Genomic DNA, 144,179 nt, shown 5'->3' on the forward strand with positions numbered 1-144,179 from the left:
CTAAGTGACATAGTTTGAGGACAAGGGCTAAACCTTTTAGGACTGAGGTGAGGAGAAATTTATTTCCCCAGAGAATGGTGAATCTCTGGAATCCACTACCGCAGAAAGTAGTTGAGGCCAAAATGTGTAATTTCAAGAAGGAATTAGATAAAACTCTTGGGGCTAAAGGGATCAAGGGATGTGGGGTAAGGTGGGATCAGGGTATTGAACTGAATGATTCGCCATGTTCACAATGAATGGCGGAGCAGGCTTATAGGACCGAAGAGCCTTCTCCTGTTTTTATTTTCTCTGTATGTCTCTAAATATATCTGATAAAGGTGCTTTAAATATGCAGGGTGTAAGACTAATTCGATAGCTCTTTCAAGAGTTTGGGGCATTCTGGGCCAAATAGCCTCCTTCTGTGCTGGAAGATTCTGTAGTTCACAGATTTTTAATTGTAGCACATTTCTTCCAAACAACGTAAATACATTTGATTTATTTTCGCCATTTTTAAAAGAAAAAATGATGGGGTAATTTATGGCATTCAAAAGGCATCTTGACAAACACATGGATAGGATGGGTATAGAGGGATATGGCACAAGGAAGTGCTGAGGGTTTTGGCAAAGATTGGTATCATGACGAGTACAGCCTTGGGGGGCCGAAGGGCCAGTTCCTGTGCTGTATTGTTCTTTGTTCTTATTTAACGTTAAGTCTCTTCAAATTCTGAGCTGGATATGATGTATTGAACCCTCACTTGTATGTCGATGCTTACAGTGTGACTAACCCCAGTTGATATTTGTAATCTGAGTGGCTTGTCGGGTCTGGGGAATGACTGAATACAAAATAAAGATAGAGGAGAACTAACAGGGGAAGGAGGAAAACAAATGATAGGCTCATTAATCAGACATGAGGTGGAAGTGAGGGCCTAAGTGGGTCGGTGCAGACTTGATGGGCCGAATAGCCTCCTTCTGCACTGAATGTTCTATACTGTGAATTTGTTTTTAAAATTGCCATGTTTTATTGTCAATGATTGTCTGTATTAATTGGCTGTCTGAGGCTATTAACAACTGGTGTCATCCATGGCTAGCGGTCTCACTTATGATTCAAAAGATTGATGTCACTGGTGGCTGGAAAATCCAGATTAATTTTCTCTCCTTAATGCACTGTCTGAGATGTGCCATCTTTTTAGTTGAACTGAGGTTGTATCTGACTTCTCAAGCCTGTATAAGTGACTTCATGGGACTATTTGAAAGTTTGGCCAAAATGTATCCCTCACCAACATCACTTTAACAGATTATCTGCTTACAAATGCTGCTGTTTGTGGGAGCTTGCTGTGCACAAATTGGCTCCACTGTTGCCTGCAATGCAGCAGTGGCTATACTTCAGTAGGCATTTCATTGGCGATGAAACACTTTTGCAATATCCTGGGGTTGTGAAAGGCGCCATGTAAAACCAAGTTCTTTTGCTAAATCATTATAAAGTTTCATTTTGTGTGATCACAGTTCATTGTTTGTTTTGTAGGGACACATCAAGGGTTATATCTCTCACCAACATCAGAAACTCGTTGTCAGTAAACAGAACCCTTTCCCACCACTCTCCTCTGTGTGTTAACCAGTCAAGATCGAAGTTCATGTATTGCTTCCCCTATGTCAATCCCAGGAAACACACACGTGGTGAAGGCTGAATGCCTCATCACCCAGGATCGTATGTTTAGCTAAGGATAATGTCACATTCCAGTGAGTATTCTTGGCATTATTTGATGTACTTCCTCTGTCATTGTCCCAGTGTAATTTTGTATTTCCTATTAAAGATGCATTGTAATGCAAGGTATATTTTGTTAACTTGAACTTGTTACATGATGTTGTAATAAATACAAACTTCTTTTTATTAAAGTGCACTGTTTATATATCTCTTTTCAGAAACCAAAGGATTCAGATTATGCTGTCACCATGTTAATTTGTATCCCATCTATTTTGAAACAAAATGGAATACACACAATACCAAAAATTAAAATTTTGCTAAATCCGCTTGCCTTCAAAAATATTCAATCACCACCCAAATTAAATCTGATACAAAATATATTATATACAAATGTTCCCACCGCTGACTTTGCCTTTTCTGAAACAAAATTAGAAAAATTCTGAAAATACTCAGTCGGTCAAGCAGTATCTGTGGAGAACCTGCACAATTTCACAGTTATATCCCGTGACAACTCCAATCTGGCTAATTGCTGTCCACAAGTCCACCCTCACTTATCAACAAAAGGGTGGAAGGTGTTGTTGATGTTGACAGTACTTGGCAAAAAGGGTTAAGGAGAATCCCAAGGCATTTTATACGTATATAAAGAGCAAGAGGGTAGCCAGCGAAAGGGTTGGCCCACTCGAGGGCAGAGGAGGAAATCTGTGTGTGGAGCCAGAGGAAATGGATGAGATACTAAATGAATACTTTGCACCAATATTCACCAAAGAGAAGGACGTTGTGGATGATGAGCCTATGAAAGAGTATGTAGATGGTCTGGGTCATGTGAGTACCAAAAAGGAGGAGGTGTTAGGTGTTTTAAAAACCATGAAGGTGGTAAGTCCCCAAGGCTTGATGGCATCTACCCCAGAATACTGAGGGTGGCAAGGGAGGAAATTGCTGGGGGCTTTGCAGAAATCTTTGTATCCTCATTGGCTGCAGCTGAGGTCCCAGTGGACTGGAGCATAGCTAATGCTGTTCCTTCCAGTGAGCACTCCCAGTGAGACACAGAAGACACATCCAGAGTGAAACACATCGAAGAGTGAGTTTGGGAGCTGGGAATTTGAAGCTAGGTGGGAATTGAATTGATATGACTGTTCCTTCTTAAATTTCAGAAATGTAATTTAATCTGGAAGTTCTGCAGTAAAGGTTAATAAAGGGCTGCCAAACAATTGTATATATACATCACATTTTTCTTGCCCGTGCTAATTTACTTTATTGTACAGAGAGGTTTAATTTGTCCTTCGTTTAACTGATCCTAAGTAGACTTCGTTGCCCTCATGATTGGTCTATAGTTCCTCCCCCTTCCCCATTGTCTCCCCCTGATTTTGCAGTCCTTTTTGGTTCCTCATCTATCTTGTATTTTTATTCTTGGCTTACTCATCGTTGCTGGCCTGGGAATGACCGACAATCTGCCCCCAAGTATCCAGGAAGCTTTCCTCCGATCCTCGGATGGCGTACTTTATCTTCTCCAGGTGGAGAAATTCCGAAAGGTCAGCGAGTCAGTCTGCAGCCGTGGGTGGTGCTGCCAATTGCCAGCCAAGCAGGATTCTCCGGCGTGCGATTAGGGAAGCGAAAGCAAGGGCAGTGGTCCCCTTCCCCATGTGTAGTTCTGGCTGCTCCGATACCCCGAAGATTGCCACTATTGGGCATGGCTTCACCCTCACCTCCACAACCTTGGACTACGCCTCGGAGAAGACTGCCCAGAGTCCAGTAAGTTTGGGGCAAGCCCAAAACATGTGGGTGTGGCCCCTCTGGCACCGCTCACATTTACTTCCAGGAAGAACCTGCTGATTCGGGTTCTGGTCAGGTGCGCTCTGTGCACCACTTTGAGCAAATTAGGCTGAGCCTTGTGCAGGAGGAGGTGGAGTTCACCCTGCTCAGTGCTTCGCTCCAGAATCCCCACGCTACCTCTGTCCCCAGTTTGTCCTCCCATTTTTTCTGGTCTCGTCCAGTGGTGTCCGGACTCTGTTAAGTAGCTGTCCGTATATTTTCCCACATAGCTGCCCCTTCTTGCTGCTTGTGTCCTATAGTAGTGTGATTTCTGGGGCCGCGGGTGATCTTAGTGTCTCTTTGCGGAAGAAGTGTTTTATTTGGAGGTGTCTCATTTCCTGTCCTTTTGCTAGTTTCCACTTCCTCGTCAGTTCGTTCAGTGTCGCAATCTGTGCCCTACGTAGAAGTCCCCGACCGTCAGTGTGCCCCCATCCCACCTCCATCCTTTGAAAGTGGTATCAAGCATGGCTGGGGGGGAATCTGTGATTGCTGCATACAGGGGCCATGGGGGACATTTTGGTTATCACGAAATGTTGTCTCAGCTAGGTCCACGTTCTCAGCATGGCCGCTACCATTGGGCCCGTGTGTATTTTGTTGAGGAAGATGGGAGTGCTGCTGTAGCCAGGGCCCGGAGGGTCGTTCCTTTACAGTATGCCTCCTCCATTTGAACCCAATCTGTGTCGGGTTCCTGTACCCATCACCTCACTCTGCTGTTGCTGCCCAGTGGTAGTATTGTAGGTTTGGTAAGGCCAAGCCACCTATGATTTTCCTTCTTTGCAATGTCTGTTTTGAATTCTCGGGTTCTTGCACCCCACACAAACGCCATGATTAGACTGTCTACGTTTCGGAAAAGGTCTTGGGAATGAAGATCGATATGGATCTAAACAGGAAGAGGAACCTTGGCAGTACGTTCACCTTGATCACCTGCACTCTTCCTGCCAGGGAGAGTGGGAGTGAGCCCCACCTTTGAAGGTCTTTCCCTGGCTGGTCATGTTCCACTTATGGACCTGTGTCCAGTCTCTGGCTATCTAGATCCCCAGGTAACGGAATCTGTTCTGGGCCGTTTTAAACGGGAACCCTTCCAGCTCTGTTCCTCCCCTGTTTGGGTTCGCTGGGAATGCCTCACTTTTGTCCAGGTTAAGTTTGTAGCCCGAGAAGGTTCCAAACTCTTTCTGTATTTGCAGTATTGCCTTCAGTCCCTCCTGTGGCTTTGAGACGTAGAGGACCAGGTCATCTGTATTGAATGAGACTCTTGTTCTCTCTGTCTGCTCTCCGGATTCCAGCTTTTCGCATCCCACAGGGCTATCGCCAGGGGTTTGATCGCTAGCGCGAACGAGAGTCGGGACAGAGGACAGCCTTGTCTTGTTCTCTCCGTAGCTGGAAGTATTCAGATCTGGTGGTGTGAGTTTGGACGCTCTTTTTGGGAGAGTTGTACAGGAGCCTCACTCAGGCTGTGAAGCCTGCTCCTAGCCCAAACCGTTCCAGTACCTCGAGGAGGTCATTCCATTCGACTCTGTTGAAAGCCTTTTCTGCATTCAGGGAGGCGATCACCTCCGGTGTTCTCTCCCCAGGGTTGGTGGGGGGGGGGGGGGGGGGGTCATTATTACGTTCAGCAGCCGCCTCATGTTCGCTGTGAGCTGCCTACCCTTGACAAAGCCCGTTTGGTCCTCTGCGACCACCTCTGGTACACAGTCTTTTGGCCAGGACCGTTGCGAGTATTTTTGCATCTACGTTCAGCAGTGAAATGAGTCTGTATGATCCACATTCCGTCAGGTCTTTACCTTTTTTGGGTATCAGTGAGATTGTGGCCTGCGCTAGTGTGGGGGGCAGGATGCCCCCTGCCAGTGAGTCCACGGACATGTCCCTTAGGTGTGGGGCCAGGGCTGGTGCGAATCTTTTGTAGAAGTCCGCCAGGAACCCGTCGGTTGGGTTACGAGGAGAGGTTGAGTAGACTGGGACTGTACTCATTGAAATTTAGAAGGATGAGGGGGGATCTTATAGAAACATATAAAATTATGAAGGGAATAGATAGGATAGATGCGGGCAGGTTGTTTCCACTGGCGGGTGAAAGCAGAACTCGGGGGCATAGCCTCAAAATAAGGGGAAGTAGATTTAGGACTGAGTTTAGGAGGAACTTCTTCAACCAGAGGGTTGTGAATCTATGGATTCCTTGCCCAGTGAAGCAGACTCCTTCATTACATGTTTTTAAGATAGAGATAGATAGTTTTTTGAGGAATAAAGGGATTAAGGGTTATGGTGTTCGGCCGGAAAGTGGAGCTGAGTCCACAAAAAATCAGCCATGATCTCATTGAATGGTGGAGCAGGCTCGAGGGGCCAGATGGCCTACTCCTGCTCCTAGTTCTTATGGGTCCCAGTGCCTTCCCCGCCTGCATGGAGCTGATGCTGTCCATGATTTCTCCCAGGTCCCCCCGTCTGTCTTCCCCCACCACTGGTAGTTCCAGTCTGTCTAGGAACTGTTTCATTCCCCCATCCCCATTGTGGGGCTTGGAGGTGTACAGTCTCCGGTAGAAGGTCTCAAATGCCCGATTGACCTCCTTTGGCTCTGTTACCAGTCTGCCTCTGCGATCCTTAACCTGCGCTATTTCTCTCGTGGCTGCCTGCTTTCTCAGCTGGTGAGCCAAAAGGCGGCCAGCCTTGTCCCCATGTTCATACAAGGTCTTCCGTGTCTGGTGGAGTTGGTGCACTGCTTTCCTGGTGGATAGCAGGCTGAAGTCAATTTGCAGCTCTTTCCTCTCCGCCAGCAGCACTACGGTTGAGGCCTCGGAGTATTTTCTGTCGACTTCCAGAATGGAGTCCACCAGTTGTTGACTGGCCACCCTCTCTTCCCTATCTCTGCTTGCCGTGAGGCTATGATCTCTCCTCTAATCACGGCCTGCAGTGCCTCCCAGAACGTGGAGGGTGCGACCTCCCCGTTTTGGTTGAAACTAATGTAGTCGCGTATGGCCCGCCATGTTTTATGGCAGAAGGCCTTGTCGGCCAGGAGGTCCGTGTCCAGCCTCCGCGTGGGGCGCTGGGCCCAGCTTGTCTCCAAACTCACATCCATATAGTGTGGAGCATGATTGGAGATAACAATTGCGGTGTATTCCATTCCTGTCATCCCTGGAAGCACCGATTTCCCCACTACAAAGAAGTTGATACGGGTGTATACCTTGTGTACCTGTGAAAAATATTGAGAACTCTTCTCCCTGGTACAGGAACCTCCATGGGTCCACCACCCCCTTTCTGTTCCATGAAAGCTCAGAGTTCCCTAGCCATGCCAGTCTTTTTCCCTGCTCTGGGGTTTGATCGGTCGATGAGTGGGTCCTGCACGCAGTTAAAGTTGCCCCCCATAATCAGTCGGTGTGTTTCAAGGTCGGGGATTTCCGTCATGGTCTTCTTTATGAATTCTGTGTCGTCCCAGTTGGAGCATACACATTTACTAATATGACAGGTGCCCATTCCAGGACACCACCAACCATGGCGTAGTGTCCCCCTGGGTCTGTAACTGTCTTGATTGCCATAAACCTTGTCCTCTTGCTGACTAATATTGCTACCACCCTAGCCCTCATCCCATAGCATGAATGGTACGTCTGTCCCACCCAGCCCTTCCTGACCAGCAATCGGTCCTTCTCCCTCTGGCACGTCTCTTATAGGTAAATTATGTCTGCTTTTAGACTTCTTAGGTGGGCGAAGACTCTGAATCTTCTCACGTTGAGTCCCCTTACATTCCAGGTAACAATCCTGGTGGGGGGGTTTCTGACCCCCCGGTCCTGCCCATACGTACCTGGTGGACGCGTCCCTGCACTCTGCAATTTCCCTTTGTTAGGGGGCCGTCCAAAATAGGCGTGGTCACCGCTCTCCCCTTGAGGTTGGGGCCCCAGCGCTCCGGGTTTCTCTTTGTCCAGGGGGCACCCAACATAGCCGCCAGATGTGTGGATGCCACGTGGATGCGCCCCAGCGCTCTGGGGTCTCCCTGAAGCCCTCCTGAGTGGCTGTTTGCGGCGGCCTCTTGATTCCTCGCCCTGCCAAGACCTGTGTCTGTACTGCTTCTCTACCTCACCCTTCTCTTTGCTTCTCTTTTGTTCTGCGCTCCTTCCCCACCCCCCTTTCTGCCCCGTCCCCGGCCCCCTCTTTGTGCCAGGTGCTCCCCCTCCCCTGAGGGGCGCGCTGCGGCCCTCCTTCCTGCCCTCCCGTGTTGCCCCCCTCGCTATTATGGTGACCCTCCTCCCAGTATTCGCCCAGTTCTGGCCTTTGTCTTACGCTCCTGTCCGCTTTTCTCACCCTCAGTTGCCTTGCTCCGCTTCCCCTGCCCATCGCATTGAGAGAAGAAACGAGCCTGGAAACGAGGTAACACAGTCCCACGCAAAACACAACGCACATGTGTACAGTTCATGATCTTATTGTCTCTGTTTGCGGTCTGTCCTCCACTCTTCGTTCTGATTCTTTGTTTTCTGTCTCCATGGCTTTCATGGCTGTTGCGGCTGCTCCTCCCCCAGTTTGTTCGATCTAACGAACTCATCAGCCGCCACTGGGGTGTTAAAATACAGCTCTTTCCCCTGAAATGTTACAAAGAGTTTGGCTGGGAATTACATCCCAAATTTCACCTTGCTTTTGAGTGGTGCTGATTTTGCCTTGTGGAACTCAGCCCTTCTTTTGGCCAAGCCCACCCCAATGTCTCTTATATTCTTCCCTTCCCATGTGCTCGATCTGGTCTGCCCGGCCCAACTTCGGATTCTTTCCTCATCTTGGAATCGGTGCAGCTTTGCGATAATCGCTCTGGGCTGCTCCCCGGCTTTGGGCTTGGTTCGAAGCGACATGTGCCCTGTCTATTTCTGGGGGGCTTTGGAAATCCTTCCTTTCTCAATAGCTTGCACAACTATCTTCTTTAGCAGACCCACTATTCTAATGTTCTGCCGTCTGGACCTGTTTTCCCGTACCAGCCTCCCCGAACAGGCACCAGAATGTGGCATCGAGGGGCTTTTCACAGAAACTTCATTTGAAGCCTGCTTGTGACAATAAGTGATTTTCATTTCATTTCCTGTTCCTCCACTTTCCCTCTTAGGCTCCCCTGGGACGTTATTACAGCACGATAGCACACGTGGCTAGCACTGTGGCTTCACAGCTCCAAGGTCCCAGGTTCGATTCCGGCTTGGGTCACTGTCTGTGCGGAGTCTGCATGATCTCCCTGTGTCTGCGTCGGTTTCCTCTCACAGTCCAAAAGATTAGGTGGAGGTGAGGTGGATTGGCCATGCTAAATTGCCCTTAGTATCCAAAAACATTAGGAGGGGTTATTGGGTTATGGGAATAGGGTGGAAGTGAGGGCTTAAGTGGGTCGGTGCAGACTCGATGGGCCGAATGGTCTCCTGCACTGTATGTTATATGTTACCAACCTTTTCGCCTCGGTTTCCGATCATCCTGTCACTCTGGTCCGAGGTGGCTCTCTCCAACTCCACCTTCCTTCCCAGACCTTCGATGGTTCCCTGCATTTTGTCCGTTGTCTCCGCCAGCATCTCGTTCATCATTGTGCGGAGCTCCGTCCTGATCGCCTCCTTTACGGCGTTTAGCTCCGTTTTCAGCACACTTCTCCATTCCTCCACCCGTGCGGGGGGGGGAAGGAGATAGTTGCCGGCCGTGTCCCGTTTCTGCTCCGCCATTCGGCTCGCCAGTTTTTCCGCTCCCTGGTTTGCCCGAACCTCTGCCTCGCCTCATGTGGTCATCTGCCTGCGTGGCTGCAGCTCCTGCCTTTTTCCTTCGCCTTCACTGCTGCTCCTTCTTACATCTCGCCGCCCCCCCCCGATTTATTATTTGCAGGCATTTCAGTTATGTGCCTTTCTCCTTTTGGTGAAAAGATTGTTTTGTTTTTTTTATTTTTTTAGAAGCCCAAAGATATATTTTTTTGTAATTTTCAGGAGAGGGAAAAAAAAGTTTTATCCTCTCTGTGGTCTTTGAGTCCTCCAACTTTCCTGCTGTTTCTTGGGGAGCAAAGTCACTCCTCCTTCACAGACTCTTCTATCTCACCCTTTTAACTTTCCGGTTCCGTGGAACGGAGCTTTGGTGCTTGGGTAGGGCAAGGGAGGCAGGGCCGACTTCGGGGGAGCTTAATTTTTTTAAAAACCCGTGGAAACCCCCCCACCAAAAAAGACCGCCGCGGACCTGCGGGAGCCTCTTTAGTGCGGCCACTCCGTTCGCGAACACCACTGGAAGTCCCAACTGAGTAATAGCTAACTGTCAATCACCTAAAGCTTTATCAGGAGGCACTGATTGCAATTGTTTTGTTCTAAAGTTACCAGGTGTGTGAGTCATCTCAGTCCTATTTAAGAAGGGGTTTTGAAGCTGACTCCCAGTGAGACACAAGACACATCCTGAGTGAGAGACATAGAAGAGCTGGGAATTTGAAGCTAGGTGAGAACTCGAGGCTGGGGGGGAGGAAGTGCTTCTTATCCCTTGATTTGTTACACTGAAATGTCCAGTGAGTGGCCTTGCCCTGTTGGTGATTACGAGAAAGAGAGCTGAGGTGAGTAGCAGGTACGTCCTTCATCTCGGGAGCGGAGCTGAGCGGGACAAATCCAGAAGTCAGTCTGGGAAGGTAAGTGGGACTTTGTGTCTCTGTCTCTCTTCGTCTCTGAGCGGGAGAAATCGGGGCTGCAGTCTGGGAAGGTAAGTGGTATTTGTGTCTGTGTCTCTGCGTGTTTTCAAATTGTAGGAGGGGAGAAACTGGCTGTGACCTGATTGGCTGGTAAGGAATCTGTTACATTTATGAAACAAAAATTAGGATAATATAGTTAATTGTAACTTAATCTAATAACAATTTAAGTATTTATTTTAAATTAATCAACTAGTGCTTAAATGTCACTCAGCGTGCAGTGCTCTAACTGTGAGATGTGGGAGATCCATGACACTTTCAGCGTTCCGGTCAATTACATCTGCAGGAAGTGTAACCAAGGCAGCTCCTCACAGTTTGGTTGGAGCAGCAGTTGGATCCACTTAGGAGCATGCAGGTGGCGGAAAGCGTCATAGATAGTAGTTATAGAGACATGGCCACACCATTGTGCTGTTACAGGCAGACAAATGGGTGACCGCTAGAAAGGGCAGGCAGTCAGTGTAGGAATCCCTTGTGGCTGCCCCCCTCTCTAACAAGTATACCATTTTGAATACTGTAAGAAGTCTTACAACACCAGGTTAAAGTCCAACAGGTTTGTTTCAAACACTAGCTTTCGGAGCACTGCTCCTTCCTCAGGTGAATGAGCAGTGGCTCCGAAAGCTAGTGTTTGAAACAAAACTGTTGGACTTTAACCTGGTGTGTAAGACTTCTTACTGTGCTCACCCCAGTCCAATGCCGACATCTCCACATTTTGAATACTGTTGGGGGGGATAGCCTGTCGGGGAGGGCAAAGTGCAGGAGAGCGATAATTATTGAGGACTCTATAGTAAGGGGCCTCTGTGGACGTGAAAGAGACTCCAGGATGGTACATAGATACATAGAAGATAGGAGGAGGCCTTTTGGCCCTTCGAGCCTGCTCCACCATTTAGCACAATCATGGCTGATCATTCAACTCAAAAGCCAAATCCTGCTTTCTCACCATAGCCCTTGATTATATTTGTCCCAAGTGCTATATCTAGCTGCCTCTTGAATATATTCAATGTTTTAGGATCAACTACTTCCTGTGGCAATGAATTCCACAGGCTCACCACTCTTCGTGTGAACGAATGTCTCCTCATCTCTGTCTGAAATGATTTTCACTGAATCCTCAGATTCTGTTAGTCAAGGATTTCAGGATCTTTCTGCTTCCGTGAGATCAGTTGTCTCATCGATCACTTGTGATCCGAAATCTATTCCACCATCATGTGGAATTGTTAGTGTTTATGAAGCTTGTCCCCCTCATAATAGCAGGAATACCAGCCAACTCTCGCTTATTGCAGAAGCCCCAAACACGACCGCACTGTAGCTCCCTCTGTGTCCAGTAACAAGGAATCATCCTACACTGTGTGAAGTCTGCACGTTCTCCCCGTGTCTGCGTGGGTTTCCTCCGGGTGCTCCGGTTTCCTCCGACAGTCTAAAGATGTGCAGGTTAGGTGGATTGGCCATGCTAAATTACCCTTTGTGCCAAAAAGATTAGGTGGGGTTACTGGATTATGGGGCTAGGGTGGAGGTGTGGGCTCAAGAGCCGGTGCAGACTCGATGAGCTGAATGGCCTCCTCCTGTTCTGTAAATTCTATGATGCCCTGTGCTGATGCCTGCGCTGAGCGAAGTAGTCATCTCCACTCCTAGGGGCTCATTGTACTTTGGAACAGCTGTCTCTACACCTGAGCCCAGGTGTGACATAGAAATATTCGGTTGGATTAAAGCAAAAGTCAAAGCTAAAAAGCTGATGGAAATCTGAAACAAAGAGAAAATACTGGATAATATCAGCAGGTCTGACATGATCTGTGGAGAGGGAAGGGAGTTAAGGTTTTGAGTTTTGGTGAAACTTTGTCAAAGCATCCAGATTCGAAACATTAGCTCCCTTCTCTCCACAGCTGCTGTTAGACCTGCCGAGTTTGTCCAGCATTTTCTGTTTTTATTAAAACAATGGTCAGTTCCACATGGATCAGCAGAGAGTAATGAGGCTTTTTGTAAACAGTTTAAATCACTACAATTATTTGATGCAATGGGGAATTGTACCATGCTAACTCTCATTTATTAAGTGGCATGGTGGCACAGTGGTTAGCACTGCTGCCTCACGGCGCTGAGGACCCAGGTTTGATCCCAGCCCCGGGTCACTGTCCATGTGGAGTTTGCACATTCTCCCGTGTCTGCGTGGGTCTCACCTCCCCAACTCAAAGATGTGAAGGGTAGGTGAATTGGCAACGTTAAATTGTCCCTTAATTGGTTGATGCCCCCTTTATGTACTGTGATCTCAGGAAACAATCACTCTGAGTCTCGGGTATCCCATTTCCATTTGTGCTGCAGATAATATTCTGTCCCTTTTGGCAGTGTCATCGTCAGCCTCTCCGGGATCTCCTGCCATTTGTCAGATCCCAGGCTACCATGTGCAATGCCACATTATGTCAACTAGTTTAATGGAATCATAGAATCCCTACAGTGCAGAAAGGTGCTGTTCAGCCCATCAGCTTTGGCCATTGCTTTGATCCACCCGAACATTCGGCCCATCGAGTCTGCACCAACCCTTCAAATGTGTATTCGACCCATGTCCACTCCCCCATCCACCCTGCCCTATCGCCATAACCCCACCTAGTCTGTACATTCCTGGACACTAAGGGACAATTTATCATGGCCAATCCACCTAATACACACATCTTTGGACTGTGGGAGCAAACCAGAGCACACGGAGGAAACCCACACAGACACGGGGAGAACATGCAGACTCCACAGTCACCCAAGGTCAGAATTGAACCAAGGTCCCTGGCGCTGTGATCCCTACCCAATGTACAGATTTAGGTTTGTTTTTACGACACTGGTGGTGAGCATGGAGTGATTGGTTGCACATTTGATGGCTCCCGCTCAAGGTGGATTTTCTGGTCCTTTCCTGCCTGAAGGGTGTAGTATTTGAGAGCAAAAGGTACAGGAGTGCCCAGGGAAGGTGGATGGATCCACAGAGAAGGAGCGGTGCAAGAAAGAAAGAGCAACGGGACCAGGAGAGTCTTTTGTGGTGTGCCACAGGTAAAGATGGCGGAGGATAAGGGGGCGCAATGCATAAAGCCCAGTGGTCGATGGAGCAGTTGGTAGAGTTCCTGAACAATAAATTCCTGCAGCAGAGGAAAGAGGCCCTGGAAGACCTGACCAAGGTGGTGGACAAGGTGCTGTCGAAGTACGGAACAGGGGAGGAGAAGGTGTCGGATATAAGTAGGCTTACATTAACACTGCAATGAAGTTATTGTGAAAAACCCCTAGTCGCCATACTCCAGCGCCTGTTTGGGTACACTGGGGGAGAATTCAGAATGTCCAATTTACCTAACAGCACATCTTTCAGGGTTAAAGACCATAAGACATAGGAGTAGAATTAGGCCACTCGGCCCATTGAGTCTGCTCTGCCAGTCAATCATGGCTGATATTTTTCTCATCCCCATTCTCCTGACTTCTCCCCATAACCCCTGATCTCCTTATTAATCAAGGACCTATCTATCTCTGTCTTAAAGACACTCAGTGATGTGGCCTCAACAGCCTTCTGCGGCAGAGTTCCACAGATTCACCACCCTCTGGCTGAAAAAATTCCTTCTCATCTGTTTTAAAGGATCGTCCCTTTAATCTGAGATGGTGTCCTCTGGTTCTAGTTTTTCCTCCAAGTGGAAACATCCTCTGCACGTCCACTCTATCCAGGCCTTGCAGTATCCTGTAAGTTTCAATAAGATCCCCCCTCATCCTTCTAAACTCCGAGTACAGACCCAGAGTCCTGAACCGTTCCTCATATGACGAGCTCTTCATTCCCGGGATCATTCTTGTGAACCTCTGGACCCTTTCCTTGTGGGAGGAAACTGGAGCACCAGGAGGAAATCTACGCAGACACGGGGAGAATGTGCAGATTTTGCACATTAACCCAAGCAGGAATCAAACCTGGAACCCTGGCATTATGAAGCCACAGTGCTAAACACGGTGCTACAATGCAGCCAAAGGAGTTGATGGAATGGGAGGGAATCTTGGTGGGGGTTATTAAGCATAAATGAGAGGAGGGCTTGGGAGGGGAGGTGGGGGCCGAGACGTGGGCGGAAGGTGACCTCGTCATGTGCGAGGTTAAGCCTTATCCAATTTAAGCTGGTGCATAGGGCTCATCTGAAATCGCTTATAGTCACAAGTAGGCTTCAAGTGAAGTTACTGTGAAAAGCCCCTAGTTGCCACATTCCGGCGCCTGTTCGTGGAGGCTGGTACGGGAATTGACGGTGGCCAGGATGGGAAGGTTCTTTGTGGGGGTAGAGGAGAGGTGTGCGCGGAGGGGCCTGAGAATCATGCCCACATGTTCTGGGTGTATCCAAGACTAAGAGGGTTCTGGCAGTGGTTCAGGGTTCTCGGACGTTATGTCCGTGGTGCTGGATGGTTCTGAATCCAGAGGTGGTGATATTTGGGGTGTTGGAAGACCCAGGGGGTGAGAGAGGACGATGTATTGGTCTTTGCCTCCCTGATAACCTGGAGACGGATTTTGTTAGAGTGGTGAGCCTCGGAGCCGCTGAAAGCGGGAATGGGTGAGTGACCGGCAGAATTCCTGAGGCTGGAGAAGGTCAAGTTCGCTTTGAGGGGTCGGCAGAGCAGTTCACCCTGAGGTGGAAGCCGTTTATCAATTGCTTGAAGGAGGATTGAAGGGTCAGCAGGGGGTGGAGGAGAGAGGGGGGTTAAAATGGGGAAGGTGAGATGTGGTGGGAGGTTGGTGTCGGGGGGGGGGGGGGGGGGGGGTAGGTGGGGTGTAGTTGTTCATTGTGTTCTGTTTTTCTAATTTTCTTTGTGTGTACATGTGAAAATACCTTGAATAAAATATTTTCTAAAAAAAAAGATTTGGTTGGTTTTTCATTGCTATGCTAAAGCCCAAAGCTACAGGTACAAGGGTTCAGTGTAGACAAACATATAAATGCAGTAACGACAGAGAAAATGCTGGAAAATCTCAGCAAGTCTGGCAGCATCTGTAGGAAGAGAAACTAGCTAACGTTTAGAGTCCGATGACTCTGTCAATGCTTTGACAAAGCTATGAGCTTTGACAAAGAGTTATCGGACTCGAACCGTTTGCTCTTTTCTCTCCCTACAGATGTTGCCAGACCTGCTGAGATTTTCCAGCATTTTCTCTTTCGTTTCAGATTCCAGCATCCACAGTAATTTGCTTTTATATAAAGGCAGTAGATTTGTTAGAAATCTGCTGTGTTACATAAAATTATTTGAATACAGGGTGATATGGGAGATGCAAATATTTCACATGTCACCAACACAGATTATCGGGGTAGTGCGTTGGTTAGCACTGCTGCACCACGGCGTTGAGGACCCAGGTTCAGTCCTGGTCCGGGTCACTATCCGTGTGGTGTTTGCTCATTCGCTCCGTGTCTGCGTGGGTCTCACCCCCCACAAGCCAAAAATGTGCAATGTACGTGGATTGGCCACGATAAATTGCCTCGTAATTGGAAAACAAAGAATTGTGTACTCTCAATTTATTTTTAAAAAACAACACATTGTTAGTATTGGGCGCCACAGTAGCACAGTGTTTATCACTTTTGCTTCATGGTGCCAGAGTCCCAGGTTCGATTCACGCTTGGATCACTGTCTGTGCGGAGTCTGCGCATTCTCCCAGTGTCTGCGTAGGTTTCATCCCATAAGTCCCGAAAGACATTCTCCTTGGGTGAATTGGACATTCTGAATTCTCCCTCTGTGTACCTGAACAGGCGCCCGAGTGGCGAATAGGGGCTTTTCACAGTAACTTCATTGCAGTGTTAATGTAAGCCTACTTGTGACAATAATAAAGATTATTATTATCATATTCATCACCCAACACTATCACCCATTGTCACCCCTATCAGCACCAATGTGATTCCATTGCATCTGTTTATTCCACCAGTTTTCAAGCACATAATTTCATTAATTGCTGCACAGATTTTCTGGAATGGTTAGAACCAGTTGCTATCTACAAGTTCAAGCACCTATTTTTGTTTCTGTAAATGGCCATATGGAGTTAAAATTATGAAACAGAAGGAGGACTTAAGTAGGTGATCATTTTTTAATCACTTTGGTTCAAGAATATTCAAGTCAACTCAATTTTTCACTCCTGTTTCTCCATCTTGGAGATTGATAACAAACATACATCCTTAACTTGGTATGCTGGGTGCACCACTAGATACCCGAGGCCGATTGGGCCATTGTTTTTTTAATCCAACTGATGTACCTTGATACTTTTGTATAAACTGGTAACACTGTGCAATCATATTCTGCTGCTCCTAAACTCATGCCTGTCAAATACCAGACATCCCTGTGCTTGGTGACAAAGGGACTTCCTCTGGTTAAGTGACACAGTGGATCTGCCAGTTCTTCGAAACCTGCACAAAACATTCGGTGTACAATGGGAAAATGTTGCAGTCCCTCACATTTTAAAAATTCGACATAAGGAACGTATGGCACTCCAAGTGGAATTGGCTGGTGGATGCGGCCTTTTTTTTGTTTCCATCCACTCACAGCCCCATATTCGGACTTCATCAAAAAGAATTCGGCAAAGTCTGTCTCAGGTAGACAGATAGGGATGGTGTAGTTGTTGAACTCAATTGATGTCTCTAACTTCAGTAATGCAATGTCATTCTCAAAAGTAGCCTGGGAGTACCTTGAATGAATATGTATTTGACTGACGTTGTGTATTTGCTCACTGCCTTCGTTTACTTCCAGGTTGTGCTCGCCTATTTAAAAAAAAAGACAAAGGAGATTTTCCTTCTGCAGAACTGTATGGTTTCAATTTTTGAAAAATCGAAATTGGTCTGCCACATAATAAGACAGTCAGTAGTTTAATAGAACCTTTCACTACTTCAGGGTGTCCCAAAGTCATAGAATTATAGAATCCCGACAGTGCAGGAGGAGGCCATTTGGCCCATTGAGTCTGCACCGACCCTCCGAAAGAGAACCCCACCCAGGCCCACCCCGCCCTATCCTGGTAACCCTGCTGAACCTGCACATTGTACACTAAGGAGCAATTTAGCAAGGCTAATCGACCTTGAGTGGCTGCAGCTGCTCTCTCTGTCGCTCAGTTTGATGCTGTTTGCAGTGCTGGTGGGAGTTTCAGCTTGAACTGAGTTGATGGTGTGAGGAAGTGGAGCTGCAGTATTTGCTTCCCCAACCCTACCTGCCCCCCACCCCCAACTCTACCTGACCCCCACCCCCAACTCTACCTGACCCCCCTCATTGGAGAAGCTCATACTCATGAAGAATTTTCGAAGTGAGTGCAGCCACTCTCTCTGTCACTGCTACTTTTTCCAGTGTTGAGCTGCATGGAGGAAGGAGGAGAGCTAGAGCGGATTTGCTGCTGGAGATGGCTGACCAGGGTTCGATTCAGGCCAAGAATGGTAGGCCTACTTGGCGCTATATTGGTCAAGATCGTGCCCCGCCACCTGCAGCTCAACGTGAATTGATGGTGGCCTGCTGCTGCTCCTGGAGGCTCCGGGGGTTGGCCCCTTGGACTGTTGAAGTAGACTTTGGGATTTTGGTACCTTTCTGCTGACTTTTGTCTGTTTTGGAGAGTTTATCTGGGGTATTCCCCTAGATGTTGACAAGTGGCCATTTTCTGGATTGTTTGTGAACTTTTCAAGCTGCACCGGGTGTCAGCGAGTTTTGTGTCGGACACTGTTTTGTTGCACTTGGACTGACTTTTTGGACTTTTGTGCTTGATTTGTTACTGTTGTCTTTGTCCATGTTAAACTGCTCTGCTTGCCGGTTGGGCAGGTTACCACGGTGCTGTGATGGAAGGTCTCTCTCTCCTCTGCCACGCCCGGATGTGTATCTTTCCGGTGCGGAGGGAGCCTTTCCTCCGATGTGAGGCTACCGGGCCGGGGGGTGGGGGGTGGGTGAGTGGGTGGGGGGGGGGAATGAACGAAGCGGCCATTTGCTGGCTTTCTGGCTAGCGGCCTGGAACTGTTGTTCTGGATTTAACTGGGAACCCCTTGGGGTGGGGGGCGGGGGAACGGGGTGATTGTGTACATATAGTGGTAGTTTTCTGCATTTAGTAGATGTTTTTATCGTGCTACTGTTTTCTGTTGTCTCTAACTATACTGTTTCTATATGTTGATGTTGACAGACTGTGAAGGAATAAATTTACTATATTAGAATTAGAACAGTACAGCACAGAACAGGCCCTTCGGCCCTCGATGTTGTGCCGAGCAATGATCACCCTACTCAAGCCCACGTATCCACCCTATGCCAGTAACCCAACAACCCCCATTAACCTTATTTTTTAGGACACTAAGGGCAATTTAGCCTGGCCAATCCACCTAACCCGCACATCTTTGGACTGTGGGAGGAAACCGGAGCACCCGGAGGAAACCCACGCACACACGGGGAGGACGTGCAGACTCCGCACAGACAGTGACCCAGCCGGGAATCGAACCTGGGACCCTGGAGCTGTGAAGCATTGATGCTAACCACCATGCTACCGTGCTGCCCATATGCCGGCTCATGTTTCATGGCTCATTGTTTTGAGCTGTACTGTGACCCGTTTGTGGGTGAAAAGGGGGGGAGGTGTTTTCTACTCTCTCTCTCTTGTACTGTGCCCTATGTTGACGTGCCCCTTTTCGGTGGTCTGCGTTGCTCGCTGGAGCTCGTCCTCTGTCGGTGTGGGGCTGCCATTCGGGGCGGGGGTGGTTGTATGTATGTGCGTACTGAAGATTTTGTATCTTCTGCAGATTTTTGATTTGTGATCGTTGAAGCGTGTTGAGGCCTGGTGCCTTGCGACTGTTTTTGCTATGTAACTGTTGAAGTATATTGAGGCTTTGTGCCTTGTGACAGCTTTTTGAACTGTAACTGTCGAATTGTTAATAAACCAAAATAGTTCCAGTAGTGGTGGCTGCTGAATTGCCTGGAGAAAGGAGAGAGGATGACATTTGCCGCTTCCTGCTTTATCAGAAGCTCACCGGAAGTTACAGGGAGCTGCAAGAGAGAGAAAGCAGTCTTCACAGGTGAAGGTTTGGCCTGGCTTGGGTAGAGCTCCAGCCTGGGACTGGATTTACACACTGCCTCTCTGCATTTCCACAGCCTGCAGCAGAAGGGGAGGAGATGGGGCCGGGATTGTTTGCTGCCTGTTCCATCTACAGGGTCCTTAGAGCTGGGACTGTTGCAGTTTGCTGACTGTTTCATCTGCAGAGACCTAGGGGCTGAGGCCCAGCAAACAGGAGGTTGCTGCAACACTTGAAAGGGGACGGAGAGGAAGGTTGGTGCATCTGGACTTTATTTCTGTTTCATCTGCCAATTACGCTGAAACGGAATAATATCCGTGGACTGTTTTGCTGGGCCCCTGCTGTGCTAAAGACCCTGTCCCTCATCCAGCCGCTGCTGGATCGAAGACCTTTTGGGGGACCAGCCCACAAGACTTTCCTCGGCCCCAGCCTGTCCATTTGTGCCTTACCTTCCTCCTGTTCCGTCCCCTTTCCTCCCTTGTACTTGGGGCACATCGCGGTCCATCCCCCTGTGCCCCATCCTCCTGTGCCTGCTCTCCCCCACCCCCCACCCCCTCAGTTACTCTCTCCCTCCCCTATCATCCACCACTGATCGGGATGGCAGCAATGCCGCCTATGCCGGTGGTGGGGCTCTCTACAGCCACCTAGGCAGGAGTGATGGTCTCCACCCTCTCCACTGTTCCCAGGGATAGGTCACCGTTTCGCCTCATGACCAAAAACCTTGGAGTGAAGTGCTATTCCCACCTCACCATGTCAATCGAGGCCTCTGTCTGTGCTATGGACAAAGTTGTTGGCCCTTTGGTCATTGTTGAAGCCTCGAAGCAAAGCTGTCTTCTTCTTGAGAGCTGAGCTGACGGTCCACCATGCCCTGGAAAAAGGGCTTACGATGGGCGGGATCTCCTGGCGGTGGACCCGCTGGAGGCCACTGCCAAGAGAGTTATTCTCTTTAATGTCCTGCCTTTTATTCCCACGGAGCTCCTCCTCACCCACCTCCATCAACTGGGGGAGGTAGGGTCAGGGGCGATACCACCCCCCGCTGGGCCTCAAAGACCCCACCCTTGAGCATATTTTCTCCTTCCAGTGCCAGATCTTTGTTTGCCTGGCCCAGGAGGAGGTCCCTTTTGGGGACAAAACCTACCACATCTTTTGGTCTGTGGGTGGCGTGCGGCGCCAGGCCTGCAAGAAGGTGGGGCAAATTCGAACAAATTGCCCACTTCTAAGGCTACCGCTAATGCTGCTGCCACCCCCTCTACTTCCACTGTCCTTGCATCTAACCCCCCACTGGGGGAGCCATGGCGGCGTCCACTGACACCTCGGCTGCTGGCGTGGAAGTGAGGAGACAGCCACGTGGCCGGAAGACAGAAGAAGACCAACAGGGCAATTCACCAGCAATCAGGTTTAGATCCTTCTGACCCTAATTTCCTTTCTCTTCTCTCGGTACAGAGGCGAGGGTATCTGGTCTCTCCAGCACAATGTTTAGTGCTTGTACCATTTGTGTTTTTTATAACTTGTGTTGTTAACTGTTTTAATATTCAGAGTATCCTACCCCTTCCCCATACGTTTGGTACTGAGTGTTTGTACCGTTTGGCCTTGTATATATTTTTACAATTTTAATAAAAGATATGGCCAATCCACCTAACCTGCAGATCTTTGAACACTGATGGGTAATATAGCATAGCCAATCCACTTAACCTGCAAATCATTAAGCACTAAGCAATTTAGCCATGGCCAGTCCACCTGCTCTGCATATCTTTGGACATGATGGAGCAATTTAGCCATGGCCAATCCCCCTAATCTGCACATCATTTTTTAAAATTCAAATGTGTGATGTGGGCATCGCTGGACGGCCAGAATTTATTGCCCATCCTCAGTTACCCTTCGGTGAGTTGCCTTCTTGAACTGCTGCTGTCCTTGAGGTATAGGTACACCCACTGTGCTGTTAGGGAGGGAGGTCTAGGATGTTTCCCCAGCGACAGTGAAGGAACGACGATATATTTCCAAGGCAGGGTGATGAGCGACTAGGAGGGCAACTTCCAGATGGTGGGGTTCTCGGGTATCTGCTTACTTGTCCTAGATGGTAGTGGTCGTGGGTTTGGAAGGTGCTGTCTAAGGAACTTGGGTGAGTTACTGCAGTACATCTTGTAGATGGTACACACGGCTGACACTGTTCGTCGGTGGTGGAGGGTTTGAATGTTTGTGGAAGATGGAGCAATCAAGCGGGCTGCTTTGACCTGGATGCTGTCGAGCTTTTTTTATTTTGAAATGTTTTTATTGGCATTTTCAATTTCACATTGTGAAACTTTTGTGTCTGATATTTACAATTTATACAGTTTCTTATGTACATGCATCTTTTGTGATATATCATCTCTCCTCCCCCCCCCCCCCCCCTCCCCCCAACCGCTCCTTGGTATCCCCCTCTTCCGCCCTGGGTGTCTATCGCTGAGCTCCTGTTCTCCTCCCCCCCCCCCCCCCCCCCCCAACCGCTCCTTGGTATCCCCCTCTTCCGCCCTGGGTGTCTATCGCAGAGCTCCTGTTCTCCCTTTGTTCCCTCCTTCTGTGTTTTTTCTTGCAGGACTTGTGGGTTTGGGTTGGGGGAATGGGGGTGGGGGGCTGACCACCCCCCAATCCATGTTTCACCCTGTGGTTCCCCTGAGTTTCCTCCTCATTTCCGCTCCCCTTCCCCTTTTGTGCCTCCGAGTGTTGTGTGGTCTCGTCTGCTCTCCCCCGTCTCTCCCTCTTTCCCTAGTCGCTGTTGTCTTTGAACAGGTATTGGAACTGCCCCCCCCCCCCGCCTTGTCTCCATAGCTTCTGCTCCACCCTGTCTCCATAGCTTCTCCTCCACCCTGTTTCCAGAGCTTCTCCCCCCCCCCCCCCCCCCCCCCCCCGCCCTGTCTCCATTCTTTAAAAGGGGCCTCACGGTAGCATGGTGGTTAGCATCAATGCTTCACAGCTCCAGGGTCCCAGGTTCGATTCCCGGCTGGGTCACTGTCTGTGTGGAGTCTGCACGTCCTCCCCGTGTGTGCGTGGGTTTCCTCCGGGTGCTCCGGTTTCCTCCCACAGTCCAAAGATGTGCGGGTTAGGTGGATTGGCCATGCTAAATTGCCCATAGTGTAAGGTTAATGGGGGGATTGTTGGGTTACGGGTTACGTGGGTTTAAGTAGGGTGATCATTGTTCGGCACAACATCGAGGGCCGAAGGGCCTGTTCTGTGCTGTACTGTTCTATGTTCTATGTCGAGCATGGCTGGTGCGAATTTGTGGCTCCGCAGATGGGGGCCATGGGGGATCACCTCGATGAGACCGAAATGTTGCCTCCTCTGGTTCCATGTCTTTTGTGTGGCTACCGCCACTGGGGAGTATGTGTATTTCGTTGGTGGGTGGATGGGAGCGCTGCCGTAGCAAGGGCCCGGAGGGTCGTTCCCTTGCAGAAAGACTCCTCCATCCTTACCCATTCCATGGTGGGGTCACACATCCATCCTCTCACGCACTCCGCCGTAGCTACCTGGTGGCAGTATTGTAGATTCGGCAGTGTCAGATCGCCCATAACTTTCCACCTTTGCAGTACTGATTTAGGGATTCTCAGATTTTTACCTCCCCCACACAAACGGCATGATAATTTTATCTATGTTGGAAGAAGGCCTTGGTGATGAAGATCGGTATAGATCTGAACCGGAAGAGGAACCTTGGCAGTACGTTCATTTTGATCATCTGCACCCTCCCTGCCAGGGAGCGGGCGAGTGCATCTCTGTATGTCCTTTTTAACTTTCTCTGCCAGACTGGTCAGATTCCACTAGTGGATCTGTGTCCAGCCATGGGCTATCTGGATCCCCACGCAGCGGAATTTGTTCTGGGCTAGTTTGAATGGGAGTCCCTCAGGCTCTGTCCTTCCCTGCCGAGCTTCTTGAGTGTTGGAGCTGCACTCACCCAGGCAAGTGATGTAATCCATTATACTCCTGACGTGTTCCTTGTAGATGGTGGGCAGGCTTTGGGGTTCAGGAGGTGAATTACTTGCCACAGGATTCCTAGCCTTTGACCTGCTCTGATACTATTAATATAGCTAGTCCAGTTCAGTTTCTGATCCATGGTAATCACCTGGATGTGGATTGTGGGGGATTCAGTGATGGTAATGCTATTGAATGTCAAGGGGGAGTGGTTAGATCCTCTCTTGTAGGGGATGGTCATTGCCTGGCACTTGTGTGGCGCGAATGTAACTTGCCACTTGTCATCCGAAGCCTGGATATTGTCCAGATCTTGCTGCATTTGAACATGGACTGCTTCATTATCTGAGGAATCGTGAATGGTGCTGAACATTGTGCAGTCATCTGCAAACATCCCCATTTCTGACCTTTTGATGGAAGAGAGGTCATTGATGAAGCAGCTGAAAATGATTGGGCCTGGGACACTACTCTGAGGAACTCCTGCAGTGATGTCCTGGAGCTGAGATGATTGACCTCCAACCACCCCAACCACCTTCCTTTGTGCCAGGTATGTTTCCAACAAGCGGAGATTTTTCCTGCCTGATTCCCATTGACTCTAGTTTAGCTAGGGCTCTTTGATGCCATACTTGGTCAAATGATGCCTTGATGTCAAGAACAGTCACCTCACCTCTGGCATTCATTTACGAATGAGAGGAGCCATATTGTTGGAGACGACAGTGTGAAACAGACTGGTAAGCTCAAGGTGATACTTGTTAGGAAGGAAGATACGTTGGCCATTTTGAAAAACTTGAGGATAGACAAGTCCCCTGGGCCTGACGGGATATATTCAAGGGTTCTGTGGGAAGCAAGAGATAAAATTGCAGAGCCGTTGGCAATGATCTTTTCGTCCTCACTGTCAACAGGGGTGGTACCAGGGGATTGGAGAGTAGTGAATGTCGTGCCCCTGTTCAAAAAAGGGAATAGGGATAACCCTGGGAATTACAGGCCAGTTAGTCTTACTTCGGTGGTAGGCAAAGTAATGGAAAGGGTACTGAGGGATAGGATTTCTGAGCATCTGGAAAGGCACTGCTTGATTAGGGATAGTATGCACGGATTTGTGAGGGGTAGGTCTTGCCTCACAAGTCTTATTGAATTCTTTGAGGAGGTGGCCAAGCACATGGATGAAGGTAAAGCAGTGGATGTAGTGTACATGGATTTTAGGAAGGCATTTGATAAGTTTCCCATGGTAGGCTTATGTAGAAAGTGAGGGATAGTGGGAAATTTGGCCAGTTGAATAACGAACTGGCTAACCGATAGAAGTCAGAGAGTGGTGGTGGATGGCAAATATTCAGCCTGGAGCCCAGTTACCAGTGGCGTACCGCAGGGATCAGTTCTGGGTCCTCTGCTGTTTGTGATTTGCATTAATGACTTTGATGAGGGAGTTGCAGGGTGGGTCAGTAAATTTACAGATGATACGAAGATGGGTGGAGTTGAGATAGTGAGGAGGGCTGTTGTCGGCTGCAAATAGACATGGGATGTAGAGCTGGGCTGAGAAGTGGAAGATGGAGTTTAACCCTGAAAAGTGTGAGGTTGCCCATTTTGGAAGGACAAATATGAATGTGGAATACAGGGTTAACGGTAGGGTTCTTGGCAATGTGGAGGAGCAGAGAGATCTTGGGGTCTATGTTCATAGATCTTTGAAAGTTGCCACTCAAGTGGATAGAGCTGTGAAGAAGGCCTATGATGTGCTAGCGTTCATTAGCAGAGGGATTGAATTTAAGAGCCGTGAGATGATGATGCAGCTGTACATAACCCTGGTACGGCCACATTTGGAGTACTGTGTGCAGTTCTGGTCGCCTCATTTTAGGAAGGATGAGGAAGCTTTGGAAATGGTGCAAAGGAGATTTACCAGGATGTTGCCTGGAATGGAGAGTAGGTCTTGTGAGGAAAGGTTGAGGGTGCTAGGCCTTTTCTCATTAGAACGGAGAAGGATGAGGGGAGACTTGATAGAGGTTTATAAGATGATCAGGGGAATAGATAGAGTAGAGTCAGAGACTTTTTCCCCGGGTGGAACAAACCATTACAAGGGGATATAAATTGAAGGTGAATGGTGAAAGATATCGGGGAGGATGTCAGAGGTAGGTTCTTTACCCAGAAAGTAGTGGGGGCATGGAATGCACTGCCTGTGGAAGTAGTTGAGTCGGAAACATTAGGGACCTTCAAGCGGCTATTAGATAGGTACATGGATTATGGTAGAATGATGGGGTGTAGATTAATTTGTTCTTAATCTAGGACAAAAGTTCGGCACAACATCGTGGGCTGAAGGGCCTATTCTGTATTTTCTATATTCTATGTTCAGCTCTTTTGTCCATCTTTGAACCAAGGCTGCAATGAGATCAGGAGCTGAGTGACTCTGGCCGAACCCAAACTGAGCATCCGTGAGCAGGTACTGCTGAGTAAGTGCCCCTTGATGACTCCTTCCATCACTTTGCTGATGATGGAGAGTAGATTGATAGGACCGTAATTAGCTGGGCTGGATTTGTCCTGTTTCTTGTGTACTAGATATACTTTCCACATTGCCTGGTAGATGCCAGTGTTATAGCTGTACTGGAACAGCTTGGCAAGGGGTGTGGCAAGTTCTGGAGCACGTCGTCAGTACTATTGCTGGGATAAATCTCAGGGCCCATAGCCTTTTCAGTGTTCAGGGCCTTCAGCTGTTTCTTGATATGACGTGGAGTGAATCGTATTAGCTGAAATCTGACCTATGTGATGATGGGGACCTCCGGAGGGGACCGAGATAGATAATCCAATCAGCATTTCTGGCTGAAGATTGTTGCGAATACCTCAGCCTTGTCTTTTGCACATATGTGCTGAGTTCCTCCATCATTGAGGATGGAGATGTTTGTGGAGCCTCTTCCTCCAGTGAGTTACTTAATTGTCCAGCACCATTCACAGCTGGATGTGGCAGGACTACCGTGCTTCGATCTGATGCGTTTGTTGTGAAATCACTTAGCTCTTCTATTACTTGTTGCTTATGCTGTTTGGCATACAAGTATTGTAGCTTGTGTTGTAGCTTGACCAGGTTGACACCTTATTTTTGGACGCCAAGAAGCAATTTAGCATGGCCAATCCACCTAACTTGCACATCTTTGGATATAATGACCAATCCACAGAATCATAGAATTTACAATGCAGAAAGAGGCCATTCGGCCCATCGAGTCTGAATCGGCCCTTTGGAAAGAGCACCCAACCAAATCCCACACCTCCACCCTATCCCTGTAACCCAGTAACCACACCTAACCTTTTTTTGGACACTAAGGGCAATTTAACATGGCCAATCCACCTAACCTGCACATCTTTGGACGGTGGGAGGCATCCGGAGGAAACCCACACAGACATGGGGAGAAAGTGCAAACTCCAGTTACCTAAGGTCTTAATTGAGCCCTGGCGCTGTGAGGCAGCAATTAATTATTTTTGAAATGCAGCCATTTGCAGATAACCACCAACTAATTTATAATCGGAAGATCCCATAAATAAAAAATGAGCTAACTAGCACCGTCTGAATGATTTGAGAGAATAATAATTGGTGAGGACACTAGAAGAATGCTCCCTCTTTGCCATGAGCACTACAGAAGGGATATGGAGCTGAAAATAATTAACATTGTAAAAGAAAAAGAATAGACTTTGAATGTACACATCGAGTTTTTAAAAAAATACATTCTAAAACTTATAACCTATTTGCAAATTGCAGAAACGTTACAGAAGTAGATTCATAAAATTGTATAGAATCTCTGGCACAGATATAGACCAAATGTTCTGTGTTCCTGCTTATGATCCACACCAGCTTCCTCGCACCTTAGTGCACCTCGTCGTCTTATTTTAATTCCGGTAGCATTACACAAGGCCTCACTCCATGGCTGTGGGTATATGGGACCTAAACCTGCCGCAGTTCCTCCTGCTTGTTACTATCCCTGGTGGAAAGCCTTGACATGAGATGCTGGTTAGGAAAAAATACCTTTCATGGGAGTGGGTGTCGTCGACAAGGTCAGCAATTGTTGCCCATCTGTAATTGCCTTGAACTTGGCTTTCTAGGCAATTTCAGAGGGGAGTTGAGTCAACCACATTGCTGTGGGCCTGGAGTCAGATGTGGGCCAGACCAGGTAAGGACAACGGATTTCCTTTGCCGAAAGGACATCAGTGAATCAGATGGGTTTTTCCGACAATCGGCAATGGTTTCAAGCTCACCGTTTAACCTTTCATTCCAGATTTTTATTGATTCACATTTCACCATGGTGGGATTAAAACCCAGATCCCTAGAGTATTCCACTGGGTCTCTAGTCCAGTAACAATGCCACTACCTCAAGTCACATTGATTGGACTTACAATGACCAACACACATGCAGCAGAATAGGATGCCGATGGGCAAAACCGGGTTTAAGGCAGTACTTGAATGAGAAAAGGAGAGAGAATAAAACACAAGGTCACTGTCACAATGGCATCAAATCTAATTTGATTTCAGAAAGGCAGAAACTGAAATTGAAAGAACTCACCCACGACAACTGTTAAGGGATGTAATTGGTTTGCACAATCAGCAGAGGTTAGCACAAAGTCCTTATTTAGAATGGCAGCTGCACAGAATGTTTCATTGCCATGTTTTAAAAGTACCTAGGATAGAAACACATGAGCCATTTTAACCCAGGAATTCTACAAGTTAGAATTGTTTTAAGACTGGCTTTCTGATTGAGGGTTGGAATCCCAGCTAGGACTAGGACAACCCAGCAGTCCATCCCATTTATCAGTGTGAGAGAGAACCTGGTGAGGATGACGAGCAGATAAATAGATGAGAATGATGGCCAATGTAATGAATTTGATATTCTGCCATTTCAGCACCTGGCTTTGCTCATATCTGTATAAACTAGGTCACGGCCAGTGGATTATGGAGCTACTTATGCACTGTAAATTCTATGAAATTCTATGATCTATGAAGTAGCTGGTTGAAGTTTTGGTTAACATTGCTGCAGCTACTGATGTGATTCAGATACTTTTGTTGTACTCCTGCTGCAGAAAAAAGCACAGGCAAACTGCCTCGTAAACAGTGTCATCACGTCAATGTCTCCGCACCATTCCCTGATCAATGATAATAATATCATTGAAGGAAGATGCTTACTCTTGCATCAAAGTTCACAATCACCTCCTCACCTTTGGACCAGTGTCGAGTAGGTATAATTTTCAGTAGCTTTTCTTGGAAATACTCAAAACTTTCTCATTTGATCCAATCTCAAAACATTTTGGTGCGCACAAGGGTGAAGAGTTGAATCCCATTGTAAGCTCCGAAGAAAGCAACCAGGTAGGAGTGAAAGTGCTGAGACCATATTGGGAAGGATGATCAGATTTTGCCTGATAAGCATGTGTAATATCGAGGTATCTCAATATGCTTTGTCTTGTTGCTCGTTCTGGGTACAGTCTCCAGACCTATTTCTTCAAAGAACCATTTGAGGGTTCATATAGGTAAATAATGTGTTTTAACTTATTCAGTGATAGCTCAAGAGAGAGCGGAGAACCAGAGGGCCAGCCAAACACTTCAAGTTGCACATCTCCTATCCTGTGCTCACCATCGCTACGGGTCCAGCACCTGCCCCAACATAAAAGTTACTGGGCGGAATTCTCCGCTCCCGGGAAAAATCGTGAAGGCCGTCATGAACTCGGCTGAGTTTCATGACGGCCTCGGAGGTCGCCCCTCTCACCGTATTCACCCCCACCCGGGGGGCTAGGAGCGGCGCTCCGTTATTCTCGGCCACCGGGCCTTGACGCTTGCGCGGCTGACGTCACGACGGCTGACGGCTCAAACCCGCGCATGCGCGGTGGCCGTCTTCCCCTCCGCTGCCCCGCAAGATGTGGCGGCTTGATCTTGCGGGGCGACGGAGGGGAAAGAGTGCGTCCCGTTGAGACGCCGGCCCAACGATCGGTGGGCACCGATCACGGGCCTGTCCCTCCCGAGCAGGGTCGTGGGGCTCAGTCCCCTGTACGCCCCCCACAAGCCCCAAATGGGCATCTCCCGCCATGTTCACGACGGCAGCGATCAGGTGTGGTTGCCGCCGTCGTGAACCGGTTGAGAACGGCAGGCCGCTCGGCCCATCCGGGTCAGAGAATCGCCGGTCGCCGTGAAAAACGGCGAGCGGCGATTCTTCCGAGCTGGGGGTGGGAGAATCACGGGGTGCGCCAGGGGGGGCGTGAAATTAGTCACATGGCCCTCCCGCGATTCTCCCACCCGGCGTGGGGAGCGGAGAATCGCGCCCACAGTGTACTTTGAGGAAGCGGATCATGAGTAAGGAATGTTTTCACATGGATAAAGCTGTGAGCATAAGGAGCTGAAAGTGGGTGGAGGCATTGTGATGTACCTCCATGGAGGACAGAGGTAGGAAGAACTTTTGGACCTTGATCTGAGGGCCTCAATGGAAGTAGTGATTTGGCAGCATTGTGACTCCCCCAAATAAGGTTAAAATGATGTCGAAATGGAAGGAGTCTATTATTCATGTTTTTTTTAAATTTTGAGTAAAATTAATTTTTTCCAATTAAGGGGCAATTTAGCGTACCAATCCAACTACCGTGTGCATCTTTTGGGTTGTGGATGAAACCCACGCAAACACGGGGAGAATATGCAAACTCCACACGGACAGTGACCCAGAGCCGGAATCGAACCTGGGACCTTGGGGCCATGAGGCAGCAGTGCTAACCACTGCACCACTGTTCTGCCCTTCTATTATTCATGTGTGACAGAGTGCAAGACCATGAGATCTCTGCAACAAGGCTCTCGAAGATGAATAAACAAAGTGAGGCAGCGATCACTGCTTCAGTAGATGCCTTGAAGGTCAGTCTTAATACGCCCAGCCTCAAGATTCATTGGGACCACTAAGTCTTTTTTCTCACCATCCAGCAGCCTGCACCCAGCACCTGAAGGCGACTGACATTGGTAACAAATATTACTGTAGCTCAGAGTGACAACAAGCCCACCTCTTTAATGTCTCTTTCTAGTGCCAGCACATAAGAAGTGGAACCCTCCGGGATAGCCGATTCACTAAAATGAAACTTGAACTCCACTTTCTGTCACTAAGTAAATATATGAATTAGAAAGAGGAGTGGGCCATTCAATATCTTGAGCATAAACAGAAAATGTTGGACAATCTCAGCAGGTCTGACAGTATCTGTGAAGAGAGAAGGGAGCGAATGTTTGAGTATGGATGACTCTTTAACACTCCTGAGTGCTCCGGTTTCCTCCCACAGTCCAAAGATGTGCAGGTTGGGTGGATTGACTATGCTAACATTGCCCATTAGTGTCCAGAGATAAGAACATAAGAACTAGGAGCAGAAGTAGGCCACCTGGCCCCTCGAGCCTGCTCCGCCATTCAATGAGATCATGGCTGATCTTTTGTGGACTCACCTCCACTTTCCGGCACGAACACCATAACCCTTAATCCCTTTATTCTTCAAAAAACTATCTATCTTTATCTTAAAAAACATGTAATGAAGGAGCCTCAACTGCTTCACTGGGCAAGGAATTCCATAGATTCACAACCCTTTGGGTGAAGAAGTTCCTCCTAAACTCAGTCCTAAATCTACTTCCCCTTATTTTGAGGCTATGCCCCCTAGTTCTGCTTTCACCCGCCAGTGGAAACAACCTGCCCGCATCTATCCTATCTATTCCCTTCATAATTTTAAATGTTTCGATAAGATCCTCCCTCATCCTTCTAAATTCCAACGAGTACAGTCCCAGTCTACTCACCCTCTCCTCGTAATCCAACCCCTTCAGCTCTGGGATTAACCTCGTGAATCTCCTCTGCACACCCTCCAGTGCCAGTACGTCCTTTCTCAAGTAAGGAGACCAAAACTGAACACAATACTCCAGGTGTGGCCTCACTAACACCTTATACAATTGCAGCATAACCTCCCTAGTCTTAAACTCCATCCCTCTAGCAATGAAGGACAAAATTCCATTTGCCTTCTTAATCACCTGTTGCACCTGTAAACCAACTTTCTGTGACTCATGCACGAGCACACCCAGGTCTCTCTGCACAGCAGCATGCTTTAATATTTTATTGTTTAAATAATAATCCCGTTTGCTGTTATTCCTACCAAAATGGATAACCTCACATTTGTCAACATTGTATTCCATTTGCCAGACCCTAGCCCATTCACTTAACCTATCCAAATCCCTCTGCAAACTTCCAGTATCCTCTGCACTTTTTGCTTTACCACTCATCTTAGTGTCATCTGCAAACTTGGACACATTGCCCTTGGTCCCCAACTCCAAATCATCTATGTAGATTGTGAACAATTGTGGGCCCAACAAGGATCCCTGAGGGACACCACTATCTACTGATCGACAACCAGAGAAGCACCCTTTAATCCCCACTCTTTGCTTTCTATTAATTAACCAATCCACTATCCTTAATGCCATGCATCTTTATCTTATGCAGCAGCCTTTTGTGTGGCACCTTGTCAAAAGCTTTCTGGAAATCCAGATATACCACATCCATTGGCTCCCCGTTATCCATTGCACTGGCAATGTCCTCCAAAAATTCCACTAAATTAGTTAGGCACGACCTGCCCTTTATGAACCCATGCTGTGTCTGCCCAATGGGACAATTTCTATCCAGATGCCTCGCTATTTCTTCCTTGATGATAGATTCCAGCATCTTCCCTACTACCGAAGTTAAGCTCACTGGCCTATAATTTCCTGCTCTCTGCCTACCTCCTTTTTTAAACAGTGGTGTCACGTTTGCTAATTTTCAATCCACCGGGACCACCCCAGAGTCTAGTGAATTTTGGTAAATCATCACTAGTGCATCTGCAATTTCCCTAGCCATCTCTTTTAGCACTCTGGGATGCATTCCATCAGGGCCAGGACACTTGTCTACCTTTAGCCCCATTAGCTTGCCCATCACTACTTCCTTAGTGATAACAATCCTCTCAAAGTCCTCACCTGCCATAGCCTCATTTCTATCAGTCACTGGCATGTTATTTGTGTCTTCCACTGTGAAGACCGACCCAAAAAACCTGTTCAGTTCCTCAGCCATTTCCTCATCTCCCATTATTAAATCTCCCTTCTCCCTATCTTACTCTTCTTTATACCTTTAGTAGCTTTCTGTTGCCCCTTAAATATTTCCCAGTCCTCTAGTCCCCCACCAATCTTTGCCACTTTGTATGCTCTTTCCTTCAATTTGATACTCTCCCTTATTTCCTTAGATATCCACGGTCAATTTTCCCTCTTTCTACCGTCCTTCCTTTTTGTTGGTATAAACCTTTGCTGAGCACTGTGAAAAATCGCTTGGAAGGTTCTCCACTGTTCCTCAACTGTTCCACCATAAAGTTTTTGCTCCCAGTCTACCTTAGCTAGTTCTTCTCTCATCCATTGTAATCTCCTCTATTTAAACACAAAACACTAGTATTTGATTTTACCTTCTCCCCCTCCATCTGTATTTTAAATCTGTATTGTGATTGCTCCTTCCGAGAGGATCCCTAACGATGAGATTATGAATCAATCCTGTCTCATTACACAGGACAAGATCTAGGACCGCTTGTTCCCTCGTAGGTTCCATTACATACTGTTCTAGGAAACTATCGCGGATACATTCTATAAACTCCTCCTCAAGGTTGCCTTGACCGACCTGGTTAAACCAATCGACATAGAACAGTACAGCACAGAACAGGCCCTTCGGCCCTCGATGTTGTGCCAAACAATGATCACCCCACTTAAACCCACGTAACCCGTATACCCGTAACCCAACAATCCCCCCATTAACCTTACACTACGGGCAATTTAGCATGGCCAATCCACCTAACCCGCACATCTTTGGACTGTGGGAGGAAACCGGAGCACCCGGAGGAAACCCACGCACACACGGGGAGGACGTGCAGACTCCACACAGACAGTGACCCAGCCGGGAATCGAACCTGGGACCCTGGAGCTGTGAAGCATTGATGCTAACCACCATGCTACCGTGAGACATGTAGATTAAAATCCCCCATGATAACTGCTGTATCATTCCTTATTTTTAAAATAATTTTTATTGAAATATAAACATCTTAACTCTATTAACAAAAAACCACGGTAACACCCCAAGAACATACCCTCCCAACTTCAAGAGCAACTTCAAACAAAAGGAAAAAGAAAAAAAAACCAAAAGAGCCCAAACAACAAAAGGGAAAGAGATAGCACCCGCCACATCCCACAGACCCATGTACACAGTTCTCCCTCCCCCCAATCCAAACCCCCTCCCCGGGTTGCTGCTGCTGTCGGCCTCTTTCCCTACCGTTCCGCCAGGAAGTCCAGGAAAGGCTGCCACCGCCTGAAAAACACTTGTACTGATCCTCTCAGGGCAAATTTCACCCTCTCCAATTTAATGAACCCCGCCATAGCATTGATCCAGGCCTCCACGCTTGGGGGCCTCGCATCCTTCCATTGGAGCAAGATCCTCCGCCCGGCTAATAGGGACGCAAAGGCCAGAACACCGGCCTCGATCGCCTCCTGCACTCCCGGCTCCACTGCAACCCCAAATATCGCGAGCCCCCAGCCTGGCTCGACCCTGGATCCCACCACCCTCGACACCGTCCTTGCTACCCCCTTCCAAAACTCCCCCAACACTGGGCACCTAGCCCACCTGTCCTCGCCCCCGAAAAACCTACTCATCCTCGACCCAGTCATGTGGGCTCTATGCAGCACCTTGAACTGTATGAGGCTAAGCCTCGCACAGGAAGAGGAGGAATTCACTCTCTCCAGGGCATCCGCCCACGTCCCCTCCTCAATCTCCTCACCCAGCTCCTCTTCCCATTTACCCTTCAGTTCCTCCACCGAGGCCTCGTCTACCTCCTGCATTACCCGGTATATGTCCGAAATCCTCCCTCCTCCAACCCACACCCCCGAGAGCACCCTGTCCCGTACCCCACGTGGGGGCAACAAGGAGAACCCCTCCATCTGCCGCCTGGCAAACGCCCTAACCTGCATGTACCGAAACATGTTCCCCGGGGGAGCCCAAACTTCCCCTCTAACTCCCCCAAGCTCGCGAACCTCCCCTCCACAAACGGGTCCCTCAACCTCCTAACCCCTGCCCTGTGCCAGCCCAGAAATCCGCCATCAATGCTCCCTGGGACAAACCGATGGTTCCCCCGTATCGGGGCCTCCATCGAGCCCCCCATTTCTCCCCTGTGACGTCTCCATTGCCCCCAAATTTTGAGGGTAGCCGCCGCCACCGGGCTCGTGGTATACCTCGTTGGAGGGAGCGGCAATGGCGCCGTTACTAGCGCCTCCAAGCTCGTGCCCACACAAGACGCTGCCTCCATCCTCTTCCATGCTGCCCCCTCCTCGTCCATTACCCACTTACGCACCATCGCTGCATTGGCAGCCCAATAGTACCCACAGAGGTTGGGCAACGCCTGTCTCCCCCCCCCCCCGCCATCCCTGCCTCGTTCCAGGAACACTCTTCTAACCCTCGGAGTCCCATGTGCCCACACAAATCCCGTGATACTCCTGTTGACCCTCCTAAAAAAGGCCTTCGGGATAAGGATGGGAAGGCACTGGAACAGGAACAAAAACCTCGGGAGCACCGTCATCTTAACGGACTGCACCCTCCCCGCCAGTGACAGCGGCAACATGTCCCACCTCTTAAACTCCTCCTCCATCTGTTCCACCAACCTTGTGAGGTTGAGCTTGTGCAGGGCACCCCAGCTCCCCGCCACCTGGACCCCTAGTTACCTGAAGCTCTTCCCTGCCTTCTTCAATGGGAGCCTACCAATCCCCTCCTCTTGATCCCCCGGATGTACCACAAACACCTCACTCTTGCCCAAATTCAACTTATACCCCGAGAAACCCCCGAATTCACTAAGAATCCTCATCACTTCCGGCATCCCCCCCACCGGGTCCGCCACATACAGCAACAGGTCGTCCGCGTACAGCGACACTCGATGCTCCTCCCCACCCCGCACCAGGCCCCTCCAGTTCCCTGACTCCCTCAATGCCATGGCCAGGGGCTCAATTGCCAACGCGAAGAGCAAGGGGGACAGGGGGCACCCCTGTCTCGTCCCCCGGTACAGCCGAAAGTACTCCGACCTCCTCCTATTTGTGGCTACACTCGCCATCGGGGCCTCGTAGAGCAGCCTCACCCACCGGATAAACCCCTCCCCAAACCCAAACCTCTCCAACACCTCCCACAAATACTCCCACTCAACCCTATCGAAGGCCTTCTCCGCATCTAATGCCACCACTATCTCCGCCTCCCCTTCCACAGCCAGCATCATAGTAACGTTGAGGAGCCTTCGTACATTTGTATTCAGCTGCCTTCCCTTCACAAACCCCATCTGGTCCTCATGAATGACCCCGGGCACGCAATCCTCTATTCTAGTGGCCAGGATCTTTGCCAGCAGCTTAGCATCGGCGTTCAGCAGCGAAATCGGCCGATATGATCCGCACTGCAGAGGGTCCTTGTCCCGCTTCAGGATCAAGGAAATCAGCGCCGTGACATAGTTGGGGGCAAAGCCCCCCTCCCCCTCCCTTGCCTCGTTAAAGGTCCGGACCAACAGGGGGCCCAACAGGTCCAAATACCTTTTATAAAATTCCGCCGGAAACACGTCCGGCCCCGGCGCCTTCCCCGACTACATGCTCCCTATCCCTTTGACCACCTCCTCCAGCTCGATTGGCGCCCCTAGTCCCTCCACCTGCTCCTCCTCCACCCTCGGGAATCGCAGCTTGTCCAAGAAGCGCCCCATTCCACCCCCCTCCACCGGGGGCTCCGACCGGTACAGTTCCCCATAGAAGTCTCTGAAGACCCCATTAACATCTACTCCGCTCCGCACCACCTTCCCAACTCTATCCATCACTCCCCCAATCTCCCTGGCCGCATCTCGCTTCCGGAGCTGGTGTGCCAGCATCCTGCTCGCCTTCTCCCCGTATTCATACACTGCCACCTGTGCTTTCCTCCACTGAGCTTCTGCCTTTCTGGTAGTCAATAGGTCAAATCTGGCCTGAAGGCTACGCCTCTCCCCCAGCAATCCCTCCTCTGGGGCCTCCGCATATCTCCTATCCACCCTCACCATCTCCCCTGTCAGTCTCTCCCTCTGCTCCCCCCTCTCCCTATGGGTTCGGATGGAAATCAATTCCCCCCTCATCACCGCCTTCAATGACTCCCAGACCGTCCCCACTCGAACCTCTCCGTTATCATTGGCCTCAAGGTACCTCTCGTTACACCCCCGGACCCTCCCGGCCACCTCCTCCTCTGCCAGCAGCCCCACCTCCAAGCGCCAGAGCGGACATTGGTCCCTCTCTTCCCCCAGCCCGAGGTCCACCCAGTGCGGGGCATGATCTGAAATGGCAATGGCGGAGTATTCCACATCCTCCACCCTCGACACCAACCCACTGCTCAGGACGAAAAAATCAATCCTCGAGTAGGCCTTATGTACGTTGGAGAAAAACGGGTATTCCCTGGCCCTTGGCCTCGCAAACCTCCAGGGGTCCACCCCCCCCCCCCTCCCCCCATCTGGTCCATGAAGCCCCTCAGCACCTTAGCCGCCGCCGGCCTCCTACCCATCCGGGACTTGGATCGATCCAATAGGGGATCCAGTACTGTGTTGAAGTCCCCCCCCATGATCAGGCCCCCCACCTCCAGGTCCGGAATGCGGCCCAACATATGCCGCATATACGCCGCATAAACCCCGCATCGTCCCAATTTGGGGCATAAACATTCACCAACACCACCCGCTCCCCCTGCAGCTTGCCACTCACCATCACGTACCTCCCGCCACGGTCAGCCACCACATTTATTGCCTCAAACGACACCTTCTTCCCCACCAGGATCGCCACCCCCTTCCTCTTCTCATCCAGCCCTGAGTGGAACACTTGGCCCACCCATCCCTTCCTCAGCCGGACCTGGTCCACCGCTCTCAGGAGTGTCTCCTGGAGCATGGCCACATCCGCCTTCAGCCCCTTCAGGTGCGCAAACACCCGGGCCCGTTTGACCGGCCCATTCAGCCCCCTCACATTCCAGGTTATCATCCGGATCCGAATGCTCCCTGCCCCCCTCCCCTGCCGATTAACCATACCCCATCCCTTGCCCACCCCCGGCCAGCGTCCCCCGCTCTGCCAGTTTCCCACAGCGGCACCTCTTTCCCCCCCCCCCCCCCCCCCCCCTCCATCCCCCCCTGCGTCCTCCAGCTCCTTCCTGACCGTTTCAGCAGCAACCCGGTACCCTCCCCTTCCCCCCCCCCCCCCCCCCCCCAGGCTAGGAACCCTCCTAGCCGCGCCCCTCCCTCCACAGCACTCCCGTGAGCCAGCTAACTTCTGCTGACCCCGGCGACTCCCGCCCTACCTTTGGCTCCTCCCCACGTGGGACTGCCCCTCCTCCATTGTGCCCGTCAACGGGTCCACCCTCCCCCCGCTCTTGCGCGGGAAAAGTAAACAGCCAGCAACGACCCGCGCTTCTCAGCCCCGGCCCCGCCCCCACCATCTCACAGCGCGGGAAACCCGCAGAAAGCCCGCGCTTTTGCCCTGCCGGGCCCCGCCTCCTCCAGGGCCACTCCCATTGTCTGTCCCCCCCACCAGCTCCCCGAACTCCCCGTTTACCCCTCTGCCCGAACCTGTCCACCCGACCCCTGCTTAAAAACCCATATAGAAAAAACAGTACGACATCACCCCACCCACCCTAAGGCCAACCCACTTCTTACACTAAACCAAGCAAATGCAAATACAGTATTATACAGCATCCCCCATCTTAGACCCTCAGTTTGAGTCCAATTTCTCGGCTTGCACAAAGGCCCACGCCTCCTCCGGGGACTCAAAATAATGGTGCCGATCCTTATAGGTGACCCACAGACGCGCCGGCTGCAACATGCCGAACTTCACACTCTGTCTGTGTAGCACCGCCTTCGTACGGTTAAACCCGGCCCTTCGCCTCACCACATCCGCACTCCAGTCCTGGAAGATCCGCACCTCCGTGTTCTCCCACTTAATGCTCCGCTCCTTCTTGGCCCACCGGAGCACACACTCACGATCCACGAACCGATGAAACCTCACCAACACCGCCCGCGGCGACTCGTTCGGCTTGGGCCTCCTAGCCAGAATTCTGTGGGCCCCCTCTAACTCCAGGGGCCCCTGGAAGGACCCAGCCCCCATCAGCGAGTTTAACATAATCACCACATAGGCCGCTAGGTCCGACCCCTCCAGCCCCTCCGTGATGCCCAGGATCCGCAAATTCTTCCTCCTCGACGGGTTATCCAGCTCCTCGAACCGCTCCTGCCATCTTTTATGGAGCGCCTCGTGCATCTCCATCTTCCCCACCACGGCCACGGCCTCGTCCTCCCTTTCAGAGGCCTGCTGCTGCAGCTCCCGGATCGCAGCCCCCTGGGCTGTCTGGGTCTCCATCAGCTCCCTGTTAGTTACCTTCAGCGACTCCAGCAGCTCCAACTTCAGCTCCTGGAAGCAGCGCAGCAGAATCGCCTGCTGCTCCTGGACCCACTTCCTCAGCTCCTCGAGGCCTCCGCCGGCCGCCATTTTATCTTCCTGCCCCCGTTTTTTCAGAGGTGCTTTCTTCAGTTTTTTCTCTGCCCCACTCCTGGTCCGGACCATAGGACCGTTGGGGTCGACTCCTGTCCTCTTCCCCCGTTGGGATTTGCCGCTACAGCTCTGAAAAGAGCCCCAAAGTCCGTTCTCTGCGGGAGCCGCCGAATGTGCGGCTTAACTGCTCATTGCCGCCACCGGAAGTCTCCTGCTGTACCATTTCTACATGCATCAGTTATCTCTTTGTTTATTGCCTGCCCCACCATAACGTTGCATTTGGTGGCCGATAGACTACTCCTATCAGGGACTTTTTCGCCTTACTATTCCTGATTTCCACCCAAATGGATTCAACCTTATCCTCCATAGCACCGATATCATCCCTAACTATTGCCCGGATGTCATCCTTAAATAACAGAGCTACACCACCTCCCTTACCATCCACTCTGTCCTTCCGAATAGTTTGATACCCACGGATATTTAACTCCCAGTCGTGACCATCCTTTAACCATGTTTCAGTAATGGCCACTAAATCATAGTCATTCACGATGATTTGCGCCATCAACTCATTTACTTTATTCCGAATACTACGAGCATTAGTCGATGTGCAGGTTAAGGGGGAGAGGGCGGGGGAGTAAGCCAGAGGGTTCTTCCAGAGGGTTGATGCAGACTTGGTGGGGTGAATGGCCTCCTTTTGCACTGCAGGTATTATATGTATTCTATTTCAATTTAATCGTTCCTAGAAATAAGAGATTTGGAGCTGGAGTTGGTCAATAGCTCCAAGCTGGGAAGAAGTAGTGGGCTTTTCAATTGCAATGATAATTTGGAAAACAAAAATAAAATTGGTTATATCATAAGTTAATTTCTCACCTAAGTAAGACTGATTTAGTGCTAGAATGTGAGGCTTCCATCACTGAAGCAAGGTATGGAGGCCATCAGGAAAGCCAGTCATAGAGAAACATTACCAGGAGGGAGAGGTTAGGATTGGGTCTACTGCCCACATTGTCCAACTCACTGCACGAAAGAATATCAGCCAGATGGAAAAATGCATGTACCTACAGCGTGAGGTACATGTTTGGGAAGAGCCCTGCCCATTAAGAGGGTAAAAGGGTGCAGCTGCCAGGACTTGGCTCCTACGATGGGGATCACAAGCTAATTGTGCAGTAAATCCTCACCTGCCAAGGGTATTCACCCCTCTTACACTGCTGGTCACCATCGATCGCCCTGAGGATTAAATCTGCATCTTCAATCGACGAAGCGACCATCACCTTTCCACACGGATAAGGCACTATTGAACACAAAAGAGACTGTGCTTGGATTAGAATTGCAGCTATGGCTCTGATATTCCATGTACCTCCCCATGGGTTTGTGCTGTCAACAAAATATGTGTGACTGCATTCTGATTTTGTGGGGAACAACCTCCTTCTCTCTTCTTCCCCTAACCCCAGCAGCATCTCCCAGAGATCTTGATGTGGAGATCCCAGAATTTACAGTGCAGAAGCAGATCATTCAGCCCACTGAGTCTGCATCGGCCTTTGGAAAGAGTACCCCACTCAAGCCGTCGCCTCCACCCTATCCCCGTAACTTCACCCGACCTTTGTTTTGGACACTAAGGGCAATTTATCATGGCCAATCCACCTAACTTGCACATCTTTGGACTGTGGGAGGAAACCGGAGCACCCGGAGGAAACCCATGCAGACACGGAGAGTACGTGCAGACTCCGCACAGACAGTGACCAAGCCGGGAATCGAACCTGGGACCGTGAAGCGACTGTGCTAACCACTGCTACCGTGCTGCCCACGAGATGCCGGTGTTGGACTGCACAGTAAGAAGTCTTACAACACCAGGTTAAAGTACAACAGGTTTATTTGAAATGACTAGCTTTCGGAGCGTCACTCCTTCATCATGTGAATCCCTGTACTTTTGAGCGGATGGAGAGGTGTTTGGAGGTGCAGGGGTCACAGATACGGGAGAATGAAGGAATGATCTCGGACCACAGCGATCGTGTTGTGGCTCTGGAGGCGGAGCTGGGGCTCCGAGGAGACATTTGTAAAACGCTGAGGGCAAAGATGGAGGAGCAGGAGAATACCTCGAGAAGGCAGAACCAGTGGGCCTGTCTGAAGGAGTGGAAAGTATGAGTGCCACGAGGTACGTCTCGAAGATGCTGGTGGGACTGGTAACAGAAGGGGTGCTAGATAAGGCACCTGAAGTGGAGCGAGCACATAGGTCTCTGAGGCCGAAGCCTAGAGCTGGGGAGCTGCTGCGGGCGGTGATCGTGAGATTTCACAAATTTGTGGAAAAAGAGAAAATTCTACGATGGACCAGGGAGAAGCATAGCTGCAACTGGGAGGGAAATAACGTCCAGATTTATCAGGACATCGGAGCAGAGTTGGCAAAACAGCGGGCAGGTTTCAACAAGACCAAGGCGGTGCTGTACCGGCGGAGATTAGGTTTGGGGTGCTCTACCTGGCGAAATTATGGGTGATATTCGGAGGCCGGGAGTATTATTTCGAGACCCCAGAAGTGGCCGAAGACTTCATTTAAGGAGCAAAAACTGGGGGAGAACTGAGTGGACAATGCTTGGGAACTGGGGTGTTTGCACTATGTAATGGTTGGGAGCATGTTTGAAGTGGGTGTAGGGATTGGGGGATTTTTGCCTTTTTGGTGGGGTGGTGGTTTCTGTTCAATGTTGAGATTGTAAGGAGTTGTAGGGGTGAAATGTTCCCATCCCCCTCCTGTTTTATGGGGCTGTTTGTGTTTAACATCTGTTTGTTTGCTTTTGGAGAAGGCTACCTGGAGTTCATAAGTCCTTGTTTGGGTGGGGGAGGGTAAGGCCAGCAGGAGGCCTTCTTCTTTGAGCTGAGGAGGGGGGGAGGTCATTAGGATGTGCCTTTGGGCAGGGGTAGCCACGCTAGCAGGTTATGCTGGTGGACGGAAGTGGGGGAGAAGGCCAAGAGGGGTGGCAGGGGGGAAAGGGGAAGTGGGGGGAAGAAGGGGAAAAGGGGGGGGGGGTTTCTGCGATGCGGCATTAGGTGAGAGATGACATGGTCAAGGGCGAGGAAAGGGGCCATCTGGGATGGGCTAGGTACAGAGTGGAATTAAATGGGCAGGAGAGTTAAGTGGGGAAGATGGCGGACGGTAGAGTGGATTGGAGGCGCATCCGGTAAGGTTGGTAACGTGGAACGTCCGGGGACTGAATGGGCCAGTTAAAAGGTCGCGGGTGTTCGCGCACCTCAGGGACCTTGAAAGCGGGGGTTGTCTTTTTGCAGGACCAGGTTAGGTTAAGGAAGGGGTGGGTTGGTAGGTATTTCACTCGGGGTTTGATTTGAAATCGAGGGGTGTGGTGATTTTTTTAATGAGCACAAAATGGGATTTGTGAGTGCGAAGGAGGTAAGGGATCCAGGTGGGAGATATGTGATTGTGATGGGGTATTGGAAGGGGCACCGGTAGTGTTGGTAAATGTGTATGCCCCAAATTGGGATGATGTGGGTTTTATGAGGGGGTTGCTGGCAGCAATCCCGGATTTGGCCACGTACCAGTTGATCATGGGAGGAGATTTTAACTCTGTCCTGGAGCCGAGGGTGGATAGATCGAGCCCCAGGTTGATGGGTAGGGTACGAATGGCAAGGGAGCTGGGGGTGGGGGGGGTTATGGAGCAGATGGGTATGGTGGATCCATGGCGCTTTCAGAACACAGGAGAAAGGGAGTATTTTAAAGGGAGTCCAAAGATGTGCGGGTTAGGTGGATTGGCCATGCTAAATTGCCCGTAGTGTCCTAAAAAGTAAAGTTAAGGGGGGGTTGTTGGGTTACGGGTACAGGGTGGATACGTGGGTTTGAGTAGGGTGATCATGGCTCGGCACAACATCGAGGGCCGAAGGGCCTGTTCTGTGCTGTACTGTTCTATGTTCTATTCCTTCTTTACACACGTCTATAAGGTGTATTCGAGGATTGATTAGTCGGGAGATTTTGGTTGGGGTGGAGGGGACAGAGTATGTGGGGATAGTTATCTCGGACCATGCACCCCACTGGCTGGATATTCGGTTCAGTAGGGGACGAGAGCAGAGGCCAGGGTGGAGATTTGACTCGGGGTTGGCGGATGGAGGTTTTTGTGATAAGGTGCGGTTGACGATTAGGGATTATGTGGAGTTCAATCAGAATGGGGAGGTGCCGGCGGGCATTTTTTGGGAAGCACTGAAGGCAGCGGTCCGGGGAGAAATGATCTCATTTACGGTTCGTGTGAATAAGGAAAGGTGGGCGGAACATGACCGTCTAGTGAGCGAGATAGTGGAGGTGGACAGGGAATATTCGAGGGTGCCCACCGTGGAGGGATTGGCGAGGGGGAAAAAGTTGCAGGGGCCATTTGACAGGCTAACAACGGGGAGGGCGGTAGGGCAACTGCGTAGGGCAAGAGGGGTGCAGTACGAGTATGGGGAGAAGGCGAGCCACATGCTGGCACACCAGCTGCCGAGGCAGGCTGCGTCCAGGGAAATATTGAAGATCCGGACTAGGGCTGGGGATGTGGTGGCAGAGCCAGGGAAGATAAATGAGGCATTTAGAGAGTATTATCAGGGACTTCATGAGGCAGACCCAGGAGGAGAGGAGGGGGACATGGGGTAGTTTCTGGACAAGCTGGAATCTCCCCAGGTGGAGGAAGCAAAGAGGCAGGCGTTGGAGGAGCCCCTGAGGCTGAGGGAGGTGCTGGAAAGTATCAGGGGTATGAAGTCGGGAAGACCCCTGGGCCGGATGGGTACCCAGCAGAATTTTATGAAGAATTTTCAGCGGACTTGACACCACATCTGTTGGGGGCGTTTAATGAAGCACTGGAGAAGGGGGAGTTGCTGGAGATGATAAGCAGGCAGTAATCACACTAATCCCAAAAAAAGGGAAGGATCCGGTGGAATGTGGGTCGTATAGACCCATATCACTATTGAACACGGCTATGAAAGTATTGGCTAAGTTGTTGGTGGGGAGGATGGAGGATTGTGTCCCGGGGGTGGTTGCAGAAGATCAAACAGGCTTCGTGAAGGGCAGTCAGCTCGCGAGTAATACAAGTCAGCTGTTGAATGTGATGATGAATTCGTTGAGAGCTCTGGTACCGGAGGTGGTGGTGTCTATGGACACGGAGAAAGCATTTGACTGGGTGGAGTGGCGGTACTTGTTCAAAGTTTTGGGAAGGTTTGGGTTTGGGCCGAGATTTGTGGCATGGGTGCGGTTGCTGTATGTGGTGCCAAGAGCGAGGGTGAGGACGAATGATATGAGCTGACAAAGCTTTGACTTACACAGGGGTACAAGGGAGAGGTGTCCGCTGTTGCCGCTGCTGTTTGCGCTGGCCATAGAGCCATTGGCGATGGCTCTCGGGGTCGGCAGAGTGGCTGGGGATAATGAGGGGACAGAGGGAGCATCGGGTGTCGCTCTATGGCGATTGACCTCTTGCTGTATGTTTCGGATCCGTTGGAGTGTAGGGGAAGGATTATGGGCCTGTTGGGGAGGTTTGGAGGGTTCTAGGGATACAAGCTGAATATAGGGAAAAGTGAGGTATTCCCGGTGAATGAGCTGGCACAGCAGACTAATTTGGGGGGGACACCATTTACGGTAGCGAGGGATAGGTTTAGGTACTTGGGGATTCAGGCAGAGAATGGACGGAGCTCCATAAGTGGAACTTAACGAAGCTGATGTAGGAGGCCAGGGCGGATCTTAAGAGGTGGGAAACACTGCACTTAACATTGGCGGGGAAGGTCCAAGTGGTGAAAATTCTGCCGAGGTTCTTGGTTACCTTTCCGGCTCTCCCGATCTTTATACCAAAGGCCTTTTTTTGGAAAGTGGACACAATCATTTCTGACTTTGCATGGGCGGGGAAGATGCCAAGGGTGGGTAGGACCCTGCTACAGAGGCAGAGGCAGTAGGGGGAGTTGGCGTTGCCAAACCTGCTTCATTATTATTGGGTGGCGAATGTGGACAATGTGCAGCGGTGGTGGGAAGGAGAAGGGGTAGAGTGGGCTAGGATGGAGGAGGAATCTTGTAAGGGGTCTAGTTTGAAGGCTATGGTGACAGCAGCATTGCCAATGGTTCCGAGTAGGTATTCAGGGAGCCCAGTGGTGCAGTCCACAGTGAAGATATGGAATCTGCTGAGGAGGCATTTTAGGGTGGAAGGGATGTCACTGTGCGAGAATCATGGGTTTGAGCCGGGGGGGATGGATAGTGTATACAGGAGGTGGAGGGAAGTAGGGCTGGTCAAGGTGAGGGATTTGTATTTGGAGGAAGGGTTCGCCAGTCTGGAGGAGCTCAGGGGGAGGGTAGAGCTGCCGATGGGTAGTGAGTTCAGGTATCTACAGGTTAGGGACTTTGCACAAAAGGTTTGGAGGGGGTTCCCTAGATTGCCGGGATACACCCTGCTGGAGCGACTGCTGTTCTGGATGCGTTTCTCCATTCACCTGAGGAAGGAGCAGTGCTCCGAAAGCTCGTGTTTGAAACAAACCTGTTGGACTTTAACCTGGTGTTGTAAGACTTCTTACTGTGCTTCTGGATGTGGAAGGGGAGGGAAGAATTGGGGATATATATAAGTGGCTGGGGGAGCAGGAAGGCGAGTGGGTGGTGAAGATCAAGGAGAAATGGGAAGCGGAGTTGGGAATGGAGATCAATTGGGGAGTATGGAGTGAAGCACTGCGAAGGGTCAATGTGACCTCCTCTTGTGCAAGGATGAGTCTGATACAGTTTAAGGTGGTGGACGGGGTGCATATGACTCGGGCAAGAATGAGTGGATTCTTTCAGGGGGTAGCAGATGAGTGTGAGAGGCGTGGGCGGGGGCCAGCGAATCATGCGCATATGTTTTGGGGTTGTGAAAAATTGGGAAGATTCTGAGCAGGAGTGTTCACGGTTTTAGCCAGGATAGTGGAGGAGGAGGTGGACCCGGACCCTTTGGTGGTGATATTTGGAGTTTCAGAGAAGCCGGAGCTCATGGAGAAGAGGAAGGCCGATGTCTTGGCCTTCGCCTCTCTGATTGCACGGCGACGGATTTTACTGGAGTGGTAGTCGGCATCGCCAGCGGGGGTAGCAGCTTGGTTGGGTGACCTGTATGACTTCCTGTGGTTAGAGAAGATAAAGTATGAGTTCAGGGGCTCAGCAGGGGAGTTTGAGAAAAGGTGGGGGATGTTTGTGACCGTGTTTGAGGAGCTGTTCATCGCAGGGGGGTGGGTGATGGGGAGGGGGGGGGGTGAAAAAGGAGGAAACTCTGTACAAACTATCGTTGATTGTTGGGAAGAATGCTTCCCGGGGTGTTTATTTGCTGTAACTACTTTGATACAAGTTTGAATGATATGCGTTTTTAAAAAAAGTGTTTGCTGCATTGGGATGTGATGTATTGCTGCAGGGTTTGCTGCATTGGGATGTGATGTATTGCTGCAGGGTTTGCTATATTGGGATGTGATGTGTTGCTGCAGGGTTTGCTGCATTGGGATGTGATGTGTTGCTGCAGGGTTTGCTGCATTGGGATGTGATGTATTGCTGCAGGGTTTGCTATATTGGGATGTGATGTGTTGCTGCAGGGTTTGCTGCATTGGGATGTGATGTATTGCTGTAGTGTTTGCTACACTGTGTTGCTCAGAGTTTTCTGCATTGGGATGTGATGTGTTACTGCAGTTTCTGCTGATTAGGATATGATGTGTTGCAGCACGTTTTGCTACACTGATGAGATGTGATGCTGCTACACTGTGTTGCTCAGTGTTTTCTGCATTAGGGATTGATGTGTTGCTGCAGGGTTTGCTGCATTGGGATGTGATGTATTGCTGTAGGTTTTGCTACACTGTGATGTGTTACTCTAGGGTTTGCTACATTGGGATGTGATGTATTGCTGCAGGGATTGCTACATTGGGATGTGATGTGTTGCTGCAGGGTTTGCTGCATTGGGATGTGATGTATTGCTGCAGGGTTTGCTACATTGGGATGTGATGTGTTGCTGCAGGGTTTGCTACATTGGGATGTGGTGTGTTGCTGCAGGGTTTGCTACACTGATGTGTTGCCGCAGGGTTTGCTGCATTGGGATGTGATGTATTGCTGCAGGGATTGCTACACTGTGATGTGTTGATGCCAGGTTTGCTTCATTGCGATGTGATGTGTTGCTGCAGGGTTTGCTACATTGGGATGGGATGTATTGCTGCAGGGTTTGCTGCATTGGGATGTGATGTTTTGCTGCAGAGGGTGCTGTACTGTGATGTGTTGCCGCAGGGTTTGCTGCATTGGGATGTGATGTTTTGCCGCAGGGATTGCTGCATTGGGATGTGATGTATTGCTTAAGGGTTTGCTACATTGGGATGTGATGTGTTGCTGCAGGGATTGCTACACTGTGATGTGTTGCTGCAGGGTTTGCTACATTGGGTTGTGAAGTCTTGCTGCAGAGGGTACTACACTGATGTGTTGCTGTAGGGATTGCTACACTGATGTGTTGCTCAGCGTTTTCTGTATTGGGGCATTATTTGTTACTGCTGTGTTTCCTGCAATGGAATGTGTGTGTTGCTTCAGGTTTTGCTGCATTGTGATGTGTTGCTGCAGGGTTTGCTGCATTTGGGTGTGATGTTTTTTGTGCAGGTTCTGCTGCAATGGGATGTGATTTCTGCATTGGGATGTGATGTGTTGCTGTAGGGTTTGCTACACTGTGTTGCTCAGAGTTTTCTGCATTGGGATGTGATGTGTTGCTGTAGGGTTTGCTACACTGTGTTGCTCAGAGTTTTCTGCATTGGGATGTGATGTGTTACTGCAGTTTCTGCTGATTAGGATATGATGTGTTGCAGCACGTTTTGCTACACTGATGAGATGTGATGCTGCTGCACTGTGTTGCTCAGTGTTTTCTGCATTAGGGATTGATGTGTTGCTGCAGGGTTTGCTGTATTGGGATGTGATGTGTTGCTGTAGGTTTTGCTACACTGTGATGTGTTACTCTAGGGTTTGCTGCATTGGGATGTGATGTGTTGCTGCAGGATTTGCTGTATTAGAGTGTGATGTTTTGTTGGAGCTTGTGCTGCATTGCGATGTGATGTGTTGCTGCAGTGTTTGCTACACTGGGATGTGATGTGTGATGTGACTATCAATTCACAAGACACATGGTTGGAAGTGAACAGTGGTTTTAATAGTCTTACAACAGAGCCTGCCTGCGACGAGATGAACTGGCAGCAGGCTCACAACTGCAGATCTTTATACTTCCAGTTAGTGGGAGGAGCTGTGGGCGGAACCATGGACAGAGCCAAGGGTGGAGCCCAGTACAAACTCCTCATCTCCCCCTATGGGCAGAGCCGCGCAACTGCTCGTATACCGAGCTTACAGAGACACAACACATACAATATAACACAGTGTGAATTACTAGGATTGTGATTCACCACAATGTGTAGCTGCAGGATTTGCTGCATTAGAATGTAATGTGTTGCTGCAGGCTTTGAAGCATTGGGATGTGAGTGTTGCTGCAAGGTTTGCTAAATGTGATGTGATATATTTCTGCAGGCTTTGCTGCATTGGAATGTGATGTGTTGCTGCAGGCTTTGCAACACTGCAATGTGTTACTGTAGGTTTGAGATATGATTTGTTGCTGCTGTGTTTCCTGCAATGGGCAGCACTGTAGCATGGTGGTTAGCACAATTGCTTCACAGCTCCAGGGTCCCTGGTTCGATTCCCGGTTTGGATCACTGTCTGTGTGGAGTCCGCACGTTCTCCCCCTGCCTGCGTGGGTTTCCTCCGTGTGCTCCGGTTTTCTCCCACAGTCCAAAGATGTGCAGGTTAGGTGGATTGGTCACGCTAAATTGCCCTTAGTGTTCAAAATTGCCCTTAGTGTTAGGTTGGGTTACTGGGTTACGGGGATAGGGTGGAAGTGTGTACTTGGGTAGGGTGCTCTTTCCAAAAGCCGGTGCAGACTCGATGGGCTGAATGGCCTCCTTCTGCACTGTAAATTCTATGACTCTGACTCAATGGGATGTTTTGCTGCATTGTGATGTGATGTATTCCTACAGGGCTTGCTACACTGTGATGTGTTGCTGCAGGGTTTGCTGCATTGGGATGTGATGTATTCCTACAGGGCTTGCTACACTGTGATGTATTGCTGCAGGGATTGCTGCACTGTGATGTGTTGCCGCAGGGTTTGCTGCATTGTGATGTGATGTATTCCTACAGGGCTTGCTACACTGCTGTGTAGCTGCAGGGATTGCTGCACTGTGATGTGTTGCTGCAGGGTTTGCTGCATTGTGATGTGATGTATTGCTGCAGGGATTGCTGCACTGTGATGTGTTGCTGCAGGGTTTGCTGCATTGTGATGTGATGTATTCCTACAGGGCTTGCTACACTGTGCTGTGTAGCTGCAGGGATTGCTACACTGTGACGTGTTGCCGCAGGGTTTGCTGCATTGGGATGTGATGTGTTGCTGCAGGGTTTGCTACATTGTGATGTGATGTGTTGCCGCAGGGTTTGCTGCATTGGGATGTGATGTGTTGATGCAGGGTTTGCTGCATTGGGATGTGATGTGTTGCTGCAGGGATTGCTGTATTGGGATGTGATGTGTTGATGCAGGGTTTGCTGCATTGGGATGTGATGTATTCCTAGAGGGATTGCTACACTGTGATGTGTTGATGCCGGGTTTGCTGCGTTGGGATGTGATGTGTTGCTGCAGGGTTTGCTACACTGTGATGTGTTGATGCCGGGTTTGCTGCGTTGGGATGTGATGTGTTGCTGCAGGATTTGCTACATTGTGATGTTTTGGTGCCGGGTTTGCTGCGTTGGGATGTGATGTGTTGCTGCAGGGATTGCTACACTGTGATGTGTTGATGCCGGGTTTGCTGCGTTGGGATGTGATGTGTTGCTGCAGGATTTGCTACATTGTGATGTGATTTGCTCTGTCAGGTCTCTTTCTGCAGACATGAAATGGGCTAATCACATCTCCACTGTTCCAGTTGTGCAGGCATCGACCACAGGTCTTTACTTTTTTATCATAGAATTTACAGTGCAGAAGGAGGCCATTCGGCCCATCGAGTCTGCACTGGCTCTTGGAAAGAGCACCCTACCCAAGGTCAACACCTCCACCCTATCCCCATAACCCAGTAACCCCATCCAAAACAAGGGCAAAACAAAAACAATGGACACTAAGCGCAATTTATCATGGCCAATCCACCTAACCTGCACATCTTTGGACTGTGGGAGGAAACCGGAGCACCCGGAGGAAACCCACGCACACACGGGGAGGATGTGCAGACTCCGAACAGACAGTGACCCAAGCCGGAATCGAACCTGGGACTCTGGAGCTGTGAAGCAACTGTGCTATCCACAATTCTACCGTGCTGCCCCATGAAATGGAATGAAGTACAGAACATAATTTTTGTTTTCAAAAACACAAAGTTCCCAATTCTTTTTTTTTAACCAATCAAGGGGCAATTTAGGTTGGCCAGTCCATGTACCCTGCATATCTTTTTGGGTTGTGTTGACCACCCAGACACGGGGAGAATGTGCAAACTCTACATGGACAGTGACCCCAGGCCAGGATTGAACCCGTGTCCTCCGTGCTGTGCGGCAGCAGTACCAACCACTGCACCACCGTGCCGACCTAACACAAAATAAATTCATATTGAATACCTACCTTCAGGAATACAACTCTTTTTGTCCTCTCCTAGTTTATATCCTTGGGCACAGTAACAGATGTAAGTGCCATAGTGTAACTTACAGAAATGGCCACAAGTTTGCCCGTGTGATGAACAATCAATGGGACCTGAAATAAAAAGTTTTATTGAAATCCATCAGTCCACGTACAAAGAGATTGGATGATAGCTTAAATTATCAAGTCACAAGGAAAACTCCCCAGCAGTGATATATCTATCTTTTCCATAAGAGAAAATAAATGAACTGATTTCTAGATTGAAGTCTACTTGTAATAATTTGAAGTATGAAGTTTCAAATTTAAATTGTAAGAAGTCACTAACTGTGTTCTAAGGTTCTTCATGACAAATTGGTGATATTCAGCTAGTGACTGTTACAAGGTAAAGAAACCTATACCATGTATCTTCACAAATCCATCATTATAACAAGCTACTTGTGCTGCAGCACCAGGTATCCACCATCACATAATCAGGATAAGGAAAGTTTGTGTACAGTGTTAATAACCTCTTCATTATTGATCTTCATGTGCTGCTTTATCAAGCTCTGGACCTGTCAATCAAGAGGCTTGCAAAAGGCAGTAAATCGTGATGCTAAGTGTACAAAATGCAGTTCAAAACTTTTAGGCTTCTAAGCATGCCAGAGGCTTGAAAAAGTTAAAGCAAATGAACTTGACCGTGAAAAGAGCACTTCAAAGGTTTCCTGACTAGAGCAGCACGGTAGCATAGTGGTTAGCACAGTTATTTCACAGCTCCAAGGTCCCAGGTTCGATTCCCAGCTTGGGTCACTGTTGTGTGGAGGAGTCTGCATGTTCTCCTCATGTCTGCATGGGTTGCCTCCAGGTGCTCCGGTTTACTCCACTAATTGCCCTTTGCGTCCAAAAAGGGTGGATGGGGTTACTGGGTTACGGGTATAGGGTGGAGGCGTGGGCTTAAGTGAGGTGCTCTTTCCAAGGGCCGGTGCAGACTCAATGGGCCGAATGGCCTTCACTGTAAATTCTATGATCTATGATCTTTGATCCTCACCTTTGTCTGGCAGCACTGACGGCATGATGGCACAATGGTTAGCAATTAGCCTCACAGTGCCAGGGACCTGAGTTCAATTCAGGCATTGGGTCACTGTGTGGAGTTTGCACATTCTCCCCATGTCATTGTGGATTTCGAATGGGTGCTCCAGTTTCCTCCCACAGTCCAAAGATGTGCAAGTTATGTGCGGTTACAGGATTGGGGTGAGTGAGTGGGCTAAGGTAGGTTGCTCTTTCATCAGAGGATCAGTTCAGAATCAATGGGCCAAATGGCCTCCTGCACTATAAGGATTCTAAGGATCATTAATATTGAGAACAAACCAAGTTTATCCTCATAGCTAATGGATTGGATTGTTGTCATGTGTACCGAGATACAGTGAAAAGTATTTTTCTGCAAGCAGCTCAAACAGATCATTAAGTACATTAAAATAGAAGAAAATAAAAATAAAATGCATAATAGGGCAACACAAGGTACACAATGTAAATACATAGACACCGACATTGGATGAAGCATACAGGAGTGTAGTATTAATCAGATCAGTCCAGAAGAGGGTCGTTTAGGAGTCTGGTAACAGCGGGGAAGAAGCTGTTGTTGAATCTGTTTGTGCGTGTTCTCAGACTTTTGTATCTCCTGCCTGATGGAAGAAGTTGGAAGAGTGAGTAAGCCGGGTGGGAGGGATCCTTGATTATGCTGCTCGCTTTCCCCCGGCAGCGGGAGGTGTAGATGGAGTCAATGGGTGGGAGGCAGGTTTGTGTGATGGACTGGGCTGTGTTCATGACTCTCTGAAGTTTCTTGTGGTCTTGGGCCGAGCATTTGCCATACCAAGCTGTGATGCAGCCAGATAGGATGCTTCCTATGGTGCATCTGTAAACCTTGGTCACAGTTAATGTGGACATGCCGAATTTCCTTAGTTTCATGAGGAAGTATAGATGCTGTTGTGCTTTCTTGGTGGTTGGGTGGACCAGGACAGATTTTTGGTGATGTCCATCCCTACGAATTTGAAGCTGATAATCATCTCCACCTCGGCCCCGTTGATGCTGACAGGGGTGTGCACAATACTTTGCTTCGTGAAGTCAATAACCAGCTCTTTAGTTTTGCTATCATTGAGAGATAGATTGTTGTCATTGCAACACTCCATTAGATTCTTTATCTCCCTCCTGTATTCTGACTTGTTATTCGAGATCCGGCCCACTATGGTGGTATCATCAGCAAACTTGTAGATGGAGTTGGAACCAAATTTTTCCACGCAGTCGTGTGTGTACGGGGAGTATAGTCGGGGGCTAAGTGGGCAGTGGATCAAGGCATTCTAGGAGTGTGGAGTTGATGCGCTTAATGACCAACCTCTCAAAGCACTTCATTACGACTGAAGATGGTAGTCGTTGAGGCATGTTGCCTGGTTCTTCTTTGGCACCGGTATGATGGTGGTCTTCTTGAAGCAGGTGGGAACCTCAGAGCGGAGTAGGGATAGGTTAAAGATGTCCGCGAACACATCTGCCAGCTGATCTGCGCAGGCCCTGAGTGCACAACCAGGGATTCCGTCCGGACCCGTCGCCTTCCAAGGATTCACTTTCAGGAAGGCCGGTCTGACTTTGGAAGCTGTGATGGTGGGTTCGGGTGTGTTATGGGCTGCTGGGGCATTCAACAGTGAATCATTGGTTTCCTGCTGGAACCGAGCATAGAATACATTGAGCGCATCGGGGAGGGGTGCGCTGCTGCTGGAGATACTGCTGGGCTTTGCTTTGTAGCCCGTTATGTTGTTTAGGCCTCCATACCAGGCAACACCCTGGTAAACCTCTTCTGTACTCTCTCCAAAGCCTTCATATCCTTCTGTTGTGTGGCAACCAGAATTAAACACGATACTATGTAGCCTAAGGTTCTATAGAGCTGCAGCATGACTTGCCAATTTTTATACTCAATGCCCTGGACAATGAAGGCAAGCGTGCCAGATGCCTTCTTGACTACCTGCTCCACCTGTCTTGCCACTTTCTGTGGGCCTGTACACCCAGATCCCTCTGCCTGTCAATACTGTCATGTGAGAGTACCTTTAAGAAATGGGTGTTTTTATAGAATAACTGTAGTGGGTGTACCTTTAAGAAATGGGTGTTTATTACTGCAGTAATGTCAGAGTGTGGGTGGAGATGGGCTGTCTGTTAGCTTTCAGTTTCATTTTGAGAAAAGCTTGGGTGTGTCTGTTTTTTTTGGTTTTGTTTCAGTGTTGGACCTGAGGCCAGACAAAGCAGGCGTACTGTTGTTCTCTCCGCCATGAAAGACCATCTCTTGATCATTTGATGAATTCTGAATTATAAATGTTCTCAATAGTGAATTTAAACCTGATCTTTGTGTTAAAAGGATCTTTTGTCTTCTGAATGTTGTTTGGGAATTTATTAAGGATTACTTAGTGTTGTATTCTTTGGGGGTTGTATTTTAATTAATGGTTGCTAAGATGTTCACTATGTTTTAAAAACATTAACTTGAGTTTCTAGAATAAACATTGTTTTGCTTTTAAAAAAATACTTTTCCATTTCTGCTGTACCACACCTGTAGAGTAGGGCATGTGCTCCCCATACCACAATCTATTAAAAGTTGTGGGTCAGGTGAAGGCCATGATACACTTTGAGGTTCTCTAAACCCTGGCCCATAACAAATTGGGGGCTCCAGGGGGATAAAAGTCGATCTATTGGATTGGCTTAGTGAATTTAAAGACAGTGAGGGGTGAGCATATTGTGGTTGCTTTTCAGGTGTGGTATTTTAGTGTAAGTAGGGAGTGTGTTGTAGACAATGGCTCTTTCAGAGGCTCTGAAGTTTTTGGGGGTGGAGACGGTCACACGCAGTACCTTACAGACAGAGACTAAAAGCAGACTGTTAGATTTGGCAAAAACATTGCAGTGAACATTACCTGACAAAATGTGAAAAGGTGAGGTAATTATGGCGGTGGCTAAGCATTTAAAGTTAAGAATTTAAAGTTGCCTGAGATACAGTTTGACTAATTGGAAATGGCAAAAATTCAGTTACAGCTTGAAATGAAAATGAAAATTAAAGCAATTTGAATACGAAAGATAGAGAGGAAAAAGAAAGACAGAGGAAAAAGATAGGATGGGAATAGAGGGATACGGACGCGGGAAGTGTAGAAGATTGTAGTTTAGTCGGGCAGCATGGTCGGCATGGGCTTGGAGGGCCGAAGGGCCAGTTCCTGTGCTGTACTTTTCTTTGTTCTTTGTATATTCAAATTCTTTATTGAGGCGTCAGAGAAGGTTATCAAGGTAGTGTAATAGATGTTATATAGATGGATTTTTGGAAAACATTGGACAAGATATCCCACAGGAAGCTTATTTAGAAGATTGGAGCCAATGAAATTAGCACTACGGATAGAAAATTGGCTCCAAACTGGCGGATGAATGTCTTTCAGACTGGGAGATCTGCAGTGACATTCCCAAGGATCAATTTTGGGTCCATTACTCTTTTCAATTTCTGTAAGGTGTAGGGAGCAGCATCATAAAGATTGCACAAGATAGACTAAGGGCGCGATCTCCCGGAAAAATATCCAAGTGTTATAGCATGTGGGCATTGCCCCAGGTTTTGGAGATCAGGAGGGATGTCCTGTTCCCCTGAGGGTCCCTGAGGGTGAGCCACAAGGCAACCAGTGGTGGCAGCCGGTAGTTCCAGCAGTATGAGCAAGAGGACAGGCCAGCAGTGCAGGAAGTAGGTCAACAATCTACACCGCGCAGCACGAGTGAGTAGACACCAATGCCCTCCCCGCACACCTCCTCCCCAAGGGCTCATCAACCCCCCAACTCTCCAAGTGACCCCCAGCCCTCCCTCTACAATCCTGCCTTCACACCCCCTCTCCCACCACTGAGAACTACACGTGTGGCTAACAATGCTCTCTCTATGTCTCTTTACAATCGGGGGGAGAGGGCACAGACTGGTGGAGGGGTGCCAGACTTGAGAATCTTCACCTCCTTTGAGGAATGGGCCCTGGAAGTGACTGGTGTGGCTGAGGGCAGGGCGGTCACCAACTCGGAGGCTGGTAGACGCCGCAGAGAACAAAGAACAAAGAGGAGTACAGCACGGGAACAGGCCCTTCGGCCCTCCAAGCCTGCGCCAACTATGCTGCCCATCTAAACTACACTTTCGGGGTCCTTATCCCTCTATTCTCATCCTATTCATGTGTTTGTCAGGATGTCCCTTAAACGTCACTATCGTCCCTGCTTCCACCACCTCCTCCGGCAGCAAGTTCCAGGCACCCACTACCCTCTGTTTAAAAAAAAAAATGTTTTTAAACCTGCCTCGTACATCTCCTCTAAACCTTGCCCTCGCACCTTAAACCTATGCCCCCAAAAATTGACCCCTCTACCCTGGGAAAAAGTCTCTGACTATGTCCCATCCCCTGGGTGTTGGCTGAAGCGTATGTGGTGTTGCCTCCCGCGGTGTTCAAGCACAGTGTCCTGGCATCAAGTTGTGATTGGAATGCTAGGCAATGACTCCCACATGCTCCATCACCTGCTTACCCACGGGAATCTTCTTGGCATGTGTCAAGTGCTCACTTAACCATGATTGCCAATTCTATATTAGCGATTACCTTCAGTCGCGCAGTTAGAGGCAGACAGGCAGGGACAATGGTTGCCCCAAAACGGGGTTGGGATCTAGGGGTTGGCACGGTGATGCCAGGAGCGATTGCCCCCCTGCCAGTAGCGCCTCCACCCGCCCTTCCATGGCGGCCCACCCCTGCGGAGGGTCATCCACCCCCTGCCGAGCACTGGGACTTGGACTATCGGAGGAAACTGGAGCGCTTGGGGGAAACCCACACAAACAATGGGATAATATGCAGACTCCACAGACAGTGACCCAAGCCTGGAATTGAACCTGCGACCCTGGGGCTGTGAAATGACAGTGCTAACCACTATGCTACCGTGCTGATGGGCGCAGGATCTCACGGCTTTTATTGGCCATGCTGCTGTGCTGCAGCGAGCTGCTTTTCCGGCGCACCGTGACCATTGGATCGTGCCCAGCATGTTTAAATTTTATAAGTCACTAATTAGGCCTCAGCTGAATTAGTGTGGACAATTCTGAGCACCACATTTCAGGAATGGGTGCAGAGGAGGTTTACAGGATATTACTAGAGATGAGGGACTTCAGTTATGAGGAAAGGTTGGAAAAATTAGGACTGTTCTTCTTGGAACAGAGAAGGTTAAGAGTTGACCTCATTGACATTTGTAAGGTGTGAGGTTTTGTTGCTCCTCCCATTTCCATTTGTCACCTCAAAATGTCATCTATATTAATGAGAAGAATAGAGCTGGAGAGATGTCAAGGAGGTGATGCCTGGTTCCAATCTGGAGAGCTTTGGTCCCATCTCATTGGTAAATTATTAATGCGTAAAAGAACAAATTAAACTTTCAGATTATAACCATTAATACTGCAAGAGATACATTCAAATATGTTATAAAATCAAAATCATGATTTCCTTTATTTTTCTTCCTGCACCTAGTAGCGCATGAGGCAGACAAAGCACTTGCTTACTTCAGTTTCCATAGCTCATTTTTCCGAGAACAGCCTGTCAGTAGAGGGGCGCCACTCGACATCAAGTATGGCTGACCAGGAGACTATCCCATTCTACTGCTTGTCACAGACGTGTTAAAAGGGTAGGTTGGAGATAAGGACATCATCCACTGTGCCACAAGACCTCCTTAATACTATTAATACATCAAACAAAATCAACAAGAGTACAATTCTTACTTATAAAACTGCATTGTTGTTCTTTGTGCTTATGGTCACTTGTGCCATGAATGAGACAGCTGGTCTGGTTATCTGATGTTACATGAGTGGTAGGGAAGAGGGTTCTGGTTTGGTTTCTTGTATGGCCTCAGCCATGGTGTTGCATGTTAATGACTTGCATTTTGGATCAACCCACGGACTGCCTGGAGGATTCTCAATGACCACCAGTGGGCGACTGACCATTGATCTGGACAGGAGAGAAGGAGAATTTGTTTTCAGAGTTGCAGGGTTTGGAACATTCTACCTGGAAAAGGCTGTGCAAGCTAATGCCATAAATAATTTGAAGAGTCCTGGATAGGTGCTCGAGGAACTCACAGTTACAGAATTAAGGACAGCTCATCAAAGCTCCAGCCCAGGCCCCATGTGTTGAGTGGCCACCTGCTGTGCTGTCATTACACAATCAATATCCATTACTTTCTGCTACCTATACACATCATGATGTGGAGATGCCGGCGTTGGACTGGGGTGAGCACAGTAAGAAGTCTTACAACACCAGGTTAAAGTCCAACAGGTTTGTTTCAAACACTAGCTTTCAGAGCACTGCTCATTCACCTGAGGAAGGAGCAGTGTTCCGAAAGCTAGTGTTTGAAACAAACATGTTGGACTTTAACCTGGTGTTGTAAGACTTCTTACTGTATGCACATCATGTTTTACAATAAATATCTATTGTTTGTAGATAATATCTATCATCTTTAATTATCCATCACTGTCATTACTATATCAATGTTCATTTTTGTTTTTACTGTCCTTACCCAGCATTGTTTAGTGTCTGTTTTTACCATCAATATATATAACGTTCAGCCCTAGTATTCAACATAGAACCTACAGTGCAGAAGGAGGCCATTTGGCCCATCGAGTCTGCACCTGCCCTTTGGAAAGAGCATCCTACCGAAGCCCACACCTACACCCTATCCCCACAATCCTGTAAACCCACCTAACCTATTTGGACACTAAGGGCAATTTATCATGGCCAATCCACCTAACCTGCACATCTTTGGACTGGGAGGAAACCGGAGCACCCGGAGGAAGCCCACGCAGATACTATGAGAACATGCAACTCCGCACAGACAGTGACCGAAACCAGGAATCGAACCTGGGTCCCTGGAGCTGTGGAGCAACGGAGGTAACCACTATGCTACCGTGCTGCCCTATATCGATGTTCATTTTTTTTTTACTGTCCATACCCAGTATTTTGTAGTGTCAGTTTTTACTGACAATATACATAATTTTCAGCCCCAGTATTCATCGTAGAATGATAGAACCGACAGTGCAGAAGGAGGCCATTTGTCCCATCGAGTCTGCACTGGCCCTTGGAAAAAGCACCCAGTGGAAACCCATGCAGACATGGGGAGGAAGTGCAAACTCCACACAGTACCTTTCACCATTCATGGCCATAATTTTACAACAACACCCATCATTTTTTACGATCGATAAACCATTTCTCACTGTCAAAACTATTGATAACTATTTGTTCGAATTATCTATTTACCCATTATTGTTTACTAGCAATACCTATTTACAATCCTTTACCATAATTTTTAGTTTTCAATGTGAACTATTGTTTCCAGCATCCATTATTTTTACAAGCAGTTCTTTTTACAAGCAATTCCATTTTTTCACCATTGATCGCTTCCAAATGCCCATCAGATTTTGTTGCTTCCCTCTCATATCTCTCACAACCCCAGAATTTTCCCAGAGTTACCTTAAATTCCCAGATCTTCTCATAGTTTTAACCACAGCTGCAAGAACAAACTATTAATTGTCTTAAGCTTCTGAAAACTTCTTTATTTCCATACTTGTAATCTATTAATCAGTCAAATCTGGCAAGATTTACAGTATTGAAGGTACTTTACCAAGTTCACAATTTAGACCATGATAACCAGTTTCACAGGAACACTTGTAATATGTGGCACTATTCTGGCACCATCCTCCATTCTCGCACGGGTTAGATGCACAATTATCATTTTCTGCTGAGATAAAGTTAGTTTTAAATTTATTGTGGAAATTGTATGAGCAATTCAACATAGCAAAATCAGGACTTTAAGTTCAAAACAGAATCACCCCTTTCCAAAGTACACAGAAAGTTTCTTGGTATTTCAGTATTCAGGTTTTTCTCCAAGTCACACACCATCCTGACGAGGAAATATATTGGTAATTCCTTGACTGTCACTGGGTCATAATTCTGGAACTCCCTCCCTAACAGCACTGTGGGTGTACCTACATCACATGGACTGCAGCGGTTCAGAAGGCAGCTCACCACCACCTTAAGCCCAATTAGGATGGGCAATAAATGCTGGTCTAGCCAATGACACCTACATTTTATGAATGAAGAAAAAAATTATACTTGCTTATAAAGTGAAATATGGAACGTAAACTCATAACCTGGCCAGGTGGGGAGCACGTTGGGAGCACGGTAGCATCAGGGGAGCACGGTAGCATGGTGGTTAGCATAAATGCTTCACAGCTCCAGGGTCCCAGGTTCGATTCCCGGCTGGGTCACTGTCTGTGCGGAGTCTGCACGTCCTCCCCGTGTGTGCGTGGGTTTCCTCCGGGTGCTCCGGTTTCGTCCCACAGTCCAAAGATGTGCGGGTTAGGTAGATTGGCCATGCTAAATTGCACGTAGTGTCCTAAAAAGTAAGGTTAATGGGGGGTTGTTTGGGTTACGGGTTTAGGGTGGATACGTGGGTTTGAGTAGGGCGATCATTGCTCGGCACAACATTGAGGGCCGAAGGGCCTGTTCTGTGCTGTACTGTTCTAAGAGGTGCAAGAATGTTATTGTAGAATCACAGCTTCCATTAGACACGACAGGATTATCAAACTTCATCTTTCAAAATCTGAATGGGGCTTGCCATGCCAAATATCCCACAGCAGTCCCAGGACACCTCAATGTACACATCACTGGGCAGGAAAACAGAATTGCAATTGGTTAGTTGTGTCATGGCAGAGGTGGGAGTGAGAGAGAACACCTGTGGGCTGGGGAGGAAGGGTTAAAGAGCTGATGTGACTACAAGCTTGAAAGTGTGGCAGTGTGAAATCATATTGGAAATGACTACAACATTTGAGAAACAAAGAATAGTTAGCATTCCCAATGCTGATCGAGAGCCTGTTGGCTGCTATGGGACTCGTTTATGGGTGGCATGTAGCACAGTGGTTAGCATTGTTGCTTCTCGGTGACAGAGAGCTGGGTTTGATTCTAAACTTGGGTCATTATTTATGTGGAATCTGTGCATTGGTGTACCAGTCCACAGGTCACTGAAAGGGGCAACACAGGTGGAGAAGGTAGTCAAGAAGGCATATGGCATGCTTGCCTTCATTGGCCGGGGCATTGAGTATAAGAATTGGCAAGTCATGTTTCAGCTGTAGAGAACCTTAGTTAGGCCACATTTGGAGTATAGTATTCAATTCTGGTCGCCACACGACCAGAAGGATGTGGAGGCGTTAGAGAGGGTGCAGAAGAGATTTACCAGGATGTTGCCTGGTATGGAGCATTAGCTATCAGGAGCGGGTGAATAAACTCTGTTTGTTGTCACTGGAACAACGGAGGTTGAGGGGCGACCTGATCGAGGTCTACAAAATTATGAGGGGCATAGACAGAGTGGATAGTCAGAGCCTTTTTCCCAGGGTAGAGGGGTCAATTACTAGGGGGCATAGGTTTAAGGTGCGAGGGGCAAGGTTTAGAGGAGATGTACGAGGCACGTTTTTTACACGGAGGGTACTGGGTGCCTGGAACTCGCTGCCGGAGGAGGTGGTGGAAGCAGGGACGATAGTGACATTTAAGGGGCATCTTGACAAATACATGAATAGGATGAGAATAGAGGGATACGGACCCAGGAAGTGTAGAAGATTTTAGTTTGGACGGGCAGCATGGTTGGCACGGGCTTGGAGGGCCGAAGGGCCTGTTCTTGTGCCATACTTTTCTTTGTTCTTGTTCTTTTGTATTGTCCCTGTGTCTGCGTGGGTTTACTCGGGGAGTTCCGGTTTCCTCCCACAAGTCCCAAAAGACATGCTGTTAGGTGGGGTGGACATTCTGAATTCTCTCTCTGTCTACCCGAACAGGCACCGGAATGTAGCGACTGGGGGATTTTCACAGTAACTTCATTGCAGTGTTAATGTCAGCCTAACACTAATAACACTGCTTGGGTCACTGTCTGTACGGAGTCTGCACATCCTCCCCGTGTGTGCGTGGGTTTCCTCCGGGTACTCCGGTGTCCTCCCACAGTCCAAAGATGTGCGGGTTAGGTGGATTGGCCATGATAAATTGCCCTTAAATGTCCAAAATTGCCCTTAGTTTTGGGTGGGGTTACTGAGTTATGGGGATAGGGTGGAGATGTGGGCTTGGGTAGGGTGCTCTTTCCAAGAGCCAGTGCAGACTCGATGGGCCGAATGGCCTCCTTCTGCACTGTAAATTCTATGAAGAAGGCTCTAAGATCTCTCTCCTTGAAGGGTGTAGATCTCTCTCAAAACCCCCAGTTGGAGGCTCTGTTTTCTCCTCAGTCAAATTGGTAAGCATTCTCAGTGAGACCATTTTAGGTTTGATCAAGAAGCTGGAGAGTACAAGCCCTGACCTCTCTGATCTGATGGGTCTCTGTCTGAACGTGCAAAGTAGAGACCTTTCTCAACAGTCGGATTGACTCAAGGAAGTTCAGTCCAGCAGCAGCTACAGGCAAGGCCAGCAGTTTAAAGAAACTTCTTTAAACATTCATGTGGGGAATACACATTGTATCTCAGTGAGACTGAGAATCAATCTTCTGGAAGCCTGTACAAGTGGAAGTGACTCTCCAGAAGAATCCATGCAGCCCATGGGGTCTAATTGAAGGCAGATACTAAAAGATCCAAACCAACCGATGATTGTCAATACTCACATACCGAGAAGATTATCGCCTACAAAGACCTCAATCTCAGCAGTGAAGATACCCATCTCTCATTCCCAGTTTAATCCCTGTTATTTTGATCCTTCCCTATCCCCACCATGTGCCTCTCTTGTTTGTGCCTGGCTGGAGTGTGGGATGGGGTTAGGAGAACAATTAATTAGTAGACCGTTGTTTTATTATTACCATTACATGTTTATCTCTTCTCTTGTGAGATATAAAGTTTTTCAATGTTTCACTTCCAAATATAAGTCAATGGAGCAGTCAAGGGTCAAATATCTCAGGAAAATATGGAAATTACTGGTTAATTCATTTACGTTGGGACTCTGGGGTCTGTGGTGCTGGAAATGACCGTGCACCTGCCCTGGGTGTTGTAACAGATTGGAGTAACTGGAAGATATAAGGGGCGGGATTCTCTCAGCCAGGGGTCGGGCCGGAGAATCCTCGCGACTGGCACGAATCGCACCACGCGCCCTGACGCCGGCACACAATTGAGATTGAAAATGCCTCCCAGGTGCCAGGGTCCGCGATGTCTCGGATCGTGTTTTCGGGATCCTTAAGGGGGAGGGGAGCAGCCCCAAGTCATTGTCCACATAGGTACCAACGACATAGGTAGGAAAAGGGATAGGGATGTAAGGCAGGAATTCAGGGAGCTAGGGTGGAAACTTAGATCCAGGACAAACAGTTGAACACGTGGCTGCAGGGATGGTGCAGGAGGGAGGGTTTCAGATTCCTGGACAATTGGGGCTCATTCTGGGGTAGGTGGGACCTCTTCAAACGGGATGGTCTACACCTGGACCAGAGGGGTACTAATATCCATGGGGGGAGGTTTGCTAATGCTCTTCGGGAGGGTTTAAACTAGTTCAGCAGGGGATTGAGAACCTGAATTGTAGCTCCAGTACACAAGAAGTTGAGAGTAGTGAGGTCATGAGTAAGGTTTCAAAGTTGCAGGAGTGTACCGGCAGGAAGGAAGGTGGTTTAAAGTGCGTCTTCTTCAATGCCAGGAGCATCCGGAATAAGGTGGGTGAGCTTGCGGCATGGGTTAGTACCTGGGACTTCGATGTTGTGGCCATTTCGGAGACATGGATAGAGCAGGAACAGGAATGGTTGTTGCAGGTGCCGGGGTTTAGATATTTCAGTAAGTTCAGGGAAGCTGGTAAGAGAGGGGGAGGGGTGGCATTGTTAGTCAAGGACAGTATTACGATGGCTGAGAGGACATTTGATGAGGACTCGAATACTGAGGTAGTATGGGCTGAGTTAAGAAACAGGAAAGGAGAGGTCACCCTGTTAGGGCTTTTCTATAGGCCTCCGAAAAGTTCCAGAGATGTAGAGGAAAGGATTGCAAAGATGATTCTGGATAGGAGCGAAAGTAACAGGGTAGTTGTTATGGGGGACTTTAACTTTCCAAATATTGACTGGAAACACTATAGTTTGAGTACTTTATATGGGTCCGTTTTTGTCTAATTTGTGCAGGAGGGTTTCCTGACACAGTATGTAGATGGACCAAAGAGAGGCGAGGCCGTATTGGATTTGGTACTGGATAATGAACCAGGACAGGTGTTAGATTTGGAGGTAGGTGAGCACTTTGGTGATAGTGACCACAACTCGATTACATTTACTTTAGCGATGGAAAGGGATAGGTATACACCGCAGGGCAAGAGTTATAGCTGGGGGGGAAAGGTAATTATGATGCGATGAGGCAAGTCTTAGGTTGCATCGGCTGGAGAGGAAAACTGCAGGGGATGGGCATAATGGGAATGTGGAGCATGTTCAAGGAACAGCTACTGCATGTCCTTGACAGTATGTACCAGTTAGGCAGGGAGGAAGGTACAGAGGGGATTTACAAGGATATTGCCTGGTATGGAGGGAAGATCTTATGAGGAGAGGCTGAAGGACTTGAGGCTATTTTCGTTAGAGAGAAGAAGGTTAAGAGGTGACTTCATTGAGGCATACAAGATGATCAGAGGATTAGATAGGGTGGACATTGAGAGCCTTTTTCCTCGGATGGTGATGTCCAGCACGAGGGGACATGGCTTTAAATTGAGGGGAGATAGATATAGGACAGATGTCAGAGGTAGGTTCTTTACTCAGAGTAGTAAGGGCGTGGAATGCCCTGCCTGCAACAGTAGTGGACTCGCCAATACTAAAGGCATTCAAATGGTCATTGGATAGGTATATGGACGATAAGGGAATAGTGTAGAGGGACTTTAGAGGGGTTTCACAGGACGGCGCAACATCGAGGGCCGAAAGGCCTGTACTGCGCTGTTATGTTCTATGGTTGGCACGGTGCCTGGTTGCAGGCCCTCTATCGGCCAGCCCGCCGATTCTCGGGCCGGGATGGGCCGAGCAGCCTTCGTGGAAATGCCGAATCTCGCCGACACCATCCACACCTGCTCTCAGTCGGCAGGAACTCAGCGTTTAAGGTTAAGGTGGCGGCCTGGGGGGGGGGGGGGGGGGGGAGGGGGGCTCTGATGTGGCCTGGCCCCGAACGGGACCCACCAATCAGTGGGCCGGCCCTCCTTTCTTCCGCGCCGGCGCTTATACTCCTGCGCCATGTTGGGTCAGGGCCGGCGCGGACAAGGGAGACACCGCGCATGCGTAGAAATCGTGCCGTTGGGACTGCACATGAGCAGGTTCGTACCGGACCGACTATGTATGCGCGCATCCCCCGGCGCCCATTCCACGGCCGGATCAGCGCTGTGCTGGCCCCCTGCCGGCGCCAGAATTACTGATCCTGGGTGGCGTGATTACGCCGTCGAGAAACGCGACAACGTTTCTGATGGCGTCAACACTTAGCCTCAGGATCAGAGAATCCCACCCAAGATAGAAATACGAACAAATTTAGTGATGGGGGTCAGACATGTTATGTATAAGCTGAAGAAGATCTGTTTTATTTGGTATTCTGGTTAGTCCTTGAGATCAAAGACCATTATCTTTATTGGTTTGTAATTGGTGCTTGAAGGCAAATGAGGTGGGATGGGACTTTGGGAATACAGGTGGTGGGACTGTAAAGCAAAGCTTGGGAATGCTAGCTCAGAAATTGAGAACAAAGACAGGAAAACAAAAAGCAAAGGGACTTTGTTAGTTGTCAAATGCCATCTTAAAAAGGAAGTGGATTGACATGTGTTGAGAAACAGGATTGAGCATTATGAAGATGTTGGGTAGATATATTCAATACTTTATATCTGAAACCAGGCTAGAGCTTCCATTAGAAACCCAGCAATCAATGAGGCAGAAAGAAATATCAGCTGCTGTATTTCTGACGGATTTTGGGTGGACCTCTCAATGACACTACAGCTCCCAATTAAATAAACCATCAACAACAGTGAGTGCAAACATCTTCCCACTTCAAAAAGTACTACTCATTATGTTGGGTTTACCAATCTCACAGCTCCAGCCACTATAGCCTGTCGTACAAGTGCAGTTGTATTCACCAACATTAGTGTAGCAGGTCCCACCATTCCAGCAAGGTGACGATAAACATCCATTTTTCACAGCTGAAACAGGAAACACAAAGTGTTCAGAAAGAGGGTTTGCAAAGCATTTCTGGTGACATTAGATTATCAAATAGATTGCAGTCTATTTTACAGAAATAGATAGAACAGAGCATTGGCCCCAACCGGTTCCTGTTGGAATTAAGCTCCACATGAGCTAATAGTTTGAATTATATTTACTCACCTTTTTTCCATTCTCGCCAAGCTAACCTTCATGTTGACTGTTTCTATCTCAATCACTAACCCTGGAAGTTGACAGTCTCACAACTGTCTGTTAAGGTGTTTCTCCTTCCCTCTCTCCTAAATTTCTAATATTTAGCACGGTGGCGCAGTGGTTAGCACTGCTGCCTCACACCGCCGAGGACCCGTGTTTGATCCTGGCTCTGGGTCATCGTCTGTGTGGAGTTTGACATTCTCCCCATGTTTGCGTGGGTCTCACCCCAACAACCCAAAGATGTGCAGGGTAGGTGGATTGGCCATGCTAAATGGCCCCTTAATTGACAAAAAAAGAATTGGGCACTTAAAATTTGTTTTAAAATTCAAATATTTGGTTTTGTATCTGCGGCCTCTCCTTCTTCATGCCTCAAATTTTGGCAACAATCTGCTTTCTACGTTTTCAAGCAAATTTGCAAATAATCTCCCTGGCCTCCAGACTTTCTTTGGTAGAATGATTCAAGCTTTGTTTGAAAACAGTAAGCATGAGCACTTCCTCACATAGTTTTGCACGTGTAAGATCCACAACCCATTCCCACTGGGGAGTTCATATTCTTCTACCAAGCCCTCAAAGGTCGAAAAGCTGCCCCCACAAACAGGGCTCCAAACCGCTCGATCCCCGCCTGCCACCACCCCAAGAAACCCATGTCCATCCCCCATTCCCCCCCCCCCCCCCCCCGACAAACCTGTGTTTCCCACAAATCCGAGCCCAAACCGAGCCCCCCTCCAACCTCGGGTGGTGCTGCTGTCCCCTCACCCTCAGGGCTGCCACCACTACGGACTTGTGGAGTACCTGGCCACCGAGAATGGCAGAGGTGTCGTCAACAGTGCTCCCAAGTAGTGCCCTTACACGAGGCTGCCTCCATCCGCTCCCATACCGACCCCTCCCCCACTACCCACTTCTATATTTGTCGCCCAATAGTGGTTCATTAAGTTTGGCAAGGCCTACCTGCCCCCTCACGTCCCCACTCCAACAGCACCTTTCCCCGCATACAAACCCCCGAGATCAATGTATTGATCTTTCTAAGGTCTGGAACATGAATAGAAATCTTGCGAGTACCGTCATCTTCACGGACTACACTCGTCCCGCCAATGACAATGGGAGCACGTATCACCTCTTAAAATCAACCTTCATTTGCTCCACCAACCGGGCCAAATTCAGTTTATGTAATTGCTCCTATCCGCTCAACACCTGGATGCCCAGATACCTGAAACTCACCCCAAACTATCTTAAATCCCAGCTCACCCAACCTCCGCTCCTGCCCCCTCGCCTGGGTCAAAAAGACCTCACTCTTCCCCACGTTTAACTTATTCCTAGAGAATAGCCCGAATTCCATCAATGTCCATGATACCACCAATACTTTCCAATGGGTCCGATATGTAGAGCAACAGATCGTCCGCATATAGCAAAACCCTATTCTCCACAGACCCCTCGCAATATCCCCTGCCAACCCCTTGACGCTCTAAGCACCATTGCCAATGGCTCTATTGCCAAGGCAAAAAGCAATGGGAGGAGTGGACATCCCTGCTTCATCCCACGATGCAGCCCAAAATACCCCAAACTCACCCGGTTCATTCTTACACATGCTGCCGGCACCTGATACAGCAACCGGACCCAGTCCACAAACCCCTGCCCGAATCCAAACTGCCCCAGTACCTCTCACAAATATTCCCATTCTACCTGATCAAAGTTCTTCTGCGCATCCATAGTGACCACCACATTCCTTCCCTCCTAGGGCATCATTATAACGTTCAACAGACGTCTAACGTTAGCCTCCCCTTTACAATCCCCATCTGGTCTTCCCCTATCACCCTGGCACACAGTCCTCAATCCGTGAGGCCAAGATCTTTGCCAACAACTTGACGTCTATATTCAGCAGTGATATCGGGCGTTAGGACGCACACTGAAAGAAAAACGGCTCCGGATCCTTATCCTTCAAAGTTAAAGATATTGAGACCTGCGATAATGTGGAGGGGTGGGAGAGCTCCCCCTTTTCCCTCGCCTCATTGAATGCCCTCACCAGCAGGGGCCCCAGGCCACCCAAAAAGCTTTTGTAAAATATTACTGGAAAACGATCTGGGCCTTCCCTGCCTGCATCACCCCCATACCCTCCATCACCTCCATCAGTCCAATGGGTGCTCCCAACCACCCTACAAGGTCCTACTCCACCTTGGGGAACTCCAGCCTGTCCAGTAATTGCTGCATTCCATCCCCCACGGCTGGGAGCTCCGATTTATAAAGCCTCCTATAAAACGCCTCAGATACCTCGTTTACCCTCACCAGGTCCAATACCACTCCGCTCTTACCGTCCTTCACCCTTCCAATCTCCTTCGCTGCTTCCTGAGTTGGTGGGCCAGCATCCTGCTAGCCTTCTCCCTGTACTCATACACTGCCCCTCTGGCCCTCCGCAACTGCCCCACTGCCTTCCCCGTGGATACCAACCTGAACTTAGCATGGGTTGGTACCTGGGACTTCGATGTTGTGGCCATTTCAGAGACATGGATAGAGCAGGGACAGGAATGGTTGTTGCAGGTTCCGGGGTTTAGATGTTTTAGTAAGCTCAGAGAAGGGGGCAAAAGAGGGGGAGGTGTGGCGCTGCTAGTCAAGGACAGTATTACGGTGGCGGAAAGGATGCTAGATGGGGACTCTTCTTCTGAGGTAGTATGGGCTGAGGTTAGAAACAGGAAAGGAGAGGTCACCCTGTTGGGAGTTTTCTATAGGCCACCTAATAGTTCTAGGGATGTAGAGGAAAGGATGGCGAAGATGATTCTGGAAAAGAGCGAAAGTAACAGGGTAGTTGTTATGGGAGACTTTAACTTTCCAAATATTGACTGGAAAAGATATAGTTTGAGTACATTAGATGGGTCATTCTTTGTACAATGTGTGCAGGAGGGTTTCCTGACACAATATGTTGACAGGCCAACAAGAGGCGAGGCCACATTGGATTTGGTTTTGGGTAATGAACCAGGCCAGGTGTTAGATCTGGAGGTAGGTGAGCACTTTGGAAACAGTGACCACAATTCGGTGACCTTTACGTTAGTGATGGAAAGGGATAAGTATACCCCGCAGGGCAAGAGTTATAGCTGGGGGAAGGGCAATTATGATGCCATTAGACATGACTTAGGCTGTGTTGGTTGGAGAAGTAGGCTGCAAGGGTTGGGCACACTGGATATGTGGAGCTTGTTCAAGGAACAGCTATTGCATGTTCTTGATAAGTACGTACCAGTCAGGCAGGGAGGAAGGGGTCGAGTGAGGGAACCGTGGTTTACCAAAGAAGTGGAATCTCTTGTTAAGAGGAAGAAGGAGGCCTATGTGAAGATGAGGCGTGAAGTTTCAGTTGGGGCGCTTGATAGTTACAAGGAAGCGAGGAAGGATCTAAAGAGAGAGCTGAGACGAGCAAGGAGGGGACATGAGAAGTCTTTGGCAGGTAGGATCAAGGAAAACCCAAAAGCTTTCTATAGGTATGTCAGGAATAAAAGAATGACTAGGGTAAGAGTAGGGCCAGTCAAGGACATTGGTGGGAAGTTGTGTGTGGAGGCTGAGGAAATAAGCGAGATACTAAATGAATACTTTTCGTCAGTATTCACTCAAGAAAAAGATAATATTGTGGAGGAGAATGCTGAGACCCAGGCTATTAGAATAGATGGCATTGAGGTGCGTAGGGAAGAAGTGTTGGTAATTCTGGACAAGGTGAAAATAGATAAGTCCCCGGGGCCGGATGGGATTTATCCTAGGATTCTCTGGGAAGCCAGGGAAGAGATTGCTGAGCCTTTGGCTTTGATTTTTAGGTCATCATTGGCTACAGGAATAGTGCCAGAGGACTGGAGGATAGCAAATGTGGTCCCTTTGTTCAAGAAGGGGAGTAGAGATAACCCCGGTAACTATAGGCCGGTGAGCCTAACGTCTGTGGTGGGTAAAGTCTTGGAGAGGATTATAAAAGATACGATTTATAATCATCTAGATAGGAATAATATGATTAGGGACAGTCAGCATGGTTTTGTGAAGGGTAGGTCATGCCTCACAAACCTTATTGAGTTCTTTGAGAAGGTGACTGAACAGGTAGACGAGGGTAGAGCAGTTGATGTGGTGTATATGGATTTCAGTAAAGCGTTTGATAAGGTTCCCCACGGTCGGCTATTGCAGAAAATACGGAGGCTGGGGATTGAGGGTGATTTAGAGATATGGATCAGAAATTGGCTAGTTGAAAGAAGACAGAGAGTGGTAGTTGATGGGAAATGTTCAGAATGGAGTTCAGTTACGAGTGGCGTACCACAAGGATCTGTTCTGGGGCCGTTGCTGTTTGTCATTTTTATAAATGACCTAGAGGAGGGCGCAGAAGGATGGGTGAGCAAATTTGCAGACAACACTAAAGTCGGTGGAGTTGTAGACAGTGCGGAAGGATGTTGCAGGTTACAGAGGGACATAGATAAGCTGCAGAGCTGGGCTGAGAGGTGGCAAATGGAGTTTAATGTGGAGAAGTGTGAGGTGATTCACTTTGGAAAGAATAACAGGAATGCGGAATATTTGGCTAATGGTAAAATTCTTGGTAGTGTGGATGAGCAGAGGGATCTCGGTGTCCATGTACATAGATCCCTGAAAGTTGCCACCCAGGTTGATAGGGTTGTGAAGAAGGCCTATGGTGTGTTGGCCTTTATTGGTAGAGGGATTGAGTTCCGGAGCCATGAGGTCATGTTGCAGTTGTACAAAACTCTAGTACGGCCGCATTTGGAGTATTGCGTACAGTTCTGGTCGCCTCATTATAGGAAGGACGTGGAAGCTTTGGAACGGGTGCAGAGGAGATTTACCAGGATGTTGCCTGGTATGGAGGGAAAATCTTATGAGGAAAGGCTGATGGACTTGAGGTTGTTTTCGTTAGAGAGAAGAAGGTTAAGAGGTGACTTAATAGAGGCATACAAAATGATCAGAGGGTTAGATAGGGTGGACAGCGAGAGCCTTCTCCCGCGGATGGAGGTGGCGAGCACGAGGGGACATAGCCTTAAATTGAGGGGTAATAGATATAGGACAGAGGTCAGAGGTGGGGTTTTTACGCAAAGAGTGGTGAGGCCATGGAATGCCCTACCTGCAACAGTAGTGAACACGCCAACATTGAGGGCATTTAAAAATTTATTGGATAAGCATATGGATGATAAGGGCATAGTGTAGGTTAGATGGCATTTAGATTTTTTCCATGTCGGTGCAACATCGAGGGCCGAAGGGCCTGTACTGCGCTGTATCGTTCTATGTTCTATGTTCTATGTTCTATGTTCTAACTCAATCCGGAGTTTCTGACTCCTTCAATAAACCTGCCTCCGGGGCCTCCAAGTACCTCCTGTCCATCTGCAGGATCTCGTCCTCAACCTTGCAATCTCTGCTCGCTCCTCCTTCTCCCTATGCACCTGGATCGATATAAACTCCCCCCAGCCCCGCGTGGTGAATTATACTGCATTGTCATCCACACTGTATTGCATAGCATTGTATTATGTCCTTGTGGGCTCTGTATGTGAGCCGTTGCGCGGCTCTGCCCATAGGGGGAGATGAGGAGCTTGTACAGGGCTCCGCCCATGGCCCCTCCCATTACCGGAAATATAAAATGCTGGAGCCGTAAGCCTGCTCTCAGTTCCTCTGGTCGCAGGCAGGCTCAGTTGTAAGACCATTAAAACCACAGATTACTTCCAGTCGTGTCTCTAGTGAATTGATGGTCACATCACCACCCCCCCACCAATCACTGCCTTGAGTGGCTCCCACAGTGTGGCGGCCAAGACATCACCTGTATCGTTTAGTTCCACATACCCCGAATGCCGGTCTTCATCCGCCCACACACCACCTCATCCGCTAACAACCTTGCATCCAGCCTCCACTGCGGAGCTGGGCGCACCCACGATCCACTTGTAAGTCCACGCAATGCGACGCGTGGTCTGAAACCACAATCAGCGAGTACCCAGAGTCGACCACCCCCACCAATAACGTCTTGCCCACCACAAAAATAATCAATCCGAGAGTACACCCTATGCACCTGGGAGAAGTACGAAAACTCATCGAACTCAGCCTCCCAAACCTCCACGAATCCACTCCCCCCACCCCCCCCGACCTTGGGTTTGACCGGTCCAACCATGGATCAATGCCCGTGTTAAAGATCTCTTTCCCCCCCTCCCCCAATTCCATAATCAGCCGGTATGAGTCCAGGTCCAGGATCTTCCCCAGCACTTGCGTCACAAACTGTAAATCATCCCAATTCGGGGCATAAACCAGGACCACTGGCATACCCTCCAGCTTCCCACTCACTATCACAAATCTTCCCCCTGAATCTGCCACTATATTGCCCACCTCAAACACCACCCCTTTGTTTACCAGCACCGCCATCCTCCCGTGACTTCATGTCTAAACCCGAATGGAAGACATGCCCTACCAAGTCTTTCCTTAACCTTGCCTGATCCCCGATCTTCACGTCTGTTTCTTGTAAAAAGGCCACGTTTGCCTTCAAGATCCTCAGGTGCGCAAAAACATGCGACCGTTTAACTGGCCCATTCAGCCCCATCACATTCCCTGTGACCAACCTGGTCAGTGGGCACCATGCCCCCCTCCTGTGCCGATCAACCGTACCCCTTCTTTGGCCTGCCCCCGGCCCGTGCCATGTGAGCCTCCAGGCCCACTCTTAGCTGTCCATCATCACCACTCCCTCCCACGCTACACCACAGAAACAACACCTTTGTCAGCAGCCCCCCCCCTTCCCCTAAACAAAACAACAACCCCAACTCCCTCTTTGATCACCTTCCACCGCGCTCCCATTAACTAGCCCACCCAGCCTGCCCAAGGCGTCTTAGCCTCCAATCCCCCCTGCTGATTCCATTCGCACACATGACAAACAACAATGAAACAAGAGAACAATAGGTGCACTCACCCTCGATCGCAACAAAACATTTCAAAGGAGAAAAATTCTCCAACAACCAACGAAAGAAAGATACAGGGAAAAAAAATGGACAGAAAAAGCACCCATCCCCTCACACCTCCTCCACAGTTCAATGTCCTCTTTCTCCTGCCAGTCCATTGTCTCTTAAAAACTCCATCACCTCCTCTGCTGTTCCAAAATAATATTCTTGGCTGTTAAAAGTCACCTCGAGGCGAGCCGGGTACAACATCCAAAACTTCACCCTCTTTTAAAAAGGGCGGCCTTCACCCGATTAAACCCGGCTCTCCTCTTCGCCAGGTCTGCGCCCATGTCCTGGGACACCAGAAGCTCTCTCCCCTCCCAGGTGCTTCTCCTCATTTGCCTTGCCCATCTCCATATATTCTCCTTGTCCAGGAACCGGTGAAGACGCACCACCATCACCCTCGGAAACTCATTCACCTGTGGATTTCTCATCTGCGCCCTGTGCACTCGGTCAACCTCCAGTGGCCGGTCAAAGGCCCCCTCCCCCATCACCTTCAATATCTTGGCTACATACGTGCCCGAATCCGCGCCCTCGATGCCTTCAGGCACCCCTATGATTCTTAGGTTCTGTCTCCAGGAACTGTTCTCCAAGTCCTCCACTTTCTCCCTTAACCGCTTCCAGGTCTCCCGCATCCCACCTATTTCAGCCGCCCATGAGGCCAGCTGCTCCTTGTGCTTCCCCCACCGCCACCTCCACTTTCCGAATAGCCTGGCCCTTGGACTCCAGCCTCCTCTGTCGGCTATACTTTTCATTTAAAAGGTCCACCAGTTTCTCTGTCGACCATTGGGCAGGGAAGACCCTTTAGCCTCCGCCAACTTGACCTGTGGTGCACGAAGATTCTCTCGCTCCAACTGCTCCCTTCTCTGACCCACTTCTGGTCCGTGGCTCCATCCACCAGCCCCATCAGTGGAGTTGAACGTTTAAAAAAATAATAATTTTTATTAAGATTTTCACAAAATATAAACAACAAAACAATGTTAACAGAATAACCATTGTAAGAACCCAAGAACAACCCCCCCCCCCCCCCCCCCCCCCCCCCCAAAAGCAACTACTAAATCGAAAACAAAAAAGGCAAACAACAGAAAGGAAAGAGATAACACCCGCCACATCCCACAAACCCATGTACACACTTCTCCCTCTCCCCAAACCCAATCCCCCCGGGTTAGAATTTTATAGAACAGTACAGCACAGAACAGGCCCTTCGGCCCTCGATGTTGTGCCGAGCAATGATCACCCTACTCAAACCCACGTATCCACCCTATACCCGTAACGCAACAACTCCCCCTTAACCTTACTTTTTAGGACACTACGGGCAATTTAGCATGGCCAATCCACCTAACCCGCACATCTTTGGACTGTGGGAGGAAACCGGAGCACCCGGAGGAAACCCACGCACACACGGGGAGGATGTGCAGACTCCGCACAGACAGTCACCCAGCCGGGAACTGAACCTGGGACCCTAGAGCTGTGAAGCATTGACGCTAACCACCATGCTACCGTGCTGCCCCTTCTGGGTTGCTGCTGCTGCCGGCCTATTTCCCTACCGCTCCGCCAGGAAGTCCAGGAAAGGCTGCCACCGCCTAAAGAACCCCTGTATTGATCCCCTCAGGGCAAATTTCACCTTCTCCAATTTGATGAACCCCACCATATCATTGATCCAGGCCTCCACGCTTGGGGGCCTCGCATCCTTCCATTGAAGCAAGATCCTCCGCCGGGCTACTAGGGACGCAAAGGCCAGAACACCGGCCTCTACCGCCTCCTGCACTCCCGGCTCCACTACAACCCCAAAAATTGGGAGTCCCCATCCTGGCTTGACCCTGGATCCCACCACCCTCGACACCATCCCTGCTACCCTCTTCCGAAACTCCCCCAGCGCTGGGCATGCCCAAAACATATGGGCGTGGTTCGCTGGGCTCCCCGAGCACCTAGCACACCTGTCTTCGCCCCCGAAAAACATGCTCATCCTCAACCTAGTCATGTGGGCCCTATGCAGCACCTTGAACTGTATGAGGCTAAGCCTCGCACAGGAAGAGGAGGAATTCACCCTTTCTAGGGCATCCGCCCACGTCCCCCCCTCAATCTCCTCACCCAGCTCCTCTTCCCATTTACCCTTCAGTTCCTCCACCGAGGCCTCGTCTACCTCCTGCATTACCCGGTATATGTCCGAAATCCTCCCTCCTCCAACCCACACCCCCGAGAGCAACCGATCCCGCACCCCTCGTGGGGACAGCAAGGGGAACCCCTCCACCTGTTGCCTGGCAAATGCCGTAACCTGCATGTACCTAAACATGTTCCCCGGGGGGAGCCCAAACTTACCCTCTAACTCCCCCAAGCTCGCGAACCTCCCATCCACAAACAGATCCCTCAACCTCCTAACACCTACCCTGTGCCAGCCCAGAAATCCGCCATCGATGCTCCCTGGAACAAACCGATGGTTCCCCCGCATCGGGGACTCCATCGAGCCCCCCACTTCTCCCCTATGCCGTCTCCATTGCCCCCAAATTTTGAGATAGCCGCCACCACCGGGCTCGTGGTATACCTCGTTGGAGGGAGCAGCAATGGCGCCGTTACCAGCGCCTCCAGGCTCGTGCCCACACAGGACGCCATCTCCATCCTCTTCCATGCTGCCCCTTCCCCGTTCATTACCACTTACGCACCATCGATGCGTTGGCAGCCCAATAGTACCCACAGAGGTTGGGCAATGCCAGCCCCCCCATCCCTGCCCCGTTCCAAGAACACCCTTCTCACCCTCGGAGTCCCATGCGCCCACACAAATCCTGTAATATTCCTGTTAACTCTCCTAAAAAAGGCCTTCGGGATAAGGATTGGAAGGCACTGGAACAGGAACAAAAACCTCGGGAGCACCGTCATCTTGACGGACTGCACCCTACTCGCCAGTGACAGCGGTAACATATCCCACCTTTTGAACTCCTCCTCCATTTGCTCCACCAACCTTGTTAGGTTGAGCTTGTGCAGGGCCCCCCAACTCCCAGCCACCTGGACCCCTAGGTACCTGAAGCTCCTCCCTGCCTGCTTCAGTGGGAGCCTACCAATCCCCTCCTCCTGATCCCCCGGGTGCACCACGAACAACTCGCTCTTGCCCAGGTTGAGCTTATACCCGGAGAAGCCTCCAAATTCGCTGAGAATCCTCATCACCTCCGTCATCCCCCCACCCCACCGGGTCCGCCACATACAGCAACAGGTCGTTCGCATAAAGCGACACTCGATGCTCCTCCCCCACCCCGCACCAGGCCCCTCCAGTTCCCTGACTCCCTCAATGCCATGGCCAGGGGCTCAATTGCCAACGCAAAGAGCAAGGGGGACAGGGGACACCCCAGTCTCGTCCCCCGGTACAGCCGAAAGTACTCCGTCCTCCTCCTATTCGTGGCTACACTCGCCATCGGGGCCTCATACAGCAACCTCACCCAACGGACAAACCACTCCCCAAACCCCCTTTCCAACACCTCCCACAGATACCCCCACTCAACCCTATCAAAGGCCTTCTCCGCGTCTAATGCCACCACTATCTCCGCCTCCCCTTCCACAGCCGGCATCATAATGACGTTGAGGAGCTTTCGTATGTTGGTATTCAACTGCCTTCCCTTCACAAACCCCGTCTGGTCCTCGTGAATGACCCTCGGCACACAATCCTCTATACTTGTGGCCAGGATCTTTGCCAGCAGCTTGGCATCTACATTTAGCAGCGAGATCGGCCTATATGATCCACACTGCAGAGGGTCCTTGGCCCGCTTAAGGATCAAGGAAATCAGCGCCTGTGACATAGTCGGGGGCAAAGCCCCCCCCCCCCCCCCTCCCTTGCCTCGTTAAAGGTCCGGACCAACAGGGGGCCCAACAGGTCCGCATACATTTTGTAAAATGTGGCCGGAAACCCATCCGGCCCCGGCGCCTTCCCCGACTGCATACTCCCTATCCCTTTAACCAGCATCTCCAGCTCACTCGGCGCCCCCAGTCCCTCCACCTGCCCATCCTCCACCCTCGGAAAACGCAGCTTGTCGAAGAAGCACCCCATTTCCCCCCCCCCTCCACCGGGGGTTCAGACCGGTACAGTTCCCCATAAAAGTCCCTAAAGACCCCATTAACGTCTACACCCCTCCGCACCACCTTCCTACCTCTATCCGTCACTCCCCCAATCTCCCTGGCCGCTTCTCGCTTTCGGAGCTGGTGTGCCAGCATCCTGTTCGCCTTCTCCCCATATTCATACACCGCCCCCTGGGCCTTCCTCCACTGAGCTTCCGCCTTTCTGGTAGTCAATAGATCGAACCTGGCCTGAAGGCTACGCCGCTCCCCCAACAATCCCTCCTCCGGAACCTCCGCATATCTCCTGTCCACCCTCACCATCTCCCCCACCAATTTCTCCCTCTCCCTCTGCTCCCCTCCCTATGGGTTCGGATGGAAATCAACTCCCCTCTAATCACCGCCTTCAATGCCTCCCAGACCGTCCCCACTCGGACCTCCCCGTTATCGTTGGCCTCAAGGCACCTCTCGATACACCCCCGAACCCTCCCGGCCACCTCCTCGTCTGCAGGAGCCCCACCTCCAAGCGCCAGAGCGGGCGCTGGTCCCTCTCTTCCCCCAGCCCGAGGTCCACCCAGTGCGGGGCATGATCCGAAATGGCAATGTCAGAGTATTCAACATCCTCCACCCTCGAAACCAGCCCCCTGCTCAGGACCAAAAAATCAATCCTAGAATATGCCTTATGCACGTGGGAGAAACATGAGTACTCCCTGGCCCTTGGCCTCGCTAACCTCCAGGGATCCACCCCTCCCATCTAATCCATAAACCCCCTCAACACCTTAGCTGCTGCCGGCCTCCTACCCATCTGGGACTTGGATCGATCCAATGGGGGATCCAGCACCCCCCCCCCCCCCCCCCCCGCCCCCCCCACCCCCCGCCCCCCCATGATCAGGCCCCCCACCGATGGGCGCAAACACCCGGGCCCGTTTGACCGGCCCGTTCAGCCCCCTCACATTCCAGGTTATCAGCCGGATCAGAGGTCTCCCTGCCCCCCTCCCTTGCCGACTAGCCATAACCCATCCCCTGCCCGCCACTGGCCAGCGTCCCCCGCTCGGCCTGTTCCCCACGGCGGCAACTCCCCCCACCCTCCCCAGGAGGGGGGTACCGGGTTGCTGCTGAAATGGCCAGGAAGGAGCTGGAGTATGTAGGGGTTCTACATACTCCAGCTCCTTCCTGGCCATTTCAGCAGCAACCCGGTACCCCCCCCCCCCCCCCCCCCCCCTCCCAGGCTAGGACCCCTCCTAGCCGCGTGCCCCCTCCGCAGCACTCCCGTGAGCCAGCTAACTTCTGCTGACCCCGGCGACTCCCGCCACACCTCCGACCCCTCCCCACGTGGGACTACTCCTCCCACTTCGTGCCCATCAACTGGCGGGGGCCCCCCCCCCCCCGCTCTTGCACAGGAAAATAACAGCCTGCAAAGGCCGGCGCTTCTCAGCCCCGACCCCGCCCCCCCATCATCCCGCAGCGCGGGAAACCAGAGAAATGCCCGCGCTTTCGCCCTGCCCAACCCCGCCTCCTCTAGGGCAACTCCCATTGCCAGTCCCCACCACCAGCTCCCCGCACTCCCAGTTTACCTCCCTGCCCGAACCCATCCACCAGACCCATAGAAAAAGACATAAAGACATTGCCCCACCCACCCTAAAGGCCATGCAGTCGGGGAAGTCCCCGGGGCCGGATGGATACCCAGTAGAGTTTTATAGGAAGTTCTCGGAGCTGGTGGGCCCGGTCTTGGCGAGGGTTTTCAATGAGGCAAGGGACAGAGGGACCCTGCCGCCGACGATGTCACAAGCCACCATATCTCTGATATTAAAGCGGGGTAAAGACCCGGAGGTGTGCGGGTCCTACAGGCCAATCTCCCTGATTAATGTAGATGCCAAGCTCCTGGCAAAGGTACTGGCGGGTAGAATGGAGGACTGTGTACCGGAGGTGATTGGGGAGGATCAAACGGGGTTCGTGAAAGGTAGGCAGCTAGCGGCCAATCTGAGGAGATTGCTCAATGTGATAATGATGCCCCCGGCGGGTAGAGAGGTGGAGGTAGTGGTGGCAATGGACGCCGAGAAGGCCTTTGACCGGGTGGAGTGGGACTATCTATGGGAGGTGCTCGGACGGTTTGGGTTCGGGGAGGGATTGGTGGATTGGATCAAATTATTATATCAGGCCCCGAGGGCCAGCGTCAGGACTAACAGAGAAGTGTCGGAGTACTTTAGGTTGTACCGAGGGACCAGGCAGGGCTGCCCGCTCTCCCCGCTGCTGTTTGCGCTGGCCATAGAGCCGCTGGCGATTGCGCTGAGAGCCGCAGAGGGTTGGAAGGGGATGGTGAGGGGCGGGGTTGAACACAGGGTTTCTCTTTATGCAGACGACCTGCTCCTATACGTGTCGGACCCAGTGGCCGGGATGGGAACTATACTGGGAATGCTGAGGGAGTTCGGCCAGTTCTCAGGATACAAATTAAATACGGTCAAGAGTGAAATGTTTGTGGTACAGGCAAGGGGCCAGGAGAACAGATTGAGAGGGCTACCGTTTAGGTTAGTTGAGGAAAATTTCCGGTATTTGGGAATCCAGGTGGCACGAGACTGGGACTCTTCCCATTTACCCTTCAGTTCCTCCACCGAGGCCTCGTCTACCTCCTGCATTACCCGGTATATGTCCGAAATCCTCCCTCCTCCAACCCACACCCCCGAGAGCAACCGATCCCGCACCCCTCGTGGGGACAGCAAGGGGAACCCCTCCACCTGTTGCCTGGCAAATGCCGTAACCTGCATGTACCGAAACATGTTCCCCGGGGGGAGCCCAAACTTACCCTCTAACTCCCCCAAGCTCGCGAACCTCCCATCCACAAACAGATCCCTCAACCTCCTAACACCTACCCTGTGCCAGCCCAGAAATCCGCCATCGATGCTCCCTGGAACAAACCGATGGTTCCCCCGCATCGGGGACTCCATCGAGCCCCCCACTTCTCCCCTATGCCGTCTCCATTGCCCCCAAATTTTGAGATAGCCGCCACCACCGGGCTCGTGGTATACCTCGTTGGAGGGAGCAGCAATGGCGCCGTTACCAGCGCCTCCAGGCTCGTGCCCACACAGGACGCCATCTCCATCCTCTTCCATGCTGCCCCTTCCCCGTTCATTACCACTTACGCACCATCGATGCGTTGGCAGCCCAATAGTACCCACAGAGGTTGGGCAATGCCAGCCCCCCCATCCCTGCCCCGTTCCAAGAACACCCTTCTCACCCTCGGAGTCCCATGCGCCCACACAAATCCTGTAATATTCCTGTTAACTCTCCTAAAAAAGGCCTTCGGGATAAGGATTGGAAGGCACTGGAACAGGAACAAAAACCTCGGGAGCACCGTCATCTTGACGGACTGCACCCTACTCGCCAGTGACAGCGGTAACATATCCCACCTTTTGAACTCCTCCTCCATCTGCTCCACCAACCTTGTTAGGTTGAGCTTGTGCAGGGCCCCCCAACTCCCAGCCACCTGGACCCCTAGGTACCTGAAGCTCCTCCCTGCCTGCTTCAGTGGGAGCCTACCAATCCCCTCCTCCTGATCCCCCGGGTGCACCACGAACAACTCGCTCTTGCCCAGGTTGAGCTTATACCCGGAGAAGCCTCCAAATTCGCTGAGAATCCTCATCACCTCCGTCATCCCCCCACCCCACCGGGTCCGCCACATACAGCAACAGGTCGTTCGCATAAAGCGACACTCGATGCTCCTCCCCCACCCCGCACCAGGCCCCTCCAGTTCCCTGACTCCCTCAATGCCATGGCCAGGGGCTCAATTGCCAACGCAAAGAGCAAGGGGGACAGGGGACACCCCAGTCTCGTCCCCCGGTACAGCCGAAAGTACTCCGTCCTCCTCCTATTCGTGGCTACACTCGCCATCGGGGCCTCATACAGCAACCTCACCCAACGGACAAACCACTCCCCAAACCCCCTTTCCAACACCTCCCACAGATACCCCCACTCAACCCTATCAAAGGCCTTCTCCGCGTCTAATGCCACCACTATCTCCGCCTCCCCTTCCACAGCCGGCATCATAATGACGTTGAGGAGCTTTCGTATGTTGGTATTCAACTGCCTTCCCTTCACAAACCCCGTCTGGTCCTCGTGAATGACCCTCGGCACACAATCCTCTATACTTGTGGCCAGGATCTTTGCCAGCAGCTTGGCATCTACATTTAGCAGCGAGATCGGCCTATATGATCCACACTGCAGAGGGTCCTTGGCCCGCTTAAGGATCAAGGAAATCAGCGCCTGTGACATAGTCGGGGGCAAAGCCCCCCCCCCCTCCCTTGCCTCGTTAAAGGTCCGGACCAACAGGGGGCCCAACAGGTCCGCATACATTTTGTAAAATGTGGCCGGAAACCCATCCGGCCCCGGCGCCTTCCCCGACTGCATACTCCCTATCCCTTTAACCAGCATCTCCAGCTCACTCGGCGCCCCCAGTCCCTCCACCTGCCCATCCTCCACCCTCGGAAAACGCAGCTTGTCGAAGAAGCACCCCATTTCCCCCCCCCCTCCACCGGGGGTTCAGACCGGTACAGTTCCCCATAAAAGTCCCTAAAGACCCCATTAACGTCTACACCCCTCCGCACCACCTTCCTACCTCTATCCGTCACTCCCCCAATCTCCCTGGCCGCTTCTCGCTTTCGGAGCTGGTGTGCCAGCATCCTGTTCGCCTTCTCCCCATATTCATACACCGCCCCCTGGGCCTTCCTCCACTGAGCTTCCGCCTTTCTGGTAGTCAATAGATCGAACCTGGCCTGAAGGCTACGCCGCTCCCCCAACAATCCCTCCTCTGGAACCTCCGCATATCTCCTGTCCACCCTCACCATCTCCCCCACCAATTTCTCCCTCTCCCTCTGCTCCCCTCCCTATGGGTTCGGATGGAAATCAACTCCCCTCTAATCACCGCCTTCAATGCCTCCCAGACCGTCCCCACTCGGACCTCCCCGCTATCGTTGGCCTCAAGGCACCTCTCGATACACCCCCGAACCCTCCCGGCCACCTCCTCGTCTGCAGGAGCCCCACCTCCAAGCGCCAGAGCGGGCGCTGGTCCCTCTCTTCCCCCAGCCCGAGGTCCACCCAGTGCGGGGCATGATCCGAAATGGCAATGTCAGAGTATTCAACATCCTCCACCCTCGAAACCAGCCCCCTGCTCAGGACCAAAAAATCAATCCTAGAATATGCCTTATGCACGTGGGAGAAACATGAGTACTCCCTGGCCCTTGGCCTCGCTAACCTCCAGGGATCCACCCCTCCCATCTAATCCATAAACCCCCTCAACACCTTAGCTGCTGCCGGCCTCCTACCCATCTGGGACTTGGATCGATCCAATGGGGGATCGATCCAAGAAATGTTTGTGGTACAGGCAAGGGGCCAGGAGAACAGATTGAGAGGGCTACCGTTTAGGTTAGTTGAGGAAAATTTCCGGTATTTGGGAATCCAGGTGGCACGAGACTGGGGCAGGCTGCATAAGTTAAATTTGGCCAGGGTGGTGGAGCAAATGAAGGGAGAGTTTCGGAGATGGGATGCACTCCCGCTGTCGCTGGCAGGGAGGGTGCAGACTGTAAAGATGACAATCCTCCCTCGATTTTTGTTTATTTTTCAGTGCCTCCCGATCTTTATCCCACAGTCCTTCTTCAAAAGAGTTAACGGGCTGATCATGAGCTTTGTCTGGGCGGGAAAGTCTCCGCGGGTGAAGAAGGCGATGTTGGAGAGGAACCGCAGCGAGGGGGGGCTGGCGTTGCCGAGTCTGGTCAATTATTACTGGGCGGCCAACATCGCTATGATAAGGAAGTGGATGGTGGGTACGGGGTCTATTTGGGAGCGGGTGGAGGCGGCTTCGTGCAGGGGCTCCAGTTTGGAAGCCCTGGTCACGGCTCCTCTACCGCTGCCGCCGGCCAAGTACACCACCAGCCCGGTAGTGGTGGCGACCCTGCGGATATGGGGCCAGTGGAGGAGGCATGTGGGGGAGATGGGGGCGTCTGTCTGGGCGCCAATCTGCGACAACCATCGGTTTGCCCCCGGCAGTATGGATGGGGGGTTCCGAGTATGGCGGCGAGCAGGGGCGGGAAGGGTGGGTGATATGTTCCTGGAAGGGAGCTTCGCGAGTTTGAGGAGCTTGGAGGAGAAATTTGGGTTGGTAAGGGGAAATGATTTTAGATACCTACAGTTGCGGGACTTTGTTCGTAGACAGGTCCCATCTTTCCCGCGCCTCCCGCCAATGGGGATCCTAGACAGAATAGTCTCTGGGAGGGACGAAGGGGAGGGTAGAGTCTCGGGTATTTATAAGGTGCTCATGAGGGAGGAAGAGTCCCAGACAGAGGAACTGAAACTTAAATGGGAGGAGGAGCTAGGCGGGGAAATGGAGGATGGGCTGTGGGCAGAGGCCCTGAGTAGGGTAAACTCGACCGCGACATGTGCTAGGCTCGGGCTGATCCAATTTAAGGTCGTTCACCGGGCCCATATGACGGTGGCTCGGATGAGCAAATTTTTCGGGATAGAGGACAAATGCGCTAGGTGCGCGGGAGGACCAGCGAACCATGTGCACATGTTTTGGGCATGCCCTGAGCTGAGGGGGTACTGGGAGGGATTTGCGGGGGTCATGTCCCAGGTGCTAATAACAAGGGTGGTGATGAGTCCAGGGGTGGCAATTTTTGGGGTTTCGGAAGACCTGGGCGTCCAGGGGGAGAAAGCGGCCGATGTGCTGGCCTTTGCTTCCCTGATAGCCCGGCGACGAATATTATTGGCGTGGAGGGACTCAAAGCCCCCGAAGACTGAGTGGTGGCTTGCGGACATGTCAAGGTTCCTGGGGATGGAAAAAATTAAGTTCGCCTTGAGGGGATCTGTGCAGGGGTTCACCCGAAGGTGGCAACCATTTATTGACTTCTTTGCGGGAGAGTGAGCGTCAGCAGGGGGGTGGGGGTGGGGGGGGGCCCCCCCCGGTAGAGTAGAGTAGGAGGGAAAATATGGCGGGTAGTACGGGTGGGAGGGGAGCGGGCTTGTGCAATACGGTACGATGGAAGTATTGAAAGTACGTGGATGTTTGCACATTTTTGCCTTTTTTGCTTCCTTTCTGATGATGTCTGTAACTGTTTATAAAGCCAAAAACTACCTCAATAAAATTGTTTATTAAAAAAAAACATCACCAAATCCAGGATTGCTTGTTCCCTGTCACAAGCTGCTCCAAAAAAACATCTTAGACATTTCATGAATTCCTTTTCTTGGGATCCACTGCCAACTTGATTTTCCCAGTCCACCAGCATATTAGGCGGCACAGTAGCACAGTGGTTAGCACTGCTGCTTCAAAGCGCCAGAATCCCAGTTTCGATTCCGGCTTGAGTCACTGTCTGTGTGGAGTCTGCACGTTTCTCCGGTTTCCTCCCACAAGTCCCAAAAGATGTGCAGTGAGGTGAATTGGACATTTTGAATTCTCCCTCAGTGTACCCGAACAGACGCTGGAGTGTGGCGACTAGGGGCTTTTCACAGTAACTTCATTGTAGTGTTAATGTAAGCCTACTTGTGACAATAATAAAGATTATTATTGAAGTTCCCCCATGATTATTGTAATATTGCCTTTCTTCTGTGCCTTTTCTATCTCCTGATTTATTTTCCGCCCTACATCCTGACTATTGCTAGGGGGCCTGTACATAACTCCCATTAGGGCCTTTTTACCTTTGCGATTTCTCAACTCCACATAAACAGATTCTATGACTTCTGACCCTATATTGCATCTTGCTATTGATTTAATTTAGTTCCTAACTATCGATGCAACCCTGCCTGTCCTTTCGATAGGAACCTATATCCTTGGATATTTAGATCCCAGCCCTGATTCCCTTGCAGCCACATAGAATATAGAACAGTACAGCACAATACAGGCCCTTCGGCCCATGATGTTGCACCAACCATTTGTCCGAATCTAAGATCAACCTAACCTTCACTTTATTGCTGTCCATGTGCCTGTCCAAGAGTTGCTTCAATGTACCTAATGACTCTGACTCCACCACCTCCGCTGGCCCACCACTCTCTGTGTAAAGAACCTACCCCTGACATCTCCCCTGTACCTTCCTCCAATCTCCTTAAAACTATGTCCCCTCATGACAGCCATTTCCGCCCTGGGGAAAAGTCTCTGGCCATCCACTCTATACATGCCTCTCATCACCTTGTACACCTCTATCAAGTCACCTCTCTGCCTTCTTCGCTCCAGTGAGAAAAGCCCTAGCTCCCTCAACCTTTCTTCATAAGACATGCCCTCCAGTCCAGGCTGCATCCTGGTAAATCTCCTCTGCACCCTCTCCAAAGCATCCATATCCTTCCTACAATGAGGCGACCAGAACTGGACACAATATTCCAAGTGTGATCTAACCAAGGTTTTGTAAAGCTGCAGCAAAACCTCGCGGCTCTGAAACTCAATCCCCCTGTTAATGAAAGCCAACACACCATACGCCTTCTTAACAACCCAATCAACCTGGGTGGTAACTTTGAGGGATCTATGTACGTGGATCCCAAGATCCCTCTGTTCCTCCACACTTTTCCTGCCTTTAACCCTGTATTCAGCATTCAAATTCAACCTTCCAAAATGAATCACTTCACATTTATCTAGGTTGAACTCCATCTGCCACTTCTCAGCCCAGTTCTGCATCATGTCAATGTCCTGTTGTAACCTGCAACAGCCCTTGATACTATCTACAACTCCACCAACCTTTGTGACATCGGAAAATTTACAGACACACCCTCCACTTCTTCATCCAAGTCATTTATAAAAAACGCAAAGAGCAGAGATCCCAGAACAGATCCCTGCGGGACACCACTGGTCATCAACCTCCAGGTGGAATACTTTCCATCCACAACCACTCGCTGTCTTCTATCGGCCAGCTAATTCTGTATCCAGACAGCAACATTTCCCTGTATCCCATGCCCCCTGAATTTCTGAATTAGCCTACCATGGGGAACCTTATCAAATGTCTTATTGTAATTCATAAAGAACATGGAACATACAGTGCAGAAGGAGGCCATTCGGCCCATCGAGTCTGCACCGACCCACTTAAGCAATCACTTCCACCCCATCGCCGTAACCCAATAACCCCTCCTAACCTTTTTGGTCACTGAGGGCAATTTATCATGGCCAGTCCACCTAACCTGCAGGTCTTTGGACTGTGGGAGGAAACCGGAGCACCCGGAGGAAACCCGCGCAGACACGGGGAGAACGTGCAGACTCCGCACAGACAGTGACCCAGCGGTAAATCGAACCTGGGACCCTGGCACTGTGAAGCCACAGTGCTATCCATTTGTGCTACCGTGCTGCCTGACACCACATCCACTGCCCGACCTTCATCAATGTGTCTTGTCACATCCTCAAAGAATTCAATACAAACAGGAAGGCAGATAACTACCTGAATGGTTGTAAAATGGGAGCGGAGAGTGTGCAGCAGGACCTGGGTGTCGTTGTGCACCAGTCGCTGAAGGTAAGCATGCAGGTGCAGCAGGCGGTAAACAAGGTTAATGGTATGCCGGCCTTCAGTAAAAGAGGTTCAGAAGCAGGGGTGTGTTGCTGGAATTATACAGGGCCTTCGTGTGGCCGCAACTGGAGTATTCTGTGCAGTTTTGGTCTCCTTCTCTGAGAAAGGATGTTCTTGCTCTCGAGGGAGTGCAGCAAAGGTTTACCAGACTGATTCCTGGGTTGGTGGGACTGTTATGCAAGGAGAGATTGATTAGGTTGGGATTGTTCTTGCTGCAGTTCAGAAGAATGAAAGAGGATCTCATAGATGTATTATTCCTCGTGTCTGAATAAAGCTTGTAGTCTTATAGTTGAAGTGAATGCTTTATTGTGTGAGTTAGTTCTCTCTCCAGCCCTTATACTATGGTACATCTGAGCTGCCTGTCTGTGTCCTGCTCACCAGCTGCCATTCCTGTGAAGTGTCTCTCTGACCTCCTGTCTCTGTATTTATACATCTTCCGTACTCCCTCTAGTGATTGCTTAGTTGTATTGCATTTACATTGACCCCTTGTGTATAAAGACACAGATATGCAGATCACTGCACTCCCCTTTTTTCTTTTACATATTTTCTGTGTAGTGTTAAAGAAAATTGTACATAACAGTTTGATTAATTATGTATATCTGTACAAGTGGTGACGATATTGGTTATTATACAAAACCAATTAATATTTATGAGTCCAACTTTTTGAATTGATTCAGTTGAGTTTTTGTTTCTTCTGTTATTGACGTGGTAATGTTGATATTGTAATTTTCTCATGTGAGAGTACCTTTTAAGAAATGGGTGTTTATAAATGGGTGTGTATATATAAATATCTGTAGTGAGTACCTTTAAGAAATGGGTGTTTACGACTGCAGTGATGTCGGAGAATGGGTGGAGCTGGGTACTCTGTCAGCTTTTTATTTTCATTTTTGAGCATGTTGCAGGATGTGTTTTAGTTTCGTTTTCAGTGTTAGAGCTGAAGCCATACAGAGCAGGTGTACTGCTGTTCTCTCTGCCATCAAAAGACTATCTCTTGATCATTTGGTGAATTCAGAATTATAAATGTTCTCAGAAGTGAATGTAAACCTAATGTGCTTCTGTCAAAAGGTGTTTTTAAGTCGTATGGATGTTAAAAGGAAAGCTTAAATGATTACTTAGTGTTGTATTCTTTGGGGATTGTATTTGAATTAATAGTTGCTAAGATGTTCACTATGTTTTAAAAAGTTTAACTTGAGTTAACTTGCTCAGAATATAAAGACAGACAGTAAATGTTTCTACAAATATATAAAACAAAAAATATTGGTCCTTTAGAGGATGAGAAGGGAGATTTAATAATGGGAGATGAGGAAATGGCTGAGGAACTAAACATGTTTTTTGGGTCGGTCTTCACAGTGGAAGACACAAATAACATGCCAGTGACTGATAGAAATGAGGCTATGACAGGTGAGGACCTTGAGATGATTGTTATCACTAAGGAAGTAGTGATGGGCAAGCTAATGGGGCTAAAGGTAGACAAGTCTCCTGGCCCTGATGGAATGCATCCCAGAGTGCTAAAAGAGATGGCGAGGGATATTGCAAATGCACTTGTGATAATTTACCAAAATTCACTAGACTCTGGGGTGGTCCCGGCGGATTGGAAATTAGCAAATGTGACACCACTGTTTAAAAAAGGAGGTAGGCAGAAAGTGGGTAATTATCAGCCAGTTAGCTTAACTTTGGTAGTAGGAAAGATGCTGGAATCTGGAATCATCAAGGAAGAAATAGCGAGACATCTGGATGGAAATTGTCCCATTGGGCAGACACAGCCTTAGTTAGGCAGGTCGTGCCTAACTAATTTAGTGGAATTTTTTGAGGACATTACCAGTGCAGTAGATAACGGGGAGCCAATGGATGTGGTATAACTGGATTTCCAGAAAGCTTTTGACAAGGTGCCACACAAAAGATTGCTGCATAAAATAAAGATGCATGGCATTAAGGGTAAAGTAGTAGCATGGTTAGAGGATTGGTTTATTAATAGAAAGCAAAGGGTGGGGATTAATGGGTGTTTCTCTGGTTGGCAATCAGTAGCTAGTGGTGTCCCTCAGGGATCAGTGTTGGGCTCACAATTGTTTACAATTTACATAGATGACTTGGAGTTGGGGACCAAGTGCAATGTGTCCAAGTTTGCAGACGACACTAAGATGAATGGAAAAGCAAAAAGTGCAGAGGATACTGGAAGTCTGCAGAGGGATTTGGATAGGTTAAGTGAATGGGCTCGGGTCTGGCAGATGGAATACAATGTTGACAAATGTGAGGTTATCCATTTCGGTAGGGCTATCAGCAAAAGGGATTATTATTTAAATGCTAAAATATTAAAGCATGCTGCTGTGCAGAGAGACCTGGGTGTGCTAATGCAGGAGTCGCAAAAAGTTGGTTTACAGGTGCAACAGATGATTAAGAAGGCAAATGGAATTGTGTCCTTCATTGCTAGATGGATGGAGTTTAAGACTAGGGAGGTTACGCTGCAATTGTACAAGGTATTAGTGAGGCCACACCTGGAGTATTGTGTTCAGTTTTGGTCTCCTTACCCGAGAAAGGACGTACTGGCACTGGAGGGTGTGCAGAGGAGATTCCCTAGGTTAATCCCAGAGCTGAAGGGGTTGGATTATGAGGAGAGGTTGAGTAGACTGGGACTGTACTCGTTGGAATTTAGAAGGATGAGGGGGGATCTTATAGAAACATATAAAATTATGAAGGGAATAGATAGGATAGATGCGGGCAGGTTGTTTCCACTGGCAGGTGAAAGCAGAACTAGGGGGCACGGCCTCAAAATAAGGGGAAGATGATTTAGGACTGAGTTTAGGAGGAACTTCTTCACCCAAAGGGTTGTGAATCTATGGAATTCCTTGCCCAGTGAAGCAGTTGAGACTCCTTCATTAAATGTTTTTAAGATAAAGATAGATAGTTTTTTGAAGAATAAAGGGATTAAGGGTTATGGTGTTCAGGCCGAAAAGTGGAGCTGAGTCCAAAAAAGATCAGCCGTGATCTCATTGAATGGTGGAGCAGGCTCGAGGGGCCAGATGGCCTACTCCTGCTCCTAGTTCTTATGAGTTCATAGAATAAATGTTTATTCTGTGAACAAAACAATATTGTTTTGCTTTAAAAAAAACTCAATTTCTGCTGTACCACTCCTGTAGAGTGGGCCATGTGCTCCCCATACCACAATCAACACGAAGGAGCAGGCAAGTTAGAACATAGAACATAGACATAGAACAGTACAGCACAGAACAGGCCCTTCGGCCCTCAATGTTGTGCCGAGCCATGATCACCCTACTGATACCCACATATCCACCCTATACCCGTAACCCAACAACTCCCCCCTTAACCTTACTTTTATTAGGACACTACGGGTAATTTAGCATGGCCAATCCACCTAACCCGCACATCTTTGGACTGTGGGAGGAAACCGGAGCACCCGGAGGAAACCCACGCACACAGGGGGAGGACGTGCAGACTCCACACAGACAGTGACCCAGCCGGGAATCGAACCTGGGACCCTGGAGCTGTGAAGCATTGATGCTAACCACCATGCTACCCTGCTGCCCATCGTGAAATTGTACAGCACAGTTGGAAGCCACTCTATCCACCATGGCTGTGCCAGCTCTTTGAAACAGCTATCCCACTATTCCGCTCCCTTGCTCATTTCTTGCTGCCGTCAAATTTTTTTCTCCCCTTAATGATATATTCTGTTCTCTTTTGATAGTTGCGATTGAATCTGCTTCTAACACCTTTCCAGGCAGTGCATTTCAGAGCCGTAAAATAACTTCTCCTCAATTCACCTTTGGTCCATTTCCAAAAAATCTTTAAAGCTTAAATTTAAATTTATCTTGAACCTTGCCAATGGAAATAGTTGCTCCATATTTATTCCATCAAGATCCTTCTGATAGTGTAGTGACTAGAATTGTAAGCAATATTCCAAATGTGGCCGAACTAAGGTTCTTATAGCTGCAGCTTGACTTGCCAATTTTTATACTCAATTACCTTAACGATGAAGGCAAGCATACCGTACGCCTTCTTGACTACTTTATACATCTGCATTGCCGCATTCAGTGATCTGTGGACCTGTACAACCAGATATCTCTGCCTGTCAATACGCCCAAGGGTTCTGCCATTTACTGTATAATTCCCACCTGTATTATACCTTCCAAAATGCATTATCTCACATTTGATCAGATTAAATTCCATCTGCCATTTCTCTGCACAAATCTCCAATTTATCTATAACCTGCGACAGTCTGCAACTCCACCAATCTTTGTGTCATCCGCAAACCTATTAGTCAGACCAGCTACATTTTCCTCCAGATCATTTATATATACTCTGAATAGCAAAGGTCCTAACACTGTGAAACACCACTAGTCACAGCCCTCCATTCAGAAACACACTCTTCCACCACTATCCTCTTGTCTTCTATGATCAGCCAGTTCTGTATCCATCTTGCCAGCTGTCCTCTGATCCCACTTGACTTCACCTTCTGTACTAGTCTGCCATGAGGGACCTTGTCAAAGACCTTTCTGAAGTCCATGTACACTACATCCACTGCCCTACCCTCATCAATCACCTTCGTCACTTCCTCGAAAAAATCAAAATCAAGTTAGTGGGACACAACCTCCCCTACACAAAACCATGCTGCTTATCGCTAATAAGTGCATTTGTTTCCAAATGTGAGAAAATCCTAGTCCTAAGAATCTTCTTCAATAATTTGAATACCACTGATGTAAGGCTCACTGACCTATAAATTACTGGATTATCTCTGCTACCCTTACTAAACAAAGGAACAACATTGGCTATTCTCCAGTGAACTAGGACCTCACCTTTAGCCAATAAAGATACAAAGATTTCTGTCAAGGCCCCAGCAATTTCTTCCCTCGCCTCCCTCAGTATTCTGGGGTAGATCCCATCAGGTCCTGTGGACCTATCTACCTTAATGCATTTTAAGAGGCCCAACACCTTTTTGATATCAACATGCCCCAGACCCAGACTATCTACACACTGCCCCAGACTCATCATCCACCAAGCCCTTCTCTGGTGAATACAGATGCAAAGCACTCATTTAATACCTTGCCTATTTCCTTTGGCTCCACACATAGATTCCCTCCTCTCTCCTTGAATAGTACAACCCTTTCCCTGGCTACCCTATTGCTCGTTATAAATGTAGAAAATGCCTTCGGATTCTCCTTAATCCGGTTTATGAAGGGCTTTTCATGACCCCTTTTAGCCCTCCTGACTCCTTGCTTAAGTTTTTTCCTTTATATTCTTTAAAGGCTTTGTCTGTTCTCAGCCTTCTCGACCTTATGAATGCTTCATTTTTCTTTTTGGCTGGCTCCCAATATTCCTCATTATCCAAGGTTCCCAAAACTTGCATTAATTATCCTTCATCGTCACAGGAACATGCCAGTCCTGAATTCTAATCAACTGACATTTGAAGGACTCCCACATGTCAGATGTTGAATTACCCTCAAACAGCTGCCTCCAATCTAAATTTTTCAGTTCCTGCCTAATCGTGTTGTAATTAGCCTTTCCAGAATTTAGCACCTTCACCCGAGGGCTGCTCTTATCCATGACTACCTTAAAATTTACGGAATGCTGGTCACTGTTCCCAAAATGCTCTCCTACTGAAACCCCGACTTCCTGGCCGGGTGCATTCCCCAATACCAGGTCCAGTACAGCCCCTTCACTAGTAGGACTCTCTACATATTGTCTCAAGAAACCCTCCTGGATGGTCCTTACAAACTCTGCCCCATCCAAGCCTCTAGCACTAAGTGAGTCCCAGTCAATATGGGAGAAGTTAAAATCACAATGCACTACAACCCTGTTGTGCTTACATTTTCCCAAAATCTGCCTACATATCTGTTCCTTTATCTACCGCTGGCCTTTGGCAGGCATGTCATAAACCCCCAACATTGTGACTGCACCCTACCTATTCCTGAGCTCTACTCATATTGCCTTGCTGCATGGGCCTCTGAGATGTCCTGCATGGGCCTCTGAGGTGTCCTGCATGGGCCTCTGAGGTGTCCTCCCTTAATACAGCTGTTATATTCTTCGTAACCAGTAGTGCAACTCTTCCACCTTTTTACATCCCCTCTATTCTGCCTGTTGCATCTAACTCCTGTAACATTTAGCTGCCAATCCTGTCTCTCCCTCAACCAAGTCTGTGTGATGGCAACAACATCATAGTTCCAAGTACCAATCCAAACTCTTACTGTTGCACATCTCATGTTGAAACAAATGCAGTTCAGACTACCAGTCTCACTGTGTTCAGCAACTTCTCCCTGCCTGCTCTTCTTCTTCGTCTCACTGGCCTTAATCTCTATTTCCCCTTCAGTTACTTCATCTGCAACCTCTGACTGACTGCTCTGGTTCCCACCCACCTGCCACACTAGTTTAAACCCTCCTGAGTAACTGAAGTCTTTCACAGCTGGTTAAACTCCTCTGCACCCTGCCTTGACATCTTTTAGAGTCATCAATAGCTTCAGTGTGAAATCTTGATAAATTATAAAAACATTTGTGACTCACCAGTGTAAGATCTCAGGAATTCCCACTGGAAAAAGGAAAGAGAATGTGTAAAGAAGCAGCATCTTGATGAACTGTTTTCCATTGAGTATCAATAATACAATATGGTCCAGATTTCAGGATATGCACCTAGCAGGATTGACAATATTCACCAACAAAGACAAAAGCAAAATACTGCGGATGCTCAAAATCTGAAATAAAATCAGAAAATGCTGGAAATACCCAGTCAGCATCTGTGGTGAGAGAAGCAGATTAACTTTGCAGGTCAAAGACCTTTCATCAGAAATCATTGAACTGAAATGTTCACTAACAATGACTTTATTGTGTCTTGTCTTTGAACCGGAAGATTGGGTTTGCTCCCCACTCCAGAAACCTGAACATTGGAGTCCATGCTAAAATACCCGAGCCATACTGAGGGTGTGCTGAGCTGCCAGAGATGCCGTCTTTCAGATGAGACATTAAACAATGGCCTGTCTGCACCCTGAACTAGATGGAGGAGATTCCATGGCTGCTATCCACTAACGAGCAGGGGATCTTCGTGGTGTATTGCTCAACATTTAACTCTCAATCAGCTTCACTAAAACATGAGTAGTTAAGCTCAATCAGGAATTGGCACACCCAGCCTTCACGGATGGAAGACAAGGAAGTAGTTCAGTTCAGGAAAAGGTTGGAGAGAAAGGATGTGGGTCTGAGAAGGAACAGGTTGTAAAATAATTTGGTTTGCTTCAGCTCCACACTTAAAGACATGGCTACTGAGGGTGAATGAATCTTACTTGTTTTCAGCATTAAGCTTCCAGTCTGTATGTCCAGTTGATCACTGGGTCTCGGGCTGCTTCAGATTGTCACATCAGTCTATGTATAGAGTAGGGTGTGGGTGACAGTGATATCACTGCGCCAAGCTGACATTTCATGTGGTAGGTGACCCACACACAAACTGTAATCCTGATAGTCACACCTTCCTCTTCCTCACTTTACTCTTGGGACAGGTTCTGCAGTGGAGGTCAGATGTTAAAACTCCAAAGGTCTGTGAACCAGTCCCTCAGCAGTTAGAGGTAGCAGGAGATGATCCTTAACAATTCACTGAGCCACTCTTTATGGGTTTAACTGCCTCACTTTGTGAGAATCATTTCACCCGAGGAAAGCTTGAGAAATTTCATTCCGGTGTTAATGCAGTGGTGCCCAGGAAGCTGTGTTTTGTTTTGTAAATTTAGAGGTTTTTTTTCCCAATTAAGGGGTAATTTAGCATGGCCAATCTACCTAACCTGCACATGTTTGGATTGTGGGGGTGAAACCCCCACAGACATGGGGAGAATATGCAAACTCCACACGGACAGTGACCCAGTGCTGGGATTCAAATCCAGGTCCTCAGCACTGCAGTCCCAGTGCTGTCCACTTTCTGTTCCTTCGGATTTGTTTCTGTATTTTGTTGGGGACCATTGCTCTTTTTTTCTTTGTGGGGGATGGTGGGTTGTTCTTTTCTTTGTGTTTGGGTTGGTGTTGTTTTGTTTGCACCAGGATAGTGTTTGAGCAGAGGGGGGTGAGCGAAATAGGCGGGCGTAATCAGGCTAGCTGGGCGGGCTAGTTCATGGAAGTGCAGTGGGGGGTGAGCAGGTGGTTAGTGTGTTGATGGGGGTTGGGGTTGTTATTTTGTGATGGGGAGGGGGGAACAGCTGATATGAGAGGGGTTCTTGGAACGTAATATGTTGAGGGTTGATGTCTGTGGGCACCCAAGGGTGGGCCTGAGGAGGTGCGGGATGTGAGCTGGAGGCTGGGCCAGGAGGGATTATGGTTGATTGGCAGGGTTGATCACATGGAATGTGAGAGGGTTGAATGGGCCGGTCAAGAGGGCTTGTGTGTTCACACATTTAAAAAGTCTGAAGGGGAACGTAGCTCTTTTGCAGGAAACAAACCTGTAGGTCGTGGATCAGATTAGGCTGAGGAAAGGGTGGGTAGGACAGCTGTTCCATTCAGGATTAGATTCCAAAAAGAGGGAGGTGGCAATTTTGATTAACAAATGCGTGTTCTTTTAAGTAAGGAGTTTAGTGGCTGACTCTGGAGGGTTATGGTGAGTGGGAAATTGGAGGGGATGCCGGTGGTGCTGGTGAATATTTACGCTCCGTGCTGGATGATGTGGAGTTAATGAGGTGGGTGTTGGGGAAGATCCCTGATCTGTACTTGCACCGGTTGATAATGGGAGGGGATTTTAATATGGTTCTGGATCCAAGGCTGGATTGGTCGAGTTTGAGTTCAGGGAGGGTGTCGGCGGTGGCGAAGGAGCTGAGGGGGTTTATGGAGTGCATCGGCAGGGGGGAGTGGGGTGGATCTGTGGAGGTTTGAGAGGCCAAGAGTGAAGGAATTTTTGTTCTTCTCATGTGCACGGTATACTCCCTAATCAACTTTTTTTTCCTTGATAGGATGTTGTTGGCCGGAGTGGTTGACGTGGCGTTTTCAGCGATTGTTGTGTCGGATTGCTGGGTCCAGAAGAAATTTACCAGGATGTTGCCTGGTATGGAGGGCATTAGCTATGAGGCGAGGTTGAAGAAACTCGGTTTGTTCTCACTGGAACGACAGAGATTGAGGGGCGACCTGGTAGAGGTCTACAAAATTATGAGGGGCATAGACAGAGTGGATAGTCAGAGGCTTTTTCCCAGGGTAGAGGGGTCAATTACTCGGGGGCATAGGTTTAAGGTGCGAGGGGCAAGGTTTCGAGGAGATGTACGAGGCAAGTTTTTTTTACACAGAGGGTAGTGGGTGCCTGGAACTCGCTAACGGAGGAGGTGGTGGAAGCAGGGACGATAGTGACATTTAAGGGGCATCTTGACAAATACATAAATAGGATGGGAATAGAGGGATACGGACCCAGGAAGTGTAAAAGATTTTAGTTTATACGGGCAGCATGGTCGGCACGGGCTTGGAGGGCCGAAGGGCCCGTCACTGTGCTGTATTTTTCTTTGTTCTTACACACACGCACTCTCTCTCACGCACGCACTCGCTCTTACACATGAAATCTCTCTCACACACGCACTCTCTCTCACACACATGCACACTCTCTCACACAAAGCACTCTCTCTCCCACATGCAAACACACATACCACATTCACACACCTCACATGCTTTGACACACAAGTGCAGGCACATACACACTTGCACACACATATGCACTCATACTTGCCTGGTATGGAGGGTGCTAGCTATGTAAAAAGGTTGAGTAGATTAGGACTGTTTTCGTTGGAAAGACGGAGGTTGAGGGGGGACCCGATTAAGGTTTACAAAATTATGAGAGGTATGGACAGGGTGGATAGCAACAAGCTTTTTCAAAGAGTGGAGGTGTCAATTACAAGGGGTCACGATTTGAAGGTGAGGGGGGGAAAGTTTAAGGGAGATGTGCGTGGAAAGTTTTTTACGCAGAGGGTGCTGGGTGCCTGGAACGCTTTGCCAGCGGAGGTGGTAGAGGCGGGCACGATAGCATCATTTAAGATGCATCTGGACAGACATATGAACGGGCAGGGAACAGAGGGAAGTAGATCCTTGGAAAATAGGCGACAGGTTTAGATAAAGGATCTGGATTGGTGCAGGCTGGGAGGGCCGAAGGGCCTGTTCTGTAATTTTCTTTGTTCTTTGTTCTACCTCACACAATCTCACACAGATCCACTCACACTCTGTCAAATGCACTCTCTCACACAAGCACTCTGTCACGCAAACAGTCTCTCTCACACGCACTCTCTCTCTCACACGCACTCTCTCTCTCACACGCACTCTCTCTCTCACACGCGTGCATGCACATACACACTTGCACACACATACACACTCATCGTCAGTCTCACACAGATCCACTCATGCTCTCACTCACACTCTTTCAAATGCACTCTGTCACACAAACATTCTCTCACACACACACTCTCACTCTCTCACACACACACTCTCACTCTCTCACACACACACACTCACTCTCTCACACACACACACTCACTCTCTCACACACACACACTCACTCTCTCACACACACACACTCACTCACTCTCTCAATCACACACACACAACTCACACGCTTTGACACTCACGTGAGTGCTCACATATAATCACACTCATACTCATACTCACACAATCTGTCACACATCCACTCATACACATTCTCACTTGCGCTCTCTTTTACGCGCACCCGCACCCTCGCGCACCCGCACTCTCACGCACACAAGCAAGCACTCTCTCTCACACACGCACACTCTCACACACGCAAACACACATACCACATTCATACACTTTGACACACGCGTGCATGCACATACACACGTGCACACACATACACACTCATCGTCAGTCTCACACAGATCCACTCACACACACACGCACTCACCCTCGCACTCACCCTCACACTCTCCCACACACAATCTCCCACACACGCACACTCTCCCACACGCACACACACTCTCTCTCTCTCTCTCACACACACAACTCACGCTTTGACACTCACGTGAGTGCTCACATATACACACACTCTCATACTCATTCTCACACAATCTGTCACACATCCACTCATACACATTCTCACTCACGCTCTCTTTTACACACACCCGCATTCTCGCACTCTCGCACACCCGCACTTCTCTCACATACATTACATTCATGCACGCAGACGCACTCTCTCGCACGCAGACGCACTCTCTCGCACGCAGACGCACTCTCTCGCACGCAGACGCGCACTCTCTCGCACGCAGACGCGCACTCTCTTGCACGCAGACACACTCTCACATGCAGATGCGCACTCTCACACGTTTTCACACAGACACATTCACAATCTTTCACTCCCATACTCTATCACATGCTGTTATACACACAAACCCTCTCACACACAGACCCTCACACACTCTGACTTGAGCATGCTCACATACACATACTCACCCGCTCACACCAGATGAATACTCTCACCACACACGCGCACTCTCGCGCACTCTCACACGCGCACTCTCGCACGCGCACTCTCGCTCTTTCAAACACTTTCACACACTCTGCCTTTTAGATATTATTTATGTGGATGGCAGCGAGACTATATTGGGGGTAATTATCTTGGAAATTACCAGCAATAGACTGGAAAATGATGATGTATAATGTGCCCCACAGCTTCTACCCAACCTCTACACTTAGTTGGAAATGAGCCTTGTGTCTTGTTTCAGGCCCCTGGCTGTAGGAAAGATGCCAAAGTCACAGAGATAGTGAAGAAGAGATTAACAAAGATTAATGAAGATGATACCAAGAAGGAGAAAAAAAAGATTAGGTGGCGTTACTGGGTTACAGGGATAGGCTGGAGGTATGGGCTTAAGTAGGGTGCTATTTCCAGGGGCCGATGCAGACTCGTTGGGCCGAATGGCCTCCTGCACTGTAAATTCTATGATTCTAGAAGAAAAATCAGCCATCTGGTGACTGGAGAAACTTAGGCTCTATTCCCCAGAGCAGATAATGGGTGAAGAGGAGATCTGAGTTAATAAATAAAATTGAGGCTCTTCTACAATTAATTCAAGTGAACAGAGGTCTAGAGTAGCTCTTAATTGATAAATTAATAAATAAATAAGGATAATTTAAAGGATATGGACAGGGATAAAGACTAATTGGATAGCTCACTGCAGGCATGATGGGCTGAATGGCTTCCTTCTATGCTATAAAGTTCACTGATACTTTTAATACATTTAGTGTACCCATTTCATTTTCTCCAATTAGGGGGCAATTTAGTGTGGCCAATCCACCTACACTGAACATCTTTGGGTTGTGGGGGGTGAGACCCACATAGAATGTGCAAACTCCACACAAGCAGTGCCAAGATTGAACCTGGGTCCTCAGCGCCATGAGGCAGCAGTGCTAACCACAGCGCCACCTTGCTGCCCAAGTTCCTGTCCATTATTATTTCACAGATACTGTAAGCATCTGAAATCGCCTCACATTATGGTTTAAATTATTAAAGATAAATTAAAGATGACATTTGATTAAAGTTAGTTAGATTAGCTAAAGATAGATTGAAGTTTAAGTCATTATAGGTCATTATAAGTATCTTATCCACGATCGATTTTAAGTTTAAATTTAAACAAGGGTTTAAGCTTTAATAAAAGACAGATTTCAGCTTAAATCCTTAAAGTGAAAAGGGGAAATTTCTCAGAGCTTCCTCACTTGGTTAGAAGTGTTTTGAAACAGGGAGCTGTGATGGATCACATGGACAAATTGTGCGCAGGCCAAATAACTGTCTTTTCCTGTAACTGAGCATGAACCATGTATGGTGGATTGTAGCGAGACACTGGTTTACTTACCGTCTTCTCCATATCTTCAAACACTTCTCTGGCCTCCTCAAAGTTGCAGATTTCCTCCCTGCATTCTCGCTCCAAGTTGCCAGCCCTTAACTCTTCCAGCAGAAAATTCTCACGTTTGTGTCTGCCCAACAGGGCTCGGGCAGCAGTGCTGGGAAGGAAGACTAAGGGGGAGCTTTGTGTTATTGCTAAAAACCAACATCAGGATAATCAAATTAACATATCAAAAACATCTCAATTGTAAATAGGGCGCACGATGTCTGCTGAACTAACCTTGTTGATATGTTTCAGTGGGAAGCAGTGATAAGAGGACAAGTCCCAGTATCCAAGCCATTGTGAATTAAATCCCTGTTTAAAGCACTAGCCTCAGTTTCTCCTGAGGATGAACTGTGTAGCAAGGTTTAAAGTCCAATGTTTGGTGTAACTGAAACTTGTTTATTTGTCTGATCAATCATTTCATCTACACTGAAACCCTAGTCACCTGTTCAGTTTTTGTGCAATTCTCGGAAGAGGAATTTTTGTTTGAAAACATATTTATTGAATTTCAGAAACAAACAGTAACAACAGACAAATAAATATAACACATAGGTAAAGCATTAGAAAAGTGATATGCAGGGGATTTCCGTTGGCAGTCATGGTGTGAGTGGTCGCACATTTGGTAGCTCCCGCTAGTAGCTGTGCTTTTGGACCTTTTCCCCGGATAATGGGTGGATACGTTGAGGAAAAAGGTGCAGGAGTGGTGGAAGGTGTCATGATATGCAAACATGCAGCTAATGAACACATAGAATAGGACATGACCAGTGAGCAGTCAGGACACTCGGGGGTGGTATCTCACGATAAAAGGGATGAGACACTCACACCCCATCTCTTTCCACAGACCAACATCTACAGAGTGAGACAGGGTGTACCCTCAGCATCACACCACAGCACGTGGCTGAGAAATGAAAAATTAAATGAAAATCGCTTATTGTCACAAGTAGGCTTCAAATGAAGTTACTGTGAAAAGCCCCTAGTCGCCACATTCCGGCTCCTGTTCGGGGAGGCTGCTACGGGAATTGAACCATGCTGCTGGCCTGCCTTGGTCTGCTTTCAAAGCCAGAGATTTAGCCCTGTGCTAAACAGCCCCCAGAGCAAGGCTGGTTCAGTTAGACGGAGTTACTACATTTAGATCAGCAGAGAGTCAAACTCATTGAGAATTGTGCTAATAGTTCAATACAACACATTGAAAATGAAAAAATGAAAATCGCTTATTGTCATGAGTAGGCTTCAATGAAGTTACTGTGAAAAGCCCCTAGTCGCCACATTCCGGCGCCTGTCTGGGGAGGCTGGTACGGGAATCTAACCGTGCTGCTGGCCTGCGTGGTCTGCTTTAAAAGCCAGTGATTTAGCTCAGTCAGCTAAACCAGCCCCTGTTCGGGGAGGCTGTTACGGGTGTACCCTCATTGAACTCACTTCAAAGTCTGGAGCACCTTTTACTCAAAACTGCATCAAATGGCAGCTTGTGTTATTTCAAATTACATAACACAATGCATGTCTTGCTGAAAATTACCAGACAAACATAAGAAACATAAGAACTAGGAGCAGGAGTAGGCCATCTGGCCCCTCGAGCCTGCTCCGCCATTCAATGAGATCATGGCCGATCTTTTGTGGACTCAGCTCCACTTTCCGGCCCGAACACCATAACCCTTAATCCCTTTATTCTTCAAAAAACTATCTTTACCTTAAAAACATTTAATGAAGGAGCCTCAACTGCTTCACTGGGCAAGGAATTCCATAGATTCACAACCCTTTGGGTGAAGAAGTTCCTCCTAAACTCAGTCCTAAATGTAGATCGTCGATGAATACCGCACAATTGGGTAATCCTGAAACTACTTTGTTGGTTAACTGTTGAAATGTGGCTGGGGCATTTTTCATGCTAAATGGCATAACATTGAATTGGTATATACCATCTGGAGTCACAAAAGCTGAAATCTCCTTCACCCTTTCAGATAAAAGGTACCTGCCAGTAACCTTTAAGTAAATCCAATTTGGAAATAAAAGCGGATTGTCCAACAAAGAACAAAGAAAAGTACAGCACAGAAACAGGCCCTTCGGCCCTCCATGCCTGTGCCGACCATGCTGCCCGTCTAAACTAAAATCTTCTACACTTCCTGGGTCAGTATCCCTCTAATCCCATTCCCATTTTCTCAATGCCATCCTCCAAACGTGGGATAGGATAAGAGTCTGTTCTTGTAACTGCATTAACCTTTCTACAGTCCACACACAACCGTTGGGAACTGTCTGGTTTAGGTGAGCTCCATTGCCTGCAACCCACTTCAATTATGCCATTTTTAAGCATACTCTCAATATCTTTGTTAACCTGTGCCAATTTTAAAGGGTTAAGTCTATATGGATGTTGTTTGATTGGAACAGCATTTCCCACATCTACATCATGTGTAGCCATTTTAGTACTTCCCAATTTATCTCTACAAACTTGCCCATGTGATGTCAATAACTCTTTCAGGTCAGTCTGTTTTTCCTCTGGAAGGTATGGCAATCTCTGCAAGACGTGCCACATCATCGACATGGTACCACCATTGCACGTGAGAACACCACCCACCAGGTACGTGGTACATACTCGTGCAACTCGGCCAATGTTGTCTACCTCATAGCTGCAGGGAAGGATGTTCTGAAGCGTGGTAGATTGGTGAGACCATGCAGACACTGCGACAACGGATGAGCAGACATCGCGTGACGATCGCCAGGCAGTAATGTTCCCTTCCAGTCAGGGAACACTTCAACAGTCAAGGGCATTCAGCCTCTGATCTTCGGGTAAGCGTTCTCCAAGGCGGCCTTCAGGACGCGTGACAACGCAGAATCACCGAGCAAAAACTTACAGCCAAGTTCCGCACACACGAGTACGGCCTCAACCGGAACCTTGGATTCATGCCGCATTACATTCATTCCCCCCCCCATCTCGCCTGGGCTTGCAAAATCCTACCAATTGTCCTGGCTTTAACCTGGGGTTACCCCTCTCTCTGGATCTGTAAAGACTTAATTACCTGCAAATGCTCGCATTCAAAGTATCGTCTTGCATCACTGACTTTGTCTGTATGTTTGTTTCTGGAACCCACCCCTTCATTTACCTGAGGAAGGAGCAGTGCTCCAAAAGCTAGTGATTCGAAACAAACCTGTTGGACTTTAACGAAAGGGAAAATGCTGGAAAATCTCCGCAAGTCTGGCAGCATCTGTAGGGAGAGAAAAGAGCGAACGTTTCGAGTCCAATGACTCTTTGTCAAAGCTGTTGGACTTTAACCTGGTGCTGTAAGACTTCTTACTGTACTCACCCCAGCCCAACGTCGGCATCTCCACATCAAAGAAATTTACAGGCCCTTCGGCCCTCCAAGCCTGCACCGACCATGCTGCCTGTCTGAACTAAAACACCCTACCCTTCTGTGGACCATATCCCTCCCTTCCCATCCTGTTCATATATTTGTCAAGACGCCCCTTAAAAGTCACTCTCCGTCTGCTTATGTTATCTCCCTCGGCAGCGAGTTCCAGATTCCCAGAGTCATTGACTCTTCGACCCTGGGGATAAGCTTCTGACTATCCATTCTGTTGATGCCCCTCATAGTCTTGTAGACTTCTATCAGGTCACCCCTTCTCTCTCTCTCGTTCCAGTGAGAACAAACCAAGTTTCTCCAACCTCTCCTCATAGCTAATGCCCTCCATATCAGGCAATATCCTGGTAAATCTTTTCTGCAAATAAGTCATTATTTAAAATATATAGGGGCCTGAACCCTGCCCCAGTCCTGTGGGGGTGTGGGGGCGGGGGGGAAGGGGCTTCCCGGCTGCTCAGCATGCCCTTCTCCACCCCACTCCCAGCCCTGTCAGGGGGTCCCCCGCCGCAGCCTCTCCAAAGCCTCCACATCTTTCTGGTCATACGGTGACCAGATTTTAACACTTGGGGCTGGATTCTCCGTTCGCTGACGTCAAAATCGGGAAGTGCGATTGGGCGGAGAATAGTTTCCGACGCCAAAATCGCGGTATATGCCGGTTTGGTGCAAAATCGGGATGCTCCGGCCCCTCCAAAACGGCATAAATGCGGCACTCGCCATGCGGCCTGAAAGTACACTAAGCATATCTTTAGCGGGTCTGATGCTCCGGGGTCTCCCTGATACACCGCCCCTGATGGACCCGATTTCCCGACAGCGTCATTCACTTGTGGTTTTACAAATTGTGAACCTGGCGTCCTGGTTGCTGAGCGAGAGAGAGGAGGTAGGAGTGACTGTGGGCTGCCGGCCCGGACACCGGCCGTGCTGGCTGGAGCGGGGCAGGCCCTGACAGGGCCGGGAGTGGGGTGGGGAAGGGCATGCCGAGCAGCCGGGAAGCCCCTCCCCCACAGGACTGGGGCGGCGTTCAGGCACCTATATATATATGTTAAATAATGACTTATCTAAAATATTTATATTACTCTTGAATCCACCAAGATGATAAAATGACCTCTCATTGAAAGATGAACTATTTAATAAGCAATAAAATAATAGACAGTCCTTTTACTCAATACTAAACTAACAATAAAGAATTAAAAGTACAATACAGATAACTATATAACTATATACTATTATGACAAACTAGTTCTAACTTCTCTCACTCTAGCTATTCTATGTCTTGCTTGTTCACTGTTCTGAATCACACCATCATGATCATCTGACTTGGAAAAGGCAGGAATCCAGTTCTTATAGCATCGGACTGTGAGCCATCTAATGTTGAAATGACCAGACAACATTTACATACATTGATCATGTATATTGATATCAGGCGGCCATCTTGCTGACCATCCACCCTGGCCCTGGTTCTACACAGTGACACCGGCCGTATGGGTGCACCCCTCCTTCCCCGAACACCCCACCTAACCGGCAGCCACCCACCAGGGACCACCCAGGGCCACACCGACGGCAGCCTCCAGTGAGTGCAGTGCCAGCCAACGGTGCCCCTGGCAGCAGGGACTGGCACCAGTAATGGGGCCACGGGTGGGGGTGAGGCGGGGGACATGCGTGAGTGGGGCCCTCAGTGCCAACCGGAGCCACTGTGTGGCCCGTGGTACTTGGTTGGGCAAAGGGTATGCGCCATGCTAACATGTTTGCCTTTCACCCCCTGCAGACAATGGCTTTCGGACACCAACCCATGATGCTGGCCGCCGTGGCGATGGCCGCAGCTCTGCAAAGTGCCCTGCGGCAGCATGAGCAGGGACCGCTCAGAGAGGAGGCGGAGGCTGCAGCAGAGGAATGGGATACAGAGGGCCAGGTGGCAGCCGCTCAGGCTGGAGAGCCAGCCGCCCAACAGGCGGAGGAGAAGGCGTGTACCGGCTCCACATGTCATTTTAGGACCTTCTGGACCGGGCATGCAGGCGGAGACTGCGGATGAGCAGAGAGACCGTGCGACACATCTGCCAGATGATGGCACACTTGGCACCGCAGGGGTATGGGGGAGGACACCCGCTCCCGGTGACCATCAAGGTGACAGTTTCCCTCAATGTCTATGCATCGGGGTCCTTCCAGTCGCTGAGTGGGGACTTGTCCGGGATTTCAAAGGCATTGGCGCACAGGTGCATCTGCAAAGGCGGAGCGGTACATACAGTACCCTGTCGTCTGCACCCACCAGGATGCCCGGGCAGCTGGGTTAGCTACCATTGCCGGGATGCCCGTGTCCAGGGGATGGTCGATAGGATGCATGTCGACCAAGACCACTGGCAAATAACAGGCCGCTGTACAATAACCGAAAGGGCTACCATTCAATTGTGCACATTGCATTCATCTTGGCAGACTCGGTGATGTTTGAGGAGCAACACTCCCCCACCCTGTGTGATGAATGGTTACTGTATTACTGTACCCTTATCATCATGCAAGACTTGGAACCCTGGGGACTCCGCCTCTGGCTCTTCCCACCAGGGAGCCGTATACAAGGGTCTGCTCTGTAGGCGGTACCAGTAAGCACCCGTCTCGGCATCAGGCTAGTTCTTAGCTTATTAAAGCCTTCTTTACCGTTCTACTCTCTTACGTCGTTATAGAATAGAACAGTACAGCACAGAACAGGCCCTTCGGCCCTCAATGTTGTGCCGAGCAATGATCACCCTACTTAAACCCACGTAACCCGTATCCCAACAATCCCCCCATTAACCTTACACTACGGGAAATTTAGCATGGCCAATCCACCTAACCCACACATCTTTGGACTGTGGGAGGAAACCGGAGCACCCGGAGGAAACCCACGCACACACGGGGAGGACGTGCAGACTCCACACAGACAGTGACCCAGCCGGGAATCGAACCTGGGACCACTGGAGCTGTGAAGCATTGATGCTAACCACCATGCTACCGTGAGGTTATTGAGGGTAGTACAATTTAATAAGCTAAACTACGTTACGATGGACGCAGGTCTCAAACCAGAGAAACTCAACCTGGAAGCACGGACACCGGAGGCCACAGAAATGTTTAAGTACTGGCTCCGCTGCTTTGAGGCCTACCTGGACTCCTCCGAGACCCCCATCCCAAGCTGCGCCTACTTCACGCCCGGGTGAGTCACAGAATTTCTGCCTCGATTGAGTAGGCGACTACTTGTGATGAAGCGGTCGAGATCCTATGCAAGCGGTTCGTCAAACCCATAAGACCATAAGACATAGGAGTGGAAGTAAGGCCATTCGGCCCATCGAGTCCACTCCGCCATTCAATCATGGCTGATGGGCATTTCAACTCCACCTACCAACATTCTCCCCGTAGCCCTTAATTCCTCGCGACATCAAGAATTTATCTATCTCTGCCTTGAAGCCATTTAGCGTCCCGGCCTCCACTGCACTCCGCGGCAATGAATTCCACAGGCCCACCACTCTCTGGCTGAAGAAATGTCTCCGCATTTCTGTTCTGAATTTACCCCCTCTAATTCTAAGGTTGTGCCCACGGGTCCTCGTCTCCTCGCCTAACGGAAACAGTTTCTTTGCATCCACCCTTTCTAAGCCATATATTATCTTGTAAGTTTCTATTAGATCTCCCCTTAACCTTCTAAACTCCAATGAATACAATCCCAGGATCCTCAGCCGTTCATCCTATGTTAGACCCGCCATTCCAGGGATCATCCGTGTCAATCTCCGCTGGACACGCTCCAGTGCCAGTATGTCCTTCCTGAGATGTGGGGCCCAAAACTGGACACAGTACTCCAAATGGGGCCTAACCAGAGTCTTATAAAGGCTCAGTAGCACATCGCTGCTTTTATATTCCAACCCTCTGAGATAAATGACAACATTGCATTCGCTTTCTTAATCACAGATTCAACCTGCATGTTTACATAGAACAGTACAGCACAGAACAGGCCCTTCGGCCCTCAATGTTGTGCCGAGCCATGATCACCCTACTCAAACCTACGTATCCACCCTATACCCCGTAACCCAACAACCCCCCCCTTAACCTTACTTTTATTAGGACACTACGGGCAATTTAGCATGGCCAATCCACCTAACCCGCACATCTTTGGACTGTGGGAGGAAACCGGAGCACCCGGAGGAAACCCACACACACAGGGGGAGGACGTGCAGACTCCACACAGACAGTGACCCAGCCGGGAATCGAACCTGGGACCCTGGAGCTGTGAAGCATTTATGCTAACCACCATGCTACCCTGCTACCCTGCTGCTTACCTTTAGACAATCCTCGACTAGCACTCCCAGATCCCTTTGTACTTTGGCATTATGAATTTTCTCACCGTTTAGAAAGTAGTCTATGTTGAGGGAGCGGCGCAGTTTACAGGCCCAGTTTGACCTACTGACCACTAGGAAGGCGGAGACGCAATGGAGAAGGGCACAGGGCGCGGTCTATGAGTACGGGGAAAAGGCGAGCAGGATGCTAGCACACCAGCTGCGCAAGCGAGATGCAGCCAGAGAGATTGGGGGAGTGAGAGAGAAGGGAGGGAACGTAGTGCAGAAGGGGCAAGAGGTGAACGGGGTCTTCAGGGATTTCTACAGGGAATTGTACCGGTCTGAGCCGCCCAGGAGGAGGGGGGGAATGGAGAACTTCCTCGATAGATTGAGGTTCCCAAAGGTCCAGGAGGAACGGGTGGAGGGGCTGGGGGCGCCGATAGAGCTGCAGGAGCTAGTTAAAGGGATAGGCCAGATGCAGGCGGGGAAGGCGCCGGGGCCGGATGGGTTCCCGGTGGAATTTTATAAGAAGTATGTGGACTTGGTGGGTCCAGTGCTGGTGCGAGCCTTCAATGAGGCGCGAGAGGGGGGGGTTCTGCCCCCGACAATGTCACAGGCCCTGATCTCCTTGATCCTGAAGCGGGACAAAGACCCTGTACAGTGCGGGTCCTACAGGCCTATCTCCCTCTTGAATGTAGATGCCAAACTGTTGGCAAAGGTCCTGGCAACCAGAATAGAGGATTGTGTGCCAGGGGTAATCCATGAGGACCAGACGGGGTTCGTAAAGGGACGACAACTTAACACAAATGTCCGGAGACTGTTGAATGTGATTATGATGCCAGCAGTGGAGGGGGAGGCTGAGATAGTGGTAGCACTGGATGCGGAGAAGGCATTCGATAGGGTGGAGTGGGAATACCTGTGGGAGACGCTGGAACGGTTTGGGTTTGGGGAGGGATTTATCAAGTGGGTGAAGCTGCTGTATTCGGCCCCGATGGCGAGTGTGGTTACAAACGGGAGGAGGTCAGAGTATTTTGGGCTCCATCGAGGTACCAGGCAGGGATGCCCCCTATCCCCCTTACTATTTGCATTAGCGATCGAACCGTTGGCGATGGCACTGAGGGGTTCAGGGGGGTGGAGAGGACTGACAAGGGGAGGGGAGGAACATCGGGTATCACTCTATGCGGATGATTTGTTGTTATATGTGGCGGACCCGGAAGGGGGAATGCCGGAGGTAATGGAAATACTAGCGGAGTTTGGGGACTTTTCGGGATATAAATTAAATGTGGGTAAAAGTGAGGTCTTTGTGATACACCCGGGAGATCAGGGGGAGGGAATTGGGCGGCTCCCCTTTAAGAGAGCAGTAAAGAGCTTCAGGTACTTGGGGGTGCAGGTGGCAAGGAACTGGGGGACCCTCCACAAGCTGAACTTTTCAAGGCTGGTGGAGCAGATGGAGGAGGAGTTCAAGAGGTGGGACATGGTACCGCTGTCGCTAGCAGGGAGGGTGCAGTCAGTCAAAATGACGGTCCTCCCGAGGTTCTTGTTTCTGTTCCAGTGCTTGCCCATCTTTCTCCCCAGGGCCTTCTTCAAGAAGGTAACTAGCAGCATTATGGGCTATGTGTGGGCACATGGCACCCCTAGAGTGAGAAGGATTTTCTTGGAACGGAGTAGGGACAGTGGAGGATTAGCGCTACCCAATCTTTCCGGATACTACTGGGCGGCGAACGCATCGATGGTGCGCAAGTGGGTGATGGAGGGGGAGGGGGCAGCTTGGAAACGTATGGAGAGGGCGTCCTGCGGCAATACAAGCCTGGGGGCGCTAGTAACGGCACCATGGCCGCTCCCCCCCACAAGGTATACCACGAGTCCGGTAGTGGCGGCCACCCTTAAAATCTGGGGGCAGTGGAGGCGACACAGGGGGGAAGTGGGGGTTCTGATGGCGGCGCCACTGAGAGGGAACCACAGATTTGTCCCGGGGAACACTGGCGGGGGATTCCAGAGCTGGCACAGGGCGGGCATCAGGCAACTGAGGGACATGTTCATAGAGGGGAGGTTTGCGAGCCTGGGAGAGCTGGAGGAGAAATTTGAGCTCCCCCCGGGGAACACGTTTAGATACCTGCAGGTGAAGGCATTTGCCAGACGACAGGTGGAAGGATTTCCCTTGCTTCCCGATAGAGGGGTGAGTGATAGGGTGCTGTCAGGGGTCTGGGTCGGAGAAGGGAAGGTCTCGGACATCTACAAAATAATGCAGGAGGTGGAGGAGGTACCGATAGAGGAGCTGAAAGACAAGTGGGAAGCGGAGCTGGGAGAGCAGATAGAAGATGGGACATGGGCGGATGCCTTAGAGAGGGTCAATTCGTCGTCGTCGTGCGCAAGGTTGGGCCTCATCCAATTTAAGGTGCTGCACAGAGCCCATATGACGGGGACTAGGATGAGTCGGTTCTTCGGGGGTGAGGACAGGTGTGTTAGGTGTTCGGGAAGCCCTGCGAACCATGTACATATGTTCTGGATGTGCCCGGCACTGGAAGAGTTCTGGGAGGGGGTGGCGGGGACGGTATCGAGAGTGGTGGGAACCAGGGTCAAACCAGGGTGGGGGCTAGCGATTTTTGGGTTGGGGTGGAGCCAGGAGTACAGGAGGCAGGGGAGGCCGGAATATTGGCCTTTGCGTCCTTGGTAGCTCGGAGAAGGATCTTGATTCAGTGGAGGGACACAAGGCCACCAAGTGTTAACACCTGGTTAAACGACATGGCAAGCTTCATCCAATTGGAAAGAATCAAATTCGCCCTGAGAGGGTCGGTACAGGGGTTCTTCCGGCGGTGGCAGCCCTTCCTTGACTTTCTGGATCAGAGATAGGAACTGGAGGCCGAAACAGCAGCAACCCGGGGAGAAAGGGGGGGGGGGGGGAAGGGAGGGGGGGGGGGGATAGCAACAAAGGGAGCACGTCAGCGGGGGGTCGCGGGCAATGACTGCCCGAGGCCATCGGCAGAAAGGGAGAAACGGTTTGGTTGCTAGACTGGTAGCGCGGGGGGGGGGGGGGGGGGAGGGTGGGGGGGGTGCGCGCGGGGGAGGGCGTGGGGAGGATTTTCCAGGGGGGATTTGTTGTGTTATAATTTAAAATGTAGTAGGGGTAAATGTTTGTATCGAAAAATTTCAATAAAAATTATTTAAAAAAAAAGAAAGTAGTCTATGCTTGGATTCTTTTTTCCAAAGTGCAAGACCTCACATTTTCTCACGTTGAATTGCATCAGCCATTTCCTGCACCACTCTCCCAAACTGTCTAGATCCTTCTGCAGCCTCCCCACTTCCTCAGCACTACCTGCCTGACCACCTAACTTCGTATCATCGGCAAACTTCGCTAGAATGCCCCCAGTCCCTTCATCCAGATCATTAATATATATGGTGAACAGCTGCGGCCCCAACACTGAACCCTGTGGGACCGCTGGTCACCGGCTGCCATTCCGAAAAAGAACCTTTTATCCCAACTCTCTGCCTTCTGTCAGACAGCCAATCCTCAACCCATGCCAGTAGCTCACCTCGAACACCAAGGGCCCTCACCTTACTCAGCAGCCTCCTGTGTGGCACCTTATCAAAGGCCTTTTGGAAATCCAGATAGACCACATCCACTGGGTTTCCCTGGTCTAACCTACTTGTCACCTCCTCAAAGAATTCTAACAGGTCTCCCCTTACTAAATCCATGTTGACTTGTTCTAATCCGACCCTGCTCTTCCAAGAATTTAGAAATCTCATCTTTAACGATCGATTCTAGAATTTTACCAACAACCGAGGTTAGGCTAATTGGCCTATAATTTTCCATCTTTTGTCTTGATCCTTTCTTGAACAAGGGGGTTACAACAGCGATCTTCCAATCGTCCGGGACTTTCCCTGACTCCAGTGATTTTTGAAAGATCTCAACCAACGCTTCCGCTATTTCTTCAGCCACCTCCCTCAGAACTCTAGGATGTAGCCCATTGGGGCCAGGAGATTTGTCAATTTTAAGACCTTTTAGCTTTTTTAGCACCATCTCTTTTGTAATGGCAACCATACTCAACTCAGCCCCCTGACCCTCTATAATTTTTGGGATATTACTCATGCCTTCCACTGTGAAGACAGACGCAAAGTACTTATTAAGTTCTCCAGCCATTTCCTCGTCTCCCATCACTAGCCTTCCGGAATCAGTTTGAATTGGCCCAATGTCTACTTTGGCCTGTCGTTTGTTTCTTATGTATTGAAAGAAACTTTTACTATCATTTCTTATATTACTGGCTAGCCTGCCTTCATATTTGATCCTCTCCTTCCTTATTTGTCTCTTTGTTAACCTGTTTGTTTTTGTAGCCTTCCCAATCTTCTGATTTCCCAGTGCTTTTGGCCACTTTATAGGATCTCTCTTTTTCTTGGATACATTTCCTGACCTCCTTTGTCAGCCATGGCTGTCTAATCCCTCCCCGGATAATCTTTCTTTTCTTGGGGATGAACCTCTGTACAGTGTCCTCAATTATGCAAACAAACTCCTGCCATTTTTGCTCTGCTGTCTTCCCCACTAGGGTCTGCTTCCAGTCGATTTTCTCCAGTTCCTCTCTCATGCCCTCGTAATTACCTTTATTTAACTGTAACACCATTACATCCGATTTTGCCTTCTCTCTTTCAAACTGCAGACTGAACTCAACAATATTATGATCGCTGCTTCCTAAGTGTTCCCTTACTTTAAGATCTTTTATAAAGTCTGGTTCATTACATAGCACTAGGTCCAGAATAGCCTGCTCCCTTGTGGGCTCCATGACAAGCTGTTCCAAAAAGCCATCTTGTAAGCATTCCATGAATTCCTTTTCTTTGGATCCACTGCCTACGTTATTTACCCAATCCACCTGCATATTGAAGTCCCCCATGATCACCGTGACCTTGCCTTTCTGACATGCCTTTTCTATTTCCCGGTACATGTTGCGCCCCTGGTCCTGACCACTGTTAGGAGGTCTGTACATAACTCCCATTATGGTTTTTTTGCCTTTGTGGTTCCTCAATTCTACCCACACAGACTCCACATCATCCGACCCTATGTCGTTTAGTGCCATAGATTTAATTTTGTTCTTAACTAACAAGGCAACCCCACTCCCTCGGCCCACCTCCCTGTCTTTTCGATAGGTTGTACATCCTTGGATGTTTAACTGCCAGTCCTGAACCCCCTGTAGCCATGTCTCTGTGATGCCCACCACATCATAATCATTCACGATGATCTGTGCCATTAGTTCATCTACTTTGTTACAAATGCTACGAGCATTCAGGTAAAGTGCCTTAATGCTAACTTTCTTATCATTACAGATATTGGAAGTCCTAAGATGTCCAAAGTTATCCTTCCTTTTTGTTGAATTCCTAGTTTGCCTCAAGCTTAAATCCACCTGCCTACATGTTATCCTCCTGCGTATCTTGCCATTTAACTCCATGCTCCCTGTCGCTTTCACTTTCCCTTCCCCCCAACTCAGAAGTTTAAAGTCCTACTGACCACCCTATTTATCCTCTTCGCTAGAACACTGGTTCCAGATCGGTTCAGGTGGAGACCGTCCCAACGGTACAGATCCCCCCGGTTCCAAAACTGATGCCAATGTCCCATGAAGTGGAATCCCTCTTTCCCACACCAATCCCTTAGCCACGTGTTTACTTCCCTAATTTTCTTGTCCCTACGCCAATTGGCACGTGGCTCGGGCAGTAATCCGGAGATTATGACCCTTGAGGACCTGTATTTCAATTTTCTTCCTAGTGCTTGATAGTCCCCGAATAGGTCCTCCACCCTAGCTTTACCTATGTTGTTAGTCCCAATGTGGACCACAACTAGATCCTCCCCCTCCCGCTCCAATATCCTTTCAAGCCGGTCAGAGATGTCCCACACCCTGGCACTGGGCAGGCAACACACCATGCGAGACTCCCGATCCGGCTTGCATAGGATACTATCTGTCCCCCTAATTATAGAATCCCCTATAACAACTACTTGTCTTTTTACTCCCCCCTCTTGAATGGCCTTCTGCACCATGGTACCGTGGTCAGCTGGCTCATCCTGTCCAGAGCCCTTTTCCTCATCCATACAGGGAGCAAGAGTCTCATACCTGTTGGACAAGGTCAAGGGCTGAGGCTCCTGCACTCCTGAACTCAGGTTCCCCCTGCCTGCCTCACTAACAGTCACACTCTGAAGTCCCTGATCACTTACTGAATGTGAATTACTTAATCTCCCAGGTGTGACTGCCTCCTGAAACAAAGTGTCCAGGTAACTCTCCCCCTCCCGGATGTGCCGCAGTGTTTGAAGCTCAGATTCCAGATCATCAACTCTGAGCCGGAGTTCTTCCAGCAACCAACACTTGCTGCAGATGTGGTCATTGCCATTCACAAGGGGAACAGCCAGCTCCCACATCATACAGCTACAGCACATCACCTGCCCAGCCATCTCTGATTAGTTAATTAATTTATTACTTTTTATAAATTTCAGTTTAAAAAAAAACAAACTTGGATACCTCTGCTATAGTCTTTTTCAACCTAGTTCTGGTTAACATAGAACATAGAACGATACAGCGCAGTACAGGCCCTTCGGCCCTCGATGTTGCACCGACATGGAAAAAATCTAAAGGCCATCTAACCTACACTATGCCCTTATCATCCATATGCTTATCCAATAAATTTTTAAATGCCCTCAATGTTGGCATGTTCACTACTGTTGCAGGTAGGGCATTCCACGGCCTCACCACTCTTTGCGTAAAAAACCCACCTCTGACCTCTGTCCTATATCTATTACCCCTCAATTTAAGGCTATGTCCCCTCGTGCTAGCCACCTCCATCCGCGGGAGAAGGCTCTCGCTGTCCACCCTATCTAACCCTCTGATCATTTTGTATGCCTCTATTAAGTCACCTCTTAACCTTCTTCTCTCTAACGAAAACAACCTCAAGTCCATCAGCCTTTCCTCATAAGATTTTCCCTCCATACCAGGCAACATCCTGGTAAATCTCCTCTGCACCCGTTCCAAAGCTTCCACGTCCTTCCTATAATGAGGCGACCAGAACTGTACGCAATACTCCAAATGCGGCCGTACTAGAGTTTTGTACAACTGCAACATGACCTCATGGCTCCGGAACTCAATCCCTCTACCAATAAAGGCCAACACACCATAGGCCTTCTTCACAACCCTATCAACCTGGGTGGCAACTTTCAGGGATCTATGTACATGGACACCGAGATCCCTCTGCTCATCCACACTACCAAGAATTTTACCATTAGCCAAATATTCCGCATTTCTGTTATTCTTTCCAAAGTGAATCACCTCACACTTCTCCACATTAAACTCCATTTGCCACCTCTCAGCCCAGCTCTGCAGCTTATCTATGTCCCTCTGTAACCTGCAACATCCTTCCGCACTGTCTACAACTCCACCGACTTTAGTGTCGTCTGCAAATTTACTCAGCCATCCTTCTGCGCCCTCCTCTAGGTCATTTATAAAAATGACAAACAGCAACGGCCCCAGAACAGATCCTTGTGGTACGCCACTCGTAACTGAACTCCATTCTGAACATTTCCCATCAACTACCACTCTCTGTCTTCTTTCAACTAGCCAATTTCTGATCCACATCTCTAAATCACCCTCAATCCCCAGCCTCCGTATTTTCTGCAATAGACGACCGTGGGGAACCTTATCAAACGCTTTACTGAAATCCATATACACCACATCAACTGCTCTACCCTCGTCTACCTGTTCAGTCACCTTCTCAAAGAACTCGATAAGGTTTGTGAGGCACGACCTACCCTTCACAAAACCATGCTGACTGTCCCTAATCATATTATTCCTATCTAGATGATTATAAATCGTATCTTTTATAATCCTCTCCAATACTTTACCCACCACAGACGTTAGGCTCACCGGCCTATAGTTACCGGGGTTATCTCTACTCCCCTTCTTGAACAAAGGGACCACATTTGCTATCCTCCAGTCCTATGGCACTATTCCTGTAGCCAATGATGACCTAAAAATCAAAGCCAAAGGCTCAGCAATCTCTTCCCTGGCTTCCCAGAGAATCCTAGGATAAATCCCATCCGGCCCCGGGGACTTATCTATTTTCACCTTGTCCAGAATTGCCAACACTTCTTCCCTACGCACCTCAATGCCATCTATTCTAATAGCCTGGGTCTCAGCATTCTCCTCCACAATATTATCTTTTTCTTGAGTGAATACTGACGAAAAGTATTCATTTAGTATCTCGCTTATCTCCTCAGCCTCCACACACAACTTCCCACCACTGTCCTTGACTGGCCTTACTCTTACCCTAGTCATTCTTTTATTCCTGACATACCTATAAAAGCTTTTGGGTTTTCCTTGATCCTACCTGCCAAAGACTTCTCATGTCCCCTCCTTGCTCGTCTCAGCTCTCTCTTTAGATCCTTCCTCGCTTCCTTGTAAATATCAAGCGCCCCAACTGAAACTTCACGCCTCATCTTCACATAGGCCTCCTTCTTCCTCTTAACAAGAGATTCCACTTCTTTGGTAAACCACGGTTCCCTCGCTTGACCCCTTCCTCCCTGCCTGACTGGTACGTACTTATCAAGAACATGCAGTAGCTGTTCCTTGAACAAGCTCCACATATCCAGTGTGCCCAACCCTTGCAGCCTACTTCTCCAACCAACACATCCTAAGTCATGTCTAATGGCATCATAATTGCCCTTCCCCCAGCTATAACTCTTGCCCTGCGGGGTATACTTATCCCTTTCCATCACTAACGTAAAGGTCACCGAATTGTGGTCACTGTTTCCAAAGTGCTCACCTACCTCCAGATCTAACACCTGGCCTGGTTCATTACCCAAAACCAAATCCAATGTGGCCTCGCCTCTTGTTGGCCTGTCAACATATTGTGTCAGGAAACCCTCCTGCACACATTGTACAAAGAATGACCCATCTAATGTACTCGAACTATATCTTTTCCAGTCAATATTTGGAAAGTTAAAGTCTCCCATAACAACTACCCTGTTACTTTCGCTCTTTTCCAGAATCATCTTCGCCATCCTTTCCTCTACAAATAAGAAGAAGAAAAATAATAATGTAATAAGGCTCCGCAAGGGCATCGCCTCGAGCAGAATGACTAGCTATAACCCGTGGGGAAACGGGCAGGTGGAGAGGGAGAATGCGACTGTTTGGAGGGAACCTTCTGGTCCCTATGCCTGCTGGCAGGAGGTCCGACCCAATGCCCTACACTCCATTAGGTCGCTCCTCTGCAGGGCCACGAATGAGACCCCTCAAAATCTCTTGTTTGTCTTCCCCAGGAAGCCCATCTCCGGGGAAGCTTCCACCTTGGCTGACGACTCCGGGACCTGTTCTTCTCCGGAGGCACGCGAGGAGCCCCTGGTTGAGAGGGTCCGAGTACTACATGCAAACCCCCGATACGCCTACGTTGAGCCCCCCGACGGCAGGCAAGACACAGTTTCCCTCCAGGATCTGGCACCCACTGGTTCCCCCACCACATGGTTCCCTTGCGGGACCTGGCACCCACTAATGTCCCCCCCTCCCCCCACCCCCCGGTCCCCCTCTCCGTCGGTGGACACCGACCGCGTGTACCTCCTAGACCCCCACTCCCACTGGCGCCAGCACCGCTACCCCCAGCCCCAGCTATCCCCCCTGCGCCCTGACCCCCTCCCCCGACCCGGACCAAAGCTCCGACCATCGTGCTCTCGGATGTACCCTCAACTAAGACGTCCGTGTCCGCCGCACCACCGCCCGAGCTGAGGAAGTCGACGAGGACGATCCAGCCGCCGAAACGAATAGACCACTTCACCCCTGCAGGACTTTGTGTTTTTTTAAACAGGGAGTGAATGTGATGAATGGTTACTGTGTTACTATACCCTTATCATCATGTAAGGTGATGTCCCCTTTCAGACCGGGCTTGGAACCCTGGGGAACTCCGCCTCTGGCACCACCCACCAGGGAGCCGTATATAAGGGTCTGCTCTGTAGGCGGCATCAGTAAGCACCCGTCTCAGCATCAGGCTAGTTCTTAGCTTATTAAAGCCTTCTTTACCGTTCTACTCTCTTACGTCATTATTGAGGGTACTACACCCTGGCTGCAGGGCTGGCTGCTAGGCGACTAGGGTTACCTGTTGCGGCTGATGACACCTGTACAGAGGCCACAGACTGACGTGGAAACCCCAACAATGATGCCCATACAGCAACCAGTCTTGAGAGGTGTTTAGAGGTCCTGAAGATGCACTTCAGGTGCCTGGACTGCTGTGGAGGGGCCTCCAGTACGAGGCTAGGAGGGTTGCCCGCATCGTGGTGTTCTGCTGCCTTCTCCATAATATAGCCCAGCAGAGGGGCTATGTGGTGGATGAGGAGGAAGGGCAGGCCTCGTCCGAGGAGGATGATGTGGGAGAGGGGGACAATGAACAAGACATGGTGCCTGTCCAGGCACGGGAGGCCACACAACGCCATCGCCAGGGCCAGCGTGCGCAGGACACCCTCGTCGCCTCACGTGTCACTGACTAAGGGGGGGGGGGGGGGGGAGGGGAGGGGGGTTTCTGGCCAGGGGCACGGACACCACCATCCCTCACATACTCGCCTCATACACCAACAAACCCCCTCACCTCCCACACCACTAAACCGTCCGCATGCACACCCCTCCGTTATACATACCTGCGGTGTTACGTGCCACAGGCATTGGGTTGGCAGTGACAGCAGGTCTGCTTCATAGATTGAGAATGATGACGACCCGCTCTGCGATGAGCTCCGTGCTCCACATTGTTTGACAATGTCTGACTCATGCCCACAGTAGCACCTTCCACCTGGGTAATCCCTGCATGCGAACTGGCCAGTCCATCACATGGTTCTGTCAAATCGCTGGGGGGGGGGGGGGGGGGGGGGGGGGGGGGGGGGGGGGGAGAAGAGAGAGCGCACAGTCCATCCACTGGGCCTTCACTTTTCCCCCACCCCCCACTCCCACTGGCCAGCATAGACCACCCCACCCCCACCCTATCAGACAGAGCACAGAGGCAGGTATGAATGGTGTGAACATATGTTTATTGTAACAAATATATGCAGTTAGTGTCCTAGCCCCTATAACTAAACTGTGCCCTGGACCCGTGCCAACTTAACTTGTGTCTAACTTTCTGGCCTTAACCCCGTGCCTTGGTGGTTCCCCACATAGTACAGCAGGTGGCCTGCTGTGACTCCTGCCCTGTGATAAGGGTCCCTATTGCCGCACGTCTCCTCGGATGGCCCGGCCTGGATGTGCCCGGCTGCTGCTCAGGCGTTCCGGGTGGCATGGTGTTGCCTTGTTCTGCCCGCTGCCCACCAGATGCACCAGGGAGAGGAAGGGGTGGAGCCTAAGGTGCTGCCGTGTTCCGGCACCTCCCCTGCACCGGCATTGGCCCAGCACCTCCTACTCCCTTGATGGCCCCCCGGGCTATTCCATGGGAAGGGGGCGCGAGCGGAGCCATTCCCTGAGGCCTTCCTGCCACGTGGCGCTACAAGTCCTGGAGGCCTGCTCTGGTCTCGACAAGAGTCTGCATGCACGTGGCCATGGAGCACAGGGAGTGAAGCACCTCCATCTGGGACTGCATACCCTGCAACTGTGCCACCACACTGAGGGTCTCTGCCACATCAGCCAGTGACTGGGCCGCATCCCTCTGAGTGTGGGCGATGTCCCTCTGCATGTGGGCCACCGCCTTCTGAGTCTGCGCCATGCCGGCCAGCACCTGGGCAATGCTGCTGACGCTCTCAACCATGTCCTGCTGTGACTGGGCTATGCTAAGGAGCACCGCTGCAATGTCCAGGTGGCTCTGGCACATGGCTGCCTGCGAGAGGGCAGCGCTGTCCTGGGCCTCGGCCCCTTCGTGCACAGAATACCACAGGCATTGCACACAATGACCCATATCTGACACCGTCGCCCCCATTGCCTCCACCGTGGGGTGGGTTTGGAGTTAGGGGACGGGGGTGAAGGATGGGCGGCGTGAGGGGTGAAGGTGAAGAGGTGTGGGAGGGTGAGGGTGAGCAGGTGTCAAGGGATGTGTGAGGGAGGTGTGGAGGGATGTGTGAGGGAGGTGTGGGATGAGGGTGAGGGGGATTGGAGGTGTCCACGCACTTGTCATGAGGCTCGACAACTAAGCAGGTGGTCTCACAGGTGGCCGCCGGCCTCCCTTTCCCCCGGGCCGCCGGCCTCCCTTTCCCCCGGGCCGCCGGCCTCCCTTTCCCCCGGGCCGCCGGCCTCCCTTTCCCCCGGGCCGCCGGCCTCCCTTTCCCCCGGGCCGCCGGCCTCCCTTTCCCCCGGGCCGCCGGCCTCCCTTTCCCCCGGGCCGCCGGCCTCCCTTTCCCCCGGGCCGCCGGCCTCCCTTTCCCCCGGGCCGCCGGCCTCCCTTTCCCCCGGGCCGCCGGCCTCCCTTTCCCCCGGGCCGCCGGCCTCCCTTTCCCCCGGGCCGCCGGCCTCCCTTTCCCCCGGGCCGCCGACCACGCCCAGTGCCCTCTGCTTGAGCATGGTGAAGGGCCACGGGTCTGGTGGTCGCCCTCCGGTCTTCTCCCACTCCCGGCGGTTGTGCGTGGCCTCCTCCTGGGGAGGGCAAACACAAACAATGATACTGTTAGACAGTCCGGCGTAGATGATGGCATCAGTGGCCAGGGCACCCAGCCATTGGGTCTGGCATGGTTGCAGGCATGTGGGGCAGGAAGGGGTTCGGCTGTCCTCCGGTTGGGGGTAGGGGATCCGGCTTACATTTGTGTGGGGGGGAAGGGGGATAGGTGCCGGGGCATAGCACGGCTTACTCACCCTGGCTGCCCTGAGGATGTCATGCAGTTTCTTCCTGCACTGGATGCCAGTCTGGATGATGTTGCCCACGGTGCTGACCGCGTCTGTCACCTGCGCCCAGGCACAGTGAACGGCGGGGCCTAGTGGCCTTCCTCCCAGGCCTGGGTACAGGATCATCCGCCTCTCCTCCACGGTGTCGAAGAGAGTCTCCAGCTCAGCGGCACAAGCCATCTGGGGGCTGAACCATAGCATTGCTCTCCTCCCAGCAATCTGGAACGGTGTGTGTGGGGGAAGGACCGCTTCAGTGCGCCTGCGATGTACGAGTCTCATGTGCAGCAATCACGGACCCGGCGAATCCGCCGCTGTTTCGCTTGAAACCGATCGCGTTCCAAGTGGCGATGGGGCGAGCCCATTAGAGCTACTGAATCGGTGCACCTGTTGCATCGTTTTTGCTGTATTAAAACACCACTGTTTCCACACCGGCATCAGTACTTAGTCTCAAAATCAGAAAATCCAGCCCTATGTTCCAAGTGCGGCCTAACTAACGTTCTATAAAGCTCTAACATGACTTGCCAATTTTTAAACTCAATGTCCTGGCCGATGAAGGCAAGCATGCCGTATGCCTTCTTGACTTCCTTCTCCACGTGTGCTGCCTCTTTCTGTGACCTGTGTACCTGTACACTCAGAACCCTCTGCCTATCAATACTCTTAAGCGTTCTGCCATTTACTGTATCTACTGTGTATTAGACCATCCAAAATGCATTACCTCACATTAGTATGACCTAGCCAGTTCTGTATCCATATTGCCAGCTCACCTCTGATCCCGTGTGACTTCACCTTCTGCAGCAGTCTGCCATGAAGGACCTTGTTAAAGGCCTTACTAAAGTCCATGTAGACAGTATCCACTGCCCTACCCTCATCAATCATCTTTGTCACTTCTTTGAAAAACTCGATCAAGTTAGTGAGACATGACCTCCCCTTCACAAAACCATGTTGTCTCTCGCTAATGCGTCCACTCATTTCCAAGTGAGTGTAAATTCTGTCTCAAAGAATCCTCTCCAATACTTTCCCTACCACTTATGTACGGCTCACCGGCCTGTAATTAGCTGGATTATCCTTGCTACCCTTTTTAAACAAAGGGACAACATTGGGTTTCTCAAATACTCTGGCACCCTTCCTGTAGCCAGTGAGGATATTAGATTTCTCTCCAAGCCACAGCAATTTCCTCCCAAAAGAGAAAATGCTGGAAAATCACAGCAGGTCTGGCAGCATCTGTTGGGAGAGAAACGATCTAACGTTTCGAGTCCAGATGACCCTTTGTCAAAGCCAAATCAATTTCCTCCCTTGCCTCTCTCAGTATTGTGGGATATATCCAATCAGGCCCTGGGGACTTGTCTACCTTAATGCTTTTCAAGACCCCCAATACCACCTCCTTTTTGATCTGAACATGACCCAAACTATATACGCACCCTTCCCCAGACTCATCATCCACCAAGTCCTTCAGCCAACCCTTTCCCTGGCTACCCACTTGCTCTTTATATATGTATAAAAAGCCTTAGGATTTTCCTTAATCCTGCTGGCCAATGACTTTTCGTGACCCTCTTTTAGCCCTCCCGACTCCTTGCTTAAGTTTCTTTCTACTTTCCTTGTATCCCACACTTGCTTTGTGTGCTCCCAGCCTCCAAGCCTTGACAAACACCCTTCCACCGCTACTCTCTGTCTTCAATAACCCATTCACTTGAGGAAGGAGCAGTGCTCCGAAAGCTAGTGATTTGAAATAATCCTGTTGGACTTTAACCTGGTGTTGTAAAACTTCTTACTGTGCTCACTCCAGTCAAACACCGGCATCTCCACTTCTAATACCAAGCCAGTTATGTATCCATCTAGCCAGCCCACTCCAAATCCCATGTGATTTTAGTTTTTGTCCCAGTCTGCCATATGGGACCTTGTCAAATGTATTACTAAAGTCCATATAAAGTACATCGATAGCCCTTCCCTCATCAATTTTCTTTGTCTCCTCTTCAAAAAAACTCAGTCAGGTTGGTGAGACATGACCTTCCCCGTACAAAGCCATGCTGCCTGTCACTAACTAGTCCTTTCCTCCAAATGTGCTTACATCCTGTCCCTCAGTATCGTTTCCAAATTCTTCCCCACCACTGATGTCAGGCTTCATAGAATTTACAGTGCAGAAGGAGGCCATTCAGCCCATCGCGTCTGCACCAGCTCTTGGAAAGAGCACCCACTTAACCCTATCCCCCTAACCCAGTAACCCCACCTCACATTTTTGGACACTAGGGCAATTTATCATAGCCAATCCATCTAACCTGCACATCTTTGGACTGTGGGAGGAAACCAGAACACCCGGAGGAAACCCACGCAGACACGGGGAGAACGTGCAGACTCCACACAGACAGTGACCCAAGCCAGGAATCGAACCTGGGACCCTGGAGCTGTGAAGCAACTGTACTAACCATTGTGCTACCGTGTTGCCCACTTTTTTTTTTTAAATCACAGGGGTAACCAGTCTATAATTTGCTGGATTGTCCCTGCTTCCTTTCTCAAACAAGGGAATAACATTGGCTATCTCCAGTCCTTTAGAACCTCTCCTGTGGTCAAAGAAGATGTGATGATATCTGTTGAGGCCCCAGCTATTTTTCCCCTCGACTCCCACAGTAACCTGGGCTAGATCACATCCGGCCCCAGGACTTGTCTACCTTAATGCAATTTAGGATACTCACCACTTCCTCCTTTGGTATATTGATGTTCTCAAGGGACTCGACACACCGATCCCTGACCTCAATCCATCATGGCCTTTTTCCCTGGTGAATACCGATATAAAGTACTCATTAAGGATTTGACCCACTTTCTGTGGTTCCACGCATAACATCCCTCCATTGTCCTTAAGTGGGTCAACTCTTTCTCTTGCTCCTAATATATGAATAAAAAGCTCTGGGATTCTCCTTGACCATGTTTGCTAAAGATATTTCATGGCCCCTTTTAGCCCTCCTAATTCCACATTTAAGTTCATTCCTACTTTCACTGTTCTCCTCAAGGGCTTCATCAGATTTTCGATGCCTCGATGTTTCCTTTTTCCCGAATCCTGTCATTTCTATCCTTCATTTTTGCGGGGACATGCCCGTCCTGCACTTCAATCAACTGGCCTTTAAAAGCATCCCACATGTCAGAAATAGATTTGCCCTCAAATAGCCACTCCCAATTCATGTTCCCAGTTCCTGTCCAATTTGGATGTGATTGGCCGTCACCCAATTAAGCATCCTGACCTGTGGGCCAGTCTTGTCCTTATTCATGACTACTCAAAATCTTATGGAATTACGTTCACTAAACCCAAAATGCTCCCCCACTGAAACATTAATCACCTGGCCTGGCGCATTCCCCAATACCAAGTCTAGTATGGTAAGAAGTCTTACAACACTAGGTTAAAGTCCAACAGGTTTATTTCAAACACTAGCTTTCGGAGCGCTGCTCCTTCCTCAGGTAATTCACCTGTTGTACTTTAACCTGGTGTTGTAAGACTTCTTACTGTACTCACCCCAGTCCAACGCCGGCATCTCCACATCAAGTCCAGTATGGCCTCCTCCCTGGTTGGATTGTCAACATACAGTATCAAAAAGCCCTCCTGGACTCGTCTAACAAATTGCTCTCCAAGTGAGCTCCTGGCTGTAAGGAATTCTGAGTCAATATGAGGGAAGTTAAAATCGCCCATCACAACTACCTTGCTTTTTTCATGCCTTTTCAGTATCTGACTGCTCCTCTGTGTTGGGAGGTCTATAATACATTCCCAACATTGTGATTTCACCCTTCTTATTCCTGAGCTCCACCCATAATGCCTCACTACAAGATCCCTCCAATGTTTCCTCCCTCAACACAGCTGTGATCTGCTCCCTAATCAGCAATGTAACTCCCCCACCTCTTTTGTTTCCCCTTCTGGCCCGTCTAAAACAACAAAATCCCAGAATGTTAAACTGCCAATCCTGTCCATCCTTTAACCATGTCTCCATAATTGTAATTACATCATAGTTCCATGCAGTAATCCAGGCTCTCAGTTCATCTGTTTTACCTGTTATACTTCTTGCATTGAAGCAAATGCACTCCAGACCTACAGACCCGCTGAGCCCTGTGGCTTCCCTCTGACTGCTCTTACTCTGCTCTATGTTTATCTCAGTCTCACTTTTTTCCCCAGTCTCTATACATACTGGCCTGCTGTTCCGGTTCTCACCTCCCTACCACACTAATAGGGCTATGACATTGGAAGCTGTGGAGGGGAGATCTTCAGAGGCAATTAGGTAATTGACAGTCCTGGAAACAATGGCTTGATGTTTGATAGTGGGGTCATTGTCCAAGGGAGGTAGGAGGAAGTGTCTGAGAGTCCAAAGATGTGCAGGTTTGATGGATTGGCCATGATTAATGCAAGGGGTTACAGGGATAGGACAGTTAGAGTGCTCTTTCTGAGGGCCGGTCCAGACTCGATGGGCCACCAGACAGCAACACCATCCTTGTCAGCAGGTTTGATCACAAGGTCATGGTTGGACTTGAGAGAATGGAGTGAAGCAAGTTCAGAGGGAGACAGGTTGGAGTCGGTCAGAAGAGCATAGAAATTTAGATGGCCGCGATCACACTGACAGTTCTCAATGAAAAGATTAAGAGCAGGTAGGAGGCCGGAGGGAGTGTTTGAGGTAGAAGGGGAAGACTGAAGGTAGGTGCAAGGATCGGACGAGCATGGGGAGAACTCCTGCCAAAGAAATGAGCTCCTGAGACAAAGACGTTGGAAGAAGAGTTCATGCCGAGCCCAAAATTCACTGAGGTAAAGGGATGAAACTGAATCCTTTGCATAGCACATAATGTTCAGCATCAGAGAGGAGAAGGTCAGAGGGACAGTCAATACATGACAAAGGCTGGGATTAGAAGGAGTAGGGTCAGAGGGACGGCAAGGTGTGAAGGGTCCCAGACAGGTGTTGGTGTCAAGCAGTTGCTGGAATTTGCGTTCCTCAAGATTTGAAATGAAGAGAAATCACTTTTTCTTAAGGCTGAGAAGAAGATTGGAATGGAACTGGGGCAAGGACAGCCTTGACAGATGGTGAGTCAGTACTGCTGGAGAGAGAGATTGAGTGTGTACATGTGGCGGTGCATGGCACCAGGATGAATCTCAGGATACGGTGAGAACAGATTCCCAAGGAGCATATCCCAGAGATACCTGTAACCCTGAGCAGATTCAAAATATGAGGCATAGAACTTGAGTTGGAATCCATGTGGGATGAATCGGAGATGGAGAAAGTTGCTGAGGAAAGTCAGGCTATGAAAGCGAGTTTTGGTAAACACCTTGTCAAACACCCAAGAAGAAAATGCAGGTAAACATTTTTTTCTTTATAAATTTATACCCAATTCATTTTTTCCAATTATGGGGCAATTTAGTGTGGCCAATCCACCTACCCTGCACATCTTTGGGTTGTGGGGGCAAAACCCACACAAACATGGAGAGGTGAAGGTAAATGAGACTCTCAAGATTCTGTCAGGATCTTAAGTATAATCAAGTCACAGCTTACTCTTCAAAAATCCAGCAGACACCTCATAAGATAACCTACCCATTCCAGGTATTAGTCTAGTAAACCGTTTCTCAGCTGCTTCCAAAATTACATCTTTTTTTTTATCCATTCCTGGGATGTGAGTGTTGCTGGCTGGGCCAGCATTTATTGCCCATCCCTGAAGGCATTTAGGAGTCAGACACTTTACTGTGGATCTGGAGTCACATGGTAAGGATGACAGATGTCCTTCCCAAAATGACAGCAGGAACCAGATGGTTTTTACAACAATGGTTTCATGATCATCATTAGGTTTTTAATCCCAGATTTCTATTGAAGTCAAATTTCACCATCTGCCCTGATGAGATTTTATAGCCACCTGGGTTGGCCACTTCCCGATTCCAAAATGGATGCCCGCTAAGAATGCAGGGAAAACTGTCCAGGCACAGGGAAACAAGAAGGTGCAAGGTTTCCTGTGTATTAAGACTTGCAAAAACCCAGACAGAACCGAAACCAGCAACCATCTGCATATTAATGAACGATCCCCAGGAACAATTGGAAACATTAAAGCAATCGGGACCAAACCAGACTCCCCGGTGCCAGTGGGAGCCAGGACAAAGGAAGGCCAACGGACACATAGGAACCGCCCAGCGATCAGGGAACAGCTCCAGTATTGGAGAAATCGATTAAAACAATTGGGACTTAGTCCAATCAATTGGAACCAGGTACGGGGACCGCCCAAAAGGGCGCGAAACCCCTGGGGGCTATAAAACAGAGCCCCCAAGTTCAATTCGTCCTTCTTGGCAGGGTCTCTCAGCAGCTCGAAACAACTCTTGACCGTGACCCTCAACAACGAGCGACCTGCCTAGCAGCTGCACCAACCAAGTAAGTCTCCAGTCAACGCACGCTACGAGATAGGTGCTACTAGCTACTAGACCATACCAGCTTGAAGCCTGCAGTCTCAGGATCGAACAAAAGGCCATTGTTCCCCTGATCTGGTGGGCCATTTCCAAAGCTAAGTATAGGCCTTTTAGTGTTAGAGATAGTCTAGTAAGTAGAGTTTTATGCATGCACGGTTTTGTGAAGGGTAGGTCATGCCTCACAAACGTTATTGAGTATTTTGAGAAGGTGACCAAACAGGTGGATGAGGGTAAAGCAGTTGATGTGGTGTATATGGATTTCAGTAAGGCGTTTGATAAGGTTTCCCACGGTAGGCTATTGCAGAAAATACGGAAGTATGGGATTGAAGGTGATTTAGCGGTTTGGATCAGTAATTGGCTAGCTGAAAGAAGACAGAGGGTGGTGGTTGATGGCAAATGTTCATCCTGGAGTTCAGTTACTAGTGGTGTACCGCAAGGATCTGTTTTGGGGCCACTGCTGTTTGTCATTTTTATAAATGACCTGGAAGAGGGTGTAGAAGGATGGGTTAGTAAATTTGCAGATGACACGAAGGTCGGTGGAGTTGTGGATAGTGCTGAAGGATGTAGAACAGTACAGCACAGAACAGGCCCTTCGGCCCTCAATGTTGTGCCGAGCCATGATCACCCTATTCAAACCCACGTATCCACCCTATACCCGTAACCCAACAACCCCCCCCTTAACCTTACTTTTATTAGGACACTACGGGCAATTTAGCATGGCCAATCCACCTAACCCGCACATCTTTGGGCAGTTGTGGATAGTGCTGAAGGATGTTATAGGATACAGAGGGACATAGATAAGCTGCAGAGCTGGGCTGAGAGGTGGCAGATGGAGTTTAATGCGGAAAAGTGTGAGGTGGTTCACTTTGGAAGGAGTAACAGGAATGCAGAGTACTGGGCTAATGGCAAGATTCTTGGTAGTGTAGATGAACAGAGAGATCTCGGCATCCAGGTACATAAATCCCTGAAAGTTGCCACCCAGGTTAATAGGGCTGTTAAGAAGGCATATGATGTGCTAGCCTTTATCAGTAGGGGGATTGAGTTTCGGAGCCACAAGGTCATGCTGCAGCTGTACAAACCTCTGGTGCGGCCGCACCTGGAGTACTGCGTGCAGTTCTGGTCACCACATTATAGGAAGGATGTGGAAGCTTTGGAAAGGGTTCAGAGGAGATTTACTAGGATGTTGCCTGGTATGGAGGGAAGGTCTTACGAGGAAAGGCTCAGGGACTTGAGGTTGTTTTCGTTAGAGAGGAGAAGGCTGAGAGGTGACTTAATAGAGACATATAAGATGGTCAGAGGGTTAGATAGGGTGGACAGTGAGAGTCTTTTTCCTTGGATGGTGATGACCAACACGAGGGGACATAGCTTTAAATTGAGGGGTGGTAGATATAGGACAGATGTCAGAGGCAGTTTCTTTACTCAGAGAGTAGTAGGGGTGTGGAACGCCCTGCCTGCAACAGTAGTAGACTCGCCAACTTTAAGGGCATTTAAGTGGTCACTGGATAGACATATGGATGAAAATGGAATAGTGTAGGTCAGATAGGCTTCAGATGGTTTCACAGGTCGGCGCAACATCGAGGGCCGAAGGGCCCGTACTGCGCTGTAATGTTCTATGTTCTATGCCCAGCCGACAGAATATGTCCATTTCAATGTGGACCGATCCCAACAGGATGTCCCGGAAGAGGGGAAGTTGCCGTCTCCAGGATGCCCTGAGTCCAGGGGGGATCGATGGGATGCATGTCAACCTACGAGCACCTGCAGATGGCAGGCCGAACTTCACAAACCGAAAGGGATTCCACTCGATGAATGTGCAGCTGGTGTGTGACCATCAGATGCACGTCTGTGCCCGATACCCGGACAGTGTGAACAACGCCTTAATCCTGGCACACTCAATGTTTCCTGGCCTCTTTGAGGTGCCCCCCCCCCCACTTTCTGGCTGGTGGGGGTTGCTCCTGGGCGACACGGGTTATCCGCTGCAGCCGTGGCTGGTGATGCCTATCTGGAGGCCACAGACCGACGCAGAGACCCGCTACAACGACACCCATGACGCGACCAGGGGTGTGCTTCGGCATCCTGAAAATGCAGTTCAGGTGCCTGCTCCACTCTTGGGACCCCTCCAACCTCCAGTATAGTGCCAGGAGGTTCTCCCACATTTTGGTCGTCTGCTGCGTCCTCCACAACATAGTGCAGCAGAGGGGAGACGTGCTGGAGGAGGAGGATGAACATCAGCCCTCATACAGTGAGGAGGATGCGGGGGTGGCCAAGAATGGGCTGGACATGGGCCCTGGGCAAGAATGGGAGGCCATGCAATGTGTGTGCCAGAGCCAGCACACAGGCGATGCTTTGAGCGTCTCCAGGTTCACCGACTAGGGGACACGGACATTGCATCCCACCCCGAACTACCCACCGCCGGCCACCTCTCCTACAGACATCTCCCTGCGCCATCAACACACCCCCACTTACTGCTTGCAACCCCCTCCGCGATTCCTACCCGCCTCACTACGGAGTGTGGACCCTGGATTGGCAGTAACAGCGGGTCTGGCCTAAGGGATGGAGGATGATGACAACCCACTCTGCGATGATCTCTGGTGCTCCACACCGTTTGATAATGTTTGACTCCTGCCCACAGTTGCGCTTTCCACCGTCCATCTGAGTGATCCCTGCATGTGAGCTGGCCATTCAATCAAACTGTCCCACTGAATCCCTGAAGTGGCGGAAGTGAGGGCCAGCCCGACCCACAACGGCTGCCCATTCTCCCCCCTCCCACCCCCGTGCCTCCAGCCCAGACCAAGACGAGTCATCCTTCACACCCATCTGACAGAGTACCAGGGTGGGTTGTAACATTATGCTCAAGTGTTTAATGTGAACAAATATATATAGCTTTGTGCCCTAGTCCCTATCGCTATACTGTGCCCTGCACCCATGCCAACTAAATTGATATCTACTTTTATGGCCTTCCGAGACCTATTATTATATTATTATGTCCAGGTGGATCCCCAGGCAGTACCTCAGAGAACAAAGAAAATGACAGCACAGGAACAGGCCCTTCGGCCCTCCCAGCCAGCGCCGATCCAGATCCTTTATCTCAACCTGTCGCCTATTTTCCAAGGATCTACTTCCCTCTGTTCCCCGCCCGTTCATATACCTGTCCAGGTGCATCTTAAATGATGCTATCGTACCCGCCTCGACCACCTCTGCTGGCAAAGCGTTCCAAGCACCCACCACCCTCTGCGTAAAAAACCTCCCATGCACATCTCCCTTAAACTTTCCCCCTCTCACCTTGAAATCGTGGCCCCTTGTAATTAACACCCCCACTCTTGGAAAAAGCTTGTTTCTATCCACCCTGTCCATACCTTTCATAATTTTGTAGACCTCAATCAGGTCCCCCCTCAACCTCCGTCTTTCCAACGAAAACAATACTAATCTACTCAACCTTTCTTCATTGCTAGCACCCTCCATACCAGGCAACATCCTGGTGAACCTCCTCTGCACCCTCTCTGAAGCAAACACATCCTTCTGGTAATGTGGCGACCAGAACTGCACACTGTATTCCAAATGTGGCCGAACCAAAGTCCTATACAACTGTGACATGGCCTGCTGACTCTTGTACTCAATACCCCGTCCCAATGAAGGCAAGCATGCTGTATGCCTTCTTGACCACTCTATCAACCTGCGTTGCACCTTCAGGGTACAATGGACCTGAACTCCCAGATCTCTCTGTACATCAATTTTCCCCAGGACTCTTCCATTGACCATATAGTCCGCTCTTGAATTGGATCTTCCAAAATGCATCACCTCGCATTTGCCTGGATTGAACTCCATCTGCCATTTCTCTGCCCAACTCTCCAATCTATCTATATTTTGCTGTATTCTCTGACAGTCCTCCTCGCTATCTGCAACTCCACCAATCTTAGTATCATCTGCAAACCTGCTAATCAGACCACCTATACCTTCCTCCAGATCATTTATATATATTACAAACAACAGTGGTCCGAGCACGGATCCCTGTGGAACACCACTAGTCACCTTTCTCCATTTTGAGACACTCCCTTCCACCACTACTCTCTGTCTCCTGTTGCCCAGCCAGTTCTTTATCCATCTAGCTAGTACATCCTGAACCCCATACGACTTCACTTTTTCCATCAACCTGCCATGGGAAACTTTATCAAATGTCATACTGAAGTCCATGTATATGACATCTACAGTCCTTCCCTCATCAAGTAACTTTGTCACTTCCTCAAAGAATTCTATTAGGTTTGTAAGACATGACCTTCCCTGCACAAAACCATGCTGCCTGTCACTGATAAGTCTATTTTCTTCCAAATGTGAATAGATCCTATCTCTCAGTATCTTCTCCAACAGTTTGCCTACCACTGATGTCAAGCTCACAGGTCTATAATTCCCAGGATTATCCCTGCTACCCTTCTTAAACAAAGGGACAACATTAGCAATTCTCCAGTCCTCCGGGACCTCACCCATGCTCAAGGATGCTTCAAAGATATCTGTTAAGGCCCCAGCTATTTCGTCCCTCGCTTCCCTCAGTAACCTGGGATAGATCCCATCTGGACCTGGGGACTTGTCCACTTTAATGCCTTTTAGAATACCCAAAACGTCCGCCTTCCTTATGCCGACTTGATCTAGAGTATTTAAACATCCATCCCTAGCCTCAACATCCGTCATGTCCCTCTCCTTGGTGAATACCGATGCAAAGTACGCATTAAGAATCTCACCCATTTCCTCTGACTCCACGCATAAATTCCCTCTTTTGTCTTTGAGTGGGCCAATCCTTTCTCTAGTTACCCTCTTGCTCGTTATATATGAATAAAATGTTTTGGGATTTTCCTTAACCCTGTTAGCCAAAGATATTTTATGACCTCTTTTAGCCCTCTTTATTGCGCGTTTGAGATTTGTCCTACTTTCCCGATATTCTTCCAAAGCTTCATCAGTTTTAAGTCGCCTAGATCTTATGTATGCTTCCTTTTTCATTTTAGCTAGTCTCACAATTTCACCCGTCATCCATGGTTCCCTAATCTTGCCATTTCTATCCCTCATTTTCACAGGAACATGTCTGTCCTGCACTCTAATCAACCTTTCCTTAAAAGACTCCCACATTTCAAATGTGGATTTACCCTTAAACAGCTGCTCCCAATCCATATTCCCTACCTCCTGCCGAATTTTGTTATACTTGGCCTTTCCCCAATTTAGCACTCTTCCTTTAGGACCACTCTTGTCCTTGTCCATGAGTATTCTAAAACTTACGGAATTGTGATCGCTATTCCCAAAGTAATCACCAACTGAAACATCAACCACCTGGCCGGGATCATTCCCCAATACCAGGTCCAGTATGGCCCCTTCCCGAGTTGGACTATTTACTATTTACAATTCAGGGAATTGAGGTTGTTTTCGTTAGAGAGGAGAAGGCTGAGGGGTGACTTAATAGAGACATATAAGATAGTCAGAGGGTTAGATAGGGTGGACAGTGAGAGTCTTTTTCCTCGGATGGTGATGACCAACACGAGGGGACATAGCTTTAAATTGAGGGGTGAGAGATATAGGACAGATGTCAGAGGCAGTTTCTTTACTCAGAGAGTAGTAGGGGTGTGGAACGCCCTGCCTACAATAGTAGTAGACTCGCCAACTTTAAGGGTATTTAAGTGGTCACTGGATAGACATATGGATGAAAATGGAATAGTGTAGGTCAGATAGGCTTCAGATGGTTTCACAGGTCGGCGCAACATCGAGGGCCGAAGGGCCCGTACTGCGCTGTAGTGTTCTATGTTCTATGTTCTATGCTCTAAAAAAACTCTCCTGGATGTTCCTTACAAACTCTGCTCCATCTACGCCTCCAACACTACATGAGTCCCATTCAATGTTGGGGAAGTTAAAATCTCCCATCACAACCACCCTATTGCTCCTACATTTTTCTGTAATCTGTCTACATATTTGTACCTCTACTTCACGCTCGCTTTTGGGAGGCCTGTAGTAAAGTTCCAACAATGTTATTGCACCCTTCCTATTTCTTAGCTCTACCCATATTGCCTCAGTGCTCGGATCCTCCATCGTGCCCTCCTTAATCACAGCTGTGACATCCTCTCTGACCAGTAATGCGACTCCTTCACACTTTTCCTCCCTCTCTATCCCTCCTGAGTGGAGGTACCCCTCAGGGTGGCCTGCTGTGATTCCCACCCTGAGACCTGGGTCCCCTTTGGCGGCCGTCTTCTGAGATGGACCTGGCTGCTACTCGGCTGTCCTCGGGCACATGGTGCTGCCCTGTTCTTTTTTTTGTGTTTTTATTTGTATTTTCCAATTTTTACAGAGTGTGACTGATATTTATAACTAAAGTTGTTTCTTATTTACATAGTTTTTTCCATGTGGTTTCCTCGTCTGCCTGCCCCTTCCTTTCTTGGTGGCTTGGTATCACTCTTAGTGATGCCTTCTGCTCTTGGTTCCACACACTGCGCTCTTTTTCTTTCTGTTTGGCTTTTTCAGTTTTTTGTTGTTGGTGTGAGGGATGGGAAAATGTGTGGCCCCTTTGGGTTTCCTCCTCCGCCCCTTTCTCTTGTGCATGTCTTCCCTTGTCTCCCCCCCCCCCCCCCCCCCCCCCATTTCTCTAGTCACTGTTGACTTCAAACAGGCCTTGGAACAGGCTGATGAATAGCCCCCATGCTCTGTGGAAGCCCTCATCTGACCCCCTCGGTTGGTGAACTTAATCTTCTCCAGGTGGAGGAATTCCGACAGGTCTGCCAGCCAGTCTGCGGCCATGGGTGGTGCCACTGATCGCCAGTCGAGCAGCATTCTCCGGTTTGCGATCAGGGAAGCAAAATCAAGGGCATCGGCCCTCTTCCTCATATCTAGTTATGGCCTTGGATGACTGTGTGGAGTTTCCTCTGGGTGCTCCGGTTTCCCCCCTCAGTCCAAAGATGTGCAGGTTATTCGATATTCAAAATTGTGCCTTAGTGTCCAAAAGTTAGGTCGGGCACCGGGAAGTGGACCTTGAGTGCTCTTTCAGAGGGTCTGTGGAGAATTGATGGGCTGAATGGTCTCCTTCTGCACTGGAGGAACTCTATGACTCTCTAGGGTGGCATTGTGGCACAGAGGCTACCAGTGCTGCCTCACAGCTCCAGGGTCCCGCTTTCAATTCTGGCCTGGGGTGACTGACTGTGTGGAGTTTGCACTTTCTCCCCGTGCCTCCGGGTGCTCCCATTTCATCCCAGTCCAAAGATGTGCAGGTTAGGTGGATTGGCCATGCTAAATTGCTCCTCAGTCCAAAGGTTAGGTGGGGTTACTGGTTTACAGGGATAGGGTGGAGGTGTGGACTTAAGTAGGTACTCTTTCCAAGGGCCGGTGCAGACTCGATGGGCCGAATGGCCTCATTCTGCACTGTAAATTCTATGATTCTATAACTCCTTCAACTGCACCTGCAGGCACTGGATGGTAGCTGTTATGGGCCAGGGTTTAGAGAACCCCAAAGTGCATCATGGAGTCCACCCGACCCACAACTTTTAATAGATTGTGGTATGGGGAGCACAGGGCCCACTCTACAGGTGTTGTGCAGCAGAAATGGAAAAGTATTTTTTTAAAGCAAAACAATGTTTATTCTATGAACTTAAGTTAAACTTTTTAAAACATACAGTGAACATCTTAGTAACCATCAATTCAAATACAACCCCCAAAGAATACAACGCTAAGTAATCCTAACTTTCCTTTTAACATCCAGAAGACTTAAAAAACACCTTTTAACAGATGCACATCAGGGTTATATTCACCACCGAGAACAGTTACCACGTTGAAATCAGCAAACGAACATTCATAAGCTTGCAGAGATTCATACACATCCTGCTGTGATTGCAGTTTCTCCAAAACTAAAATGAAACCAAACCAACCCTGCAGCAAACAACCTAAAGGAAAAGTAAAAAGCTGACAGACAGCCCAGCTCCACTCACTCTCTGACATCACTGCAGTGATAAACACCTATTTCTTAAAGGTACTCTCACATGACACCTCCCCCAAGAAAAAAAAACCCATCAACTTCAAGATGGGTTCATTTATTACCTTTTCACTATCCTTTAAGAAATGCACACAATAAATATACTTTTTCGTTTCAAAAAACAACACACGCAAACAGGTGTAATAATATAGTCCATTTTTGTTCTCCTTCCTCAAACTGGAATCTCTCTTTTTTTTTTAAATAATTTTTATTGAAATTTTTTTACAGAAAATATAACAACAAACAATAGCAAGCAACAATAAAACAACATAATAAGTATAACACCCCCAAGACCGTAGCAACACATGTATCACACACCCCCCACCCCCCCAAACCCAGTAAACAGCAAGATAACTTAAAAATAAATTAAAATTAAATAAACCTAGTCGACGCCCCCCCCCCTCCCCCTCCACTTTTTTCCCCCCCTCCCCCTGGGTTGCTGCTGCTGCTGAGCCAGTACCCTATCGCTGAGCCAGAAAGTCGAGGAAAGGTTGCCACCGCCTAAAGAACCCTTGTCCGATCCTCTCAGGGCAAATTTGACCTTCTCCAGCTTAATAAATCCCGCCATGTCATTGATCCAGGTCTCCACGCTTGGGGGTCTCGAATCCTTCCACTGTAGCAAGATCCTCCGCCGGGCTACTAGGGACGCAGAGGCCAGCACACCGGACTCTTTCGCCTCCTGCACTCCCGGCTCCACCCCATCCCCAAAAATCGCGAGTCCCCAGCCTGGCTTGACCCTGGATCCTACCATCCTCGACACCGTCCTCGCCACCCCCTTCCAGAACTCCTCCAGTGCCGGACATGCCCAGAACATATGGGCATGGTTCGCTGGACTCCCCGAACACCTGACACACCTGTCTTTGCCCCCAAAGAACCTACTCATCCTAGACCCGGACATGTGGGCCCGGTGCAGCACCTTGAATTGGATGAGGCTAAGCCGCACACATGAGGAGGAAGAGTTAACCCTTTCCAGGGCATCAGCCCACGTCCCATCTTCGATCTGTTCCCCCAGTTCCCCCTCCCACTTAGCCTTTAGCTCCTCTGCTGATGCCTCCTCCACCTCCTGCATTACCTTGTAGGTGTTGGAGATGCTGTGACGGAGAGAGGTGAGTGTGTCTGGGATGGGAAAGGTGTTGGAGATGCTGTGACGGAGAGAGGTGAGTGTGTCTGGGATGGGAAAGGTGTTGGAGATGCTGTGACGGAGAGAGCTGAGTGTCTCTGGGATGGGGAAAGGTGAGATGCTGTGACAGAGAGAGGTGAGTGTCTCTGGGATGGGGAAAGGTGTTGGAGATGCTGTGACGGAGAGAGGTGAGTGTGTCTGGGATGGGGAAAGGTGAGATGCTGTGACGGAGAGAGGTGAGTGTTTCTGGGATGGGAAAGATGTTGGAGATGCTGTGACGGAGAGAGGTGAGTGTGTCTGGGATGGGAAAGGTGTTGGAGATGCTGTGACGGAGAGAGGCTGAGTGTCTCTGGGATGGGGAAAGGTGAGATGCTGTGACAGAGAGAGGTGAGTGTCTCTGGGATGGGGAAAGGTGTTGGAGATGCTGTGACGGAGAGAGGTGAGTGTGTCTGGGATGGGGAAAGGTGAGATGCTGTGACGGAGAGAGGTGAGTGTTTCTGGGATGGGGAAAGGTGTTGGAGATGCTGTGACGGAGAGAGGTGAGTGTTTCTGGGATGGGAAAGGTGTTGGAGATGCTGTGACGGAGAGAGGTGAGTGTGTCTGGGATGGGGAAAGGTGTTGGAGATGCTGTGACGGAGAGAGGTGAGTGTCTCTGGGATGGGGAAAAGGTGTTGGAGATGCTGTGATGGAGAGAGGTGAGTGTCTCTGGGATGGGGAAAGGTGGAGATGCTGTGACGGAGAGAGGTGAGTGTCTCTGGGATGGGGAAAGGTGAGATGCTGTGACGGAGAGAGGTGAGTGTCTCTGGGATGGGGAAAGGTGAGATGCTGTGACGGAGAGAGGTGAGTGTCTCTGGGATGGGGAAGAGGTGTTGGAGATGCTGTGACGGAGAGAGGTGAGTGTGTCTGGGATGGGGAAAGGTGTTGGAGATGCTGTGACGGAGAGAGGTGAGTGTCTCTGGGATGGGGAAAGGTGTTGGAGATGCTGTGACGGAGAGAGGTGAGTGTCTCTGGGATGGGGAAAGGTGAGATGCTGTGACGGAGAGAGGTGAGTGTCTCTGGGATGGGGAAAGGTGAGATGCTGTGACAGGAGAGAGGTGAGTGTCTCTGGGATGGGGAAAGGTGTTGGAGATGCTGTGACGGAGAGAGGTGAGTGTCTCTGGGATGGGGAAAGGGTGAGATGCTGTGACGGAGAGAGGTGAGTGTCTCTGGGATGGGGAAAGGTGAGATGCTGTGACAGAGAGAGGTGAGTGTCTCTGGGATGGGGAAAGGTGTTGGAGATGCTGTGACGGAGAGAGGTGAGTGTGTCTGGGATGGGGAAAGGTGTTGGAGATGCTGTGACGGAGAGAGGTGAGTGTGTCTGGGATGGGAAAGGTGTTGGAGATGCTGTGACGGAGAGAGGTGAGTGTCTCTGGGATGGGGAAAGGTGAGATGCTGTGACAGAGAGAGGTGAGTGTCTCTGGGATGGGGAAAGGTGTTGGAGATGCTGTGACGGAGAGAGGTGAGTGTGTCTGGGATGGGGAAAGGTGAGATGCTGTGACGGAGAGAGGTGAGAGTTTCTGGCATGGGAAAGATGTTGGAGATGCTGTGACGGAGAGAGGTGAGTGTGTCTGGGATGGGAAAGGTGTTGGAGATGCTGTGACGGAGAGAGCTGAGTGTCTCTGGGATGGGGAAAGGTGAGATGCTGTGACAGAGAGAGGTGAGTGTCTCTGGGATGGGGAAAGGTGTTGGAGATGCTGTGACGGAGAGAGGTGAGTGTGTCTGGGATGGGGAAAGGTGAGATGCTGTGACGGAGAGAGGTGAGTGTTTCTGGGATGGGAAAGATGTTGGAGATGCTGTGACGGAGAGAGGTGAGTGTTTCTGGGATGGGAAAGGTGTTGGAGATGCTGTGACGGAGAGAGGTGAGTGTGTCTGGGATGGGGAAAGGTGTTGGAGATGCTGTGACGGAGAGAGGTGAGTGTCTCTGGGATGGGAAAAGGTGTTGGAGATGCTGTGATGGAGAGAGGTGAGTGTCGCTGGGATGGGGAAAGGTGAGATGCTGTGACGGAGAGAGGTGAGTGTCTCTGGGATGGGGAAAGGTGAGATGCTGTGACGGAGAGAGGTGAGTGTCTCTGGGATGGGGAAAGGTGAGATGCTGTGACGGAGAGAGGTGAGTGTCTCTGGGATGGGGAGAGGTGTTGGAGATGCTGTGACGGAGAGAGGTGAGTGTGTCTGGGATGGGGAAAGGTGTTGGAGATGCTGTGACGGAGAGAGGTGAGTGTCTCTGGGATGGGGAAAGGTGTTGGAGATGCTGTGACGGAGAGAGGTGAGTGTCTCTGGGATGGGGAAAGGTGAGATGCTGTGACAGAGAGAGGTGAGTGTCTCTGGGATGGGGAAAGGTGAGATGCTGTGACAGAGAGAGGTGAGTGTCTCTGGGATGGGGAAAGGTGTTGGAGATGCTGTGACGGAGAGAGGTGAGTGTCTCTGGGATGGGGAAAGGTGAGATGCTGTGACGGAGAGAGGTGAGTGTCTCTGGGATGGGGAAAGGTGAGATGCTGTGACGGAGAGAGGTGAGTGTCTCTGGGATGGGGAAAGGTGTTGGAGATGCTGTGACGGAGAGAGGTGAGTGTGTCTGGGATGGGGAAAGGTGTTGGAGATGCTGTGACGGAGAGAGGTGAGTGTGTCTGGGATGGGGAAAGGTGTTGGAGATGCTGTGACGGAGAGAGGTGAGTGTCTCTGGGATGGGGAAAGGTGAGATGCTGTGACGGAGAGAGGTGAGTGTGTCTGGGATGGGGAAAGGTGTTGGAGATGCTGTGACGGAGAGAGGTGAGTGTGTCTGGGATGGGGAAAGGTGAGATGCTGTGACGGAGAGAGGTGAGTGTTTCTGGGATGGGGAAAGGTGTTGGAGATGCTGTGACGGAGAGAGGTGAGTGTGTCTGGGATGGGAAAGGTGTTGGAGATGCTGTGACGGAGAGAGGTGAGTGTCTCTGGGATGGGGAAAGGTGAGATGCTGTGACAGAGAGAGGTGAGTGTCTCTGGGATGGGAAAAGGTGTTGGAGATGCTGTGATGGAGAGAGGTGAGTGTCTCTGGGATGGGGAAAGGTGAGATGCTGTGACGGAGAGAGGTGAGTGTCTCTGGGATGGGGAAAGGTGAGATGCTGTGACGGAGAGAGGTGAGTGTCTCTGGGATGGGGAAAGGTGAGATGCTGTGACGGAGAGAGGTGAGTGTCTCTGGGATGGGGAAGAGGTGTTGGAGATGCTGTGACGGAGAGAGGTGAGTGTGTCTGGGATGGGGAAAGGTGTTGGAGATGCTGTGACGGAGAGAGGTGAGTGTCTCTGGGATGGGGAAAGGTGTTGGAGATGCTGTGACGGAGAGAGGTGAGTGTCTCTGGGATGGGGAAAGGTGAGATGCTGTGACAGAGAGAGGTGAGTGTCTCTGGGATGGGGAAAGGTTGAGATGCTGTGACGGAGAGAGGTGAGTGTCTCTGGGATGGGGAAAGGTGTTGGAGATGCTGTGACGGAGAGAGGTGAGTGTCTCTGGGATGGGGAAAGGTGAGATGCTGTGACGGAGAGAGGTGAGTGTCTCTGGGATTGGGAAAGGTGAGATGCTGTGACGGAGAGAGGTGAGTGTCTCTGGGATGGGGGAAAGGTGTTGGAGATGCTGTGACGGAGAGAGGTGAGTGTCTCTGGGATGGGGAAAGGTGAGATGCTGTGACGGAGAGAGGTGAGTGTCTCTGGGATGGGGAAAGGTGTTGGAGATGCTGTGACGGAGAGAGGTGAGTGTCTCTGGGATGGGGAAAGGTGAGATGCTGTGACGGAGAGAGGTGAGTGTCTCTGGGATGGGGAAAGATGTTGGAGATGCTGTGACGGAGAGAGGTGAGTGTCTCTGGGATGGGGAAAGGTGTTGGAGATGCTGTGACGGAGAGAGGTGAGTCTCTCTGGGATGGGAAAGGTGTTGGAGATGCTGTGACGGAGAGAGGTGAGTGTCTCTGGGATGGGGAAAGGTGTTGGAGATGCTGTAACGGAGAGAGGTGAGTCTCTCTGGGATGGGGAAAGGTGTTGGAGATGCTGTGACGGAGAGAGGTGAGTGTTTCTGGGATAGGGAAAGGTGTTGGAGATGCTGTGACGGAGAGAGGTGAGTGTGTCTGGGATGGGGAAAGGTGTTGGACATGCTGTGACGGAGAGAGGTGAGTGTCTCTGGGATGGGGAAAGGTGTTGGAGATGCTGTGACGGAGAGAGGTGAGTGTGTCTGGGATGGGGAAAGGTGTTGGAGATGCTGTGACGGAGAGAGGTGAATGTTTCTGGGATGGGGAAAGGTGTTGGAGATGCTGTGACGGAGAGAGGTGAGTGTCTCTGGGATGGGGAAAGGTGAGATGCTGTGATGGAGAGAGGTGAGTGTCTCTGGGATGGTGAAAGGTGTTGGAGGTGTGGAGGTGGTGGGGTGTTGGGGTTGGGGTGTTGGGCAGGTGTGGAGGTGGTGGGGTTTCGGGTGTTGGGCAGATGTGGAGATGGTGGGGTGTTGGGGTTGTGTGGGTTGTACTACACGTGCCATAGGGACACCGCAACTCAGCAGGGGCTCTCTTGGTTTCCCAGCGCTGACCTCCGCTTCGGCGATTGCCATCTCCTCGGGCACACTGACCAGATCCAGTGCCTGCTGCTCTGCAATGGTGAGGGGCCGCAGGTGCAGCGGGCTCCCTCCAGTCTTCTCACACTCCTGCGTTTGTGCACTGTCTTCTCCTTCGGTAGGGGGGTGTGGAGGTGTTGGAGATGCTGTGACGGAGAGAGGTGAGTGTGTCTGGGATGGGGAAAGGTGAGATGCTGTGACGGAGAGAGGTGAGTGTCTCTGGGATGGGGAAAGGTGTTGGAGATGCTGTGACGGAGAGAGGTGAGTCTCTCTGGGATGGGGAAAGGTGTTGGAGATGCTGTGACGGAGAGAGGTGAGTGTCTCTGGGATGGGGAAAGGTGAGATGCTGTGACGGAGAGAGGTGAGTGTTTCTGGGATGGGGAAAGGTGTTGGAGATGCTGTGATGGAGAGAGGTGAGTGTCTCTGGGATGGGGAAAGGTGTTGGAGATGCTGTGATGGAGAGAGGTGAGTGTGTCTGGGATGGGGAAAGGTGTTGGAGATGCTGTGACGGAGAGAGGTGAGTGTCTCTGGGATGGGGAATGGTGTTGGAGATGCTGTGACGGAGAGAGGTGAGTGTCTCTGGGATGGGGAAAGGTGAGATGCTGTGACGGAGAGAGGTGAGTGTGTCTGGGATGGGGAAAGGTGTTGGAGATGCTGTGACGGAGAGAGGTGAGTCTCTCTGGGATGGGGAAAGGTGTTGGAGATGCTGTGACGGAGAGAGGTGAGTGTCTCTGGGATGGGGAAAGGTGAGATGCTGTGACGGAGAGAGGTGAGTGTTTCTGGGATGGGGAAAGGTGTTGGAGATGCTGTGACGGAGAGAGGTGAGTGTCTCTGGGATGGGGAAAGGTGTTGGAGATGCTGTGACGGAGAGAAGTGAGTGTTTCTGGGATGGGGAAAGGTGTTGGAGATGCTGTGACGGAGAGAGGTGAGTCTCTCTGGGATGGGGAAAGGTGTTGGAGATGCTGTGACGGAGAGAGGTGAGTGTTTCTGGGATGGGGAAAGGTGTTGGAGATGCTGTGACGGAGAGAGGTGAGTGTCTCTGGGATGGGGAAAGGTGTTGGAGATGCTGTGACGGAGAGAGGTGATTGTTTCTGGGATGGGGAAAGGTGTTGGAGATGCTGTGATGGAGGGAGGTGAGTGTGTCTGGGATGGGGAAAGGTGTTGGAGATGCTGTGACGGAGAGAGGTGAGTGTCTCTGGGATGGGGAATGGTGTTGGAGATGCTGTGACGGAGAGAGGTGAGTGTCTCTGGGATGGGGAAAGGTTGAGATGCTGTGACGGAGAGAGGTGAGTGTGTTTGGGATGGGGAAAGGTGTTGGAGATGCTGTGACGGAGAGAGGTGAGTCTCTCTGGGATGGGGAAAGGTGTTGGAGATGCTGTGACGGAGAGAGGTGAGTGTCTCTGGGATGGGGAAAGGTGAGATGCTGTGACGGAGAGAGGTGAGTGTTTCTGGGATGGGGAAAGGTGTTGGAGATGCTGTGACGGAGAGAGGTGAGTGTCTCTGGGATGGGGAAAGGTGTTGGAGATGCTGTGACGGAGAGAGGTGAGTGTTTCTGGGATGGGGAAAGGTGTTGGAGATGCTGTGACGGAGAGAGGTGAGTCTCTCTGGGATGGGGAAAGGTGTTGGAGATGCTGTGACGGAGAGAGGTGAGTGTTTCTGGGATGGGGAAAGGTGTTGGAGATGCTGTGACGGAGAGAGGTGAGTGTCTCTGGGATGGGGAAAGGTGTTGGAGATGCTGTGACGGAGAGAGGTGAGTGTTTCTGGGATGGGGAAAGGTGTTGGAGATGCTGTGACGGAGAGAGGTGAGTGTCTCTGAGATGGGGAAAGGTGAGATGCTGTGACGGAGAGAGGTGAGTGTCTCTGGGATGGGGAAAGGTGAGATGCTGTGACGGAGAGAGGTGAGTGTCTCTGGGATGGGGAAAGGTGAGATGCTGTGACGGAGAGAGGTGAGTCTCTCTGGGATGGGGAAAGGTGAGATGCTGTGACGGAGAGAGGTGAGTCTCTCTGGGATGGGGAAAGGTGAGATGCTGTGACGGAGAGAGGTGAGTGTCTCTGGGATGGGGAAAGGTGAGATGCTGTGACGGAGAGAGGTGAGTGTCTCTGGGATGGGGAAAGGTGTTGGAGATGCTGTGACGGAGAGAGGTGAGTGTCTCTGGGATGGGGAAAGGTGTTGGAGATGCTGTGACGGAGAGAGGTGAGTGTTTCTGGGATAGGGAAAGGTGTTGGAGATGCTGTGACGGAGAGAGGTGAGTGTTTCTGGGATGGGGAAAGGTGTTGGAGATGCTGTGACGGAGAGAGGTGAGTGTCTCTGGGATGGGGAAAGGTGTTGGAGATGCTGTGACGGAGAGAGGTGAGTGTCTCTGGGATGGGGAAAGGTGAGATGCTGTGACGGAGAGAGGTGAGTGTCTCTGGGATGGGGAAAGGTGTTGGAGATGCTGTGACGGAGAGAGGTGAGTGTTTCTGGGATGGGGAAAGGTGTTGGAGATGCTGTGACGGAGAGAGGTGAGTGTCTCTGGGATGGGGAAAGGTTGAGATGCTGTGACGGAGAGAGGTGAGTCTCTCTGGGATGGGGAAAGGTGTTGGAGATGCTGTGACGGAGAGAGGTGAGTGTTTCTGGGATGGGGAAAGGTGTTGGAGATGCTGTGACGGAGAGAGGTGAGTGTCTCTGGGATGGGGAAAGGTGAGATGCTGTGACGGAGAGAGGTGAGTGTTTCTGGGATGGGGAAAGGTGTTGGAGATGCTGTGACGGAGAGAGGTGAGTGTCTCTGGGATGGGGAAAGGTGTTGGAGATGCTGTGACGGAGAGAGGTGAGTGTGTCTGGGATGGGGAAAGGTGAGATGCTGTGACGGAGAGAGGTGAGTGCTCTCTGGGATGGGGAAAGGTGAGATGCTGTGACGGAGAGAGGTGAGTGTCTCTGGGATGGGGAAAGGTGTTGGAGATGCTTGTGACGGAGAGAGGTGAGTCTCTCAGGGATGGGGAAAGGTGAGATGCTGTGACGGAGAGAGGTGAGTGTCTCTGGGATGGGGAAAGGTGAGATGCTGTGACGGAGAGAGGTGAGTGTCTCTGGGATGGGGAAAGGTGAGATGCTGTGACGGAGAGAGGTGAGTGTCTCTGGGATGGGGAAAGGTGTTGGAGATGCTGTGATGGAGAGAGGTGAGTGTGTCTGGGATGGGGAAATGTGAGATGCTGTGACGGAGAGAGGTGAGTGTGTCTGGGATGGGGAAAGGTGTTGGAGATGCTGTGACGGAGAGAGGTGAGTGTGTCTGGGATGGGGAAAGGTGTTGGAGATGCTGTGACGGGAGAGAGGTGAGTGTGTCTGGGATGGGAAAGGGTGAGATGCTGTGACGGAGAGAGGTGAGTGTCTCTGGGATGGGGAAAGGTGAGATGCTGTGACGGAGAGAGGTGAGTGTCTCTGGAATGGGGAAAGGTGTTGGAGATGCTGTGACGGAGAGAGGTGAGTGTGTCTGGGATGGGGAAAGGCGAGATGCTGTGACGGAGAGAGGTGAGTGTTTCTGGGATGGGGAAAGGTGTTGGAGATGCTGTGACGGAGAGAGGTGAGTGTCTCTGGGATGGGGAAAGGTGTTGGAGATGCTGTGACGGAGAGAGGTGAGTGTCTATGGAATGGGGAAAGGTGAGATGCTGTGACGGAGAGAGGTGAGTCTCTCTGGGATGGGGAAAGGTGAGATGCTGTGACGGAGAGAGGTGAGTGTCTCTGGGATGGGGAAAGGTGAGATGCTGTGACGGAGAGAGGTGACTGTCTCTGGAATGGGGAAAGGTGTTGGAGATGCTGTGACGGAGAGAGGTGAGTGTGTCTGGGATGGGGAAAGGTGAGATGCTGTGACGGAGAGAGGTGAGTGTTTCTGGGATGGGGAAAGGTGTTGGAGATGCTGTGACGGAGAGAGGTGAGTGTCTCTGGGATGGGGAAAGGTGTTGGAGATGCTGTGACGGAGAGAGGTGAGTGTCTCTGGATGGGGAAAGGTGAGATGCTGTGACGGAGAGAGGTGAGTGTTTCTGAGATGGGGAAAGGTGTTGGAGATGCTGTGACGGAGAGAGGTGAGTCTCTCTGGGATGGGGAAAGGTGAGATGCTGTGACGGAGAGAGGTGAGTGTCTCTGGGATGGGGAAAGGTGTTGGAGATGCTGTGACGGAGAGAGGTGAGTGTCTCTGGGATGGGGAAAGGTGAGATGCTGTGACGGAGAGAGGTGAGTGTGTCTGGGATGGGGAAAGGTGTTGGAGATGCTGTGACGGAGAGAGGTGAGTGTCTCTGGGATGGGGAAAGGTGTTGGAGATGCTGTGACGGAGAGAGGTGATTGTTTCTGGGATGGGGAAAGGTGTTGGAGATGCTGTGACGGAGAGAGGGAGTGTCTCTGGGATGGGGAAAGGTGAGATGCTGTGACGGAGAGAGGTGAGTGTGTCTGGGATGGGGAAAGGTGAGATGCTGTGACGGAGAGAGGTGAGTGTCTCTGGGATGGGGAAAGGTGAGATGCTGTGACGGAGAGAGGTGAGTCTCTCTGGGATGGGGAAAGGTGAGATGCTGTGACGGAGAGAGGTGAGTGTCTCTGGGATGGGGAAAGGTGAGATGCTGTGACGGAGAGAGGTGAGTGACTCTGGGATGGGGAAAGGTGTTGGAGATGCTGTGACGGAGAGAGGTGAGTGTCTCTGGGATGGGGAAAGGTGTTGGAGATGCTGTGACGGAGAGAGGTGAGTGTTTCTGGGATAGGGAAAGGTGTTGGAGATGCTGTGACGGAGAGAGGTGAGTGTTTCTGGGATGG

General features: G+C 49.9%; 2 protein-coding genes across 10 annotated transcripts in view; one reads left to right on the plus strand and one right to left on the minus strand.

Moving 5' to 3' along the window:
- The window catches only part of pcid2 (PCI domain containing 2), a 101,956-nt gene extending 100,085 nt beyond the window's left edge, over window positions 1-1,871 (plus strand). For all 7 annotated transcript variants that reach the window (XM_038802854.1, XM_038802857.1, XM_038802853.1 and 4 more), the window contains one exon: window positions 1,501-1,871. In XM_038802854.1, coding sequence (XP_038658782.1) covers window positions 1,501-1,590 — 90 coding nt within the window. In that variant the 3' untranslated portion in view covers window positions 1,591-1,871. The remainder of the gene's footprint in view (window positions 1-1,500) is intronic.
- Window positions 1,872-16,156: 14,285 nt separating this feature from the next.
- On the minus strand, window positions 16,157-99,256 carry LOC119969340 (coagulation factor X-like). 3 transcript variants are annotated; one of them, XM_038802861.1, is made up of 9 exons: window positions 99,106-99,256; window positions 98,836-98,996; window positions 92,546-92,570; window positions 65,220-65,336; window positions 58,825-58,938; window positions 50,161-50,289; window positions 39,733-39,845; window positions 27,570-27,684; window positions 16,157-16,842 (listed from the first exon to the last, which is right to left on the minus strand). In XM_038802861.1, exons 1-9 carry the CDS (start codon window positions 99,164-99,166, stop codon window positions 16,289-16,291), a joined length of 1,389 nt encoding a protein of 462 aa, XP_038658789.1. In that variant the 5' UTR covers window positions 99,167-99,256; the 3' UTR covers window positions 16,157-16,288. The 3 variants fall into 3 exon arrangements, with proteins under 3 accessions (XP_038658789.1, XP_038658788.1, XP_038658790.1); XM_038802860.1 differs by having other exon boundaries at window positions 58,825-58,941; XM_038802862.1 differs by lacking the exon at window positions 58,825-58,938.
- Window positions 99,257-144,179: the final 44,923 nt, after the last annotated feature.

This window comes from Scyliorhinus canicula, chromosome 7, assembly GCF_902713615.1.
Source record: "Scyliorhinus canicula chromosome 7, sScyCan1.1, whole genome shotgun sequence".
NCBI classification, from domain to species: Eukaryota; Metazoa; Chordata; class Chondrichthyes; order Carcharhiniformes; family Scyliorhinidae; genus Scyliorhinus; species Scyliorhinus canicula.

Coding starts and splice junctions, on each gene's coding strand:
- LOC119969340 (XM_038802860.1), bottom strand. CDS start 99,166: ATGGCTTGGATACTGGGACTTGTCCTCTTATCACTGCTTCCCACTGAA. Junction 98,997..99,105: donor CACTGAAACATATCAACAAG/GTTAGTTCAGCA, acceptor GCTCCCCCTTAG/TCTTCCTTCCCAGCACTGCT. Junction 92,571..98,835: donor TTGAAGATATGGAGAAGACG/GTAAGTAAACCA, acceptor TCCTTTTTCCAG/TGGGAATTCCTGAGATCTTA.